This window comes from Chenopodium quinoa, unplaced genomic scaffold (genome assembly GCF_001683475.1).
Source record: "Chenopodium quinoa cultivar QQ74 unplaced genomic scaffold, ASM168347v1, whole genome shotgun sequence".
Taxonomy (NCBI): Eukaryota; Viridiplantae; Streptophyta; class Magnoliopsida; order Caryophyllales; family Amaranthaceae; genus Chenopodium; species Chenopodium quinoa.
Window position 1 is genome coordinate 1,474,476 of NW_018743391.1, and position 143,085 is coordinate 1,617,560.

General features: G+C 36.4%; 7 protein-coding genes and 2 pseudogenes across 8 annotated transcripts; 4 read left to right on the forward strand and 5 right to left on the reverse strand.

Annotated features, from left to right (window-relative positions):
* The first annotated feature begins 10,618 nt into the window (after window positions 1–10,618).
* Window positions 10,619–48,640, forward strand: LOC110738579 (annotated as a pseudogene).
* LOC110738679 lies at window positions 11,608–13,716 on the forward strand. Its single transcript, XM_021919079.1, has 2 exons — window positions 11,608–13,216; window positions 13,447–13,716. The coding sequence occupies exon 1, from the start codon at window positions 12,322–12,324 to the stop codon at window positions 12,991–12,993; it is 672 nt and encodes a 223-aa protein (XP_021774771.1). The 5' UTR covers window positions 11,608–12,321; the 3' UTR covers window positions 12,994–13,216; window positions 13,447–13,716.
* A 336-nt stretch (window positions 48,641–48,976) lies between the features above and the next one.
* LOC110738678 (acetolactate synthase small subunit 1, chloroplastic-like) lies at window positions 48,977–58,553 on the reverse strand. Its single transcript, XM_021919077.1, has 12 exons — window positions 58,060–58,553; window positions 56,785–56,998; window positions 56,597–56,680; window positions 56,285–56,353; window positions 55,456–55,539; window positions 55,170–55,325; window positions 52,503–52,589; window positions 51,314–51,418; window positions 51,091–51,213; window positions 50,259–50,411; window positions 49,914–49,979; window positions 48,977–49,326 (listed from the first exon to the last, which is right to left on the reverse strand). Exons 1-12 carry the CDS (start codon window positions 58,302–58,304, stop codon window positions 49,243–49,245), a joined length of 1,470 nt encoding a protein of 489 aa, XP_021774769.1. The 5' UTR covers window positions 58,305–58,553; the 3' UTR covers window positions 48,977–49,242.
* Window positions 58,554–69,122: 10,569 nt separating this feature from the next.
* On the forward strand, window positions 69,123–78,485 carry LOC110738680 (dual specificity protein kinase shkC-like). Its single transcript, XM_021919080.1, has 13 exons — window positions 69,123–69,416; window positions 69,574–70,053; window positions 72,053–72,127; window positions 72,231–72,335; window positions 72,674–72,759; window positions 73,099–73,219; window positions 74,666–74,745; window positions 74,865–74,927; window positions 75,018–75,139; window positions 75,438–75,523; window positions 76,557–76,678; window positions 77,594–77,764; window positions 78,170–78,485. The coding sequence occupies exons 2-12, from the start codon at window positions 69,634–69,636 to the stop codon at window positions 77,730–77,732; spliced, it is 1,419 nt and encodes a 472-aa protein (XP_021774772.1). The 5' UTR covers window positions 69,123–69,416; window positions 69,574–69,633; the 3' UTR covers window positions 77,733–77,764; window positions 78,170–78,485.
* Window positions 78,486–83,816: 5,331 nt separating this feature from the next.
* LOC110738681 (mitochondrial proton/calcium exchanger protein-like) lies at window positions 83,817–102,449 on the forward strand. The gene is made up of 15 exons (XM_021919081.1): window positions 83,817–84,460; window positions 86,890–87,538; window positions 87,680–87,992; window positions 88,983–89,129; window positions 89,216–89,304; window positions 89,457–89,549; window positions 91,377–91,503; window positions 97,950–98,014; window positions 98,131–98,305; window positions 98,563–98,754; window positions 98,852–98,899; window positions 100,194–100,340; window positions 101,541–101,623; window positions 101,992–102,107; window positions 102,296–102,449. The coding sequence occupies exons 2-15, from the start codon at window positions 86,943–86,945 to the stop codon at window positions 102,379–102,381; spliced, it is 2,277 nt and encodes a 758-aa protein (XP_021774773.1). The 5' UTR covers window positions 83,817–84,460; window positions 86,890–86,942; the 3' UTR covers window positions 102,382–102,449.
* Window positions 102,450–102,866: 417 nt separating this feature from the next.
* On the reverse strand, window positions 102,867–111,716 carry LOC110738682 (UDP-glycosyltransferase 74E2-like). 2 transcript variants are annotated; one of them, XM_021919082.1, is made up of 2 exons: window positions 110,869–111,716; window positions 102,867–103,730 (listed from the first exon to the last, which is right to left on the reverse strand). In XM_021919082.1, exons 1-2 carry the CDS (start codon window positions 111,631–111,633, stop codon window positions 103,008–103,010), a joined length of 1,488 nt encoding a protein of 495 aa, XP_021774774.1. In that variant the 5' UTR covers window positions 111,634–111,716; the 3' UTR covers window positions 102,867–103,007. The 2 variants fall into 2 exon arrangements, with proteins under 2 accessions (XP_021774774.1, XP_021774775.1); XM_021919083.1 differs by lacking the exon at window positions 110,869–111,716 and adding an exon at window positions 105,012–106,042.
* A 4,689-nt stretch (window positions 111,717–116,405) lies between these two features.
* LOC110738683 lies at window positions 116,406–122,180 on the reverse strand (annotated as a pseudogene).
* A 3,795-nt stretch (window positions 122,181–125,975) lies between these two features.
* Window positions 125,976–128,204, reverse strand: LOC110738580 (disease resistance protein RGA2-like). Its single transcript, XM_021918976.1, has 2 exons — window positions 126,681–128,204; window positions 125,976–126,131 (listed from the first exon to the last, which is right to left on the reverse strand). The coding sequence occupies exons 1-2, from the start codon at window positions 128,202–128,204 to the stop codon at window positions 125,976–125,978; spliced, it is 1,680 nt and encodes a 559-aa protein (XP_021774668.1).
* A 9,467-nt stretch (window positions 128,205–137,671) lies between these two features.
* LOC110738684 (peptidyl-prolyl cis-trans isomerase-like) lies at window positions 137,672–142,524 on the reverse strand. The gene is made up of 7 exons (XM_021919084.1): window positions 142,342–142,524; window positions 141,489–141,704; window positions 139,943–140,084; window positions 139,380–139,468; window positions 139,232–139,286; window positions 138,960–139,045; window positions 137,672–138,055 (listed from the first exon to the last, which is right to left on the reverse strand). The coding sequence occupies exons 1-7, from the start codon at window positions 142,378–142,380 to the stop codon at window positions 137,900–137,902; spliced, it is 783 nt and encodes a 260-aa protein (XP_021774776.1). The 5' UTR covers window positions 142,381–142,524; the 3' UTR covers window positions 137,672–137,899.
* Between the last annotated feature and the right edge of the window lie 561 nt (window positions 142,525–143,085).

Genomic DNA, 143,085 nt, shown 5'->3' on the forward strand with positions numbered 1-143,085 from the left:
CCGTGTTACCGATCATTAATATCATATTTAATAATAAATTAATTAGTTAGATTAATAGATCTGCTTAGGTGTTCATGCACATAACACATTAACACTCCTCCAAGTATTGTTCGGTTAAATTATTGCTTTAACGTGTGTATAAGCTAATATGCTAAACTAATTAACTTCACTTCATATCTTCATTATTGATTAATTTGCAGGTTTAGGGTGAAACCATGGCAAAGAATAGCTTGAAGATGATTTAATTTATTACCTCATTTCTGAAGAGAGGAGAGAGAAGATGGGGTATAATTAGAAGAAAAGGGGGAAGAATAAATACAATAGAGGTTAGAGGGAAATTAGGGGGAAAATTAGAAGAAATGGGGTGAGATTAGTAAAAAAAGGTCATGTGACCTGCACATGGGAGGTCAACAAGAAAATGACAAAGTCAATGTCGGAATGTGAGTCTTGGTTGTCTTGAACAAAAAAAAAAAACAATTTATAATCTGATTTCTAGTTGTCAAAAAAATTGCTTTAAAAGGTTTTTCCTAATAATAAACATAACTTGGACTTTCACGATACTTTTGAATTTAAAGCACTAATAAATTAAATACTCCCCCAATTTGATCATTCATTTTTATACTTTGTGTTCTATTATTCCCCTTTATTTTTTATGCTTCTTTTATTAATGGAAATTTTGTCAGATAACACATTTTATAACCCTTTTGTTGTGAAAAAACACATTATAATTTTTTTTTTGTTGTTAAAACACACCTAAAACCAAAATTTTTTTGCGAGAACACACCTTAAGGCGGTTTTAGGGGGATTGACTCAGTTTCCCGGCGTTGACCATCACGTGATGGTCATGTGCCAACACCCTTTCTTTATTTTCCCCCCTTTTTTCTTTAATTACTTTCTCTCTCCTCAAAACCATCAAACTACAACCTAGCCGCCGACAACAACACCACCGCCTAGCCAACCCAACCGCCAACACCACCACCTACCAAGCTAGCCACCAACACCTGATCACCAACCACTTGAGAAAACCCCTTCCTTTCTTTTTTTCCCCTTTCCCCTCTAATTAGACTACTCTCTCTCTCTCCTCTTTTCTTCCTAGCAATGAACCTTCAAATTCTATCAATTGAAGGGGTAAACTCCATTTTTTGCTCAAATTGCTGCAAAGAACGTTAATTAACCTATTTGTGAGGCAGATAAGTTGTTAAATTTAATGAAATTTATTGTTAATTTTGTCGTTTTTTATTTACCTAAGTTTAGGGTTTTCAATTGGAGGTATGAAAGGGGGAAAAATCACTACCAACCCTCTTTTCTCTATATTATTTTGTTTTAGGGTGTTAAGGGTTTTTGTCAAGATGTTTGAGGTTGTTTATGAGGTGGTTAGGGGTGTTTATGGAGATGCTTAGGGTTTTTTGGGTAGTTTTCATGTTGGATCTAGTGGTTTTGGTGGGTATTGTATGGTGTACGTGGTGGGTTTAGAATGATTTGGGTGGCTAGTGATGGCAGCTAGGTTGGTGGGTGGTGGTGTTGGTGGTCGGGTTGGCTAGGCGGTGGTGTCGGTGTTGGCGGCTGGGTTGGCTAGGTTGTGTTTTGGTGGTCTTGAGGAGAGAGAAAATAATTGGAGAAAAAAAAAGGAAAAGAAAGGAAGGTTGTCGGCATGTGATCTTCTCGTGATGGTCAATGCCAGAAAACCGAGTTAATCCCCCTAAAACTGCTCTAAGGTGTGTTCTCTCAAAAATATTCTGGTATTAGGTGTCTTTTAACAAGAAAAATTTTATAAGGTGTTTTTTCACAACAATTTGGTTTTAAAAGGTGTTATCTCACAAAATTTCCTTTATTAATACATAACATTTCATTCTATCTCATTTACTTTCTCATAAAAATATGTGTTTGTTAAATTTCAAAGTTTAAGGAGGAAGAAAAGAGAAGAGAGAAAGTGTAGCCATTGAAGTTGAGCTTACATCTGCTTATACTAGTACTACATTAGCTAACTAACATTTCTTGCATTAATGAAACCAAGTAACAAATACTTTACATCTAATATACTTAGTATTTGTAATCTCCAACAGTGTTAGTTTATCGTTACTTTTAAATTTACTGATCAATATTTAAAATATTTTAATTGTTTAGGCAATTTATGTTGTGTCTCCCAAGGCTCCACTTAGAGTCTAAGAGGTGCTATGCACATAGGTCAGCACAAAGTTCAGTTAGACATGGCACAAATTGATTTGATCGGACACAAGCATATAAGCCTACACGACATGAGAAGCAAGTTGGTAGGTCATAGATCGTGCATTGACATCATTTTTAAACTTGGCACAAGTTTAACACGAGCATGACAAGCCTCTTGCTTATTTTTTACCAATTTAACATGGAGTAAAAGTATGAAAGCCAGTTAACAGGACATGACATATGGACATATAGGGTCATGCATAGACTTTGATTTGAAAGATTGTCACGAGCTTGACACGACACGAAAAGCATCACGATTATACCAACTTCACTTTTAACTTAATTCAGCAATTCATTAAAATCAACTCACTACACTTTTTTTCTTAGCTTTGTGACATGAAAAACATTTTAGATATTGCAAAACGGATGGAAGTATAAGTTTTACCGAAACTGTTGACCCTTATGAGGTTTTGATGATGATGTTAAGAATTGAGCAAACTTCTTTCTAATAAGGATTTTCTAGTGTTGTGATGTTTGCAGGTTCAGTAAGCAGTGGCTGAAGTAGGAACTGAGACAAAGGAATTTTAGAAGATCCATGAGGACGAGTAAAGACAGAAGAAGAGTTCCAGCAATGGAACTTCCCGAAGTTTCTTAACAGGAACTTCAAAACGGATTGTAACGACCTAGTTCCGGTGTAATGCTGGGGCAAGCCTCAACAACCAAGGATCAATGTAAAAATCAAGATATCAACCGAAAAAGATGAACTTCATAATTTATAGTTGTATAAAAGATAAGTTTGTTTTGTAGGTTGATGTAAACATATTAATGGTTGTTATGCATGGAACTTATTAGAAATCAGATAAGGCTTGGCAAACTAATCAATTCGTAAAAGATAATTATAAGTTTTATGAAAAAGTATTTATTTGACTTTATTCTTAAAATCTGATTTAACTTGGTTTTATCTTTTTCATAAAATTCTATCTTTTAATCAAAACTAATTTGATAAGATTTGGTTTTTAGATAAAATGAAATTAAACCTGTTTGGTTTCGGTTTTAAAGAGATAAGATTAGATTTCAGTTTAACTTATCTTATTTACGAAAACCTTACTTTGTGAGCTGAGGAATCTCTATAAATATAGAAGTAATTCAGCGAAGTAAAGTGAGAGTTTTAAGCGTGAAAACCACTTAGTGCTTAAGAGTAAGTTTGCCAAAGGTTAAAGCTTTATCATTTTGATTTCGGGTTTCATGTGTAGCTTTCCATTTATGTGTTAGAGTGTGTCTTTGTGTTGTAATTGGTTTTGGGGTGAGATTGTGAATTCTCTTAAATTCACGCATGAGTGTATGAGTTTGAATTCTCTAAAATTCGAGCAATAGCTGTGAGTGCACAGTGAGTGAAAGGAACCTGAGAGGTGTCTTGGGTCACCTAGGAAGTGTCCTGGGTAAAGGGAGAAAAGGGTCCTAGGAGGTGTCTTAGGTCTGGTAGGAGGTGTCCTATCATATAGTCAAGTGTCCGTGGTGGAACTTGCAAAGCAAAGGTCTGTGTAATAGGTTGTACTAGGAGAGTTGCCTATTATAGTGGAATTTGTTTATAAGTCCCAATAGGGCGAGGTTTTACTTCCAATTAAGCACTGGATGGTTTCCTCGTAAAACTTGTTGTGTGCTTTAAGTTCCTTTACGTTTTAATTGTTTATTTCCGCTTAAGTTCCGAGATTGGAACCTACTACTATTCACCCCCCCTCTTGTAGTAATTCATCTAAACTAACAGAAACACTGATATAATATCAAATGAATGTTTTAGCGAGAGGAGTCATCAATGACGCAGAGTCGAGACTATGAAAATCTCAGCTAGTGGAGTTGGTACTATCAAATTCAATTGTTGCCAACAAAAATACAAAGGTGAAGGTAGTTTCCACGGATAATATAATCAAAGCATGCGAAGGCAATTTGACCTAATCAAGAAATCATACTTAACTTCCAGTCCTTTCTTCCGTTCAATAGGCGGCCTTAATGTGCCCTTTTTCAGATGTGGAAATTAGAAACGCAATGTTCTCTATTGCTGATGATAAGTCCCCGGGGCCGAATGGGTTTTCTTCTGCTTTTTTTAAAACCCATTGGCCTCAGCTAGGGAATCAAGTCATTTCGGCAGTTCAGTATTTTTTTTGCTCATGGTTATATGTTGAAGGATTGGAATAGGACCTTCCTGGTGTTACTTCCTAAGGTTTCTCAGCCAGACACTGTGTCTCAATTTCAGCCTATTGGATTATGCAATGTAATGTATAAGTGTATTGCCAAATGCATAACGGGTCGTCTACGTCTAGTTCTTCCATCTTTGGTGTCGGGGTTTCAAAATGCCTTTGTCCCGGGCCGTTTACTGTCGGATAATGCTTTGATGGCTCATGAAGTGCTTTCTTATATGAACTCTTTGAGATCTCGCAAAACTTTCTATGCAGCTCTTAAATTGGATATGAACAAAGCTTATGATAGAGTGCGCTGGGATTTTCTGCTCCGGGTTCTCCGCGGTTTTGGTTTTCCGCCCTACTGGATTCATATTATTGAGCAATGTGTTACTACGGTTTCTTATCAGGTCTTGGTTAATGGTTCTCTTACTTCTGTCTTGGTTCCGAAATGTGGTCTCAGGCAAGGAGATCCTTTATCTCCGTATCTTTTTGTGCTATGTATGGAAGTCTTATCTGCCATGCTATGTAGAGCGGAGAAACAAGGTTTGGTGTCAGGTATTCGGATAGCTAGGGGAAGTCCTTCTATTTCGCATTTATTTTTTGCGGAAGATTCTCTCTTGTTCTTTAAGGTTTCGCCGCAAACCTGTGATAATATAATGGGACTTTTTCACTCTTTCTGTGCAGAGTCAGGACAGATGATTAATTTGCATAAGTCATTTGTTAAGTTCAGTCCGAATACTCCCCAAGATTATAAGGAGGCCTTAGGTCGTTGTTTACGACTTCGGGTGGCCCCTTCCTTTGGTTCTTATCTGAGACTTCCAGTGGATTTAGGGAGAAGTAAGGTGAATTATTTCGGGTTTTTGATTGATAAGGTGGCTGCTCGCTTGGCATCTTTTGCCTCTCTTCGTTTGTCGGCAGCAGAAAAGTTGATTATTATTAACTCGATATTGGTGGCTTCCTTTAATCATGTTCTCTCGGTGTTCAAGATTCCGTCGACTATTTGTTCTCATATTGATAATTTGCTTGCTCGTTTTTGGTGGCGGTCTTCGGTGGGTTCCAAAGGCTTGGCTCTGCGTTCCGCATCCTTTCTCCATTTACCGAAGGGCCTAGGTGGTCTTGGGATACGTAATATAGGGTGCTTTAATTCGGCGTTTTTGGCTCATCAAGGTGACAGAATGACTCATAACCCCCAGCTCTTGGTGTCCCGCCTCCTATTCTCCAAGTATCCGACTCTCCGGTCTCACCCGAAGCTTCGGATTCTTCGTTCTTCTTGGGATTGTCGTAGTCTTTGGGTGGGATTTTCAACGTTGGCTTCAGGAGCTATGTGGAAGGTTGGGTGTGGTTCCCAGGTTAGAATTCTAGCTGACACTTGGGTTCCGAATGGCCCTCCTACGCTTAGGGAGGGTGTTTCCGAGTCGGATTTTCCGACTCATGTTTCTTCATTTATTAATCCGCGTTCAAACGCGTGGGATACGGTTAAGGTCCATCGCCTATTTGATGCTGCTACGGTCGTCTAGATTTTAGCTCTTGAAAGGCCTTCTCAGTCGATGGATGATTTTGTTTACTGGAAACATACTAGGGATGGGATCTTTTCGACTAAATCGGCTTATTCTTCTTTGGTTTGTGCTACTTCTCATCATTTGGGGACGGATCTTGTGCTTCCCCAATGGTGGCGTAGGTTTTGGGGTCTTCCGCTCCTCCCGAAATGGAAAGTTTTTGGTTGGAAGTTGCTTCGCAATGCTCTTCCAGTGGCTGCTGTTCTTATTCAAAGGGGTATTTCAGTTGATCCTATGCGTTCGTTTTGCCATGCGGAGGAGGAAACGGTGAGTCACCTTTTTCGTGATTGCGAGGTGGTCAAGCACCTTTTTCTACGTAGTTCATTGGCCTTTAGTTTGCATGATTTGTCAGCATAGTCCTTTAAGAATTGGATGGTCGATGTAATCTCGACCTTTTCTTCTTCTAAGGCCTGGAATAGCTTGACAACTTTGTTTGCTTTGTTATGGGTTATTTGGATTTCTAGAAGCAATTTCCGATTCCGTCGGTAGTCCATGGTTCCTGAGGAAGTTTTGGTCCTGGCTTCTAGTTGGGTTATCAGATGTCAGGAAGCCCAACGGTTTGTTATATCCATCAATAGGCCTTTGACTAGGATGCCTTCGGGCCTGTTTGGTTCTACTTTTTGGCTTTCAGGGGATTCTTCAAGGTCTTTGGAGTTTTGTGTCATCTTGGATGGTTCGTGGTCAGTTAAGGATAATACTGCCGGAGTGGGTTGGGTTTTTCGGACTCCCGACTCATCTCTTGTTCTAGGAGGAGGTGCTCGTGCTACTTGTGCTTCTTCGGCTATTCATGCTGAGTTGCTCGCTTGTTATTGGGGGTTGCGTAATGCATTCAGGAGAGGCTATCGACGGGTGCTTATTTATACGGATTGTGTGGTCTTATGCCAGGTTGCTGCTGGTCAGAGTCGGGTTGATATTTCGTTGCTTTGGCTTCTTCAGGATCTACTATCCTTATTGACCTCGTTTGAGGCTTGTAGGATTCAGAAAGTGCCCAGGCTTTGGGTCGCTCCGGCTCATTGGTTGGCAGGGAAGGCTAGGCGTCGGGAGTTTCTTATTTGGTCTTTTTAGTTTGTTTTTTTGTTGTTTGTTTTCTTGCTAGTTCTCACTGTCAAAAAAAAAGGAAAGAAATCATACTTACTAAATATGTACATTAATACCTCATATATTTCAATATCCTAATAAATTACATTATTCCATAGGGTATAACACTACAAGAAAACAACAAAATTGCGACGGAAAAAGTTCGTCGGAACTTATGCCATATCCGTCGGAAAGAAGGGTTCCGACGGAATTCCGTCGTAACGGGTCGTCGAAAACCCCTTTGTAGGAAATTGGCCATATTCCGACGGAATTTCCGTCATAAACCTTCCTTCCGACGGAATTAACATCGTCGCACTTGAATTTGGCCTTGATTAATGATCCGTCGCAATTTTCCGACGGAAAAAGATCCGTCGTAAACTAAAACTTCCGACGGAAAAGTTCCTCGCAAACTATATTTTCCGACGGAATTTTCCGTCACAAATATAAAATTCCGACGGAAATTTCTGTCAGTAATTATAATTTGCGAGGGAAAATTCCGTCGTAAAATATAGTTTGCGAGGAACTTTTCCGTCGGAAATTATACTATTCCGACAGAAAATTCCGTCACAGATTATATATTTCCGACAAAAACTTCCGTCGTAAATAATATTTTCCGACAGGAACTTCCGTCGTAAATTATAATTTGAGAAGAGAAATGATTTCCAAGGGTCCTTATCACTCCAACCTAATCCATCCTTGGACGTTCAATCTCACTAGTGAATGTATGCCAGGATTTCAATTCTATGGAAAATCCGGCAGCATCTCCCTACAGTTCCCCAAGTACACAATATAGGCGATTAGAAACACCTATATATGTACCTAGAGAACATTGTAGAGAAATGACAAGCAAGGATCTTCCTTAGAATTAAAACAAAGGAATACATTCACCACCTAAGTGAGAACAAACGTACAAGGACAGTCCCAACCGGGGACTATTCAAGACATACTCCTAATGTGTATGCCTTGAACGGGTATCTAGGTATATTATTATGCAAATGATTTATTTAAAAATATATATACTTAACTAACATACATAATATTAAACAAATATATCAAGATTAAACTAAACAAGAGAAACATATCATAAAACCATAACATTAATATAAACCAAATCAAACCAAACCAAACTAAACTAAACTAACATATCATAATATTAAATCTAGTAACATGCATTATAAAAAAATTAAACTTAAGTAAGAAACATTATATTAAACTAAACAAAACTAAACTAGATTATGGTCCTGTTTGGTAAAAGTAGCGGTAGCGGGTAGCTTTTAGCGGTCGAGTAGCGGGTAGTTTTTAAGGTAGCGAGTAGCAGTCAATTAGTGTGGGTAGAGGTTAGCTGTCAAAGTAACGGTTGATAGTATGAGTGTTTGGCAAAAGTAGCGGTTGCAATACCAAAATATATCGAAATTCATATAAACATTGTTTTAAAATTAATAAAAATTTGTCAAACACTACCCGCTACTTCTAAACGCTACTATTTTTAACGTTTGAGAAAAGCTACATAAACGTTACCTCTATCGCTAACCGCTACTAAAATTGCTACCTTGCCAAACACTCTCAAATTTTTTCTAGTAGTGTTTTGACTGGTCAAAACGCTAACCGCTACCTCAAATGCTACCACCAAACAGGGCCTATAATGAACTAAAGTAATCTAACATACATCATATTAAACAAAACGAACAAAACGTAACTAAAGTTTCATAATATTAAACTAATCTAATATACTATAGTAAAACTAAACTAAATTAAACCACATTATATTAAAATAAACTAAACTAAAGTTTCATAATATTAAACTAATCTAATATACTTTAGTAAAACTAAACTAAATTAAACCACATTATATTAAAAAAAATAAAAATTAACTAAACTAACATACTTACAAAAAAGTAAACTAAACTAAACTAACATACTTTCAAAAAAAAAATAAACTAAACTAAACTAAAACACATTATATTAGAAAAAACTTAACTAAACTAAGTTATGTTAAACAAAACCAAACCAAACTAACATACATACAAAATATTAGGGTTTGTAATGTGACTAACCTTTAGATCTGCACTACTTTTTGACAATTAAACCATCTAATTGTACAAATCCTACAATATTTTAAAAAAAATAAATTAAATAAATAAGGGTTTATTATTAAACAAAAAAAAATTAAAAAAAAAGTGGGGGAAACTGACCTTGGCGCGGCGCCGACAACAACAACCAGCCACGGCAAGGGAAGGGAGGAGGCCGGAGACTGCGGTTGTGGTGGTCAGGGCAAAGAAAGTCAGATTTGAATGTAAATAAAAAAAAAACAAAAACCAAAAAAAAAGTGTAAACTGACCTTGTAACGCGGCTACGGAGGCTCGACGGAAACAAGCCGCCCCTTCAACCGCCCTCTTTCTCCTTCTCGTCCTCTTTTTCTTTCTCCTACTCGTCCTCTTTCTCTCTTACAATGTGGGCTCCGTTTGGGTCATCGACGGCGACAGATGCGTGACGGAGGGCGGAGGTTGCGTGACGGAGGGCGGAGGTTGCGTGACGGAGGGCGGAGGTTGCGGTGGTGTGGTACCCTATTTCTCTTTCCCTCTCTCTTTCTCTCTCCTTCTCTTTCTTCTGTGAAACGACTCCAAAAATTCCCCCCCTTTGTTTTTAGGTTAAAATTGAAATTGCCAAATTTTTAAAAAAAATCTGATTATTTCCGACGGAACTAATTTCCGTCGTAAAACATCTTCCGACGGACTTTTCCGTCGCAAAATTATTTTTGACAAAATATTCCGTCGGAAAAAGGAATTCACGACGGAAAATAGTTTCGTCGGAAATATTACGACGGAAAATTCGTCGAACCATAAGAAATCCGTCGATAAATTCCGACGAAATATATTCCGTCGAAATTATTGAAGTTTGCGACGAAAAAATAGGTCCGTCGGAACCTATCCGTCGATATTTATCCTATTTCTAGTAGTGTAACTACTATGTAATTTGATTTTTTATTTTATAAAAAAGGAAAAACTTGACCTAAAAGAAAACTACTAAAAATATTTTTATTACTAAAAGTTTTAATTTTTCAAATAACAGTCACAGACCAAATAATTTAACCAATTTATTAGAGGTAGATGTACTCAAGGGTAATTTTTTAGTTTATTTGTTTTTTTTTTTGGCTCATTTTACTAGTTTAAAGTTTTAAACTGAGTAGATATAAAATTAAATGAGCAGAAAATATTCTAGGTGCACCTTGCATCCAGGTGTATAGTATATGCATTTATATGTTCGTTTTTAAAAAGGATGGGTCATTGTCATTTTTGTATACCCGTATATTAAAAACAGAATTAGTTTGAACACCTTTTTACTTTAAGAGGAATTAGTTTGAACTAAGGGTCTGTTCTCATACGTTGAAATTCAGTTCAGCTCAGCTTCTAATTTCCTTCTCTTATAAAATATTCATTTTAGTGCAGTTCAGTAAAGCTCAGTTCAGTTCAGTTCAATTCAGTTCAGCTGAGTTCAGTCAATGAGAGCAGTCCCTAATACATCATCAAAATTCAAAATAGAGGTACTAAATTGCTAAACATGGTCCATATTTTTGGCCTATCATGCAAGTATAAATAAATCAAAGGTGGAATAAAGACCCATTCTTGTCCAAAACAAGAAATTATGGAGGAAGAAAATCATGAAGCAAGAAATAAGCAAGTAATATTGAAGAATTATGTAATCAAATGTTTTCCAAAAGAATCAAACATGGAAGTGAAAACTACTAAGATTGAGCTTAAATTTACAGAATCTTGTTCTATCATGATATTCTTGTGAAGAATCTCTACATCTCTTGTGATCCTTAAATTCAAAATCTTATTAACGATGACAACAACATGCCTGCTGCCCATAGGACTCTTGTTGGATCGGTAACCTTTCGAGTTTTTCTATTTTCTCGAATTTTAATTTAATAGTATTGTGTTGAAACCCATTGTAACCCACTTATAAGTGTCCCATATTGGAGAAAGAGGAGAGATGGTTTCACTTAAAAAGGTAGAGGAGTACTTCCTACTATTGCCAATTGGTTTTAGTATGGAAGCTCCAAAGCCTTGTTTGTGGACCAAACTCTCCTCCTCCTTGTTCGGGTTGCCCAGGCTCATTTCATATTGCTTCGAAATTTAACATATTGCTAGATGATCAATGCATGGTATCAGGGATCAACTAAGAGTTTCTCGTTATAGCTTGACATATTTACTTTACAAGGTGGGAAGAATACAGTCTTCTTATATCACCTAACAACCTCTTTAAAATCCACCATGTTGATGTTCCTTTGTCCTACTACACTGGAATTCTTGGTAAGATTCTATCCTCTTAGTCCTATACTAAATATAGATGTGACAAAAATACTCAATAAGTTGTTGTGTCATGTTCGGAAAGTATTAAGGGGTGGGATGGGGGATAGAAAATCATATAAATTGAAAATTTTATATTTGTCGTTTGAAATATAACTACCATAATATTTAATGATTATGTAGTTCATAATTGACATCTATTTTTCCAAATAATTAATTTTATTACTTTACTTTTGGCATAAAATAGAATCATCAATATTTTATTTATTTATTAATTTTTTAGTTTTATTTATGTGCAGAATAACTTTTATTCCTATTGTATAGTTTCTCGAAAAATATTTATTTTATGTTGGAATTTTTTTTAAAACAAATTATATTTACATTGTATAGCCTCCGTTTTATGTTCGGAAAGGATTAAGAAGTGGGATGGGGATAGAAAAGCATACTTGGTAACTGATATATATTATATTTGTTAGATAATATTTGTCGCAGATTAGGATAATTTTGTATATATTTTGTATATCTCGTATCCTTATCATAATAATATAGGATTACGACTCTCTCTTGTAAACCGCTATATATATAAATCAATGGTACACACTCCAGGATGAGGAGTTTTCCCGAAATCTAACATGGTATCACAGCTTTAGGTTTCGATCCTAGGAATACTATTTTTTTTTTCCTGTTTTCCACGCTTTCGTTCTTCTTCACCTAACACCGCCCACTTCTCATGGCCAAAGACGACAGCACCCCCCCTCCTCCACCGCCGCCGCCGGCCAACAAATTTCACCCAGCCCTCACTGTTAATAACATAAAGAATGCAATCCCACATTCCCACTCACTCTAGATTTCTAGAATGTTCATTATTCTAGTTGGGTAGAATTATTCCAAAATCATGTATGTGAGTATAATGTTCGTGACCACATTGACCCGAAAATACCGAGGCCTTCTGATATTTCTGATTCTTTTTGGACAAGATTAGATTCCATTGTTAAGCAATGGATCTATGGAACCATCTACGTCGATCTCCTCACGATGATCCTCTCACTGGACTCCACCGCACAACAAATTTGGGATCGCATCAAAGAAATTTTTCAAGATAATAAGAGCACAAGGGCGGTGTACCTTGAAAATCAGTTTAACGTTCTTCATCTTGAGAATTTTCCAAACGTAACTGCTTATTGCCAGCGTCTGAAGAGTATTTCGGACCAGCTTGCCAATGTGGATCAGCCCGTCTCCGATCAGAAGCTCGTACTTCGTCTTGTTGCAGGTCTTACAAAATCGGAATTCGACACAGTAGCAACCATGATTGCCCAAACTGATCCCCTTCTCTCCTTCAACACCGCACGCTCCCGTCTACTTCTTGAGGAAACTCGCCGGAGTAATGAGTCCACTCCGGCCCCGTCTTCGTTTGTGGCCCAACAACAACCTTCGGGATCTGCCGATTCCTCGCATCAACAACAACAAAACAACATCGCCGGAAGAGGTAGTGATACTGGGCGCGGACGCGGCGGTGGTGGTGGCAAAAACCGCGGCAAGGTGCGTGGTCGTGGAGCTCCGGGTCGTGGCAGCACTCCTGGTCAACAGCAACAGACTTCGCAACATCAACAACATCAATCTTCTAATTGGCAGCAGCAACATCCTAATGGCAAAACTTTGGCTCCTCAAAACCCTTGGCCCAATCCGCCATATGGACCTCAAGGGTAGGCTCTTCCGCCGGCCCCTTTTCCAACATCTGGGCAGGCCACACCATCCTACAATCATGGGCCAACTCAGCAGGCCTACTCAATGATGCCACCTCAGCAGGCCTACGGGCCACTTATGACTCCTACAGAGTTCGAAAGTGCGTACTCATCGATGAACTTTACACCACCGGACAACGGATGGTACATGGACTCCGGAGCTACATCTCACATGACCAATAATGCCGGTACAGTTCTTCCCCTTTTTAATTTGAGCACTAATAATCATATTTTAGTAGGCAATGGTCGTCGCATTCCAATTACTGGTTATGGTCACACCACCCTCTCAAATAATTCCCTAACCCTTAAAAATGTTCTACTTGCACCCCAAATTATTAAGAACCTTATTTCTGTTCGTAAATTTACTTCTGATAATTCGGTGCCTATAGACTTTGACCCTAATGGTTTTACTGTGAAGGATCTTCGCACGGGGAGGGTAATAACGAGATGCAATAGCACCGGAGAACTTTATCCAGTCACCTCAAATTCACCAAGCACTTGCCTAGCCACAACTCTCACTGCAGCTACCCTGTGGCATGATCGTTTAATACATCCCGGGGCTTCCTCTTTAAGTTTTCTTAGGAGCAATAATCTCATTACTTGTAATAAGGAGCATGACTCCACTTTTTGCAATTCATGTCAGAAAGGGAAACATGTTAGACTTCCGTTATATGATTCAAATAATAATACTTTTTCTGCTTTTGATATTATTCATGCCGATTTATGGACATCTCCTATTAGAAGTATTAATGGTCATAAATACTATTTAGTACTTCTTGATGATTTTACGCATTATGTGTGGGCCATACCCCTAGCTTATAAATCTCAAGTCTACCAATCTTTTATTCACTTTAGACAATATGTGCAAACTCAATTTGAACGTCCTGCAAAATCATTCCAAAGCGATCACGGTCGCGAATTTGACAATGACCCATTCAAAAAGTTTCTCCTTGACAATGGTATGGTTTTTAGATTCTCTTGTCCCCACACGTCCTCTCAAAACGGAAAAGCCGAACGTATGATTCGGACCATAAATAATATCAAACGCACACTCTTATTTCATGCCTCATTGCCCCCTTCCTATTGGTCACATTCTCTAGAGACGACCACTTATCTTCTTAATATTTTGCCCACTAAATCTCTTAATAAGATGACCCCGGCTCAGGCTTTGTTTCGTAAAACCCCTTCCTATGACCATTTACGGGTTTTTGGTTGTCTTTAATAAAAATCAAGCACAACGATCCAGGGTAAATCAAATAAACATGTTTCAAAATAAACCAATCTAATCCATCTAATTACCAATCTTCCCTAACAATTGTCAAATAGAGCAAACCACAAGAGCATATAGAATTCAAGACTAGTGCTCACGCACTCAACTCTCATTTTTGTGGCGAGTAAAAGATGTACTCGATCGCTCTCCATCCAACCCCTTTATGTGAACAATGCCCTCCCAACTCACACTCTCGTGTGTATAAAACAATGAACGCTCAATCCTACTAGTCGACTCGAAATATGTCAAATCATAACTTGCATTGATAAACAACACTTTCACATTCATACAATTCTACACACAAAGGTCGGAAGGTCTTCAAAGCTTGTAATGTAAGGCTAGGGTAAAGGGTAGGAATCATTTGGGAACAAGTGAGAGAAAAGCTATGCTTTAGGGAGCCAAATCCAATCAAAAACCCATGATCAAAATAATGATCAACATCTCCTACATAACCAACTCTAACATCAACCAAATATACTCCAAACAATATAAACAATCCCAACACTTACATTTTCACTCATAAGATATAATAATGAAGAAGTAGAGTGAATAAACAAACTTTATTTTCCAAACTTGAATTTTCATTGAAGCTCTAAATTATTCCTTTGATCAACCTCAAACTAGAACATTTGAACACTTTTTTTTCTTTTGAAGTTCACTTATTTTTTTTCACATTTTTTTTTCTTGAACTTTTTTTTTTCATAATATCATGCTTTATTTTTTCAAGAAAATATAATTCTCAAACTCATCAAAAATAAACATGATCAACAACAAAATAACTTCTCAAAACCCACCCAAATTGTGCAAATAATAAGCACACTACAAACTCCCTCACCTCACTCACTAATAGCTCCCCCAAGCCAAGCTTGGGACTAGTAACCAATGGGGCAAAATAGGCTTGTAATGCGGCTAATAAACAACGAAAGGTCAAGGCAACAACATGGGTATTAAGAAGGGAACAAATGTATCTACAATGCCTGTAGGCTACCTAAAAGAACAAATGCCTTCGTCCTCCACAATGTGCATAATAATGAATCATATAAACATTACTAATAGTTGCAAACTAATACTCAAATTCATTGACATACCAGGAACTATGGAACTATCACACATTTCCTAACCAAATCAACTAGTCAAGCACTATATTCACAAGTAGTTGGACAAAATTGACGCACGTAAAGGTTTCAAGGCAATCAAACATCAAATCATGATCAACTAATCCACAATGCCTATCATCAAATACCAAGAATCAAACAATTTTCTCAAGTATGGGGCACAGGGAAGTATGATTCATAATTCATTGGAACGTATTTTTGAATTTTTTTTTTATTTTTCAATTTTTTTTTGTATTTTTCATATATAAGAAAGCAATAAAAAGTACACTTTGAAAGCAAATAAAAACTATACTAGAAAGCAAATAAAGAGAGAAAAGGAAGAGAATTACCAAGCGAAAGAACACCCCCCCAAGCCAAATCAAGCAATGCCCTCATTGACTTGGGAGAGTAGCCTACTCCTCATCCTCATCCATCCTCGAATAGCCCCCTTCGTGGCTAGAACCACCACCTCCGTGGCTAGAGCCACCACCTCCATAACCCGAACCACCTGCAAAGTAGTTAGGGTCCACATTCCCCCCAAGCCCACCAAAAGGTACATCGGTCCCATAACCATGGACCGATGAGTAGTCAACGTAGTTACCAAAGGCACTTGGGTTCGTATATCCACCTTGCGGATATTGGAACCAATCAGGGACAAGTGAATCGGGGGGAATAGCCCCCCGACGGGCATAGTCATCATACATGGGGTATAAACCCCTCCCTAGGTTCCTCTCCACGTACCCTACCCTTCGATCTAGAGACCCTACTCTAGTATCCAAATCTCTAACCATACCCTCAACTCGCCCTTGGCCCATCTCAATCCTATCTAATTGGCTCCTAAAAGTCGAGAAGTCATAAGGGGCCTTTACCGTCATCGTAGAGGAAGTGGGAATATCGTATGTAAAGGGTTGAGGTGGTGGATAATGTGGTGAATGGTGAGCAGGTGAGTGGTCAATGGGAGAGTGATGGGGTTCAGGTGAAGGGTGAGGTGGTTGCACCTCACCTTGACCGTTAAGCTCGAAAGTGTAAGAAGGCTTCCCCTTCTCAAATTTGGTCAAGGTGAGGTGGGGTAAAGTGAAAGCATTATCTCTCCTACCCGATTCCCGTTGAATCACCCACCAAGTCTCCCCTCCCATGAAATTAACCCAATTAAGGCCACCTAGATAGGGTAGGTCCATAATAGTTGGGCCGGCTACCTTACCGTCATCGTTAGGGACAAAGCTAAGGTGTTTGACCGCTATATGTGTAACTAGGCCACCAAAGTAAATGGGTACCCTAGACCTACCCGCCTCGGCCGCATTGGCCTCCCGTTGGAAGTGGTTGGCCATTTTATGGACTATATTGAGCTTTTCACTCCTAGGGATCATGTATGACCCTAGTAATTCAAGCTCACCCCGCCTAACATTGGCGGGTTCATGCCTTCCAAATATGGTAAGGCCAACAAACCGTTGCCAAATCTTTGGCACGGGATGTTGTATCCAAGTGCCTTTAGCATGTTGGAGGTTCAAATTAGGATCCCCCGTAAGGGATTGATAGACAACGACAATGTTGTCTTGGGGCGGTTCAAGGGGCCTATCCGATTTCAACTCAAAAATTTTACCAATTCTTTCAATGTCAATCTAATATCATTATTGAATAATCGAAATTGGACATGAGAAATTAAAGCATTTGATTTTATGACATTAAAACTATAAACGAATTCTAAGGTTAAATAATCATAAGTATCGTAATGCATGCTAAAGAAACCGCTCATGCCAACTCCCTTGAATAATTTTTCTACATGCTTATCAATTCCTAATCTAATAAGGGTAGGGTGATGAATGAAACGAGTGGGAATTACCTGCCTCGTAATGAGGTTGAGCATCCTCTGTTTTTGCTCTTGGGTGGTGATGACCACCCTCTCCCATACCGGAATTTGCAATTCCGGGTCGATTCTCGCCTCTTGTTGCCTTGAGCCTTCCCCTCTTACCGTTCTTGATCTCTTGAAAGTCATTAAGATTAGAAAGTGTAGGAATTGAATGGTTTCTTTCTCTTAGGGTTTAGAGAAAATTGAGAGAAAATGGTAGAAATTGGGTGTAGATTGTAGAGAAAGATGAAAGGATTGAAAATATGTAAAAAAAATTGAGTTTTGATGGAAGGATTGGAGAAGATCTTGAAAAATAAGTGAGTTTGAAGGTGTAAAAATGGAGGTTTTAGAGAGAGAAAGTGAAGGAGAAGAAGATGAAATAAGAAGAAAGTGAGGAAAGAAAGAAGAAGAAAAAATATAAGGGGACGGCCAAAATAAGCGCGCCCGATCGGGCAAGCCTTGCCCGATCGGGCGGATAATCTGAATTTCCAGAATTGTAGTTGCGCGCCCGATCGGGCGCGAACACGAACGAAAAATTCGCCCTATGGTTCGCCCGATCGGGCGAGCTTCGCCCGACATATCTTTTCCTTCACTCGATTTGCGCCCGATCGGGCGAAATTTGCTCGACTTTCCAGCTCTCTTTGCGCGCCCGATCGGGCGGATTTAAGGCTGAAATTGCACCTTCCTTGCGCGCCCGATCGGGCCCGTGCCCAGTCGGTTTCCTTTGCTTTTCTTCGTCTTCAAATTCTTCTAAGTCTTTTAACCTCTTAAACCTATACCTGTACAAAAACACTTATAAACGGTAAAATTTCACTCTCCTCGCCTCTCTCAAATAAAAATAAATAAAAAGGAAAACTAGTCCAAAAAGAAAGAAATACGGGTTGCCTCCCGCAAAGCGCTGGTTTATCTAGGTGCCGCACGACCCTCTTACTACAGTGAAACTCAGAGTGAATCGGAACTACTTAGGTGAAGTATATCAACCGCACCAATTGTAGCCCCCTCATGATATAGCTTGAGTCTTTGGCCATTAACCTTGAACTCGTTACCATGTTCGTCGAAAACTTCCACAGAACCGAATTTGTTGGCTCTTTTTACGATAAAAGGACCCGGCCACCTTGACCTTAACTTTCCTGGGAAAAGTTTAAGTCGTGAGTTGAATAGTAACACTTTATCACCCTCTTTGAATTCTCTCGGAAGGATCATCTTGTCGTGCCACTTCTTCGTCTTCTCTTTGTAGACTCGAGCACTATCATAGGACGTCAACCTAAACTCATCGAGTTGATTAAGTTGAAGTAACCTCTTTTCTCCCGCTAGTTTGGCATCTAGATTGAGCTCCTTAATAGCCCAATATGCCTTATATTCCAGTTCGACCGGGAGATGACATGTTTTTCCGTACACGAGCCTATACGGAGTAGTACCTATAGGGGTCTTGAATGCAGTTCTGTATGCCCAAAGAGTGTCGTGCAACTTGTCGCTCCAATCTTTCCTTGACTTTGACACCACCTTCTCTAGAATGGCCTTGATCTCACGATTGGAAACCTCAACTTGGGCACTAGTTTGGGGGTGGTAGGCTAAACCTGTCCTATGGTAGACACCATACTTTTTGAGGAGGGTGTCCAACTTCCGTTCATGAAAGTGAGATCCTCCGTCACTTATTATAGCTCTAGGTACACCAAATCTTGGAAAGATGGTCTTCTTAAAAAGTTTGTGGACGATCTTGGCGTCATTGGTAGGAGTGGCGATGGCCTCAAACCACTTGGATACATAATCTACGGCGACAAGAATATAACGGTTCCCTTTTGAAGAAGGGAACGGTCCCATGTAATTAACACCCCAAACGTCAAAAATCTCAACTTCTAGAATTCCCGTTTGGGGAATCTCATGCCTCCGCGAGATATTTCCAGTCCTCTGGCAAGAGTCACAAGCCTGCACAAACATGTTAGCATCTTTAAACATTGTAGGCCAATAAAAACCTGACTCATTAATCTTGGCCACCGTTTTAGTGGGGCCATGATGTCCTCCATATGGTGAGGTGTGGCAACTAGTAAGCACACCGTGGACTTCCTATTCGGGAACACACCTACGAAATAATCCATCTGCACACTCACGAAACAAAAAAAGGATCATTCCAAAAATAATGCTTAACATCAGAAAGGAATTTCTTTTTTTTTGTTGGTAGGACAAGTCAAGAGATAGAGTACCACCCACTAAATAATTAGAAAAGTCTGCATACCACGGGTGTTGCTCTACAACTGCATATAGATTGTCATTAGGGAAAGAATCATCTATAGGTAGAGAATCCTTATAAAAGGAATGGTGTCCTTCGAACAAGTGTACTATTCCATTAGTGGGTTCAGAATTATTAGAAAGCTAATATATTCAGTGAGGTCAAGTGATCGGAATGCCTGGGTGGAGGCCGCTTCCGATCAGTAATATTAATGAATAATTAATATTACAGCTTAATCTTGACTGAACCCTTCGGGTCACACCCAAGCATTCAACAAACCGAACCGACGAATTAACTCGGAAGGAATTAATGAGTCGACCGAGTAATATTTATTTAGACGTCAGAAATTCGAGCTTAGAGCGTCGAAACCGAGCGTCGGAAGTCGAGTCGAAAAATAGAGAAAGACGAGACGAGAAATAGTAATAAATCAACAAAAGACCAAAATACCCCTAGCATCGGAATGCCCAAGCAAACCGAGTGCTAAAGGCGTATGGCCTAGCATGGTGGCTAGCATGCGCACCAAGCCGAGCCTAGGCTGGCTGGTGCGTGCTAGCGCACCCATGCTAACATTGCAAGGCTAGGCGCTGCCTAGTGCGTGTGGCATGCTAGTCACAGCCTTGTGCGCGCAATGGCTAGCAAGCCATGCCGCAACAAGCTGCAGCAGCTAGCACGCTAGGCGCGCCAGCTCGCCACAGCTAGCAGTAACATGGCTAGGCCATTGCTTGCTGCCTAGCAGCGCTAGCCAAGGCACAAGGCCAGCAGCAGCCCGCACAAGCATGCTGAGCTTGCTGGCCAAGCAGCGCCTGGCAGCCCGCATGCAAGTGCTGGGCTTGCTGGGCGTGGCTGCCACGGACAACAGCACTTGGCAGCCCACCTTGGTTGCCTTGGTGCCCAAGGGTGGGTGCCATGTGGCTTGTGGTCCTTGAGTGTGTGTGGAGTGAGGTGGCCGGTTATGGGAGAGGGAGTGGGGAGCAAGTTTGGTCCCCCCCTTCTCCAAGTGGTCCTCACCTAACCACTCACATGAGCTTGCCACTTGTTGATTTATTACTAGCTTGATTATTAATTTTAGTTTAGCTTTAAAATAAAATGGAAAAATCATACTATCCCACATTGATGAGAGAGTAAATGATACTCCCATCATTTCCTATAAATACCCAAGTATGGGCATTGGGAATGATGCTTGAGTAAGAGTTGGTAAAGGCATCACAATTAGTGAAAACCTTTGAACTCAATATAATTACTCGGGTTTTGTTGGTCGGGTCTTGATAACCCCAAGACATTGGACCTAGTCGGTTTTGTTGGTTCGGGTGGACTTCGTTGGAGGTCTCCGTGTGAGCGCGACTTGAAGCTTTCAAGTAAGAGCTCATTTTGGAGTTAAGCACGCGTCAAAGGTAATTAGCTTAACTTAATCTTGTGATTAATTTAATTATGTTTATGGTTTTATTTACATCGAGTGCGATCTTGTTTTTGGGTTTGTTTCCGTGGTGAGTCAGACTCACCAAACCCCAACAGCGGTATCGGAGCCTCGCTCGTTTATTTTTAAATCATAATATTTTCAAGGTGTTTTTATGGCTTAATTTTTCTGGTTTTAAGTTGCTAATTAGATTAGTAACTCGTTTTTCCAATTTTTACCTCGTATTAGAGCTGTCTTCAGCTCCCGAACCCAGATTTTGACCCAAAAATAGTGAATTTTGGGTGGAAAAGGCGTTCTGGAAATGGTTTTACCCTTTCAGAACTCTGTTTTTAGCCAAAAAACGACCAGAAATGCATTTTTCGAGGGATTTTTCGTTTTGACGAAAAATTAAGTCTTTCTAACCTTGAAAATTGATTGCATATTTATGATGGTTATGTATTTGTTTCTTTCCTTAATTTATATGCAATTTTAGACCACTTTAAGCATGATTACTTGGTAGTAATTGGTGCTTGAAAGTTTGGTTTTATTTTTCACATAATTGCAAATTGATTGCATTAAGTGTGAAATTGTTATTCTTTGTTGCTTCCAAGTACTAAAGATCCAATCTTTATTTATGATAAGTGATTGAAACTTTGAGTTACTAAATTCCATTAATTTTGGTTAAACTTTGTTGATTTAATCATTTTTTAGTTGATTGGAATCATAAAGTTTAAAACTTGTGATTGAAATTGGTTTATCTTCATATTGGAAGATATAATTTTTCATGAAGTCACAAGTATTAAAGTTGGAGTCTTTATTGAACTTATGTTCATTTTTTCCAACTCCCTTTTATTTTGTCAAAATCTCAAGATTAATTTAAAGTGATTAAATTAATAGTGAGAATTGCCCTAATTTATTTTATTACACCAAGTTAAACCAATTTTATTAAAGAATGGTTCTTGGAAATAAATTTGGTTAATTGCTTTTGGATGAATTATTTAAGTTGGACTTGTAATTTTTCATTTTTCCTCAAAATTGATTCTGAAATTAATTTAGAATTGATTTATAATGTCACACACAAAATCGATAATTTTCGAAACATTAGCACGCAACACGAGGCCTAAGAGCCCCGAGCTAGCTCTCGGCCAGCTGGGCTGCTCACGCAACCCATATGCGGCTGCCGAGGCTGCTGGGCGCTTCGTTCTTAGGTGCGTGGTGATGTGTGTCTGTGTGTGCGAGGAAGGGCGTGGGCTGCTGCTCGCTGCCAGCAGCATAGCGCGCCAGCCAGCAGCAAGCAACAGCATGGCGCAGCAGCAGCATAAGGCTGTGCGCGCTGTGCGTGCTGCTACGCTTGGCTGGGCTGGGCGTAGCGCATGCGAGCACAAGCAGCCCACATGCATGCTTGGTGTTGCGGGGGTGCGCATGGGCATACTACGTGCTTGCTGTACGGTACGTACAATCCCATAATTGGCACAATGACCCCGGGTTATTAAGGCGAAGCTATTTTAAAGTTAATTTTAGCGTTGCTTAATATGTAAGTAAGGGTAATTTTTGGACTCCAAGTCTTAGTACTAGGCACTTAGACATTTTGGAATTCGTAATTTTGCTTAAATTGTCGTTTTAATTATTTTAATTATTTTGTTTATTTAATTAAAATTTTTGGAGGCTAGGCTTCGGGTTTTGAGCGACATTTGCAAAATTAATTTTGGCAAATATTTGGGTTCACCGACTTAATTAATTGGATTAGTTAAGTTGGATGCGAAATTTAGTGGGAGCATCTCTAAGTTATTTCCATAACCGATTAAAACAACTTTGACTAGTTTAATTAGGCGTGTTAATTGGATTAACCACCTAGATTAGTTACTAGTTCTCGCGCATTTTACGCATTGTTACTTGTTTATCGTTGTAAAATGCATGGGCCATTCACAGATAGTGAATGGATGAATGGAATGTAAAATTCTCTCACAGATTTTATGAAATGGCAACTACTGGGGCCCGATTAGGATAGAAAATACGGACTGTGATCCGTGATGTATTTTTTGTAAATCTAAATACGGTCTGCGAACCGTTGAGTATTTTTGTACCTTAATATTTAGATTAGTCCTAATCGTAGATACTAGCAATTGTAATATTTTGGTCAAGTCTTGAAGACGGGGTTCTTAGAAGACAAAGCCATGAAGTTGCAAATGAAGACCTTTTGAAGACTTGAAGATCTCAAGGGGTCATGCTAGTTGCCAAATGCATCTCTATTTATGTTTTCGATATATATTTATGTTTTCGATATATATTTATGTTTATATATATATGAATTATATGTTAGATGCATGTTTAGGATTTCGAATGTTGAGATGATTAATTAAGTTCACTTAAATCAACCAACATAGAAACCCTAGGTCCCTAAAATATTGAGTAAAACTTACCATTCCAAAACACACTTACCAACCAAAACGAGGGTAGTGGTGGGCTACGCCAAAGCGAGGCATCACTACTTCTCCAAGGAACGTAAGGCATACCGGGTATGCAAGGTGGTTTTGGTTATACTCAACGATATGAGTGATGGAGTCCTAACATGTCGTGGCAAAGTGAAAAAATTGTTTAGAGAGCATTGGATGCGACGATTTATTCAACCAAGAGTGGCTTGGAGCCATTAGCAAAGCGTTGCTTACCTTAGGAGATTGATGTTAAGACAAGCCAAAGCATGCTTAACCACTCTTTGTTTCTTTGGATCTTGGAATCGACTTATTCTCACCTAAAAAGGGGACAATCTTTAATGTGTGAATAAGACGTTTCAAATAAGTTTGATTAAAATGCATGAATTCAATCTTATTTAAGTATAATGAATGGTTTTTCATTTCAAATTCTTTCAATTGTAGAATCATGTCTTCAAATAACTCAAACAACCAATTCTCGTTACGCTCAATTCTCGACAAGGAGAAGCTAAGTGGGCCAAATTTTCTTGATTGGCAAAGGAACTTGCGAATTGTTCTCATGCAAGAGCAAAAGGAATATGTCCTTGATGAGGAAATGACCGAAGCTCCCAATGAGGAGGTGACTCAAGCTGCCCTAAATCGATGGCAAAGTGCCAATCGAGATGTCAAATGCATCATGTTGGCCACAATGTCTCCTGAGCTTCAAAAGACTTTCTTTGAAAAAGAGACGGGTTTTGAGATCATTTCTGAATTACAGAATATGTTCCAAGAGCAGGCCCGAACTGAAAGGTTTGAAACCCACAAGCAGATCCTTGAGAGCAAGCTCAAGAAAGGAGAGCCAATCAGCCCACATGTACTCAAAATGATTGGATTGTTTGAAAACATGGGAAGGCTTGATGCGAGGTATTCAACTGAGATGGCAATTGACATCATTCTCCACTCGCTGCACAAAGGCTATGATCAGTTCAAGATGAACTATAATATGCACAGCATGGAGAAAACTCTCACCGAGCTTCATGGTATGTTGAAGCAAGCTGAGCAAACGCTCAAGGATGAAAGGAAGCATGATATGCTCATGATTAAAAAGGGCAAGCCGTTCAAATTTTCGGTCAAGAAGAAGAAAGGCTTTAAGGGGAAAGGTAAGAAGAAAACTTTTCCGCCTAAGTCTAAAGCTACCAAGGATAAGAAGGTAGAGTCTTCTAAATCTGATTCCGAATGTTTCTACTGTAAGAAGAAGAGACATTGAAAGAGAGATTGCCTCAAGTTCAAGGAAGATAAGAAGAACGGAACCGTTGCTTTTGAATCAGGTATATTCGTTATAGACTTTAACTTCACTAGCTTAACATCATGGGTATTAGATACCGGATGTGGCTCACACCTTTGTTCCAATTCTCAGGGACTAAGGAACGCTAAAAGGCTAGAGAAGGGAGAGATTGAACTCCGGGTCGGCAATGGAGCCATAATTGGTGTCGTATCCGTAGGAACTCTCAGTTTGTCTTTGTCCACCGGGCTAGTTTTGGAACTCGATAATGTTTATTATGTTCCTAACATTACCAAAAACATTATTTCAATTTCGGCGTTGGACGCCAAAGGTTTTGAATTTCGAGTAAAGGACAAAGAATGTTCGTTTTATCTCGATAATGTTTTATATGGTATTGCACATTCTGAAAATGGCCTTTATGTGCTTTATTTAGACAAACAAGTTTATAATGTGATTAATGATACCAAAAGAGCTAAAACCATAGAGTCAAATCAGACTTACTTGTGGCATTGTCGTCTTGGCCACATCAACATCAAACGCATCAAGAAACTTCTACAAGAAGGTGTTCTTGACTCTTTCGATTTAGAATCGTTTGAGAATTGCGAAGAATGTCTATTAGGAAAGATGATTAAACATCCATTCTCCAAGTTGGGAGAAAGGGCAAGTGACTTATTGGGTCTTATACATACCGATGTATGTGGACCAATGAGCTCAACCACAAGAAATGGACATCGATATTTCATCAATTTCACAGACGACTATAGTAGATATGGATATGTCTACATCATGTCGCATAAATCTGAATCATTTGAAAAGTTCAAAGAATTTCAGAGTGAAGTTGAAAATCAGCTTGGCAAGAAAATCAAATCCCTTCGATCGGATCGAGGTGGTGAATATTTGAGCTAAGAATTCGATGACCATCTGAAAGAAAAGGGTATACTTTCAGAATTGACACCTCCAGGAACTCCTCATGGAACGGAGTATCCGAAAGGAGAAATCGGACCTTGTTAGACATGGTACGATCAACGATGGGTCTTAGTGATCTTCCTATCTCTTTCTGGGGACACACACTTCTAACTGCGACACTAACACTGAACCGTGCTCCATCAAAAGCTGTAGAAAAGACACCATATGAATTATGGACGAAGAAACCTCCTAGGTTATCTTTTCTAAAGATATGGGGATGCGAAGCATATGTCAAGAAATTGATTTCTGACAAACTTCATCCCAAATCTGACAAGGTTTACTTTGTGGGCTACCCAAAAGAAACCAAAGGGTATTACTTCTACAACAAATTGGAGAACAAAGTGTTTGTTACTCGCGATGGTGTCTTTTTGGAGAAGGAGCACCTTTCCAAAATGACAAGTGGGAGGAAAATCGAACTCGACGAAGTTCGTGAGGATGAGCAACAAAATCATAATGACAGTCAAAGTGCTCAAACAGCATCTGTTGACGCAAGTCAAAATAATCAAAATGTGCAAAGTCGAACCGACAATGCAAATGATCAATCCATTACCCTACGTAGGTCTCAGAGGCCGAGATCTCAACCTGATAGATATCTTGGTTTAGTATTAACCGAGAATCAGGACATCCTGATTATGGATGGAGATGAACCGGCAACCTACAAGCAAGCGATGGCAAGCACCGACTCTGCTAAATGGCAAGAGGCCATGAGATCTGAAATGGATTCCATGTTTGAAAATCAAGTCTGGGACTTGGTTGACTTACCCGAAGGTTATACACCTATCGGTTGTAAGTGGATTTTTAAGTTGAAAACCGACAAAGATGGAAATGTATTCATTTACAAAGCTAGATTGGTGGCAAAAGGTTACAGACAAGTTCATGGTATTGATTACGATGAAACCTTTTCACCAGTCGCAATGCTTAAATCCGTTCGGATCCTCCTAGCGATTGCTGCATATTACAATTATGAAATATGGCAAATGGACGTCAAAACCGCCTTCCTTAATGGTTATTTGGAAGAAACTGTGTATATGACACAGCCTGAAGGTTTTTTCGACCAAAACAATGCTAGGAAAGTTTGTAAGCTTAAGAAGTCCATTTATAGATTAAAGCAAGCAAGCAGAAGTTTGAATCTGCGATTCAATGAAGCCATCAGTAAGTTTGGTTTTATCAAGAATCCAGATGAATCTTGTGTTTACAAGAAGGTCAGTGGGAGTGACATCGCCTTCCTAGTCTTATATGTCGATGAAATATTTCTCGATGGAAACAGCATTCCGTTGTTAGAGTCTGTAAAGGCCTGGCTTGGAAAGTGCTTATCAATGAAAGACTTGGGAGAGGCTCAGTACATACTAGGCATCAAGATCTATAGGGATAGATCGAAAAGGATGACTGGATTGAGTCAGAGTACTTATATTGATAATGTACTTGCTCGATTTGGCATGGAGGAGGCCAAGAGAGGTCACCTGCCAATGTCACATGGCATAACCCTAAGCAAGAAGCAGTGTCCACAGACACCTGATGAGCGGGTAAGAATGAATCAGATTCCATATGCTTCGCTTATTGGATCGATCATGTATGCCATGATATGTACTAGGCCAGATGTATCGTAAGCCATTACCAATCAGACCCAGGAGAGGCGCATTGGACTGCGGCCAAAAATATCCTAAAGTACCTGAAAAGGAACAAGGATAAATTCCTGGTGTATGGTGGTGCAGAGGATTTAGTTGTGGAAGGTTATACCGACGCAAGCTTCCAGAAAGACAGAGACGATTTCAAATCGCAATCTGGATATGTGTTCTATCTAAATGGAGGGGCGTTTAGTTGGAAGAGCACAAAGCAGAGTACAACTGCAGATTCTACAACTGAAGCCGAATACTTAGCCGCTGGTGAAGCAGCTAAGGAGGCTGTTTGGATTCGTAAGTTCGTTGGTGAACTTGATGTTGTACCCTCTATAAAGGGTCCAATAGCCCTCTATTGTGACAACAATGGAGCTATTGCTCAGGCCAGAGAGCCTAGGGAACATCAGAAAGTCAAACATGTCAAGCGGCGATTTCACATGATTCGAGAATGGAAATCAGAGGGTGAAATCAGAATTTGCAAAGTTGGAACGGATGACAATGTAGCCGATCCACTTACTAAACCTTTGCCTCAAGTGAAGCACAACAAGCACGTTGAGGAAATGGGAATCAAGCATGTAGGAGACTGGCTTTGATTTCCTTGTTTAGTGTTTTAGTTAATTTTGAGAAAAATTAATGTAAGACGCTAAGGAAAACCATTTAAGTTTTGGAGTAATATAAAATTTCATGCAATTTTTTATTACTCCGATTATGCTATTTAATTGTGGTTTAGGATTAAAAAATGAGTCCATTCGATTATGAGAATATTCAAAATAGGGTATCAAGACCAGTCTTGGTAAGGAAACACCTATTAAGTGAACATTGAATATTATAATCGAAAATTATCCCTAATCAAGGTCATTTAAACGATGGACGATTAATGACCGATTGAGATTAGTGTGTAGTTTGATTTATAGCACCGTTTCATGTGCTACAAGGACATGATTGTCATAAATCATTTGCACAGGTATTGGTTTAGAACCATACTGGATCGACCTATAAGAATACTTTAAGAAATTAAAATTTTTTCATAAGTATACTTCTCATTATGGCTATCGGAACCTATTTCCTCGACCATGAGTATTGTGAGTTCTCTGGTTTGAGTACTAGTTCGCTTTGATGTTGTCAAACATCTGCCGTAATAGGGGATTATAACGGCAACACTCGGGCGACTAGGTCCTCTCAGTAAGAGGAGCTACATTACAAGACTGGGAATGTCCCCCTACTAAAATAGGGAAGATTTCTTTGTTGTATACAAGGCCCCTCGTAGAGCGAGACTGTAAAATGCATGGCCGTGCTCGGATGGATTTTAGAAATCATCTATTTATTGACAGTCGGACTCGGAATCGGGAAACACTTCTGGACGTAATAAGGATGACAAAATAAATCTTACCTTATAGTTCATGAAGAGACATTAAGCGACATAGGAAAAAGGTTGTACACAAAATGCGCACTTGTCCAGAAGGACAAGTGGGAGATTGAAAGGAATGGTGTCCTTCGAACAAGTGTACTATTCCGTTAGTGGGTTCAGAATTATTAGAAAGCTAATATATTCAGTGAGGTCAAGTGATCGGAATGCCTGGGTGGAGGCCGCTTCCGATCAGTAATATTAATGAATAATTAATATTACAGTTTAATCTTGACTGAACCCTTCGGGTCACACCCAAGCATTCAACAAACCGAACCGACGAATTAATTCGGAAGGAATTAATGAGTTGACCGAGTAATATTTATTTAGACGTCGGAAATTCGAGCTTAGATAGTCGAAACCGAGCGTCGGAAGTCGAGTCGAAAAATAGTGAAAGACGAGACGAGAAATAGTAATAAATCAATAAAAGACCAAAATACCCCTAGCATCGGAATGCCCAAGCAAACCGAGTGCTAAGGGCGTATGGCCTAGCATGGTGGCTAGCATGCGCACCAAGCCGAGCCTAGGCTGGCTGGTGCGTGCTAGCGCACCCATGCTAGCATCGCAAGGCTAGGCGCTGCCTAGTGCGTGCTGGCATGCTAGTCACAGCCTTGTGCGCGCAATGGCTAGCAAGCCATGCCGCAACAAGCTGCAGCAGCTAGCACGCTAGGCGCGCCAGCTCGCCACAGCTAGCAGCAGCATGGCTAGGCCATTGCTTGCTGCCTAGCAGCGCTGGCCAAGGCACAAGGCCAGCAGCAGCCCGCACAAGCATGCTGGGCTTGCTGGCCAAGCAGCGCCTGGCAGCCCGCATGTGAGTGCTGGGCCTGTTGGGCTTGCTGGGCGTGGCTGCCACGGACAGCAGCACATGGCAGCCCACCTTGGCTGCCTTGGTGCCCAAGGGTGGGTGCCATGTGGCTTGTGGTCCTTGAGTGTGTGTGGAGTGAGGTGGCCGGTTATGGGAGAGGGAGTGGGGAGCAAGTTTGGTCCCCCCCTTCTCCAAGTGGTCCTCACCTAACCACTCACATAAGCTTACCACTTGCTGATTTATTACTAGCTTGATTATTAATTTTATTTTAGCTTTAAAATAAAATGGAAAAATCATACTAGCCCACATTGATGGGAGAGTAAATGATACTCCCATCATTTCCTATAATAACCAAGTATGGGCATTGGGAATGATGCTTGAGTAAGAGTTGGAAAAGGCATCACAATAGTGAAAACCTTTTAACTCAATATAATTACTTGGGTTTTGTTGGTCGGGTCTTGCTAACCCCAAGACATTGGACCTAGTCGGTTTTGTTGGTGCGGGTGGACTTCGTTGGAGGTCTCCGTGTGAGCGGGACTTGAAGCTTTCAAGTAAGATCTCATTTTGGAGCGAAGCACGCGTCAAAGGTAATTAGCTTATCTTAATCTTGTGATTAATTTAATTATGTTTATGGTTTTATTTATTGCGAGTGCGGTCTTGTTTTTTGGTTTGTTTCCGCGGTGAGTCGGACTCACCAAACCCCAACACCTTACCCTCATCATACCTGATACGTGACAAGTGGTCTGCCACTACGTTCTCTGCTCCCTTTTTATCTTTGATTTCTATGTTGAAATCTTGGAGCACGAGAACCCACCGGAGTAGCCTTGGCTTTGATTCCGCCTTAGCTATCAAATATTTCAATGCTGCATGATCAGTTTAGACAATAACTTTAGAACCAACCAGATATGATCTAAATTTTTCTAAAGCATAAATAACAACAAGAAACTCCTTTTCCGTAGTGTCATAGTTAACTTGGGCTTCATCCAAAGTTTTGCTAGCATAATAAATAGCATGCAAAACCTTGTCCTTCCTCTGTCCGAGCACGGATCCTAGTGCAAAGTCACTTGCATCACACATGATCTCGAAAGGAAGGTTCCAATCGGGAGCACATATGATGGGTGCCGATATCAAAGCCTGCTTGATCCTGTTGAAAGCCTCAAGACACTCGTCAGTAAAAATAAATGGGGCATCCTTGAGCAAAATCTGTGTCAGTGGTTTAGCAATTTTAGAAAAATCTTTGATAAAGCGGCGATAAAACCCCGCATGACCCACGAAACTTCTAACTCCCTTAACATTAACTGGGGGAGGTAATTGCTCAATCACTGATATTTTAGCCTTGTCTACTTGTATGCCCTTATCAGATACAATATGACCTAGGACTACTCCCTCTGTCACCATAAAGTGACATTTTTCCCAATTAAGGACTAAGTTGCACTCTTCACATCTTTTCAAAATTTTAGCGAGATTAATTAAACATGAATCAAATGAAGAACCATATACACTAAAATCATCCATAAAGACCTCCATCATAGACTCTATGAAATCAGAAAAAATGCTCATCATACAACGTTGAAAGGTAGCGGGTGCATTACATAAACCAAAGGGCATTCTACAATATGCAAAAGTGCCATAAGGGCATGTAAAAGTAGTATTTTCCTGATCTTCAGGGTGAATCGAAATTTGGAAAAATCCCGAATACCCATCCAAATAGCAAAAGAATTTATGATTGGCTAACCTCTCAAGCATTTGATCAATAATGGGAAGAGGGAAGTGACCCTTTTTAGTGGCGATATTTAATCTACGATAGTCTATGCACATACGCCACCCTGTTACAGTTCTAGTGGGAATTAATTCATTCTTTTCATTTGTTATCACAGTCATCCCGCCCTTATTTGGCACTACCTGCACAGGACTTACCCACTTGGAGTCAGAAATAGGATAGATAATACCTGCATCAAGTAATTTCATCACCTCCTTCTTGACTACTTCCTGCATGTTGGGATTTAATCTTTGTTGGGGTTGAATGCAGGGCTTGTAATTTTCCTCTAGATGTATCTTGTGCATACAAAAGTCAGGGCTAATATTCTTGAGATCATCAATACTGTACCCTATAGCCTTCTTATGGGTTTTGAGAACCCCTAGAAGTTGGGAAGATTGTAGGTCAGTAAGTGCAGTACTGATGATCACGGGGTGTAGTTCCTGTTCATCCAGAAAAACATATTTTAAATGAGAAGGGAAAGGTTTTAGCTCAGGTTTCTTAACCTCTGCAGGTTTTGATTCCTGAACTAAATTTACTACCTTCATTGATTCCTTGGGGCTTAAATCTTTTAAGTAAAGAGCCTTTTCGATATCCTGTACCTCATTACCCCAAACGCTTGCATTGTCGCTAGATAAATTCCCGCAGAGAACTTCCTCTAAGGGATCCTTTGCAAGAACCTGTGGCAAGCTATCATCACAAATGTCATCCATTATATCAATTATATCAATGTAGCAACAATTTTCCTCTAGCATAGGCCCTTTCAAAACCTTCCCTAAATTAAAAGTAACATTATCATACCCTACAGAAAGGGTTAGTTTACCATTTTTAACATCAATAATCGCTCCTGCAGTATGGAGGAAAGGCCTACCTAATATAATGGGTATTTATGTGTCCTCCGCCATGTCTAAAACAAAAAAATCCACATGAATAAAAAATTTACCAACTCTGACAGGTACGTCCTCTAAAATACCTAAGGGGTATTTTACCGAACGATCTGCCATTTGCAAAGTTATATTAGTAACTTTTAATTCTCCCATATTAAGTTTAGCACAGACAGACGATGGCATGACACTGACACTAGCACCCAAATCACACAAAGCTTTATCAATAAAAACATTCCCAATATGACAAGGGATAGAAAAACTACCGGGATTCTTTAATTTAGGAGGGGATTTATTTTGCAATAAAGCGCTACACTCCTCTGTGAAAGCTACAGTTTCTACTTCATTAAAGGCCCTTTTCCTAGTCAGAATTTCTTTCATAAATTTAGCATAAGCAGGAACTTGAGTGATTAAGTCAGTAAAAGGAACTGTTACCTGCAGGTTTTTCACCACCTCTAAAAACTTACCGAATTGTTTATCAAGCTTACTCTTCAGTTGTCTATTAGGGAATGGAAGCTTGATAACTGGGCTCTGCACATCTCCTCCCTTATCCTGCGATTTACCCTGCACAGAAACATTAGTAGGGTTAGTATCTATTTGTAGCCCTGCAGGGCTAGCAGGATTAGCGTTTGGTATAGAGGAATCTAGATCAGGAACTGGTCTATCTTCCTTTGGCATAGGAGGTCCATCATAATGTGAACCACTCCGTAGAGTGATTTCATTGGCATGATCTGTAGGATGGATAAGTTGTGATGGTAGAGCTCCCTGCTGACGGGATTGTAGGGTAGATGAAAGTTGTGCAATTTAATTGTCCATGATTTTATTATGGGCTAGGATAGAATCAATTTGCGCATCCCTACTCTCCATATGCTTTTGCATGTTGGCAAGAATTGCTCTAATTTCTGTCATGGAAGGGTCGGAAGATGACGAGGGTGATGCTTGGTTTTTCTGGCTAGCATTAGGATGATAATATTTTTGCTGTGGTGGGGTTTGCTGTTGTGGTTTTTGTGGAGGTGGAGGTGGAGGATTTTGTACATTGGTGCTCCGGTACGAAAGATAAGGATGATTTTTATAACCGGCATTGTAGGAATTGGAATAGGGGTTATTCTGCCTATAGGTTTGAAAGGCATTAACTTGTTCCATAGAGCTCCTACAATCTTGCTCCCAATGACCTACAATTCCACAATTTTCACAAAAAGCTTCATGGTTAGCAACAGCAGAAACATTAGCTACATAGTTAGGAGCAGCAGTAAGATTATCTAATTTTTGACAAATAGATGTTAATTGAGCTTGCAAAAAGGATACGGAATCGACATTATGTTTTCCTTTATTTGCAAACCCTCTCGGATTCCCATATTAAGAATTGTGTATTGCCATGTCTTCGATAACCTGTCCTGCATCATCCACATTTAAATTCATAAACCTCCCACTAGCTGCCGAATCTAGCACTGATCTAGAAGAATTTCCAAGTCCATTATAGAATTCTTGGATCAATTGCCATTGTGCTAGATTGTGGTGGGGGCACTCTCTCTGTAGATCCTTGAACCTCTCCCAAGCCTCATATAACGTTTCGTCGGCCTCTTGAGCGAAGTTCTGAATAGCACTCCTTAGCACCGCTGTTCTCTCTGCAGGATAATATTTATTATAGAAATTCAAAGCAAGAGTTTCCCAGTCAGTAATACCAAGTGCAGTTCTATTCAAACCATTAAACCATAATTTTGCTTTGCCACATAATGAAAAGGGAAAAAGAATCTCCCTAATTTGGTCTTGCGTGACCCCGGCTTGTCTAATGGTGTTACAATATTGGCAGAAATCTGCGATGTGAAGATTATGATCTTCACCCTAAGCTCCGCTGAACTGCTTCCTCTCTATCATAGTGATAAATTGGGGCTTGATCTCAAATTGAACTCCATCTAGAGCCGGAGTGGGAGTAAGGTGCGGAAAATTTGTGAGCTTCGGTTGCGAGTAGTCACTGAGTTTATTCTGGGCCTTCATCTCTGATTCTGAATCTGAAGGATTATCTGTGTCACTAGAATCAAGGGGAGGATCTCTTCGATCGTTGTCCTCCTCGTAACCCGCCAGAATTTGTCTATAGAGTTTCCTCTGCCTATGAAAAGAACGCTCGATCTCAGGGTCAAAAGGGATGTAACCTCATCTGGAACACCTAGGCATAAACAAAGAACTAAAGACAAATATGAGAGTTGCCTCAAAGAACTAATGTTCTCTGAGGCAAAAAGGAGATAATCTAGACTACAAAAATATAATCAGAAAACAAAAATAAAACCGTTTCCCCGGCAACGGCGCCAAATTTTGACAGGGTAAAGTCGTATCCCCTAATCAAAAATAATTACCTAAATCCTCTAACTAAAGTAGATAGGGAAGTAGGGTCGAACTCCACAGGGAAACAGGTCTTTTTACTCCTAATTAATTATTATAATCTAAATTATCTAAGTAACCAATATTTTTATGAATAAAATCTAAACTACGGAGAATAAAGTCGAAAGGAATAAAGTAGGGAGAAAATCAAATATTAAAGGCCTAGGGCATAGGTTCATTAATAAACAATATTCCAGGGCAATTCATAATAAGCAATCATTAAGCATTGGTTAATCAGATTATAAAGGGATTTCGCTACGTACTATAATCACAGAGTTAATTTACCGGTATTAAATCTCATCTGTCGAATCTTGACTTAACCATTTATAAACTAATCCGCCTATTGAAACTAAGCCTAAATATCAATTCTCATCTGTCGAATCTCGAATTAATATTGCTAAACTCATACAATTAAATCTGGCCAAACCTAATTGCATAGCATTAAAACAATCAATAGGAAATTAACCAAGCATTGATAATTAACAATCACAACAATACCCCTTCATATCATTTATTAGATCCCCATAAACCCTAGAAATTAAACTACTCACAAATCATCATGACTAAACTAATCAAATAAATAAACAAAAGCATAATCAAGAAAGCAAATAAAATAACTGAAATTAAAAGGGAAGAAATTGTTACCAAAAAGAAATCTGGAATTAATGGAAAAATTAAGAACAAAAGTTGAGAGAGAATTTAAGAGAGAGAAAAATACTAAGTAGAGAGAGAAAGTCTAAGAAAGAAGGTAATCTAAAAATTTCGTACAAAATCGTAATTAAACGTTTTCTAAAACAAGAATTAAAACTAAACTTAATCAGGTCTTCTAAAAACACGCGCCCGATCGGGCGAAGGGCCGCCCGATCGGGCGCGCCTTTTTCTTCGCGTTCCTCCCAAGAAGCATCACCCGATCGTTCTATATGCTCGCACGATCGGGCGCGCCTTAGCATGCACAGCACTATCGTCTTGCCGTGCCCGATCGGGCTAGAGGTTGCCCGATCAGGTCCTTGCTCCCCTTTGAGGCTTGGACTTCGATTGGGCTAGATTTCTCGGCCCAATTCGGATTTCCTCCTCGGGTCTTGAATACTTGGTCCAAATGCCTCGGGATCCCAATTACCGAGCCCTTAATCACCGGCTCTCACCGATCTTGGGCTCCAAAAGTGGTCGTGTCCTTCTAGCTTCCGTAGTTTATCCATTAAGCCCGGGAAAATGCTCCAAGAGAGCAATTTCCTGTAAAATACAGCTAAAAATACAAAAACACTAGAACACACAAATTAGTAATAAAAGTGGCCCGAAAGAGCCAAAAACACTACTAATAACGACCAAGGGACAGGGGTAAAGCACTATATAAAATGGACATATCAGTACGGAGTATAAATACTCTTCCGTAATACGATCTTAGGATCACTTCTTACTCTTCTTTTACTCTCTTATTTGTTTTCTTAGATTTTCTCTCTCTTATACTTTGGTTCTTAATCCATTCTTAATTCCAAATTTGTTTGGTAACTATTACTCTTCTCTTAATCCTAGTTGTTTATTTTATTCCTCTAATCATGTCTTGCTTTATTGCTTTGATTAGTTTAGTTTATATTATGTGTGAGTAGTTCTATTCTAGGGTTTGTGGGGATCCATAAATAATATGAAAGGGTAATTTATTGTTGTTGATTGTCAATGCTAGATTAATTTTCTATTGATTGATTTAATGCTCTGTGACTAGATTAGGCCTGATCTTTATGCATGAGTTTGACAATATTGATTCGAGATTCGACAGATGAGAATTGATGTTTAGGTCTAGTTTCAATAGGCAGGTTAATTTATAAATGGTTAGGTCGAGATTCGAAAGATGAGATTTAATACCGGTAAATTAATTGTGTGATTATAATACGTAGAGAAAGTTCTTTATAATCTGATTAATGTATGCATTGATGAATGATTATTATATTCTACCCTAGAATATTATTTATTGGTGAACCTATGTCCTAGATCCTTTTATATATTGTTTTCTCCCTATTCTTAATCCTCGTAGTTTAGTTTCATATTCAAAAATTTATATTGGTTACCTAATAATCTAGATTATATTAGTTAATTAGGAATAGAAAGACTTGTTTCTCTGTGGATTCGACCCTACTTCCCTATCTACATTAGTTAGAGGATTTAGGTATTACTTTTGATTTGGGGATACGACTTTACCCTGTCAAAATTTGGCGCCGTTGCCGGGGAAACGGTTTTATTTTTATTTCTGATTATTTTTTTTGTAGTCTAGGTTATTTCTTTTTGTCTCAGAGAACGTTAGTTCTTTGAGGAAAATCTCATATTTGCTTTTAGTTTTTTGTTTATGCCCAGGTGTTCCAGATCAGGGTACATCCCATTCGATCCTGAGATCGAGCGATCCTTTCATAGACAGAAGAATCTTTACAAGCAAATTCTGGCGGACTCTGGTGATAATAATAATCACCGTGATCCTCTAATTGGTTCTAGCGATTCAGAGGTATCATCAGATACAGAATCAGAGATGATGGCTCCAAAGAATCTTAGTGATTACTCACAACCCAAGCTTACATATTTTCCACATCTCACCCCCACTCCGGCTCTTGATGGAGTACAATTTGAAATTAAACCTCAATTTATAACGATAATAGAGAGGAAGAAATTCAGTGGAGCTAAGGGTGAAGACCCAAATCTTCACATTGCCGACTATTGTCAATATTGTAATACCATCAGGCAAGTCGGGGTCACTCAAGACAATATCAGGGAGATTCTCTTTCCCTTCTCTTTAACTAGAAAAGCTAAATTGTGGTTTAATGGCTTAAATAGAACTGCACTTGGTATAACTGACTAGGAAACTCTTGTTTTGAATTTTTATAATAAGTATTATCCTGCAGAGAGAACAGCCGTACTACGGAGTGTGATTCAGAACTTTGCCCAAGAAGCCGATGAATCTTTATATGAGGCTTGGGAGAGGTTCAAGGACCTACAAAGAGAATTCCCCCACCATAATTTAGCACAATGGCAGTTAATCCAAGCCTTTTACAATGGAATTGGAAATTCTTCTAAAATAATTTTAGATTCTGCAGCTAGTGGGAGATTTATGAATCTTAATGTTGATGATGCAGGTCAGGTTATTGAAGATATGGCGATACATAATTCCCAATATGGGAATCCTAGAGGATTTGCTAACAAGGGGAAGCATTGTGTTGACTCTGTATCCTTTTTGCAAGCTCAATTGACCTCTATCTGCCAAAAATTAGATAATCTTAGCACTGCTAATGTAGCTAATGTTTCTGCAATTAATAATAATTCTAATGAGGCTTTCTGTGAAAGTTGTGGAATTTTAGGTCATTGGGAACAAGATTGCAGGAGTTCCGTGGAGCAAGTTAATACCTTTCAAGCTTATAGGCAGAATAACCTATACTCCAACACCTACAATCCTGGGTATCGGAATCATCCGTACCTTTCCTACCGGAGTACTAATGTTCAAAATCCACCACCACAAGAACCACAGGCGCCACAGCAACAGCAGCAGAAATATTACCATCCCAATGCTGGCCAGAAGAACCAACCACAACAAACCTCCTCATCTTCCGACCCTTCTTTAGTGGAAATTAGAGTGATGTTGGTTAATATGCAGAAGCATATGGAGAGTAGAGATGCGCAAATTGATTCAATTCTAGCGCATAATAAAATTGTAGATAATCAAATTGTGCAACTTTCCGCTACTCTACAAGCCCACCAACAAGGAGCTCTGCTGGCACAGCCGACCAGGCCTACGGATCAAGCCTATGCAATTACTCTAAGGAGTGGTTCAAACTATGAAGGGCCCCCTATGCCCAGAGTTGATGAACCTGTTTTATTAAATAATGCTAATCTTGATTCCATTAAACCTGACAATGTAGCTAATATCCCTACAGGGCTAAAGCATAGTACTAACATATCTAATTCTACATTGCAGGGTACGACTCCAGAGAAGGTGGCTACTCCAGATAAGAGCAGCAATATTCCAAAGCCAATTATCAAACTTCCATTCCCCAATCGTCATTTGAAGACAAACTTGGATAAACAATTTGGTAAGTTCCTGGAGATGGTGAAAGATTTGAAGGTAACAGTTCCCTTCACTGAATTAATCACACATATTCCTTCATATGCAAAATTTATGAAAGAAATATTGACAAGGAAAAGGTCTATTAGTGAGGTAGAGACAGTAGTTTTCTCTGCAAAGTGTAGTGCCGTACTTCAGATTAAATCTCCACCTAAATTAAAAGATCTGGGTAGTTTTTCTATCCCTTGTCATATTGGCAATCTAATGATTGATAATGCTTTGTGTGATTTGGGTGCTAGCGTTAGTGTCATGCCATTATCTATGTGTTCCAAGTTGAATATGGGTAAATTAAAATCTACTAATATTACTCTACAAATGGCCGACCGTTCTTTCAAATACCTCTTAGGTGTTTTAGAGGATGTCCCCGTTAGAGTAGGTAAATTTTATATACCTGTTGATTTTGTTGTTCTTGATATGGCTGAGGATATGCAAACCCCAGTTATTTTGGGTAGACCATTCCTCAACACTGCAGGAGAAATCATAGATGTAAGAAGTGGCAAGTTAACACTATCAGTAGGGGATGAAAAAATTGTTTATAATCTTAATAATGCCCCAAAAATCCCCATGACAGAGGAGAAGTGTTATAGTGTTAATGTGGTTCATAATTATTCTAACAAGCCCCAAGCTCTTGCAAAAGATCCCTTGGAGGCGGTATCTTGTGTTGCATCCTTTTCAGATGAGATAGACAAATGGCAGAAGGAAGTCGATGCAATAGAAAGAGCCCTCTACACGGTTGGTCTTGGTTTTGAGGACGAAAAGGTGGAATCAATCAAGCAAGTTGTACGATTTGAGTCTACGGTAAGTGTTCCGCCAAATCGAGTTGCAAGTGTTGAATGCAATGACAATTTGAAGCAACCCTCGATCAAAGAAGGATCTTTGGTGCGTAGCATTGAAGACCTCCCAGTCCAAGTCAAGGAGGATCCACCAGAAAAAGTGAATTGGCGTCCCACAGGGCATGTCAGGAAGCCGCGTCGCAGCCAAAACACCGCTAGACCGGGTGAGAAACCGCCCGATCAAGCGTTAGGCTAAAGGTCCTAGTTGTTGTACTTGGTAAGAAGGTCGTGCGGGACCTAGATAAACCAGCGCTTTGCGGGAGGCAACCCGTATTTTTAATGCTTTTTAGATTAGTTTTTCTTTCTTTTTCTTATGAGGGGAGAGATGAGGGAGTTTAATGAGTTTCCATGAGTTTTTATACAGGTTTGAAGGAAAAGAGTTAGCCAAAATTTGAAGAAAAGAAGAAAATACGAAATTCGTCAATTAGCCTCGGGCCCGACCGGGCGAAGCTTGCCCGACCGGGCGCGAGAGCTAGGTCCAAAAATTGAGTGTTTTCGCCCGACCTGGCGCAGGGCGCCGAACCGGGCGCGAAAACCGATATATACAGACATATTTGTCCGCCCGATCGGGCGACTCTCGCCAGACCGGGCGCGAGAAGGGGCAAAATTTCGAGTGTTAGATCGCCCGACCGGGCGAAGGGCGCCCGACCGGGTGCGAGAATTGGCGAAATTGAGTGTTTTTTCGCCCGAGCGTGAAACCCGTCGCATACGGACATATTTGTCCGCCCGATCGGGCGACTCTCACCTGACCGAGCGCGAGAAGGGGCGAAATTTCAAGCGTTAGATCACCCGACCGGGCGAAGGGCGCCCGACCGGACGAAGGGCACCGGGCGCGAGAATTGACGCAAATCGGACATTTAGATCGCCCGATCGGGCGAATGCCGCCCGACTGGTCGCGAGAGCACAGCAAAATTTACAAATTAGATCGCCCGACCTGGCGAGCCCCCGCCAAACCGGGCGCGACGCACCTGACCTCTTTTCTTCTTCTTTCTTCGTCTTTTTTTTTCTCATTTTACTCTATTTCCTCCATAACTTTCTCTCTCTTAAACTCATCAATGGCATGCGGACTATAAAATGGGTGATATTTATTTTGCTCTAACTGGTTTGCCTACTCCCGACCTCCAACATGCTAGTACCAAACCTATTCATCACCCTGTCCCAAAAATCTGGCAAAGATTTGAGGGTTTGTCTTTTTTAGGTAGGAACGAGCCCCATAACGCCCAAACTAACGAGCTAGTTGTTATAGGTCACTATGTGTCTGGGTTTGGGAAATTGAACATAGGTAGGTATATTATTCACCATCTGAGCAGACATGCCAGGCCAGTACCACATCTCGCACCCCTATCCGTATAGGAGGCCTTATCACTCGAATAGCAGTGAAAAAGGCCAGTTTTGTAGAGGATGGACCCTACCAACTGACTAACTGTGGACCAGATACCTATATGTCTGCTAGGTATTTTGAGGAGTTGGGGTGGGTACGACCGGATAGCGAGCAGACACCCTTTTGGTGTATTAGGACTGGGAGCGAACAGCCTTTGCCCATCTTTCCTCTACCTAGTCCTGACTTGACCGCCTTTCCCCTAGGGCAACCATCCTACACATATGATCTTTTAGTTGCCAACGCTAGGGGCAAGCACCACCACCACCAGTTCCACCACCCCAGCCTCAGCCTCAGCCCGAGGTGGCGTTTTCTCCACCTCGCATGTCTCACTCCGTCCCCCATGTTGACTCTGACCCAGTTTGGGACCTTCAGAGTATAGGTCAGGCCTTAGGACGTATCGAGCATTCCCACTCTGACCTTAGGAGGATGGTAGGCTCTATAGACCAGAGGTTAGGGTACCTGGAGAGGAACAGGGTAGAGCTCTCTACCCTATGTACGATGATTATGCTCGTCGGGCAACATTCCCGACGATGCTATTTACCCTGACTGGTTTCAGCCTCCACCCAGTCAGCCTCCACCCTAGGGATACGATAGGGATCCCAGTGCCCATGGTATTTACACTGACTATTCTGCCTTCAATGGGTACAGTCAGGACATTCCTTTCGACGGACCTGCAGGGGGGGACTTTTTAGGCTAATTATTTTAGTGGTAGCTCTTCTAGTGCAGGTGGCAGTGGAGGTGCGGGGTTCGGTTTGATGGATGAGAATGATCAGGACTAGCTATGCTAGGCTAGTTCCCGAGCCAATGAGGACATTGTCTGATTCTGGATTGGGGGAGATTTTGGATTTGGTATCTTTCTTTTTCACTTTTCTTTTATTTTTCGTGTGTTTTCTTAGGTTAGATTTATTGCTTTCTTAGGTTAGATTTATTGCTTTCTTATATATTAAAAAAAAAAAAAAAAAAATTGAAAAATAAAAAAATCCAAAAATACGTTCCAATGAATTGTAAATCATGTTTCCCTGTGCCCCATACCTGAGAAAAATTATTTTGATTCTTAGTATATGATGATAAGAATTGTGGATTAGTTGATCATGATTTGATGTTTGATTGCCTTGAGACCTTAACATGCGTCAATTTTGTCCAACTACTTGTGAATATAGTGCTTGGCTAGTTAATTTGGTTAGGAATTGTGTGATAGTTCCTGGTATGTCAATGAATTTGAGTATTGGTTTTCAACTATTAGTAATGTTTATATGATTCATTATTATGCACATTGAGGAGGACGAAGGCGTTCATTCTTTTAGGTAGCCTCCAGATGATTGTAGATACATTTGTTCCCTTCTTGCTACCCATGTTATTGCTTTGACTTTTTGTTGTTTATTAGCCACATTAAAAGCCTATTTTTCCCCATTGGTTACTAGTCCCAAGCTTGGCTTGGGAGGGATATTAGTGAGTGAGATGAGGGAGTTTGTAGTGTGCTTATTATTTGCACAATTTGGGTGGGATTTGAGAAGTTGTTTTGTTCTTGATCATGTTTATTTTTGATGAGTTTGAAATTTATATTTTCTTGGAAAAAAAATCATGAAGTTATGAAAAAAAAAAAAAGAGAAGTTCAAAAAAAAGAAGTGAAAAAATAAGTGAACTTCAAAAGAAAAAAAATAGAAAAAAGAAGAGTTCATTGTTCAAATGTTCTAATTGGAGGTTGATCAAAAGAAAAAAAAAATAAGAGCTTCAATGAAAAATTCGAGTTTGGAAAATGAAGTTTGTTTGTTCACTCCACTTCTTCATTATTATATTTTTATGAGTGATATGTAAGTGTTGGGATTGTTTATTTTGATTGGAGTATATTTGGTTGATGTTAGAGTTGGTTATGTAGGAGTTGTTGATCATTATTTACTTTGATCATGGGTTTTATTAGGATTTGCTCCCTTAAGCATAGCTTTTCTCTCACTTTTTCCCAAATGATTCCTATACCCTTTACCCTAGCCTTACATTACAAGATTTAAAGACCTTCCGACCGTGTGCATAGAATTGTATGAATGTGAAAGTGTTGTTTATCAATGCAAGTTATGATTTGACACATTTCGAGTCGACTAGTAGGTTGAGCGTTCATTATTTTATACACACAAGGGTGTGAGTTAGGAGGGAATTGTTCACATAAAGGGTTGGATGGAGAGCGATCGAGTACATCTTTTACTCGCCACAAAAATGAGAGTTGTTGAGTGTGTGAGCACTAGTCTTGAATTCTATATGCTCTTGTGGTTTGCTCTATTTGACAATTGTTGGGGAAGAAAGGTAATTGGATGGATTTGATTGGTTGATTTTGAAGCATGTTTATTTGATTTACCCTGAATCGTTTGTGCTTGATTTTTACTTTTTGGGGTGAAGCATATATTTATTGATTCATTGATGAGATCTTTGCTTAGGGACAAGCAAAGGTTTGGCTTGGGGGAGTTTGATGTGTCTATTTTATATAGCATTTTACCCCCGTCCCTTGGTCATAATTAGTAGTGTTTTTGGCTCTTTAGAGCCACTTTTATTACTAATTGGTGTTTTCTAGTGTTTTTGTAGATTTGGTTGACTTTTGCAGGGATTTGCACTTTTGGAGCATTTCCCGATATATTATGGAGCAATCTCGAGCATTGGAGAAGCACGACCAGATTTTATAGCCCAGGGCCGGTTAGAGCCATCGAACCGGTGATTAAGGGCTCGGTATGTGTGATACCGGGGCATTTGGACCGAGTATTCAAGACCCGAAGAGGATACCCAGATTGGCCCGAAGAATTGGAGCCCAATCGTAGTCCAAATAGTGGCCCAAGAGAGCCGCCCGGCCAAAAAGGCTGGCTCCCAGAGGCGCGCCCGGCCGGGCGGGAGAAGCAAAGGTCGGCGCCCGGTGACGCGCCCGGCCGGGCGCGAGATTCAACCTGAAGAGCAAAAAGGTGCGCCCGATCGGGCGGTGCCTCGCCCGATCGGGCGCGTGTTATTGTTAGGAGACGATTAGCGTCGTTTTAGTTTGTTTTAGTTTAGGATTTGTACGGAGTATAAATACTCTTCCGTAATACATTTTAGGATCACTTCTTACTCTTCTTTTACTCTCTTAATTGTTTTCTTAAATTTTCTCTCTTATACTTTGGTTCTTAATCCATTCTTAATTCCAAATTTGTTTGGTAACTATTTCTCTTCTCTTAATCCTAGTTGTTTATTTTATTCCTCTAATCATGTCTTGCTTTATTGCTTTGATTAGTTTAGTTTATATTATGTGTGAGTAGTTCTATTTCTAGGGTTTGTGGGGATCCATAAATAATATGAAAGGTTAATTTATTGTTGTTGATTGTCAATGCTAGATTAACTTTCTATTGATTGATTTAATGCTCTGTGACTAGATTAGGCCTGATCTTTTATGCATGAGTTTGACAATATTGATTCGAGATTCGACAGATGAGAATTGATGTTTAGGTCTAGTTTCAATAGGCAGGTTAATTTATAAATGGTTAGGTCGAGATTCGAAAGATGAGATTTAATACCGGTAAATTAATTGTGTGATTATAATACGTAGCGAAAGTTCTTTATAATCTGATTAATGTATGCATTGATGAATGATTATTATATTCTACCCTAGAATATTATTTATTAGTGAACCTATGTCCTAGATCCTTTTATATATTGCTTTCTCCCTATTCTTAATCCTCGTAGTTTAGTTTCATATTCAAATATTTATATTGGCTACCTAATAATCTAGATTATATTAGTTAATTAGGAATAGAAAGACTCATTTCTTTGTGGATTCGACCCTACTTCCCTATCTGCATTAGTTAGAGGATTTAGGTATTACTTTTGATTTGGGGATACGACTTTACCCTGTCAATGATCAATCTCCTATCCTCACTCATCTATATATGTGGTATGCTACTCCCCCAAATCAGCACACACCGCAAGTAGGCCGCGGCCCAGACCCACAAACCACAGCCCACCTGCGGAGCCCACTGCATACCGCCCTACACTCCCCACCTGTCAGCCCGCATCATACACCCCCTACTCTTATCTCCCCTGTCCAACCTATTTCGCCACAAACCCCCCCTGACAGGCCCACCTTGCCACACATCCCACCTGGGCACTTCACTCTCGGCCCATCTCCTACCCCAGGCCATTAGCCCACGTACACCCCACCCCCTTTAAGGGGCGCACCCCCATTTAAGCCCACACGCCCCCCTCCTCCCTCTCCCCCTGTAACCCGAAGTCAGAGGGGCATATTCAAGCCCAACCCGAGATACGGTCAATCTGCCTTAGTCACTTCGGGCCCACCTCACCTAAAATCTCCCCTTTCAAAATCATATAAACAGGCCTTAAATGACCAAAATTGGAATGCGCCGATGAACAATGAGTACAGTGCTTTAATTAAAACAGGGACATGGGAGTTGGTGCCTAGGCCTGCGGGGGTGAATATTGTTAATTGTATGTGGCTCTTTAAACATAAATACAAGTCTAACAGTGACCTTGAAAGGCACAAAGCTCGTCTTGTATGTGATGGCAGGTCGCAGGAAGTTGGTGTGGACTGTGATGAGACTTTCAGTCCGGTAGTTAAACCGGCCACTATTCACACTGTTCTCAGTTTAGCTTTGGCTAAAAAGTGGTCGATACATCAATTAGATGTCAAAAATGCCTTTTTACATGGTGACTTGCAGGAAACAGTTTATATGCATCAACCCCCAGGCTTTGTTGATCGGAGGGCTCCCACTCATGTTTGTCAGCTCCGCAAGGCTCTTTATGGTTTGAAACAAGCTCCAAGAGCTTGGTACCAACGCTTTGCAAATTTTTGGATAAAATTGGGTTTTGTCATTGCTAAAAGTGACAACTCTCTTTTCACCTTCCGGCAGGGAGATGATATGGCATATTTGCTCTTATATGTTGATGATATTATTTTAGCTACCTCATCTGAAAGTTTGCGCACAAGGATCATCTCTCAGTTGCAACCTGAGTTTCCCATGTCAGGCTTGGGGCCTCTGAGATATTTTTTGGGTATTGCAGTAACCCGAAAACCTTCTTATTTGCTACTTTCGTAGGAAAAGTATGCATAGGAGATTTTAGAGCGTGCAGGGATGGCCTCTTGTAAACCTGCATCCACTCCAGTTGACACTAAGTCCAAACTTAGTGCAGATGCAGGACCACCATTTCGGGATCCTACTTTGTATCGTAGTTTAGCAGGTGCTCTTCAGTATCTTACTTTCACCAGGCCAGATATTGCCTATGCGGTACAACAGGTGTGTCTTTTTATGCATGATCCCAGGGAACCTCATTATGAGGCATTGAAACGTATTCTGCGTTATGTTCAGGGTACCATTGATCACGGTTTACATTTATATCCTACTGTTTCTCACCGCTTGATTACTTACACTAACGCTGACTGGGGAGGTTGTCCCGATACCCGGCATTCCACTTCGGGCTATTGTTGTTTCCTTGGAGACAACCTCGTGTCTTGGTCATCAAAGCGTCAGCATACATTATCTAAGTTGAGTGCAGAAGCAGAATATCGAGGCGTCGCAAATGTTGTCTCTGAGGCATGTTGGCTTCGTAATCTTTTACTTGAGTTACATTGTCCTCTACGGCAGGCTACTATCGTTTATTGTGATAATGTCAGTGCTACCTACCTTTCTGGCAACCCGGTACAGCACCAACGCACCAAACATGTGGAGATGGATATTCATTTTGTTCGAGAAAAGGTTGCTCTAGGGCAAGTTCGGGTTCTCCATGTTCCTACTAGATATCAGTTTGCGGACATATTCACTAAAGGCCTACCGCGAGATTTATTTCTGGAATTCAGGTCCAGTCTTAGCTTATGACCTCCTCCCGCTACGACTGCTGGGGTGTGATAGATATTTTATTTGTTAGATAATATTTGTCGCAGATTAGGATAATTTCGTATATATTTTGTATATCTCGTATCCTTATCATAATAGGATTACGACTCTCTCTTGTAAACCGCTATATATATGAATCAATGGTACGCACTCCAGGATGAGGAGTTTTCTCGAAATCTAACAGTAACATTAGCAAATTTAATTTTTACAAACTTATGAATAAAACTCACATCAAATAGATAAAGCTTTGATGTCGCTTAAGGAAGGTCTCGGGTTCGAGCCTCACCGTATGCAGAAACTCTTGTTGGGAGACTCACCCACCATAAGTCATGTGTGCTACCCAAGTTAGATCCGGATGTAGTCAGAGTTAAGCTCTGGTTAACCGAGTGGGCATCCTAAAAAAATAATTAAAAAAATATAAAAATAAAAAATAAAAAAAAGCTTTTGCAAACTTATGAATAAAACTCCCATTTTCTCCTTCATTTCAAACACAAACAAAGCTTACCATGTTACTAATGGTCAGCCATTTGATCAATATAGGGATGCCTGGTATGACAGCTTATGCAGGGTTTTATGAAGTGGGATCTCCAAACAAGGGAGATCGCGTATTCATCTCAACAACATCCGGTGCTGTTGGTCAACTTGTTGGCCAATTAGCTAAGTTAACTGGTTGCTATGTTGTTGGTACTGCTAGCACCAATCAAAAGGTTCATCTTCTAAAGAATGACTAAGGCTTTGATGAGGCTTTCAATTACAAGGAAGAAAAAGATTTGGATCTTGCCTTGAAGAGGTTAGCATACATAAATATCATGCAATTCAATTCATCATCTTAGAATTTAGAATTATCATCATAATCTTTTCTTGTTGATTCAGATTTTTACTAAAAAATAAATTACAAAAAAAGGAAAAGGAAAAAAAAAAGAAAAAAAAAAAAGAAGAAGAAGAGTCTTGCTAAATATAATGTTACATTTCCTATTCCCATGATGAGTGATGGAGTATCCACAAATTTGTCACCTCTCTAAAACAATGGAATAATGATTTGGATAAAATCATAATTCAAACAAAGAATAAAGTAAGAAATTGTAATCCAGAGAAGTTAAGGTGATTGATAAAGTAAAAAATTGTAATCCAGAGAAGTTAAGGTGATCGAGTAGTGACATCATTTTCCACCTAATCTTATGTGGTCAAGGAATCAAATTTCACGGGCTCATTTGAGAGATTTTACTTGTCTATCTTCTCAAGTGAGTCCTTTTCTTTTTACCTTATAAAATTAAATTACTACTTTCGTTTCTTTTTAATTGTTAATAACAAATAATAATTCAAATGTACGTATAACATGTAATTTGCTCTCTTCTAAAACCAATCAGGTATTTCCAGAGGGTATAGACATATACTACGAAAACGTTGGAGGGAAGATGCTTGACGCTGTCCTCCTTAACATGAGACTCCATGGTAGAATCATCGTTTGCGGGATGATTTCACAATACAATCTAGAGCAATCTGATGGTGTTCACAACTTGAGTGTGATCGTGAGTAAACGAATTCGAATGCAAGGATTTGTAGTATCTGATTTCTATCACCTTTATCCCAAGTACCTTGAGATGATCCTTCCTCTAATCAAGGCGTGCAAGATTTCATATGTGGAAGATATTGCTCAAGGTCTAGAAGCTGCTCCTGGAGCTTTAATTGGTCTTTTCACTGGTCGTAATGTTGGGAAACAAGTTATTGCAGTTGCTCATGAGTGACTATTAATTTCGGATTAAGAGAGTATGAACGATCTTTTCATGTCCTCATATTTGGACGTGAATAAAATTTACTCTATACTATCTTAGAAAACATATTCTTTATTATGTTTTCTTGGTGCCGCTTAGGTTGGTAAAAAATCATGTATCAGTAAAACAAGCCTTTGAACGTGACTACGTGAGGGACGTTGAAGGAAAAATTGAGGTTAAAACAATGTCCATTTTTTTTTTTTGTATTGTTACATGGGAGGAATTCCGTCCCAAATCACGATTAATAAACCTTAGATATCTTTAATTATGCTTCTCATAACAGTAACTATCGAGAAAATATTTGAGATCATTAAAAGTATACTTTTGTTTCATAAGAATTGCAACACTTTGATTAAATCTCTCATACTTTTAGTCAATGAGTTGTAATTTTTTTTAAGCATAGGAAGTATTGTATATCTTGAGACAAACGTAACAAGATCCTTTTTTTTTTTCTTTTTTTTTTTTTTTTTTTTTGAAAATTTGTCAGTGGCACTAATACTTTCAGATTTAAAATACTACGACTATATGTTTACCTTTCACCAACTATGTAGCTTGTATCTTACAAGGCTAAAGTAGGAAACTATTGCCTTCAAGATTAAGGGTAGAATCTCATCAATCTCATTAAAGGAGTGATTTTTCCAACCAAAGGTAAGGGCCCTTCTTGCTAATATTGTTACCGATAATTTAACAATTCAAAAGTTTCACGAAAGATAGTTACTATACTTCGGGTGAATTTATAGTTGTTTAGCAAATTAAGCACTATCCTCTACAGCTCTAACTAGAGAAACAAAAGTTCAACTCTAACTAGAGAACCAAAAGTTCAAATGACGTGATTTTAATTTTTAAAAGAGAAGTACCGTACAAAATTTTTTGCAAGCAGAAACAAGACACTCTTTATCCTCCTGGGTCCCGGCTTTCTATGATGTAGTCTTGACAGTTGACAGAAATCTTACAATGGAAAAGAGTATCCACGGAGATATTTTGAGTCCACACCAGACTCTCGAACCAAGGCCACCCGTCCTGTTCGTGCAACCTGTACCATTACAGAATAAGAAGTAGAAGTCACATATGATTAGTGACTGATCAGATGTGTAACAAGCCTAATGATGACAGTAGCTACAATCTAGAAGAAAATTTTTCCCAGGTTTGACAGCAAATCAGCAATGTAGCAGATGTTCAGACTCTTTTTTTAAAAAAGGAATAATATGTTAAAGGCAAGTATGGCAACAACATTTTGGCATGGTTGACATCCAGATATATACCAAACTCAGAATGAAAGGTGAATTGGGAAAAAAAAAAAAAAAAAAAAAAAAGAGATTGTCCAATTCTAAGTTCTAACATAGCCAATAGATTCACTACTCTCAGGCGAGCTAAAACATGACTCAAGTTTCTTGCACTTTGTGTTTTTCATGCAAGCAGCAGATGGTCATAGCATCTAGGATCAGGTAACAATGGACACTTTCAGTCCCTCTTATCCTACCTTTGGTGAGGGCCTCAATAGAGGCTTGATGTAATGGTATTGTTGTAACCAAAGTCAGGAAAACAAGCAAACAACTCACTATTTAGTACTAGTATATATGGCATCGATACATAGTCCAACATATTTATAACATAACCTACCTCACAGATACCGAAGGGTTCCAGCAATCTCTGAAGTGCAACCATCTTGTTTATATCTCCAGTGAGCTAGGAGTCAGAAGCTTAACAGTTAGAATCAGACTTAGTAAAGTGAATAATACTATGTTTTACATGAAATATAAACACTGCAAGATTAATCAAAATGCAATTCATTTCAGTGCATAAGCTATCATGATATAAGAGGTCAAAAAAAATGCAGTGCATCTATCCCACAGATACAGAGTTACAAATGCCTCTGAGCTTACTTCTATCAGTTGTCTATATAAGCACGAATTATTTAGGAAAAAAGAATGAGATAAGCAGTAAGATATCTCCCCTAATAATTACCTCAAGCGTTATGGTATGACTCGATACATCAACAGCTTTGGCTCTAAAAATGCTGGCAATGTCAAGGACCTCACGACGTGCAGCAGTATTCACAGCTATCTTTATCAACATCAACTCCCGCTCAGCAAAAGGTAAATGGGTGAGATCTCTAACCTGAATCAGAAACCATACTCCAATTAATGACTCAAATTTAAAGCGATACACCTCAGGATTTCAATACCTTGTGACAGAATGAGACATTGAGACAACAGTGGTAATAAACTCATACATGTAGGAGTGATCTAAAATTCCAAATGCCAAATAACAGTTATAGTTTCCAGCTTTTGATTATAAGCAGTTAAAAAAAGGTTTGCCCCATCTCCCTGCTACAATATGTTTTATTTTTTCCTTTAACCTTCCATTACATAAAGGGCCTTTAAGGTATAGAAGATATAAGAATGGTTGTAGTGGACTAATTAATCATCTCCCTTGATTTTTTGTTTTCAACTTCTTATTAGAAGGGTGACACATGATGATCTTTCTCCAATCATAGACGATAGATCAAACAATCATGTATATAGCTTGAGATCAAAGGTTAACACACCAGCATACTATTGATATTAAACATTTCTCCACCAACTATTCTTGTCATTAAAATTTTCTACACTTACTATTTGTATGAGTTATAGTTACAACAAGAATTAAACACCCATGGTAAGAACAATTCACAATGATAACCCAACCAATTCTGTTCATGTTCTCAACTGCATATAATAGCAAGACGACAATAAATTGAAGTTACAAATGTTACAACCACCAACCAAAAATCCAGGCCAAGTAAATAAGCCCTCACCTCATGAATATCAACCAGCTTGTAAATTTGCTGCACCAGTTTGCTGATTGATTCATCTGTACCAGGTACAACAGTAGTAATGCGAGATAGGCCTTCACCTTCCGCACAACCCACAGCTAAACTCTGATAACAAGGACCAAAAGGCAATCAAATATGGTTGTAGCTTGATCATTGATTACAAAAGTTTTATCCTCATGATAGAGAGTAAGAATTGACTACAAACCTGAATGTTATAACCCCTTCGAGCAAAAACCCCTGTAACAACATTAAGAACCCCAGGTTTGTCATTGACTAGCATCGATAGAGTGTGTGACCGCATCCCACTTGTCTGAGTACATATAGCCAAACATAAGATGACTCCAAGCAGCATCATTCACATACTAATGAGAAGAATGTAGTAATAATTCACAACCCACTCAAAAAGATAACCAGCAGAACTTTTCCGCTTTCATAGTTTTCAGATGATTGTTCATTTACTATTTCATAGCACTAAGCATAGAATGACACATGAGATTGCATCATCCACCACAATCTGACAATCAGAAATGTAAAATATAATTACTTCTGTACACTATAGAGCGCAAGTACAAAACTACAAATATGGGTAGATTGCTAAAAGCCTAAAAGGTTTAAATGGAATCAAATCATGAGAAGAGTCACTGTCACTTACAGCATATTTGGATAGCTATCATGGAAGGAAAGGAAAGTGGAGGGAGAGAAGGTGTGAGCTTGCATCTTTTTTTAAATCTTTCCAATATTGGAAGAATTGAATTTTTAAATATTGATCCCTCCAATTCCGTTCTTACTCCCCTCAAGTCATATCCAGACAATGGAAATGAATCCCTAACTTTCTCTTCCCTCACTATGCCCCTATCCAAAAATTGTTACATATTGTACTACTACACTTAATTATATTATGCTAACTGCAATTCCAACTTATTATTTACAATGGAGCAAAGAAACTATTACATTAAACCATTTCTTAGCATCTCTATAAATCCTATAGTTCTAACAAAGTCTAACCTAGACCTTTCATAGAATTATTGCAGAATTTACTCAACAAAAGAAGCTAAACCACATTTTCAAATGCTGGTGGTCCTTTACTTTTATAGACCCAACCTTCAGCTAATACAAAGTCCCTTTTTTATTAGAAATCACCTTCACCTCCATAAAAATTTATTTAGTTACATATCCATTTTACTCAATTCATTATATCATTCACTTCCTGCAAGTTACAATAAATGCCATATTAGCTTAGAGTGAAGCAAATCCTTAAGGGGGAGGTTTTTCTCAAGCTGTAAGTCATCATGACAACAACATAACTAATGCAACACAAGCGTCCAGAAATCCCTGAATCGGAGTAATATAAATGGCCAGTAATCTTTCTGGGAAATAAAAAAGAGGTTGCTTACATCTTCATCATTCAAAACACCCCAGTGAGCATCAAGGACTTGAGGAACTGCAAAGCCATCAAAAGGTTCTACAGGATAAACATCACCCTGGATAAAAAGAAGATAAAATACATCAAAACAACAGGACTTCATTAGTAGAATATTTTAAAAATCGATGAGAAAAGCGGACAGGAAATTTTGTAATTACAATGCAACCACAGCAACGCCACAAATAATTCTATCACCAGAAGAATTAGAGGTCAAGGCAAGTAGTCTATAACACGACAGAGAGGCTGTTTTTTTTTGGGAAGCCTGCGGTGAAACATATTCAACGGGAAAACAGTACAAGGAGAAGTTCTAACCATAGTAATCCTAGCAGTCAAAAGACTCAAAACTCAAAGTGACGTAAGATTTTTGGACAAGAAGAGGAATGTGTACTGTAATACAATCATACAAAAACGATAACATTCATAGGATACGCATCATCCAGCAGCAATGATGGTGCCTATAACTTTTGAAGTTACACATTACATTCAGCAAGGTTTAAGTCGAGAAGAGACGAAAAGGTCCGATGTGCAGCTGAATAATATGTTTCTTTGGCACAAAACAGATTTATCATGATCCTGGTGGCCATTTTATTTCATCATAATTCAATAAGTCAATCCCAACGTGCACCACCACGCTAATCTGTCAGTTAATAAGGTATACTTAAGATTTGCAACATGTGGATCTGTAATTAAGATTAAGGATTTGAATTAACACGCGTGCAAAGCAACAAGAGGACTATTCACCAGTTGCATCAGCACGCTCTACAATCTGATAGTCCAACAAGACTCGATAATTCTCTACATAGTTTATTATTTTCTTCAGAAAATGTTTCCTTTTAAAAATATTTAAAAAAATAATAAAAATTTAAATTCTAAAAAAATTGGTCCAGTATGAAAGAAGGATGGATTTATTAAGTTTGCAACATAATCCCTCATCTCAGATGAGATTTGTGCAATGTTCAAAGTTCATAAAAATGTATGACACTCCCTATAATTATAATCACATTAGCCAAATCATGCCATCATTTGGGCCAGTGCACCAAAAAGCTCACCCCATGCACAAAAGTGCAAGGCTCAAAGGATGAACACTACAAGACATTAGAATGAAAGAATGGTCATCTCTAAGTCCCTTAAACATTAGAGGCATGCCTCTGGAATCTAGAAGCCTGCCTAAAATATTATCTTTTCAGATTTTCAAGAAAATTATAATTTTGAATAGTATTTTTTTTTTTTTTAATACTATATATGATATGTTACTAACACTCCGCCGCCAGTCCCAAGCCTGGATAAAGGGAGAAGGTTACGGTAGGCTAGTAGCCAGTGTAAAACTTTGTCACATCACTTAACATGAGCCACAATGATTGAGAGTAGAACCAGGATGGGTAACCTCCAAGGATATTCTCATGTTGGTTCAAGTAGCTAACCCCAACTATAGGATTAAGGCGTTCAAACAAAAGAAGAGTAAGATATGATATGTTACTATGATTCAATTGGTACTTGTTATGGAGTAATTAAGTTTCATAATGAATATATATTCTAAAAAGTCTATTATTTGCTTCGCATACGTATTTATCTTCATTTTCACACGTTATGCTTAGTAACTAGGACTTCTGTCACTTAATGAACCCATGCCATTAAACAAATTGGTCTGATCTGTGATCTCAGATTAAGAGATATAAGGACAGATTCCCTTCAAATATCTAGAAAATTCAAATTTTCGGTTTTCCATCAGAGCGAGAAAGTTGAAGATATTGAAATTTCACCATGGTAAGAGGGCGATTATCTCCCTAATATATGTTCCTTCAATATTTCTTACTCACTCCATTCCAAAGTGTTTGTCGGTTTGTCCTCATTTTCTTTTTAGGGATGTTTCAAAATGATTGCCCTAGTTACTCACCCTTACTATATTTTCAATAGTTGAATGCACAATTCTGCTAATATATATCTTTGTTAGTTCTTTTAGGGGGTGTTTGGTTCAAGCATATTAGGTATAAGGTATGGGTTTGTAATGACCAAAACCCATACCTTGTGTTTGTTTTTAGAAATTTCATTTTTCAAACCCATACCTCAAACCCCCAAGGTATGGGTTTTTGAAACCCAAGGGGGGAGGTGGGTATGGCTCATACCCATACCTTTAGGTTTAAAATTAAAAGGAAAACTGTCATTCCTAGATAAAAACCAAACACATGAAATCAAATATCAAGTTCCAACCCCATACCACCCAGGTTTCATTCCTCATTCTAAACCCATACCATTGCTTGAACCAAATGCCCCCTTATTCTTTTGATTTATATGGGTGAAAGTCAAGTAGTCAACTAGGACAAACACTCTCATTTAGAAGGATTACTGTTTCCTCTTGGAATTTCATTCCTGGGATTGGATACTTTGTTCTATAAGAACGTTAAAAAGTGAAATTAAATGAGGTCTTCAAAAGCAGCAGGCAACAGCTCATTGCAGGATTTAGACACATTATCTTGGCAGCATAGCACTAGTAACTTAATTAAAAGAGAGCACAGCTCCTGGGAATCTGGGATTACAACAGTAGATAGGCTGAAAACTAAAATTTATGACCAAATATAAATGAATAGTATTCAGTTGCCTGATATGAGAAGTGAGAGCAGTGAACAGTCAAGAAACACACCTCCACAGTTGAAGTTGACGATCCATCATCAGGTGTTTGTCTTGAAACTCCAGAAAGAGCATCCACAGACACAGTTTCTTCGAGATCAGGATAAGAAGCAGCAGAAAATCGCCAGAAAGGAGCAGACTCTCCCAATTTTTCCCTTCTAAGAGCAATCTATTTTAAAGGGAATTTACAACATATTATAAAATGTTTAAAGCATAATCCGAGGAAAAGATACAAATTTTTCTAGCTATGGCAGTGACCTATGTTGTATAACAAGAAATTTGAAAGAATCAAAATAGACCTTTCCAGTACGAGCAATCTCTTTAATTCCGAACTTGGCAAGATTTCTTAGCACTGCAACCAACTTGCCTGGGTCTCCAGTGACCTGCATTTTGCACTTGCTTAGTAACTGATTTGTTGAACATATGAAAAAATACAGCTCAAAGGTCAGAATGTCAAGAGCTAGTGAAACGACGACAATGATTTTCATGTAAGGAATTATTAAACAATTGTCAATGGATAACAGGATGCGCAATCAATACTAAGCATCAGGTATAATTTCTTATTCCTCCAAGCTATGACACCAAATTCATTAATAAAAAATAAAAATAAATAAAAAAAAAAACAACAGTGTATGCAGTCTTTGCACCACATATGGTCATCCACCTAATGCTGACTTTTGGTAATGAAGCCTCAAAAGGCGCCACAATTCTTGGATAATCTTTTTATTTTTCCAACATATTACCTCTCAGAGGCTCAGGCTGTTATTCACTTATTCAAACATACATAGCACATAAGAATAATTAAAGATACATTCCTTCAATCTAGAAATTAAGAGTAAAATATAAATGATTGGAACTAACAGAAATGATCAGAACAAACAGAACCCTTTCAAAAAAAAAAAAGGATCAGAACAAGTAGAACAGTCGTGATTATGATGCTCTTCTACCCGACAGTTTATTTTTAAATAGATGCATAAGACGTCATCATTAGACAAATGAAGTAGCCAGCGAAAAATGCAAATAAAGCATTTAATCCATACAAAAATTTGGACACCTGTACAAGTATAATAACCATAATTTCAATCATCATAAAGTTAACATTGCTTGCACAATATTCCAAATTATCACCTCCATTGTCAGATTTTCTTCCGATATGTCCACAATTTTGGCACGGAAGATGTCCACCAACCACATCAGCTGCAGTAAAACAAGGAAACAACAAAATTTAATTAATAAGATAAATTAGTAAAAGTAACTATAGAATTATACAAATAATACAATACAGTTCACTGAGAAGAAAGTCGGACAGCAGATAAGCCTGTAGTAGAAAACTGTCCCAAAAAATTTAGCAAGAACTAATCACAGTCACCTGGTAGTCTAACAAAATCCACTACTCTCCAAAGTTGGGTACTGAAACATATATAATGTGCCATTAAGTACCTCAGCTCGGTTATTTTCATTGGCTCTGACTTTTACAAGCATTAATTCACGTTCTACTTGTGGCTCTTTGGATATATCTTCAACCTACATGTAAAAGGACTTCAGAATAGATTCCAAAGAAAGTTGGTGACGTGAATCAATTCACAGTAGTCACTACTCAAGTACTCATTATCTGAAAGGAAGACAACCTTCAAAACATTTACAAGTTTCTGAAGTTGTTCCATCACTTGCTGCAACACCTTGTCAGTTCCAGTGACAACAACAGTGAAAAGTGCTTTGTCTTTGTTTAACCCAACAGCAAGGGATTCTATATTATAACCCCTTCTAGCAAAGACCCCTGCTATTCGATTAATCATTCCGCTTTCATCCCCGACAAATACTGATATTGTATGCCTCCTCGACCTTTAAAATACTCAGAAACATCAATTATTGTTGTTCATCACTCTTGAAACAAGTCAGTCCAAATTCCAAATACAATTACTCATGTAACATACAAAAGTCACATACCAAAATCTGATAATACAGTATTTCTATATGCAAACATTAGACTTTAAAAACAGATAACAAAGCTTTTGAATCCTTGAGGGAACAGAAAAAAAGAATACCAATGATCAACTATATCAAGGTTGATCATGCACTCTAAATTACACTACATGTATCAAATCAGAATTAACCAGAAATCGCCTTTAAATTCATTTCAACACATTGAAATCAAGACTTTATATATTATTATAAAAAAACATAATAATTGCAAGCAGATAACTTCAATTGGTTAGAGCTTCCCTCCCAAATTCACCATATCTTGGGATCCATTGAAAGCCTCAAAATCATAGAACTAAAGAATTCTGCTCAATAACTACAAGATTATGAAAGTAACACTCCCTTATTCATCATGTGACCAAAGCCCCAAATCTTAAACCAAGTTGCCCTTCATTGTTAGTCTATTATCCCTAGATTTCCTTGATGTTACTAATTAAGAAATGAACTTAACAGTATGCATGCAATGATCAGATTGAAATTGAGGGAATAGCTTATCTAACAGAAATCTCAATTTGTGTTACCAATTTGACCTAGAAAGTTTAAAAACAGGTACATGTCCTAGGGTCAGAAGCCACCACGTTACAAAAATTTTGTAGGAATTCAGTCCAAATTAAGTATCTAAGTGGCATACCCATGTCCGAGTGTAGAGTATCCCACACGAGTACTTGATTGAAATGAAAAGTTGGATTAATGATTTAAAATGGACTTCAACCATGACAAACTTCTTATACCCAAATAAATTTAAAAAAAAAAATAAAAAATCCCAGATTACTGATCAACTAATTTACAATTTACGATACAATTTTACAAGAATCATACGGCATTTTCAAATTCAAACATTGATTGATAAAACTCAAAGCAAAAGGGTAAGCTCATATCAGAAAGAAATGAAAACATATTAATGATTAAAAGAAATGGCATACTTTGATCGAGAGGAGGGAGAAGATCCATTGAAGGAAAAATTACTATCACTGCCCTTTTGATCAACATTGGTAGCACATACCACCATTTTATCAAACTCCAAGTTCTTCCATTTTCTTGGATAAAACCCCAAATCCAAATTCTGGGATTTGAAAGAGAAAGCATGGAAATCCTTAGTTTCCTGATTAAACCCATTTTTTAAAGAGCAAAATAAACTGGTTGAAGGGTTAGTTGACAAGGCCGCCATGATTGAAAGCTTGAAACTCAGCTATATCGGTTTGAGGACAGTTTATACGTGACGTTTATGTTGGAAAGTTCAATGTTTTCGAAGAAAAATGGTTTTTTTTTAAGGGGTTTTGGAAATTTTGTTTATTGTTTTGCAGGGGTTTTGCCATTTTGGACAATTGAAGTTGATTTTTTTTGGATAGATTGTTGTGTATTAAAGCCCAATTATCCATAAAAAGAAAATGGGGAAGGTGGAAAGCCCAAGTATGATTCTAGCAAAAAATTATAATAATAACCCTTTTCCCGATTAATCTTAAGCAAAACGGCTATTTCACCAAATGTCACTGACAAATTACGAAATTCATCAAATGCCATCGAACTTTTCAGAATTCACCAAATGCCATTGACAACAAGTATATTAACACAACGTGCCATTAATGATGTCAGGACGTTAGTTGGCCGTTATTGCGAAAATACTATTTTACCCTTTCTTTGTGTTTAATGGCGCCATTAAGAAGTTGACTGTCTGATTTCTCTTTTTTCAATTATTCAATTGTTGTTGGACCTTGTTCTTCCATAACTTCCATATTAATATACTAAAGTAATCCTCAGCTTTATCCATGTTCCATGTTCAATTTCAAAAAAAAAAAATTCCAAACTTAAAAAAAAAAAAAAGGAACTCATCATAGGTGGCCAGCCACCACCTCCTGCCGTCAAGCCCCTGCCCACCCCAAAACCCTAGCCACCACCACCCCCTGCCGTCGTCCCTCCATTAAAGCGAACTCCATTTTCTCCGATGAAGCGAAATCTTCTACAAGATTCTTCTTAGCTAGTTAGCTGGGATTATTTTCGTCTTCCTCAACATTCTCAAACAACTTCCCCCATTTCTCCTCGTTTTTTTTATTTTTTTTTATTTTAATTCTTACTTTATTTTTATTCTATTATCTCTGTAATTTCTTAGGCACAATGTTGAAAATATATTTTCAAGCTATTTGGGTTTTGTGAAAATTAAAATTCTAAGGGATTAAAATTTGAGTTGAAATTAGGATCAATTGTTAAAATTTTGACCATTGAAACCTAAATTCTCAGGTTGTTGTTTTATTCACCCCAATATCGAATTGAAACCGAGAATATTGGAGTGATAAGAATTGGAGTGAGAAAATTGGGTTGCTGAATTGCCCAGATGAAGAAACCGAGAGAAAGAGATGAGTGGCATAGAAGATGAAGGTAAAAAGTGAGTCATGGCAGCCGATCGATTAGTGTTGTTCGAACAATTTGATTTGAATTGTTCGGGGAGGTGAAGGAAGGGGGGTGGGGTTTTGGATTTTGTGTTTAAAGCTCCGGTGGGTCGCGACGAGGGGAAAGGGAGGGGGGGCCGGCGGCAGTGCGGAGGAAGCAAGGGTTGATTGCGGTGGACTACTGGATGTGGTGGTGTTGCGGGCTGATTGCGGTGGTACCAAGGGTTTAGGCTAGGGTGTGTGGCGCGACGGGGGAAGAGGAGGGGAAAGGGAGAGGGGCCGGCAGCCGTCGGCACGCCGGTGCAGGTGGGCTGGTGGCTGCCGAGGTGGTGGCTGGGGTTTGAGGTTTGGGTTTTTTTTTATTATTATTTTTTTAATATTTTTGGTTTGTTTTTGGAATTTTTGTAATTTTTTTTATTTAATTTTTTTTTTTTAAAAACGGACCAATCAGAAAGTGACACGTGGCAAGTGGTGGGGTCCACTAACGGTCAATTAACGGCTGTCAGTCATTAATGGCACTCGGTGAATTTTGTTAAAACTCGGTGGCATTTGGTGAATTCTGAAAAGTTCGATGGCATTTGATGAATTTCGTAATTTGTCAGTGGCATTTGGTGAAATAGCCGTAAGCAAAATAGTCTAACTAAAAACTTTAGGTGGACCTATTTCATAATAATATTATTATGGGTTTATACGCGTACAAATAAAGTTGTATTCATAGATACCCTAATTTTAACATAGTGATTTTTTATTTAAGTTATGTTACCTTTAATAATAATGTGAAGCTGAAGTACATATATATCAATCGATGCTATGTTAAATATAGTGACCTTAATTCTATAGCGACCTTTTTTTTTCAATTAATATAGCAACCATAGTGCCTCTAATAATAGTGGTTCACAATAAATTAATGTGAACCAATTAAGTATGTTTAAGAATTTGTATTAACACTCTAAGTATTGTAAAATTCGATATCAAAATCCAACTCGAAAAGTATTGGATATTCGTTATCTGATAACCGAAGAATTATTTAGTGGGATACATCTAATGTTCAATATCCGAAATCATCAATCAATCAGTTACATTATACTAAAGGCGAAACTTAGAGAGCACTTGGCAAAATATTATAAAAAGTTTTCCCTCCAAAACCACTTACTAAAAAAAAACTTATTGTACTTAAATTATGACTTTTAGTTTGTATAAAATCTAAAATAAATGTCCTTAAATATCAATTTGCCCATTGTAACTATTACATGTTTAATTAATTTCTTTCACAATATTTCATACTTTTTACAACTAAGTCTATTTATAATATTTATATCCATTATTTTTGGTAAAATTTATTGTCATTAGATTATTTAACAATCGTGCATTGCACGGGGTTTAATCTAGTACTATATAATAGCTTTTTAATTTTTAGGTTTTTTTACACTGCCTCTGTTTCAAATTACGTGCAACATTTACTATAAACGAATGATAATTGATGCTACATATTATGTGCAACAAATGTTTTCTTTCCCTTTTAAGTCGTCATTTCCCTTTATCTATCTCCTCATCACATACATTTTTATCTTTCTTTCTCCATTTAACACTCATAAACAAATTTTGCCTAATAGTTCATGTCAATGCATTTGTTGCACATAATATGAAACAGAGGTAGTATTTATTATTTAATTTTTTTTTTTTGGTGTTTAGAGAGCCACAAGAGCGGGGGTGAGAATCGATCCCAGAATCTCTGGAAACCGAGAGGGAGCTCTAACCACTTGAGGTATCCCTCACCCTCATTTAAAAATGTAATAATACCCAAATTTTGGATATTTGGATTGGATATCCGAAATATGACATATTTATATGGAATAATATTTTTTCGAATATCGAGTATCCCAAATCCATAAAGTAATATCCGAATGGGTACCTGTTACCTAATATTTGAAATGTTAGGATTGGATGTTTGATACGAAAATAATATCAAATCATATGCGAATCAGATCTACAAATATTCAGATCATCGGATAATTTTGCTCAACCCTATTTGAGTCAATACCACCCTTAACTTTGACTAATAGTTGGCACACCATCAAACTAATTAGGGTGCAATGTGTGTCATTAATGATGTTGTTGGCTACTTATTCCAACAGAGATGAAGTTTCTTGCATACTTTCTCCGTCCCTATATAGTTGACACAGTTTAAGTAGTGCATAATTCTAGGGTGGTTTTTTTTTTTAACTTTGTATTGACATTAATATTCTGTTATGAAAAAATGAGTAGCGGGGTGATTTTTTATTCTAATAAATTGGATGTGGGGGACCTTTACTTTTGTTTATGGGAGCGAGGACGAGGAGATAATTTTAATTGTTTTCATATAAGTTGGGAAAATAAGTGAGACCCATAACAAGTGAGAGAATATATAGAAAGAAAGTGGGATCATTTTCTTGAAAGATTATTTATGCCTTTGTCAAGTGCAATTACTAGATATATAAATGGATTAAATTTTGGAGATAATTAAGATTGTCTGTTTGGGTCGTCGTTATATCATAAATAGAGGTACTAACAATCTTTAGGCTAGTAAAATAGGCCAAAGCCCAATTGGACAGAGCATATAAGGTCACACAAAGGGCCTAGATTGAACATTAGAAGACGAGGCCCATGATGGGCCTCATCACTCTGGGTGCCCAGCCATAGGATTAGGTTTAGAGGGTTTTGAGATTCCTAACCTAAGCTAGACTGATTATAATATGATTATAAGTAGATTAGGTGCCTAAGTTTTTCTACAAAACAGTTTTATTGTTAAGTTAAAACCCTAATTAGCAAACACGAAACCAAGCCTCTTATACTCTCTCTCTCTCACTCTCGTTCGTCTCTCCCCCTTTGCGCCGATGATGTGTGTGGTGGTGGTCGTTTGTTCGCAAAGGTGGTGATTATGGTTTTACTCCTTCACTCGACCAATAATCTAGTATTGGTGGACGGTTCGTTCGAATCCCGTGGACTAAGTAGAGGAGTCACACTTGAGGCTCTATTCTCTCCCTAATATTCCGATCGAATAGCTATGTCAAGATCACACTTCAAAGATATAATTAAGTGATTCTTTTGTGTTATGCCTATGATCTTGGTTTAGATGCTAATGAATATGATTCATGAAATTCCCCTTATAATACCTATAAAGGCCCACATTTCTTTGAAGCAGGAAAAGCATTGAATTGTGTCAAATAACAAGGATGACCTTATTATAAAGAAAGTGTGTCTACTTAATAGGGACGGAGAGAATTTTTTTTTTTTTTACTACCTATTTTTCCATTTCATTAACCTTATTAACCTTTCATTAGCTTATAACTAACTTATTGACCCTTGATTAAAAAATAAATAAATAAATAAATATAGACCCTTGATTAACCTATGTAACCCATACTTAAACCATGGCAACAAAATTGAGATTTTTTGAGGCATGTGCGTGCCCGGAATTTTTCTTTGCAGGTGTAACGAGAAATTGGATTTTAAGGGGGTCATTTTGATCTTTATGACCAATTGAGGTCAAAATTGACAAAAATTATTATATATGCCTCGATTAGGTGCTAAAATGATTCTAATTGCGTAACCTGATGAAAATAATGATTAGTTAAGATTTTGAGGGATCATTTTAATCCTCAAGGTCAAATAAAGCCAAAAGTTAGCAAATTGATGTCTCACTTTGAGTGTCTTTTATTTTCAAGTGTGGTAAATTCCATAATTAAAGTTTTGAGAATCATTTTATCCCTAAGGGTCAAACGTATTAGTTAGCGTTAAAGATGGCATTGGGCCGGTCGGGCCAGTCAGACGCCCGACACGGCCCAACACGAAAAAAGTACGGCACGGCACAGACACGAAAAAAGAACGACATGACATGGTACTGTGCGTGTGGGCCGCCTTTATTTGGGAGAAGCATGACCGAGTTCGGCACAACAAAGTATGCGAAAATCATTGCATTTTTTGTTTAGGCACGCAAGCCCGACACGATGGTATGTAGGTCTGGGCCGTGCACGAGCCAACCTTTTAAAAACTTTAGCCCAACGTGGCAGGGCATGAAACTCGTGGGTTGAACCACGGGCCAGGCCTAACTAACCCCAAAGCACGTAGGCTTGACACGAGGCATGATCCGACATGGTCCAGAGCCATCGTTTGCGCAGTAAGAAACACCTCTATTTTTATACCATGGGTTAACAATGAGTGAAATAAGATGAATCAAAAGTTAATAGATTAGTTAAAGGCTAACGAAGGATCAATCTGAGAAAAGTTGTAATACTTATTTCCAAAATAAATAACATAAGAATTAGATAAGATACCACTAGATTCTACTCTACCAACTACAGTTGGCAACTTAGCATCCTCATAATATAAAAATGATATACATACAAAGCCATTTAGCCAAATCAAGTCAACGATGAGTATGGGGCTACTTGGTCAATAATATTGCATTATTTTGTCATAAAACTTATCATTAAAGTTAATTATAAAAACTTTAATTTATGGGTCCCAAAAGTCAATTAAGTCACTAAATAGTCACGGGACGATGAACAAGAGTTACAAGACGTAAAGCTACCTGTTTAGATTATAAGCCATGAAACGAGTAATCAAAATTCAAAAGTGAGGCTATTATATATTAGGGCTAATGATACAAATCTCACGTTTTCAATCTTCCAATGTATACGTGCCACCAACTATGGCATGGGCCCATGGGGTGTTGTTGTGTGTAGACACTAGTGTGATCAAGACAATTTATGTTCAATCAAATATATGTAATTAATAGTTATAATGTTTGGCTTTTTCTTCCTTTTTTTTAAAACCCAAATTATTTAAGGATCTTGTTGGCCATTACATAGATAATGGTAAGTGATACAAGTATATATTATGAAGTTATAGTAAACTATGTTTAGTTTTATTGCATTGTTCTTTCATTCATAAGTTTGGTGTGGATTTTTTTTTTTTTTTTTTGTTGTTTAGAGAGCCACAAAGGGCGAGGGTGAGAATCGATCACAGGATCTCCTGGAATCGGGAGGGAAGCTCTAACCACTTGAGCTATACCTCACTCTCTCAGTTTGGTGTGGATTTAAACCTCAGTTGTGTATTTATAAGACGTTTTTTTGTTTTGTTTTGTTTTTTTTTTTTTTTAAATAAAAGCAATGTAAATTTAAATTTGTCTATGAAAAGAATTAGGAATGACTATGGGCTAGAACCCTACTTTATAATAAGGATATGAATCTTACTATGTTTTTCTAAAAACACTTTTAGGGGGCGTTTGGTTTGCAAACTGGTATGGGGTTGGAATCATGAATGAAACCATAGTAGTATGAGTTTGGAACTCGATTCTTAATACCATATGTTTGGTATGATTATGGAATGCAATTTTTTTCTATTGTTTGATAGCTAAAAGTATGGAAATGAGCCAAACCCACTTCTCCCCCAAGGTTTCTAAACTCCATACCTTAGGGGTTTGAGGTATGGGTTTGAAACTCTTAAAATCATAAAACAAACACAAGGTATGGGTTTAAACCATTCTAAACCGATACCTTATACCTTAATTAAGTGAACCAAACACCCCTTGAGTTTGTATAGGTATGTATATGTGGTATTGAGTAAGTTAATTTAAGGGTCCAAGCTCATAGTGTATTTGATAGAGTATAAAATATATTCATGCGCTTCAAGCATCAGCTTAATCTTTGGTTGAATTGGTCTACTAACATGGTATCAAGAGCCAGCGTGACACAAAGGTCACGGGTTAATATATTCCTGGGCCTTAACTATCAGGTTAAGCTTTTGGTTGATCCTTCCTATTTAAGTGGATATTAATTGCTTATACGTATTTATTTATGTGAATGTTGAATTGTAATATGACTATGGACAAGGATTTATTGTGCAATTACTATTCTACTAGCCATCACTTTAATTATTGTATCAATCAAATTGATCGTTAATTATATACTTCCTCGTTTTTTTTTTTTGTAGTTGACACGTTTCTTTAGTTACGTTTGCCAATGCATAAATTCAATCATTAATATCTTTAATTTCCGATAAGAAAAAATTATAAAAAGTTAATATTTTGAAAATTTATATTGTGACGAATCTAATAAGATCTCACTTGACTATATTTTTCTTCACTTACAAATTACAAAACATGGTCAAAGAGAGATGTGTGAATAGTGCTAAAATCAAAACGTGTTAACTAATAAAAAACGATGGTATGTGTAGATTACATAAGAAAATAAAATGATAGAATAAAGTTGCAAAAGGGTAATTTAAGAATTCATATTGGACCTTGGATTGCGGCCATGCTCTACTAGCAAATCTGTAGTGTACAAGACATTCCAAGCACCACCATTCTTAATACGAAGTATATGGTAAGAATAAGGCTCATTTTATAAGGCTATGAGAGAGGATTTTAGAAAAATTCCTCTTAGAATGAGTTTGGTGAGATTCGACCCCTAACATCACGTCTGAAAGTTGGAGAATTAGTCAATTGTTTTAGCCTCTTATCTCATCACTACCATTTTTAATTGTAAGATATGAATTATAGATAAGCATAAACTTCAAAAAATGTAATTGATTTTTTACTGTATTATTATGTATTGCATAAGATGATGCATTCTTTAAATAAATGAAAGATAATTAATTTAAACTTCTTTTTCCTCCTTTCTCTCTCCAAAACCCTAGCCTGTTGAATTTTGAAGGGGCTTTCATTGATTTTAATCGGTGAAAAGCCCCAATCCTTGTTTCTTTATTGTTTTTTCAGGTTTATAATAATGCTTCCTCAAGAACTTTTCTCCCTCGAAAGAAAGGGTTTCCGATCTCCTTCGAAAGACAAAGGGTTTTTCGACCTCCTTCAAAAGACAAGGTTTATCTCCTCATTTTGAGGGAGAAATTTCTTAGTTTTGAATCCATGGTAGCAGATCTAATGGATTATTGTCGTGAAATTATTTCATTGGTGAAAAATTTATCAAGTTTTCGAATACGAATAGATGAATCAGAAGGAAAACATCCTCACGGCTACAAAGGATCGTTAGATTGTCTCTCCAACAAGGCTGTAATTTTCAGCGATATAAGCGGGAGATGCTCCGCAGTGCAACATCTACTCGACGATCGTAGTTTTTATGAAGGGAAATTCTATTTGATTCAATATCTTATATATCTGTTAACATCGAATCTCTATTGTAGATGTCGTATGACTTTTAATTAATGAAATAGTTTTGCTATTAAAAAAAAAAAAAAAAAATGAAAGATTATTTAAAAAATTAACAAGAATATAGAAGAAGCCTTTAATATATACAATTGCATAACAATAATTTGTTCTACATACCCCCATTAATTATCTCCATCACTCAATATAAGAACATTATCCATTTTGTCCCATGCCTTCACCACTTCAAAATTATGTGCTATATATGGAAGTTCTAGCTACTTAGTTAGAATAGTCCCCATATTAGAATAATAATCCAACAATATAATGATTTCATTTCATATGTCATAATAAGTTGATAATGTTGTTAAATATGCTAATTGCCTAATTTGGTTATAATGCTTATAGCAAAGACACACATCACACAGTTGTGCCAATGGACAAATCACATCTTCACATGTGTATAGGCCCATTAGGTCGTAGAATTGTAGAATTACATAAAGACAAACATTGGTTGTCAAATCTTAACCAAACCATACGAAAAATTAACCAACTTAAATAGCGAAAGCCGAAAGATACAAGTCCTTGTCATTTTCTTAGATTAAATATATTCAAGCGAAATGGCTTAAATAATTAAGTGAGCAAACTAGAGTACCGAGTATTATAAGTATCAGTTATTTTATTATACTACGTATGTGTTTTATTTAGTATTTTAAGAATATTATACAGAGAATAGAGTTTTATGACTTTATGTGTTTTACTTATACTTGGAGTATGACTTTTTTTTTTTTTTTTTTTTTTTTTTTTGGGACAGAGAGTATGACTATTTAGAGGAAAATACTTTTGAGTTTTGACACACCATGAGCTGATTTTGGCACATCCTGTGTGAGACCATAATTTTTTATGCTCTTGTTACATGGAGATGTGCTAATCATTTATTAATAACTATATACTAGAAGATACACTAGCGATGACACATTGACACATGTTATTATGTTATTTTCTGGCTTAGTACTTTTTAAAAAAAAAAAATTGAAATAAATTGATATAGAAATATACACAAAATATTTTCTTCCAAAATTTAGGAAAAAAAAATTGTATAATAATATATTTGCCAACTTAGATATCTAACAATATCTTTCTATAAATTCCTGTACAAATAATTATTTTTAATGTATATAATTATTATTTATAGTAAGAAAATCATTAAAATATATTTCAACCTAACATTAGTGAATGAAAAATTTTGAAACGTGAAATTTAAAAAAAATAAAAAATTATGCCATCAAGGTTCAAAATATAAGAAAGTTTGAACTAGATATATAATATGCAGTCATAAATTTTTTTTAAAAAAATAGTATTTTAAGTTGCTTAGTTTGGGATTGAATAAAAAATAGATTATGGACTAAGAGCCTGTTCACTTCATCTTAATTTAAGTTTAGTTTAGTTCAGTTCCAATCAGTTCAGTTCAATTTAGTTTAGTTCAGTTCAGCTTCAATCAGTTCAGTTCAGTTCAGCTCAGCTCCTAATTTCTTTCTATCATAAAATATTCATTTCAGCTCAGTTCAGTTCAGCCCCAATCAGTTCAGTATAGTTTAGTTCAGCTTCAATCAGTTCAGTTGAGTTTAGCTCAATTCAGTAAATGTGAACATGCCCTAAATTATTTTTTATATAAATATAGTTTTAAATTGGTACTCCGTAACAAAAAGTGAAAAAACATGTATGACACGGGATCTAACCTAGTATAAATTAAGAATGTGCCAAAATTAATTTCCATAATAAAAAAATATTGGTATATAGTTTTTAGATGTTTTGATAAAGAAAATTTGGGAAGTAAATACACGAATTTTAGTATATACATAAGAAAAGGTGAATATATAGATAAAGAGTCGTTGGATGTACAAAATAAAAATAGCGTACTTGGTAACTTGGATGTACATCAATGATTGAAATTTGTATGAACATAAGACAAGCAAATGTATAAATAAGAAAGAAAAATTTGCAAATTGCAGCCATTTAAAGTTCGTATTTTGCAAATTGCAGCCATTTAAATTTTTTTTTTGCAAATTGCAGCCTAAAAGTTCGTATAAATTGTAAATTGCAGCCCGATTCAATTTTTTCATCGGTTTACATGTTGAAAAATTTTCGGTTAAGATTTTAAGGGTCATTTTAGTCCTTATGGACCCGAATTGAGCTCGGAATTAGCAAAAAAATAACATAAGTATTTCGTTTTGCGTAACAAAAATGTATCGATTTGTAGGAAACTGTAAATATGAGATACTTACGTTATTTTTTTGATTTCCAAAGTACTTCGTACTAAATAAAGCCCGAGGTCATAAAGTTGAATCCTCTCAATTGCGATACGCGGGAGAAAATGCCTACAGTAAGAGTAGACGAGTAGTAGTATGTATAAAAATATGATACGGAGTACGAGTGAACAGCACTTATCGAAACCATAGAAAAATAACGGTCTTTTCGGAGAAGCAAGTTGGAAACCATCTTTTTTTTTCATCTGTCCCCTTTTCTCTTCCCTCCCTCCATTTCCTTCCTTTTTCCGCCATTTTCACACCTCTTTCTCTTTCTCTCTCTTCTTCCTCCTTCTCCTTCGGATCATCTTCTTCCTTTCTTTTCTTCCCCATTTCTCCCTTTCTATGCTCCTTTTCGAGAGCTCTTGCTCCTCGCTCGAGCTCTCGATCGAGCTCCCCTTTTCTCTCTCTACCATTCATCATCATCATCAATAATCTTCTGCAAAAATGTATGCATTAATTTATCCTTTTTTTTTTTGTTAAATTTTGATTACTTTGTTGTTGCAATTGAATTATAGCTATTATTCAGAATTTCAATTGCATTTGATTGTGACATTTCTGGAATAAATTCAATGATTCTGATTTTTTTTTTGACTTTTTTTGAAGGTTAATTGAGGGATAATCGGCGAGAAATTAGGTTACAAAATCGGAGAAAAAGAAGTAAAAATGGAGATGGCAGCGCAATTGAAGCGAGGAATATCGAGGCAATTCTCAACAGGATCGTTGAGAAGATCAGGGAGGTTCAGCTTCAAGAGACAGTCATCAATGGATCCTCAAAGGAACACAATGAGGTTTAGTTTCGGGCGGCAATCGTCGCTCGATCCGATTCGCCGAAGCACGGTAAAGGAGGAACCGTTGACGGTGCCGGATAATCTGGACGCTACGATGCAGTTGTTGTTTATGGCTTGTACAGGAGATTTGAAAGGACTTCAGGATTTGTTGGATGGAGGTACTGATGTTAATAGCATTGATTTGGATGGAAGGACTGCTTTGCATATTGCTGCTTGCGAAGGAAATGTTGAGGTTGTTAAGTTGTTGTTGAGTCGGAGAGCCAATATTGATGCTCGTGATCGTTGGGGTAGCACGGTATACACTCTTTCCCTTTTGTTTTCTATGTATTGAGTTACTTACCGACGAATATGATGCACGTGTTTGTAGTACTAATGTGTTTGTTATGATATTGCCCGATGAAAGTAGTATGGTCTAATTTGGTAAATTGGTTAGCTTTTGTTGTGGATATCACGAAACAAATGTACCTGCTTTATTACATTGGATTAAGATATTGATAGATTAGGAAGTTTGAAAGAAACTAGACAATGTTTATGATTAAAAAGAAATACTAGTATTATAAATAATTTGGATGGTATAGCTTGTACAATCTTATTAATCTATTTGTGTATCATATCATATTATAGTATGAAGAATTATAGCTAATAAATTAAATTTCCTTCCATTGTTTTTTACAACAGAATTTGGCGGTGGGCAGGACATGTTAAAGTTGGATTATTAAAAAATGGATGAGGGAAATAAATAAATGAAGGTTGGGAATTTAACTTGAATAGAAAATGTGAAATACAATATGGGACAATTATAGTATTAGGGAAGTGTGAAGATGAGTGACGATAGGAATATTTATTTTTTATGAGTGTATGCCCCACTTACCACTTAAATAAAGTGATGAAGAAAGTGAGTATCATCTTCGTTACTCGGATCATGTGCTCATGCTAAACATGGGCAAGTAAGTGTCCTACACTTCTGCTAGATTACGAAGTATATTATGAAACCTTTTGTTTTATGATGTTGGGGTCCAAAGAAGAGCGTCATAGCGTCTAAACTATTAAAATAACACATTGAGACTAATCTAACAAGATTTCACATTTATTTTTTTATATGTACACCGGTGAATACTCATGGTCAAAGTTCGTCTTTTCAAAGGAAATAGAACTGGAAAAATTGTGTGTTCATATGAAATGCTAGTTCATCATTCTGTAAGGAGCTATTGGATAAGGCATCTATATGAAAATACTGTTAAGGACTTAAGGTTTAGTACCATATGAATGTCTAAGGATCTCTTGTAACGAATGGTGTTAGGACCATATGAACAACCAAGGAGCACACACAATTTATTGATAATTTCCATATAGTTTGTTTCAGTCCGTAAAAAGAAAGAGAAGGAATGAAAAGAGATCCTTAGGCGTCTGCAGCTGGTAGTTTAATATATGCTACACTACTACTGGATTAGTTAGCTGGAATTATTTTTATTTTTGAAAGGATCCACCAATCAAAAACTTAACATTTAGGGCTTGTTTGACATCATTTTTGGTTTTCAGTTTTCTGTTTTTTTGAAAACCAAAAACTAAAAACAGGAAACAAGAAAAAGGTGTTTCCATTTTTCTGTGTCAGTTTTCAAAATAATCATGTTTTTAATTAATTTAAATCATTTTTGATTCATTTTGGGACATATATCATATACTTTTAAAAAACAAAAAACCAAAAAAAGAAAACCGCAGCAATGCCAAACGAACCTTTAGTTAAGTGATCAATTTTTCTCTTGGTCTATAGTAAATTTGGGATTTATGGCTTATTTGGACTTACTTGTGACAAAAGATGGACTAATATTTTGTTGGGTGTCGTTGCTGAGGATTTCGGTGGAGCATTCAGCTTTAAGCCTATAACTTATTGTAGTCTTCAATTTTGTCACTGCATACTTATTGTAGTTCTGATTCAATGCTTACTGATTCAGAGAGTTAGACACAATCCTTTTTTGTTGCAACATGTAGGCTACCTTAAGAAGCTTCACTAATGTTTGAGCTGCATATTCTCTCTGCTCCGAAACTGCATGTGGGGTCAATATGGTTGTCCCTTGTTTACCTTTTTTTTTCTTTTCCTTCTACTTCAGCAGACTGTCAATTTATATAAAATTTTGAGTTTGAATTTTGAAGAAACTTCTGTGTGTTAATTTTTGGTAATTTTTCTGTGGTTAGTGCCTTACTGTTCTCTGAACTTCTTGTTTTCGTTTCTTGCTTTTTCTTCAAGCCCATTATATAAATAATTCTGTCCTCACAATGAGTTTGTAACTCCACAGGCAGCAGCTGATGCAAAGTATTATGGAAATATGGATGTTTACAATATTCTGAAGGCTCGGGGTGCAAAAGTTCCAGTATGATTCCAGTCTCTTTCCCATGTTTTCCAATCTTTTTTCTATTTTTGTCACTGTATCAATTATAATTTGACTTGCAAATTTTCCCACTTTGTAATCACAGAAAACTAGGAAAACTCCAATGGCAGTTGCAAATTCTAAAGAAGTCCCAGAATATGAACTTAATCCACTTGAGCTTCAAGTTCGTAGATCTGATGGTATTGCAAAGGTATGGTCTTTTTCTTCCTTCTTTTTCTGTTTATATTTCCTACTAAGCATTTACATGTTGGTGTCAATTTACTCATTCTTGTTTTATGGTCTTTAGATGTCTACTTTTTTTACATTTAATCTGATAGATCCTTAAAAACAGAACCTATGTCTCACTGTGGTAGCCTTAGTGTTAAGTGTTAAAATATTTCTTGCTATTTTGAAGTGTTTATTGAACAATTCAACCTCTTTCATTTGATCATTTCCGATAAGCTTGTGTAGTTGTGTGTTTTGTTGTTTCTTCTCCTTTTGCTCTTCTCTCAATTTTATTGATGCTTGTGCTTGTATGTTACTTTGCAGGGAGTATATCAAATTGCTAAGTGGAATGGTACCAAGGTTGCTGTAAAAATACTTGATAAAGAGAGCTATTCTGATCCAGAAAGCATGTATTTTTCTGAAACATTATCTTAATTTATCTTTTTACTGAATTTATGTAATTTTTCATGGTTGCTTAATATTTGGAGTCTACCACCCACTGTTTAGTATTTATACCATGAATTGCTTTGTCATGCTCAGGTAATTAGATAGCGTTGCTCATACACCTTCCTTTTATCCTTTATCATCTTAAATCCTAAATTTGCTATTGAATTATGGTGAACTTATACTTTGCTTCTGTGCTGCTTCATGAGTTATATCTTTGCATTTTATGCTAGTTTTAGATAGGAATCTCATTGCAATTCTATTTAATCTCTGACCGTGTTCCATTCTTGATAAATTCCTTGCAGAAATGCTTTTAAAAATGAGTTGACATTATTGGAAAAGGTTCGACATCCTAACATCATTCAGTTCGTTGGAGCTGTTACCCAAAATATCCCAATGATGATTGTTGTGGAATTCCATCCAAAGGTATCTTTGATTTCTCTTCCAATATTAATGTGTATGCACTCCTTGGATAGCTTATTTGATTCTTATGTAGTATTAATGAGTAATTTGGATGGAATTATAGTTTTTGACTGTAAAGACTCTAGACCTATATAAAGCAATATGTCTCCTTGATTGTTTTTAATAATAGAAAGCAGTCTACAAAATACTCAGGGGATTGAAATTACCTACGGCTTGAATACAATTGAATCGCTTGTTAATTTGTATATATGGCTTTGTTGAGTTTTCCATAACATGTATTACATGGCTCAGAAACTTGGTTTATTTACAGTCTCAAAATTTTCTAGCCCTATGCTATGAATAGTTAATAAATAATATCTCCTGTGTGCTCTAAAATAAGAAAATCAGTTAGTGCATTTTGGATCTTTGTGGAATTGGATTTCGCAGTCCTAATGTTTTTATAAAAAAAAAATCATTACCAATTATGATTTATGTCATGGGCTTGCACTTCTTTGTATGATTTACTGCACAGTAATAAATATAAGTGTAAAGTATTGATGATCTTTGGGAAGGGCACAAATGTCTTTGTGTAGATACTAGCTTATGAGATCAATTACATCTTACTCTGCATAACTTTTGAACTTGAACGCATGAATATTATGGGCCTTAAATTAGCAATTATGGAACTATGCTTTTGTCTTTCAGCTCAATTGTACACAGGATTTGAAAACTTTACTCCCCCTGGCACATCATTATCTTTCTATTAACTGCCCTGATTCAATTGTATACGCTGAGTGAATATAAGATTTTGTAAGATAAAATTTGCTTAAAACGATGGGTAGAAAAAAAAAAAAGAAGAAAAAAGAAGTTTGCCTTAAAGTACATGTTTTTTTTTTTTCAGAAGCAGATATGGTCACTGTGCTCTGCTTCTGAAAAAACATTACTTTAAGGCAAACTTGTAAAATTAAATAATGATTGATTGAGTTGATATGTAAACAAAAGTTTTCTCGTCACTTTTGTACCAGTAACTGTAAAGAGAGTGCGGCTGTGGTTTTTTTCATAACTGAGGTAAACGAAATGTTAGTTTTCAAGATCTGAACTTTATTGGTTAACTTTTCTATTTATATTTGTCCCTGGGCTTGGAAGAGGGGGAGGATTAAGGCTGGACAGGAAAAATAAAAAGAAATGCAGATAGACAGATGACCAACAGTGCATCCCAGTATATATGCGTTCCCTTCTGTGTTTATAATTGCCTGCTCATAACCTAGATAGAGTTGGCACAGGGATGCAGGCCATGCAGGATCCATCATTGATGGGTAAAAATCTGATACAAAATCTTGGTCTGTATAATAGAGGTGTCAACTTAATGATGAAAATCCCGAGAATTGACTTTATTGGCTTGATATTTTCTCTTCAATTTTGCTTGTATTTATTATAAATTGATATATGTGTTTGCTCCTTTTTTTTCAGGGTGATTTAGGATGCTATCTTCAAAAGAAAGGACGTTTATCACCATCTAAATCATTAAAATTTGCGCTTGACATTGCAAGGTATATCTCATTCCAAGAAACTACAATTCTTAAAAGCTGAGAATTTAAGATGCGTTTGTAACTTGCATGTTGCTTAGAGTTTCATTATTTTCTCTCCTCATTGTGGTGTTTCTTATCAGGGGGATGAATTATCTTCACGAGTGCAAACCTGATCCTGTTGTCCATTGTGAACTAATGCCCAAGTAAGACAACCAGATGCAAAAGATCACTTACTATTATTCACAAAGATGATATTTTATTTTTTAATATTTGAAATTATGATAAGGTGCCAGAAATATTTTGCTCGATAGTGGAGGACAATTGAAGGTAGCTGGATTTGGTTTGGTACGATTGTCAAAAATATCAGCTGATAAATTTAAATTAGCCGACCCCAGAACGTCCACTCGTAATGCAAGTAAGTAGTAGCATTAAGGCAAAACAGTCTGCATTGGATTTTCTTAGCAAGTAAGGTCCACACTTGCATTTTTTTATTTTTATTTTTATTATACAGTAAAAGACAAAGATCTATAAAAGCTTCTCTTGAGTGTGAGAAGGTCGTTTTAGTTTTTGACAGTAGCTTGAGTTATTTATTTATTTATTTATTTTTTACGATTTTTAGTTTTTTATGAGATGCTCATTTTCAGGTATTCGACTGGAATAATGAAATTTCTGGCCATTCTCTCATTTTACCACTATTTCTTTTGTAATCTTAGGTGTATATACAGCTCCTGAGCTGTACAAAGATGAAATTTTTGACAAGAGAGTGGATGCATACTCCTTTGCCATTATTCTTTACGAGGTACTTTGAATTTTGTACATTTTACACCAGCTTATGGTCACACTCATAATCTCACATTGTTAAGCTACCTTCAACTTCTTGCAACGAGTTGAAGTGGGTCAGATGCAATGTCCCCAGCCTTTTGTGCTATTGCACAGTTAGTATACATCAGTGTTCATGACTTCATGTAAATACTTCTTGCTTGTCAATTTGTCCCCTAGGTTGGCTAGGTAGCCTGCTGCCTGCGGTAGAGTCAAGTGAGTTTAGTAATATCCGGTAACATCAGAGGTTGTTTGTATTTAAAAAGTGAAGGCCATGCAGGTTCTAATTGCGTTTCATGTTCTTGCAAATTAGCCTCTTCTTTACTGATAATTTTGATTTTCTAAACCCAAAAGAAACATGTTATTGATGGTTAAAATTTACAATCTACCAATATTCATTAGTTTGTGGGGACCATCAATCCAATAAGTAAGATCCTTTGCCTGTTTATACACTTGTTCCTAGGTGAACAAAGGAAGAACTTGGTTCCAATTTAATAACGATGGCTTTACCAAACCCCATATGTGCTGATCTCAAGATCTTTATGTCGTTATGTCTCTGTTTGGTAATTAGCTATTAGCTGATTGATATAGTTGATTGTATTAACTAGTTTGACTAGTTGGTTATATTAGCTAATTTGACTGGTAGTTATAAAAAGATTATTGTGTAAAAGTGTTTGGTAAATAGATGTTTATTTCTAGCTGTTTCAGCGTATTTTATACCCCAAAAGCTAATTGTTGAATAAGTTAAAAATCGAAAAGCTTTTATAATGAGCTTTTTTTAAAAGTGCTTTTTTGAGCCCAAAAAGGTCTTTTAATAAGTAATGTACCAAACACCCAAATTAGCTTTTATTATGGTCAAACCTCTAATAGTGCTTAATAAGCTAAATTTTTTCCAAAAAGCTATTTACCAGACAAGGAAACAGGATAATCTGATAATATGATCTTATCTGCTTTTATAAATTGATCTAGAACTGCCTGTTGGCTCACTCATATCATTTCTCTTTTCCTATTAGATGATTGAAGGTGTTCTTCCTTTCCACCCAAAGCCTGCAGAAGAAGCCATTCAACATATGTGTTTGGAGGGGAAAAGACCACCATTTAAGAAGTTGAAAAATTATCCAACGGAACTAAAAGAGTAAGTTTATTTCATGCAAGATTTTAGATTTGACTGTTTAGCTAGTTTTCACTTTCAAAGGGCTGAATTTTAAGCACATTCTGAGTGAAGGAACTTTATATGTTTCTTTGTTAGTCTATTAAATCTTCAGCTTGATTAATGCCGCCTTGATCTCTTGGGAATTTTTGTCTTAATTTTCAACGAGGGATGATGAAAACTTGTATTACATGGTTTCTACCCCCATTTGACTTTGGATCAATCAATTTCTCAGTATATATTATTGAGGATGTATTGGTGATCTTTCTGTCACTTTAGTGTTTGTTGAACTCGTCTCCCTTAATGTTGTTATTGAGAAAGCTAATTGTGATGTACTGAGAAAGCTAATTGATTTTATATAGCTATCCCACTTTTTTTAAATATATATCATTTTATGCAGGGAAACCTCTATGCTTTTGGTGGAATTCACTTGTTGGCCCTCGCTTGTTGCATGTTGAGACTTTAGAACATTAATATTTGACCTTGGGTTGCCTCTAGAGTATTCTTATAATTAAATTGTTGCTTATTAGTTTCTGGGTACATAATGAGTTAAGAGGCCAAAACGAATACCGACATTGTTGAGTATTATTTTCCCCTTACATAAAATTCCTTTGACTGCTGAATTTATGGTGGGGGGATTCAGGTATCATACCCACTTTGGGAAGGCTACTTTTATTTTTTCACCTCTAGCATTTCTGGTTCAAGTAGATTATTTGTCATTTACCCGTAATGGTGTAATGGTGTTGGAGTTTCTTCTTTTCAAATATTTCAGAAGTATATCATTGTTTAAAGACCAAGACCAACCTCTTGGCATTCTAATTGGCTATTTTGTTTTACGGAATCCCTATTCCAAAACCCACTTCATATGTGCAAACTAATCTGAACAGAATGCAATTACAGATTGATCGAACTATGTTGGAGTGGAGTTCCTACTGTTAGACCGAGCTTCGCTGAGATCATTTTGCGGTTGGACAGTGTGGTTGCCAATGGTTGTAAACAGGGATGGTGGAAAGACACCTTCAAGCTTCCATGGTTGTAGGAAGATGTTAAGGACACTAAAAATATGATATGGTATGCATCTTCTGGGTTCCCTATTATCTAGAATATTTGTTCTTTTGAAATTTTCTCTCAATAATGCGTTCTTTCCGGCCATGTCTTTATGAATTACGCTACACATACAACCGTTGTTATCTAGCCTTTATATTTAAATATTTATATGAAACACATGGCCACTTAGATAATAAGACAAAGATCTCTATCGGACTATCGGTTTACTGCAGTCTTGTTGTCGCTTATTTTCTCTGGATTATTAAATATCCTAGAGATGCTTGCAATTTGGAGAGCAACTTCCATAGTAAATTCATAGTTTCAGTGGCAAAATAAACATCTGCCACATATTTATTGATTGTAGCTTATATTGGAGCAAGAAAACAATTCATTTGTGGTCTTAATTTAGGAAATTTCGTGTCCTTGCAGGAAACAAAAGAACCTGTCTAGAAATACGGATACTTTGTTGAAGCCCAGATTAATCCCACAAGAACAATTTTTACATTGTACTTGCTGTGATAGGTTTTGGTTGAGAGACCTGTATGAAACAGAGAGAATTGGTCTATTATTATCGCGACACGATCACTTCAGTCCGTAGTTCTGTTGTTCCTTTCATCTGTTTTTCCTTTTCTGGAAAGGACTGGAACAGCTTCTTTCCATGTATATTGTATGCAAAAATACATATATCCATATTGTTTGTACTCATTAATAAGCAGTATAATGTATCTTATTACGCCTTCTCCCTCTTTTGTTCTTTATTTTTAGGCTCATAGGATCATGACATCAGAAGACATAAGAAATGTCATAATGCTAAACAAATTCAGCTGTTTGTTATCAGGATGAAACATTAAACCATATTGTGGATGTGTGTTTTCGACAAATTAATAAATCAGGCTTTGGACTAATTAAACCAGATGGAAAATAAAGAAAATGTTCACTAAATTATCAAGGATGAGGTTTTCTACAAAATATTAAACCAGGCTTAATGCATTGCTACTTTCAACAGGCATGAATTTAGTGTATACCGACTTCGATACACTGATACAGTATCTATATGACTTGCTGCATTACTTCCATCCTTCAACAGAGATGAAAAAGACCTCAGCTCTCCCAATTCCTATACAACATTGGCAGTCGAAGTCCCAGCTATCAAACAAGGATCACTATAATTTCGGATTTTTATTTTGAAGAGTTTCATCTCATCATCTGTTACACTTCACCTTTTCAAGTTGTCAATAAACTATGAATACTAATATTTTTAATTAGGTATATTTAAAAATGTAAAAGTTAATGTTTCGAAAAAATACGAAATCAAAATCCCATGTTAATTTTTTTTTTAGTGTATAATTTAGAATTGAAATAATGGATGCCCTTCCGAGTTTGGTCCAATTCACAAACTAACAGAGTCCATATTGAGTCTTTGGACTTTGTTAATAAAACCAAAATTCAAAAGGTGACCATGATTTAAAAGCGAGGGAAGTATTAGTCTAATTCAATTTGCTTAGATCTCAACTGTATCATAAACTAAAAATAAAGGAGATAAGTTAAAATACGGTCCCTAAACTATACCATTAGTTGCATATTTGGTCCCTCGTCTTTGAAATGAGGCAAATTAGTCCCTCTGCCATCCTTGGCTCACCAGGTGGAGGAAAATCTGATTCAACAAAGTTGAGGGATGTTTACAGCCAACTAAGCCAAAGTTTAAGGACTTTCTCTCGTTGAGTCAGTATTAGTTTAGGGATTGCACTTCTTTTTGCCGAAAGATTAAGGAGCTGCATGCTTACATGAATATTTTCATTGAAAAAATTGGTAGTTTGAAGATTAGAGGCTCTGCGTTTAATTCTAAAGGATTATAACAGCAAAAATTAACCAAATTCCAAAATAGTTACAAAAAACTAGCCGTTACACACAAAAGTGGCTAGATACATTGATGTTGGTAGCCATTAAAACCATCAGACTATTAAGCAAAAGTTCTTCCAAAAGAAAAAAAAAAATTGCTACAGTGAAGAAGAAAGCTCCTGCCAAGGTATCTGCTCTGCAATAAAATTAGTAATTAAGGTATTTAGGAGTTGATCAAAATTAGAAGATTTAAGCAATATTAATATGTTTATTGATGACATGCAATGTCTAGATGTAGCAATGGATCAAGTGGAAGTGGTCAAAGGTGTCATTGTGGATTTGTGGGCTAATAGTGTCAAAGACAAGGTCATGGACCAAAGATAACCGAGGAAGAAGGTCTCTAAACTTTACCGCTTCATTAATTAAATAATGCCAACTCATACCAAATTCCTTAAACGTTGATTATATTTTTTTTTCTTTTGCCACATGGGCACTGTAGTCCCTAAACTATGGTGACTCATTATTTTTTCACCAGAAAAAATCATGTAAGGGTGGCAGATGGACCAATTTGGTTCATTAAAAAGATGAGGGACCAAATGCTACAAATACAATAGTTGAGGGACCGTATTTTAGCTTATCTCAGAAATAAAGGTGTAAAATTTACCAGTCAAAATATAACACATTTACATAAGCTAAAAGTTAATGAGAAAAGAATATAATCAATCTATCTATAGATATAACTAAAGTAATTACCGTTGATGTCATTACTTTTCACATGTCAACCTCTTATAAAAAATTTTCCCGCCAAAACAATAATGACATCATTTTTTTGGGTTGTTAAATATCGCCCTCGAATATTTAACTAACGCCCGCAAAATAAAATAAAATTACGTATTTATCCTTATAATAATGATTATAAAAATAATAAATTTTACCTCAATTTCACACTTTTACTATACACAAAACTTTTTACCGTTCTCTCTAGTGGTCAACGGCCACTAACGCTCATCGGAAACAACCCCAACCACTGTGAGTTTCAAAATCAAACAAATTTTTTAAATTTTGCAAAATCAAATTCGTTAGATCTTATGGACAACGAAGAAATACCAGAAACACAATCTTAGACGCTCGCCAAAGGCTCGTCAAACCATACGAAATCGGTACGTCGCGATAATTTTTTTAAAAAAATTCGAAATCCAAGAAACGCCTAGAATTTTCGAATACCGTAGGTGAAACATCCTAGGTTATTCAAAAAAACTAGTCGTTTCAGCCTAGGATACTCTAAAAAACTAGGCGTTTCACCTCAAACGCCCAGATTTTTCATACAACCACACGATTGTTTGCACGAACTAGGTGTTTGAGCCTAGGACGTGTGAAAAATCTAGGTGTTTGTCGCGAATTCAGAAAATAATAATAATAATAACAAACATTTTCTCCGCCGGCGACCGACTTCCCTTTGTCCTTACTCGTCATTACCGTGACTGTGTAGATCATGAAACAAAGGTAAGGAGTTGGTGGTCAAAAGAGGAGGAGGAGGAGGTGGTGGTGGTGGTAGTGGTGGTTAGTATGAAGAGGTGGTAGTGGTGGGTCGTATGAAGAGGGGGGTAAATTGACGGGTAATTTTTTTTTTTTTTATTAAAAAGTGTAAATTTATAATTTTAATTTATTTTGAGGGCGTTAGTTAGATTTTTGAGGGCGACGTTTAGCTTTCACTATTTTATTTCTAACTTCATATTGAACCAAAGTGAAAATTTGACAAATGCATTAGAGCATCTCCAATGGTAAGCTACAAAGGCTTGCTTTGCCATGTCAACTTTTAGAGCTACAACCTTTTTAAGCTACAAAGTACTCCAATGGTAATTGTAGCTTGATTTGTCACATCAATATTATTTTTATTTAAAATTGTAAGAATAAAAAAATTAAATAAAATAAAATAAAAACTATGAAAAGTGAAAGATACAGATTAATTACAATCATTACATTGCAATTGAATTTGTTACGTGAAACCTATTGTTTTGTAAACTCCTATTAAAAAAAAAAATTCTTCTCACCAGAAAAAAAAAAGACAATATCACTTATCTATATGTCATTTCACTCATTTGATAATGATGAAAATAATATTTTAATATTTATTCTTTTAGAAAAAGATTAAAAAAATGATATTTTTAATTTAATTTATAAATGTTTAATATTTCCTAGCAAGTGTAGCTTAACTCAACAGTACTGCTCAAGAGAGTAGGTATTTCAATAGTGCTCCAATGGTTAAGCAACACTTTTATTATTTTTCATATTTGCAAGCAAGTCCTTAAAAAAAACCATTTGAGATGCTCTTAATGGTTAAAAATCTTTGTTATTATAAAATCGAGTTAAGAGTACAATTAGGTACTCAATTCTTGAAAAATTCACCTTTTGGTACTCAATTTTTTTTACTTTGCTTTTGGGTACTGAGTTAAGAATTCCGGCCAAAAAAAATAAATCAGCCAAAGAATTCAGTACCTTGTGTTAAAGAATTTAGTACCTTTGGTTAAGAGTATGTGGGCCCCATACCTAATTAAAAAATTAATATTTAAAAAAAAAATGTATTAAATTTGACTAAGAAACTAGCCGTTAGTTTCTCTATTTAAAGGGGCATGAACATGGCAGAATCACCATTGTTGCTTAACAAAATTCATCCAAAACCATTTGTCCCTGATTCAATTTCAATAAAAAAAAAAAAACAAAAACAGCAATACAGAATCTGTAGCAGTTTAACCAGCAACAAAATTCATCAAAACAGGTTCATTGACCATGTTTATTTAGGCAGAAATTCTTTAAGATTTTCCCAGATTTTGTAGAAAAAAAAAACACAGAAACAGAAGCTGCTGCTGCTGCTGGTACTTCAAGTCTGCCCCTGCTGCTGCTTCTTCTGTCCAGCCACAAAATCAGCCATTGTTGCTTAACAAAATTCATCCAAAACCATTGTCCCTGATTCAATTTCAAAAAAAAAAAAAAAAAAAAAAAACAAAAACAGCAAGACCGAATCTGTAGCAGTATATCCAGCAACAAAATTCATCAAAACAGGTTCATTGACCATGTTTATTTAGGCATAAATTCTTCAACAAGGTTTTCCCAGATTTTGTAGAAAATAATAATAATAAAAAAAACACAGAAACAGAAGCTGCTGCTGCTTCCCCTGCTGCTGGTACTTCAAGTCTGCCCCTACTACTGCTTCTTCTTCTGTCCAACCACAAAATCGGCCTCCTGCAAATTTGAAAAAACAGAAACAGTAAGGTGCATATCATGGTCTGCTGCCACTGTAACAGAAGGGCTATGCAAAGGATATCAAGGACAAATTTGTGAGAATTACAAATGCTACAATGGATGAACACACATAATATCATCCATAAACAGCAATGGATGAGCAGTTTGCACAGTTTGAACACCCATAATTTCATTTTCAGCTCCTCCCTGCTTCATTCTTCGTTAAACAGAACAATTACCATATTTTGAAGTTAGGCACTTCAAATGCACAACAAAAACACACACAACACCATCAATCACACATAAACAATTTCACCAAAACCTCCCCTGTTTTAGTGCGAAAAACATATAAACTAATCCAACCCTTGCGCATTGTAAACAACATGAAATCAACATTCTGCTACAATGGAACTTCCAAACTATGACATGGGCCACTAAGTCAAATGATCAACCAAAACTTATAAAAACTACATAATTAGGAACAACTTACAACAAGTTCATATCATTACCACTGCAGGACCAAAATTCTTAGTTTAACGGACCAAAATTCATACCCCCTAACTGTATGTAATTTGTATGAACCTAGTTCTGGGAATTCAGCCTCATAGAAGGATAACTTTGAATATTCTGTGAGGACACAAATTCAGCATATATACACAATTTCACCAAAACCTCCCATGTTTTAGTGCGAAAAACATATAAACTAATCCAACCCTTGCGCATTGTAAACAACATGAAATCAACATTCAACAACAACACTACCTTAATCCAACAACAAACAACGACAAAGCAACAAATTTAACACAAAAAACACAACCAATCGACATCATCAATTTGTTAAAAAAAACCCCAAAATATCGAAAACCCTAGGTCGCAACAAACATCAACAAATGGGCAAAAAATCCAAAATTTATATTAAATTAACAACATAAACGATGAGAAATTGAGCTTACCTAAAAAAAAATGGCGGCTTTTGGTGTCGTTTTCCCCAGAACCGAGCCCAAGGTTGCTCGTTGTTCTTCGAAAGTGACGCAACAATGTTTCCAGAAATGGGAAAAAATAAAGGAGCAAAAAGGGGGAATAAAGAAAAAGAAAAGGGAAAAAAATGAGTTGACCCGCGAATTTTTTAATCGGGTGGGGCCCACATACTCTTAACCAAAGGTACTAAATTCTTTAACCCATGGTACTGAATTCTTTGACTGATTTATTTTTTTTGGCCGGAATTCTTAACTCAGTACCCAAAAGCAAAGTAAAAATAATTGAGTACCTAAACGGTGAAAAAAGGAAGAATTGAGTACCTAATTTTGTGTTTTAACTCTATAAAATCATGAGAAAACCGATAATGCCACGAGTCATATAGACATGAGAGAATGAAATTTTCGTACGCAGCAATCTCAATTCCAACAAGGACAGTGACCTTCAAAACTTAAACCCCATTTATTTTTTTTTTATTTTTTTTTTTTAATTTAATAAAATTAAACTAAAACCCTCCCTCTCTTTCTCTCCACTCTCCAAACTCCACGCTTCATACTCAACTACACTATATTCTCTCTTCTCAATCTTCCTCTCTCTCTCCATATTTTTTTACTATCACTTTCTCATTTTTGTGCAGTTCATCTCACCATTTTCATTTCTAATCTTGTAAGTTCATCTAAATTTGTTTCGAGTTATTTGTTAATTTCGATTAATTGATGCTTAATTTGCTGTTAGTTTCACATTTTGTGCTAATTTTGTTTAACAATCATTTTCCTTGTTGCTGTATATGTCGTATAATTTTCTGAATGTAATTTTAGGAGAAATTAATTTTAGTGCTATATTCATTTATTTATTTGATCAAACACCATATATTTTATTAATGGCTATGAAACTATGAGTTGCAATCGATTTTTCAATCTAGGAATTAATTTAAGTACAAAGTAGTATTCATTTTTAACTTTGTTGAAGAAAAAAGAAAAATGATTGACACTTAATAATGCAGCCTCTGTTACTAATGCTCCGTACTCTTACATGTTTTACTGGTTTCCAGCTCGATTACATGAATTTGCGAAAAACATAAAATTCCATGATTTTGATTGTAAGTTGACTGTAGGAAGTGGCCGTACTGATGTCGGAGTGTGGCATGGGTACTTGAAGTGAAATGAAGAGTTCGAGCATTAAAAGTGAATTAAGATCGCTTCCTTGTTGATTTAAATGTAACTAATTATTTTAAAAGGAATGAAGCAATACTATTTTTTCAAAAACAAAAAAACAGGAAGGAATATTATTTTGTATATAATAATTGTGATTCAATATTATACAATAATCAACGTTTTATTGGGATTTTAGAGTGATTGTGATAAGAAAAATCATTTATATATATATCAGTTCTTCTAACCCCTGTTTAGGAAAATAGATTATCAATCAGTAAGATATGATGCTTGATTGACACAATACAGTATATTTTCCAGAAAACTAATGAGGGAAAATGCAACTAAAATCTAGTGCATAGAAATCAAACGCAACTTCTAATCACGATGGTCAATTAGTCAATTATGTCCTATGTTACTCGGCGGGTATGTTGTCCGACTCGGCTATTTTGTGAAAAAGTAATATGATTTTGAACTAAAATGAGGTGTACGAGTGGCATACCCATGTCCGAGTGTCTAGGGTCCGACACGAGTAGTTGAGGTAAAACGTAGAGTCCGAATAACATGGATTATGTCCTTAGAACTTTGCATAAAGGACTGTGGTAACAGTGGCAATCTAAGGGCTTTTTACATAAGAAAACAACTTGTTATGTGATTTTTTGTATTTTTTCCAACAATTCCTTCTAAGACATGTTTCGTCAAGAAACATTACCTTTTTCTTTTATATAATGTTCTAATTTGACCCTCAATCGATCATTGTATGTCCTTAAATTGCCCACTGAGGGATAGTATTGCCATCATTTGTCCTTTGGTTGACAAATTAAGTGAATTCTATGGTCAAAGTAAGTATCTTTTGCTTAGAGAGTTAAGGCCCCGTTTGATTTAACGTAAAACATTTTCAATGGAAAATTAGTTTTCATGGAAAACATATTTTCAAGGAAAAACACAATTGCAAATTAATTTTCCATTGTTTGGTTGCATACAAGAAAAGTCCAAGAAAAATAAAAAATAAGAGTGGAAATGTAGGGATGAATGAGAGGGAAGTAAAAAAAGAGGTAAGGAAGAGAGAGGAAAATGTGGCTTCCCTTATTTTTGGAAGGAAAATGTTTTCCATCATTAAAGATGGAATTTTCCACCCTTGAAAAATTGTTTTCCACTCCTTAACAAACCAAACAAAGGAAAATGGGAAAAAATGGAAAATTCATTTTCCATGAAAACCTTTTACATCAAACCAAACAGGGCCTAAGAGGTAGTGTCTAATAATATAGATTTATGTAAAAATAAATACCTTAGGGAAAATTATATAGTGACCCTATGCTTTGGCAAATCTCATTTGGTGGAACTTATTTATTTTGTTTGCCAATTTCTTTAGCAAACCCCTGATCTTGCTTATATACATACTAATTGTGATTAAATCAGATCCATGCATAAATGGCTAATTCGCTAACATAATTAAGTATAATAACTAACCTACCTTAATTAAACAATTAACCCTGCTAATCCATTCCCTGACAAAAAAAAAAAAAAAATTCCACCAAGTGGAATCTGCCAAAGTAAAGGTCCAAAATCTTTGTAGTTGCTGCTTTAAAAAAGTGATATATTCTCTATTTCTTGACAATGTCCCTTTTTTTTTTTAAAATGTTATTGCTGTTTTCTATAATCTCTATACTCTATGTGGATGACTGCACAACATGAACAGTATTTATATATCAAATATGATTGTTTAAAAGGGTTATTAATCTTTGGAAAGACAAACGTAGAAAAGAATAAATGGTGGAGGACATGTCTTATTAAGCATAACTAAGAAATGAATGCATCATATGGAGCTTTATAATTTCTTCTTTTCATTATTAGTGAACAAAATTACACTTTCACCTCTCTGTGCTGGTATACTTTTGCTGGGCCCTCATAATGGTGATAGTGACCAAATTGCTTTGAATGCAGGCTTGGCAAGTGTGAATGTGGTTTTTTCTGGGTGAAGGCAGGATATCTTGCTAATGGCAGCTAGAATTCTAGTGAGAAGGAAAAAATGTCTTTTAGATTATTTAAATGTCCAATTACGATATATCCAGATTTACCAGAGTGCTAGCCCTGACCAGTCCAGTCAGTATTTTAATTTTCGAAGTTTTAGCTCTACTGCAAACAGTGTTTCTTCAAAGACAAATCATGTGGATGAGGGAAATGCATTTTCATCTTTTAATCCTAAAAGCCAAGTAACAGACTTTTCTGCACAAGAAGTGTATAGGTCTACTCATTATGTAGTTAGGTCACCTGCTTATCAATATGATAGACAGAAAAATGGGATGCCAACGTCTATTGCATTGAGGTTACAATCCATACGTCATGCCTCCACTGCCACAGCTGGACAACCAGAGTATGATGATGATGAAAATGAAGAAGTTGCTGCTAAGAAGAGAAAGGATGCATCTCCAGAGGAATGTGATCAAGCTGTAGTCGGCTTAAGTAGTGCCAAAGCAAAAGTAAGATCTAAATTGCAGGATTCACAAAAGAGTGCAAAGAGTGTTCTGCATAGAGTGTGGGCTACACTTTTGGGAATAGGTCCTGCTATGAAAGCTATAGCTTCCATGAGCAGGTTAGTTGGCTTTTGTATTAATTAGGTGGTGCTCTTGCCATCCCTATAGGGCTGTAGATATTATTGGTTGACATTTGATGGGTCATCCCTATGGTTATTGAATGGCATGAATGCTCATCTTTTATATGATTCTGGATGCAGAGAGGATTGGGCTAAAAAAATGGTTCATTGGAATGAAGTTGTCAAATCAACCGCGCGTCATTATTGGTTGGGCTGCAAACTGTTGTGGGCAGATGTGCGAATTAGTTCAAGGTTGCTTCTTAAACTCGCTGGTGGAAAAAGTCTCTCTCGAAGGGAAAGACAACAGCTTACAAGGACAACAGCAGACATTTTTCGACTTGTTCCCCTTGCAGTTTTTGTCATTGTCCCATTCATGGAGTTTTTACTGCCAGTGTTTTTAAAGTTTTTTCCAAACATGCTTCCATCCACCTTTCAAGACAAGATGAGAGAGCAGGTTTGCTGTTCAGAATTAATTTTAAATATTAAACTTTTCCTTTTATGTTTTGAATACAAGGAAATTGTATTTAGGTCTTATGATTTTAAATGACTGATAAAGTTGGATAGTCAGTGTACTGGGTTTATATCTTTCCTTGATCATGTTATGTACAAATATAAATTAACTCTGCTTCATATGTTTGTGATGATTTATGAGGTCATTATCTATACTGCATACAACTCCATATGGACAAAAAGGCTTGAAACTTTTGATCCTGCACCTTTCACTTCTTTTTCTGCAGCTCATCATGAAATACCATTTCCTCAATGTCTGGAAACCAGTCTCCAGCCTAGGGTTATTGGAAGGAGAACAGAAAGAGGGGGGGGGGGGAGGGGGATCAAATGAACAATACACCTGCAGTTGCTATTTGCAATTTTGCAAAAAGGTTATTTCAGAAGGTCCTTGATCTGATGCCAACTGCTTTTTACTCTAACGGATAGGAGTGCAAATTGAATGAACTTATTCATCTTTTGGAGAGAAAGGGTAATTATTATAATTATTTATTTATTTAGGCACTTGGCCATCCCTAAAAAAGGGTATATGCACTTGACCAAACCCTATCCTTTTTAGCTGGCTATCACTTGAAATGTGTTGCTTATGCAGATTAGATCCAGTCCTGTTCTTGTTATAGTATTATCTATTTATCTTGTTGGAAGCTATATGATGTGTTGATGTAAGATTTGGGTTTCATGGTTATTGAAGAGATTTCTATCAAATCGATACTTGTCTGAGTTAATCAAACCATGTCCAAGAAAACTTGATTCTACTGCCAGATATTAGATAGGTGGTGTTCTGCAAATGATGACATACCTGGGATGGTTATTTTATTCATACCTGGGGTGTTCTTGTCAGGGATAGTGATTGTGTAAATATCTATGTGGTATCTCATAATGCACTTAACATTATTGCTAGCATAATATCTTCATTAACAATGGATGCATCTTATAGGACGCCTTAAAGCGAAGACTAACTGCAAGAATAGAATATGCAAAGTTTCTTCAGGACACTGTTAAACAAATGTCCAAAGAAGTGCAAAATTCACACAGTGGAGAGATGAAGAAAACTGCTGAAGACCTTGATGAGTTTTTGAACAAAGTAGGTTGATATTATTTTGAGTTTTTTATTTTATTTCTTTGCTCTTGGTGTTCATCTTGTATTGAGGCAAATAAATGCTGTTTTAGGTTAGAAAAGGTGATAGTGTCTCAAATGAAGAAATATTGGGCTTTGCAAAGCTATTCAATGATGAACTCACCCTTGATAATATCAGCAGGTTCATTTCTTTCCTCTGCTGCAATCTGTGTAGCTGTTATCAGTATTGACCGTCTTTTTTTGCGCAACCCCTGCCTAGTGTTGTTTCCTTCCTCACTATTGATGCAATTATACAAAAAAGGCTATTAATGCATTTCTGACTTTCTGTTTCAGGCCACGATTAGTGAACATGTGTAAATATATGGGAATCAGTCCTTTTGGTACAGATGCATATTTGCGTTACAATCTTCGTGATAAGCTGAAGCGGTAAGTTTAATTTTCATCATTGTCATGGCTGAAGTGATCTATTAGATGGACTTGCATGGGGACAATAACTATTGAAATCGCTACTCCATCCGTTCGTAATAATCGCAATAGTAGGGCTTGCACACGGTTTTAGGAAATTTATAGAGTAGGGATCATAGGGTGAATTTTATAATATAAAGTATAGTTGGTGGAGCCATGGAGATACATTTAATTGTTAGTTGGAGAGAGAAATAATAAAAAAAAAGTACTCCCTCTGTCCCTTTTTTACATTCTTCCTTTCCTTTTTGGGTATTCCAAAATTACATTCCTCCTTTCCTTTTTTAGTAAGTATTTTTTTTTTCAAATATCCCAAATTATCCCTCTTTTTCTGTTTTGTAATTAATGTTCACTCTTACTTTCCTATTTTCACTTTTATTTTCCTCTAAAAAAAATTAAGAATCCTTGTGCCTAAATTTAGATGATTATGATTGGTTCTTAATTTTCCAATAGGAGCTTTTTTTTTTTCTCTCTCGAAGGATTGATGACATGGCATCATTAAATATTAATTTATCTTTGTTTTACTCAAAGACATTATTTAATGTTTTGTACTTCCCATTGTGTTTTGTTTTATTGTTATTTGTTTTATTCTTAGTTCCTTAATTTTCGTGTAATTTTACAAACAGGAATGTAAAAAAGGGACGGAGGGAGTAGTATAAGTGGGGTAAGAACTAAGAAGGATAGAGATGTATTAAAATATTTATGCAAGTGGGGTTAGTGGGAGAGAGAAGAAATATAATAGTGGTGGATTCTTACTAAATTAAGAATTGTTACAATTATTATACATCAATATCTAAATATTTGAAGTATAGTTGAACAGTATTGAAAATAGGATTAAAAAAAAAATCCTTGACATTACTTCATATTAAAAAACACATGAACAAGTCATGATCTTCTCTTTCGTACGTATGAGAAGGGCATCGCCAAGAATAAAGAGAAAAATGTAAAAATAAATATACAATAACTGGAAGTATAAGACGCATTATTGGAACCATTCTTTGATGATTTCACTATACGAGGTTTTGTATCATTCACGCATTCCCCTTGACCATCTTTTGTGATTTATACATAAGGTAAACTTAAATCATTTGACAGAATTTTTTATATTCATCTCAATATATACTTTCAAAATATCAAAATTTTTACTAAAAGATTATATAAGATACTTTTTCCGTTTTTATTTCTTTGTATTTTGGTTGTGCATATTTGCTAATGCATATCTTTGATTGTTGATATCTTTAGTTGCGTAGTCAAAATTATAAAAATTAATATTCTTATGATCGTATCATTCATTGAGAGGAATCAAACAAGACCCTGAAGGTGGTGGAGCAGGCGTGCAAGGCTTAAGAGCGGGCGCTCCTAGCTGAGAAGCGGGTCCTTATTATGGAGCGGGCGCTCCCAGCTGGAAATCCGTTTTAGGTCAAAAGGCTTTTCCAAAGGTTGTAACGTAAGGGAGAAAGGGTGAGGGTAGGCTTAAAATTTAGAATTGGTGGTATTCCTAATTAGTGAAGCAAAAGGGTGATCAAACCTTCTCTTCATAACCAAACATAGGATATGAAATGTGCATTGACAAGCGAGAAATTCCAAATGGTGCATTTGTAAAAAAAAAAAACGTAGGGAGTCTCACTGTCAAATGTAATTAAAAAATGAAAAAAAAAAGTGCAAAAATAGTATGCAGATTTATAGATTATGTCTAATTATAGAATGCATTGTGTATTATGTAGTGAAGGGTTTTTTTACTTTTGCTCATGTTTTCTGTTTCCTTGTTTTCTGGTTAAATTGAAACCACAGAATTAAAGCTGATGATAGGTTGATTCAAGCAGAGGGTATTGAGTCACTTTCAGAAGCTGAACTTCGTGAAGAATGCAGAGAACGTGGCATGCTTGGAATAGTTTCAGTGGAGGAAATGCGCCAGCTGGTATGCTTTTTCTCACAAATATTTTTCTCTTATCACTTCCAATTGTTTCTTTAAACATCATTTTGTAAGTGATTTACTTGGTGTGAGTAATGTAGTTGTTTGATGTTGTGAATAAATAATCTTCCTTAATAGGCCTCACTTTGTGGGCATATCTAAGCAATTCTTCCTGTTATGTTTACAGAATATTACTCATGGAGTGTTTTTTGATAAATAAAAGCTTTTTCTTTGTTTAGTGAGATTCCATCATACTGCTTTGATATTGTGGGTGATGCTCTTTTCGAAGAGAAGCTGACCATAAGATATATTTTCATTCGAAAATTCAATCTTTTTCTCAATATTGTACCTGTGACTCTTTGACTTCACACTAATCAACCTTTGTCATAATTCATTGCATCACATATAAATCTTATACTTTTAGCCAGGACGGAAATTTCATCAAATAATAGCAACCTCAACGGTTGGGAAAATGTTGCTTGCAAACATATAAAAATCTCAAGCTAGTAGCTACACTATTGTTACACATATTGTTAATAAGCTTTGGCAAACAAATTTGTTTTGTAGAGCAAACTAAGTTGGTATTTGTTATGACGGATGTGAGGGAGAAACAAAATAAGAATGTATTAACAAGAACACACAGATTTACGTGGTTACCAATTATCAAATTGGCTACCTCCACGGACAGACGAGAGAAAAACCTTTTATTGATCTTGAGGATCTTTTCCAGATTCCAGATTATATATTACAAAGTGATATTGAATATCCCCATGAATATATCCCATGATTCCCATGAGTATCACCATATGAAATACTACTTATGGAATGAATGAATGAATATGACTAATCCTAAGGGGTATTTATAGACCTCCTAACCTTGGAGCCCAAGGTAAACTTTACCATGGTGCCCAAGTATAACACTTGGTGCCCAAGTTTAACACTTGTTGCCCAAGGATTGGTGCCCAAGTAAGACACTTGGTGCCCAAGGTAGTCATATTCATGTGCCATATAATCTTATTCAAGGCATAATTTAACAATCTCCACCTTGACTTGAATCCTCTCACAAAACCAGATGCATTGATCACAATGCCCAGACTCTCCCTATAACCAGATTTGTCCCAAAAGACAACCATACCAAATTTGCCCCGTAGGACACCAAATTAGCTCATAAGAGCTCCAGATTAGCCCCCGAGGGCTACTAACAACCTCGAACATTTAGTAAGTTCAAACAATGTTGAAACTTACTCTGCTGAACCGGCTTGGTGAACATATCGGCAGGGTTATTAGCAGTACCTACTTTCTTCACCTTAATTCTCGTCTCACTTCGCAAGAAATGATATCTGACATCAATGTGCTTAGTTCTCTCATGATGTACTTGATCCTTGGCCAAGCATATTGCACTCAAACTGTCACAATACACCGTTGCCTGATCATGATGTATTTTTAAATCACTGACTAGTCCTTTTAGCCAAATTCCCTCCTTAGCCGCTTCTGTCAAGGCCATGTACTCTGCTTCGGTAGTAGATAAAGTCATTGTAGGCTGCAAAGTAGCTTTCCAACTAACAACAGAACCACCAAGAGTGAACCAGTCATAGACCTTTTACCATCTACATCCCCAGCATAATCGGAATCCGAAAAACCTGTAACTAAGCATGCCACATCACTACCATAAATGAGACCAACATCAGACGTACCTCTAAGGTAACGAAAAATCCTCTTCACTGCTTGCCAATGCTCCTTACCAGGGTCACTCATGAACCTACTGACAACACTGACAGCATGTGCAAGATCCGGTCTAGTGCAAACCATAGCATACATCAAACTCCCTACTACACTAGCATAGGGAACCCGAGACATGTACTCCTTCTCCTCAACCGACTTAGGCGCAAAAGCAACCGATAAATGAACATTGGCCGCACTTGGAGTATCTATAGGCTTAGCCGTTGACATGCCGAACCTAGACAAAATCTTCTCAATGTAACCTTTTTGTGATAAGAAAAGTTTCTTTTGACTCCGATCCCTATAAATCTCCATGCCCAAAATCTTTCGAGCCGCACCTAAATCCTTCATTTCGAACTCGGCACTGAGGAGGCCCTTCAACTTCTGAATATCAACTTGTTTCTTGCAGCTATCAACATATCATCTACATATAGGACTAAGTAGACGAGATCCATCTGCCAACTTGTTGTGGTATACACAACAATCATACGGACTCCTGTTGTAGCCTAGCTCCACCATGTAGCTATCAAATTTCTTGTACCATTTCCTGGGAGATTGCTTTAGCCCATATAAGGACCTTTTCAACTTGCAAACAAATTCTTCCTTTCCCGGAACTTGAAAATCATCTGGTTGGGTCATGTATATATCCTCTTCCAACTCTCCATGTAGGAAAGCTGTTTTAACATCTAGTTGCTCAAGTTCCAACTCCCGATGTGCAACCGTTGCTAGTAGTACCCTGATTGAAGTATGTCGAACCACAGGTGAGAATATCTCATTGTAGTCTACTCCTTCCCTTTGTGTGAACCCTCTTGCAACTAATCGAGCTTTATACTTGATCCCCTCCTCAGATTTTATCCCCTCCTTTTTCTTGAAAACCCATTTACAAGGAGGCCTTTGAACAAGATCCCAAGTCTTATTCTTGTGAAGTGACTCAATTTCGTCTCCCATTGCAGCAAGCCAATGGGTAGACTCCGTACATGTAACCGCTTCAATATAAGTAGATGGCTCGTAGACATCCACTTCTTTGGCAACCTGTAGTGCACAAGCCACCATGTCTTCAAAACCAAACCTATTTGGAGGTTTCCCAAAATTCGCCCTTTTAGAGCGATCCAGAGCTAGACCAAGTTTTTTCAAAATTGGTGTTGAAGAAATATCGTGTTGAACATCTTCTTCCTTTCCCTCATCACTCTCATCATGAGTGACTTGCTGCTCCACCTGTTTGTCAACACTACCACTATCTGATCCAATTGTGGATTTTACAATAAGGTTAAACATAGAATTTTCATCAAAGACAACATTTCTACTAAGTATAACCCTATTCTCCGATGGGGACCATATTCTATATCCTTTAACCCTATCTCCACACCCTACGAATACTCCCCTTTTTGCTCGTGGTTCCAACTTACCCTCATTTACATGATAATAAACATTGCAACCAAAAGCTTTCAAAATTGAGTAATCAGCAGGCTTACCAGACCACACCTCATAAGGTGTTCTAAGGTTAATTCCAGTATGCGGTCCACGGTTGATCAGATAACATGTCGTACTGACTGCTTCTCCCCAGAATCTTCTAGTCAATCCAGCATTAGAGAGCATGCATCGAGCCCTCTCCAAAAGTGTCTGATTCATTCGTTCTGCTACACCGTTTTGCTGTGGTGTATCCCTTACCGTGTAATGCCTAGCAATCCCTTCGTTTTTGCAAAACTCGTCAAAATCAAACCAACAAAATTCCAGACCATTATCGGTTCGTAGCTTCTTAATCTTCTTCCCAGCTTGCTTTTCCACTAACGCCTTCCACTGTTGGAAATTCTTGAAAGCTTCACTTTTGTCTTTCATTAAGATCACCCAAGTTTTTCTTGAAAAATCATCAATGAACGACACAAAATATCTGTGACCTCCCAACGATTCCACACGTGAAGGGCCCCAACAATCCGAGTGAATATAATCAAGAGTGCCTTTAGTTCTGTGAATGCCTTTAGGAAATTTGCTATGATGTAATTTCCCAAAACACAATGCTCACAAAAGTCAAGGTCCGTGACCTTATGACCACTTAGAAGATCTGCCTTGGAGAGGATTTGTATTCCTCTCTCACTCATATGTCCAAGCCTCATGTGCCATAACCTGGTCATATCCCCTTTCTGCATTTTAGATGAAGCAACCGCAACTGAATCTGATAGAGTGTACCCTTGTAGAAAATACAAGGTACCATGCTTGACACATTTTAGGACTACATTTGAACCCTTGCAGACATACATTACTCCACCTTCACCCCTGAAACTGCTAAGAGAAATCAAATTCTTAGTCATTTGTGGAACATGCCTGAATCATGTGTCCGGATCTTGATGGAGCCTATCCCAATTGCCTTGCAGATTGCATTATTGGCCATTGAAATATTTCCCCCATCTACCTTCTCGTAGGTAGTAAACCACTTTCTACGTGGACATATATGGTATGATGCTCCATAATCTAGAACCCACACATCGGTATAATGTGTTTGTTCACCTGCAACTAGAGCTATGTCATCTTCAGAATTCGAACTGCTACAGCAGCAGAGCCAGACTTTTCTTGCGATTTAGCTCTCCTGGGACATTCCCTTTTCCAATGCCCCTTTTCTTTACAGTAATTACAGACAACAGTTGGTTTAGAACCTTCCTTGAAACTTTCGGGTTTCTTATTTTTCCTTTTCCCGGCATTTCCATGCCCCTTACCTCCACTGGCCATATTAATCCAGAGGCTTGATTGTACTGCCAGATGCCTTATGGCGTAGTTCCCTAGTATGAAGAGCAGATCTAACTTCTTCTAGGGTCACAGTATCTCTACCATTAATGAAAGATTGCACAAAATTTTCATATGAAAGCGGTAAAGAGACTAACAGTAATAAAGCTGCATCCTCATCATCAACCTTAATATCAATATTACGCAATTCTAGCAAAATTGTATTCAATTGATCTAGGTGATCTCTGAGAGGTGTACCTTCATTCATACGCAGACTGAACAGGCGTTGCTTCAAAAGCAACTTGTTGGTTAGAGACTTTGTCATGTACAAACTCTCCAATTTCAACCACGATGCGGTTTCCTCCTGCGCGACCTCGGTGATGATATCGTCTGCAAGACACAACATTATTGTCGAGTGTGCCTTCTCCTCCAGAATGGTCATATCAGCGGTTTCCGGACCCACTGACTTCTTTGTCAATGGTGCCCACATCCCTTGTTGCTTCAGCAACGCCCGCATCTTGATCTGCCATAGGCTAAAACTATTTCTCCCCGTGAACTTGTCGATTTTCACATTCACCCCAGACATCTCCCTCACTAAGATTGAACCTTAGCTCTGATACCACTTGTTATGACGGATGTGAGGGAGAAACAAGATGAGAATGTATTAACAAGAACACACAGATTTACGTGGTTCACCAATTATCAAATTGGCTACCTCCACGGACAGACGAGAGAAAAACCTTTTATTGATCTTGAGGATCTTTTCCAGATTACAGATTATATATTACAAAGTGATATTGAATATCCCCATTCAATATCCCCATGAATATATCCCATGATTATTCCCCATGAGTATCACCATATGAAATACTACTTATGGAATGAATGAATGAATATGACTAATCCTAAGGGGTATTTATAGACCTCCTAACCTTGGAGCCCAAGGTAAACTTTACCAAGCTTGGTGCCCAAGTATAACACTTGGTGCCCAAGTATTACCAAGATTGGTGCCCAAGTAAGACACTTGGTGCCCAAGGTAGTCATATTCATGTGCCATATAATCTTATTCAAGGCATAATTTAACAGTATTTTAATTGATATTATTTAAATTTAAAATCAAAAGTTTAATTGACAAATAGTCCATTAGAGCAAAAAGTAGCACAAGGCATACTAGAGCAATGGAGTTCCTGCTGCACCTGGGTGCTCCTTTTTGAAGGGCACTGAATACATCTAAAAAAATTGAGTGAAGTGTGCCCCTTTGAATGCATCGCCTAGTGCAAAAAAAGTGTTTTGCCTTAAATTCCTAATTGCCTGGCGCGCTATTTTAAACAATGGATCTGCTGCACCTAGGTGCGCCTTGGCTTAGTACCTTAGGCACTCTTTTTTAAACAATGGACATGGCAAGCTATAATGTGTTGCTCTAAGAGCATTCCCAACCTTGGTAAAAGATTTTATACCATCCTTCTTTCTCTACTACTTTCTGACTCCTCCACATCATCTATATCATCCCATGATTTCTTTGCATCAAAACTTCATCTCACTCATCCCGTCATAAAACAAAAAAAAAAAAAAAAAAAAAAAAAAAAAAAACTTCATCCCACTCATAAATATTAAAGAAAGTTACCTATCTTTCGCTTTCCTATGTTTCCTCTCTCCTACAATAGATTAGTTTTTGTATCAAAATATGTCAAATGGGTGTCTATTTAAAGCTCCAAAAAATCATTAAGTATAGTGTTTAATTTTTTTTTTAATTATTTATTTAAAGAAATACTGTAGCTGTTAAAACTAAAATACAACAGTAAATATTTGTGGATCAAGGCATGGTATGTACCGTATTGTGGTATAATTTCATTAATGCCTTCGGTGGAGTTACATGGTAGGGATTGTTACCATTTTTCCATCCCATGTTGCTCAGCTGTACTACTGACTTTTTAGTAGAAATTACCCCAAAAATAATGATTTTAATAAGAGGCTACGATTTGTACTGAATATAAAGGGTTATTAACTTCTGTCTGCAGCTTCGCGACTGGCTGGATCTGTCCCTCAATCACTCTGTCCCGTCTTCCTTGTTAATCCTTTCCAGGTAGCGTACACTAACATATGGATGTGTGTGAAGTATGATTAGAAAGCTTTGTGAAACTTAAAAGGTACATGAAATCATCATCCTCTTTTTATTTTTTTATTTTTTTTGGGTAGCAGGGCTTTTATGGTGTCCGGAAAGCTGAAGCCCGAAGAGGTCGTGCAGGCAACTTTGTCTTCTCTTCCAGATGAGGTTGTAGATACCATTGGTGTCACATCTTTGCCCTCTGAAGATTCTGTTTCGGAGAGGAGGAGGAAATTGGAATACTTGGAGATGCAGGAGGAGCTAATTAAGGTGTTGACTCCTATTCTGTTATGCTCATTTAGTCCCTCCTCCCTCTCACTCCTGCATATCATTTTGCAAAAAATTGCTTTGTACGAATTTTGGTTACTTTCTTAAAGACCTATGGTTATACTGAAACCGTACGTAAGGAACTTCTGGTTCCTTTGTTTTTTGGTTTTGTGGGGAGGGGGCTGTGGAGATTATGCCGTTCTCTTTCTTTTCACCTTGGTATTCGATTATAGATTTTGCTTTATCTGATTAACTCACAGGATGAAGAAGAGAGGAACGAAGAAGATGCCGAGACCAAAGGCTCTGCAAAGGATGACATAGATGTTGCATTGAAAGAGATGAACATCACAACAGCAAGAGAATCACAAGAACAAGCAAGAATAAGAGCAGCTGAAAAACAAGAACAGCTCTGTGAACTCAGTCGTGCATTGGCTGTTTTGGCTTCTGCTTCTGTATGATAATTGTAGAAACCTTGTTTTCTTCAGTCATGTAACCTGTTGAATTGACTAATCTGAATTGATACTGAGTACATTTGTATTAACTTTGCAGTCAGTGAGCGGGGAACGTGAGGAGTTCCTGAGGCTCGTCAACAAAGAGGTATGCACTAGTATTAATATACACTGATCATATATATCCTGAAGGTGCTAATTCTAATTTTGGGTTTTCTTCGTTTATCATTAGCTTTATTATGCGAAAATTATATTTTATTTTGGTGGAGGGAGGGTGGATCAAAGAACGGCATAGTACTCTCTATGCTTTTCGGTTCGTTGCTGCCACTTACTTCACACTCACGTCAGAAGACACATAAAGTCTTGCTAATTAAAAGAGAGTAGAATGCTTATCATTATAAGGATTACTTTGTAGTGCTTGAGAGAAGGACAAGTGAGTTTTCTTGAATGTATGTACAGATGCTTATAATTCCTAGAGGTTTCTACGCACTTCCTTACAAGTTCTGGTCTAGGCTCTCCTAGGTACATGCTTCCGGAAATCCCCATAAAATTCCTAGCCTCTAAGTAATTACAGTTGGGCTGCCAAGAACTCTAGAATTTATCCGGGATTCGACAAAATAGTAGCTCAACCATTATCCTCATTGACCCAAAAAATGGTGGACCCTCAAGTTTTAGCCCAATTGAAGCTCGTCTAGGCCCATTATTATGTTACCGTCATTTTGAGTGTTCAGAAGAAATATATGCGAATTCCAAAATATAATTTCCCCCAATCGAAGGAAGTCAATGAGTGCTCCCTATGTTGCTATACCCACACACCCAATGATACATGGGGACTATGAGTTAGACCATGACATCTCGCTCTGTATTTATTTTATGTTTGTGTGACTGAGCTCCGCAATCATTTTTCTTTGGGGTTCTTTATGTTTCTTTGGCTTGATTTTGGTATTTTAAAATTATCATATGTATATATCATGTACATAGTATGGGTTATGTTTGAGATTTATTTCATTACTCAAAGTTGGAACTTTGATATCTCGTGATTAACTTGACAGCTGAATTTAGCTGCCTAATTTTTACTACCTATCGTGAAGATTATTTGGGTCAGATTTATACTGCTTGCATATTGATTTGTGAGCATGTTTATTTACCCTAAACACATGCTCTCTGGTGGTGGCGTCTATGCTTTCCCTTTCACCCAATCTGCCATCAAAAAAAGTGGAAAAGGAGCATTGCTAGAAATAAATGATATGCTTCTATGTTCTATTACTGGGTTTTAGTGTGACCAAGTACCTCCTACAGAATTGTACTTGAAACATATTCTTGGAAATAGAGCAAACTGAATATGGAAAATCACCTCTAAGAAATTGTACACTTCTGTGCAAAATTTTCGTTTTTATGATCTTGCTTCATTTCTGGTGTTTGGTATTCGTTGATCCTTTCAGATAGATCTGTATAATACCATGGTTGAGAAAGAGGGTACTGATGGTGAAGCCGATGCTCTGAAAGCGTATAAAGCTGCTCGAGAAGAAAGTGACCATGCTGCTGAAGTAGCTGTTCGGGACAAGGCTTCATCAGCTCTCATAGAACAGGTAAGTTTGGATTTTCTATAGATTCATGATCCAATGCTGATTACTTTTAGCATTAAACCACTTTTTAAGTTTTTCTTAGGAAAATTTGAATTTTAGTACCTCGAATAAGGGGGTAATTGAATTTTAGTACCCATCTAAAATTTTATTTTAAATTAGTACCTCCAAAATGACAAAACTATAGGTTTCACTACCTCCGTCTAGTTCCGTTAAGTTTTCCGTTAGTGGGGCCCATTATCTAATTATTTAATAATTTAATTTATTAAAAAAAAAAGAAAAAACATTTTATAAAAAAAAAAACTTTAAAAAATAAAAACAGCCACTGACACCAGCGCCGGCGCCGGCTTCCGGCTGTTGGTGGCCGAATTCCCCTGGCACCGGCGCCGGCCACCCCTTCCCTTTCCCTCCCTGTTTTCCCCTTCCCTGGAGCAAAGCCCAGCCACAGCAGCTGCCGCCGCGGCCAGGCAGGAAGCCCAGCCACAGCAGCTGCCGCCGCGGCCAGGCAGGAAGCCCAGGGGTGCCATAAACCCACCACCCACGAACACCCGAAACCAGAAACCCACCACACCCCACCACCCACGAACCCCCAAAACCCACAACCCCACCACCGACGAACCCAGAAACCCACCACCCCACAACCGACGAACCCAGAAACCCCTAAAACCCACCACCGCACAACCGACGAACCCAGAAACCCCTAAAACCCACAACCGACGAACCCTAAAACCCCATATACGAAACCCACCTTATCTGAAATCCACCACATCGCCGCGGCCAGGAACGAGGAAGGGGAAGGGGAAAACAGGGAGGGAAAGGGAAAGGGAGGGGGTGGGGTGCCGCGGCCAGGAACGAGAATGGGAGGGAAGATGGTGGTGGTTGCGCTAGGGTTTCGGGGAAGGGGTGGCCAGCGCCGGTGTGGCTGATTTTTTTTTTTTTTTAATTATTTTATTAGTTTTTTTTTTTTTTTTTTTTTTTCTTATAAAATGTTTTTTTTTTTAATAAATTAAATTATTAAATAATTAGATAAAGGGCCCCACTAACGGAAAACTCAACGGAACATGGACGGAGGTACTGATATCTATAGTTTAGTCATTTTTGAGGTACTAATTTAAAATAAAATTTTAGATGGGTACTAAAATTCAATTACCCCCATATTTGAGGTACTAAAATTCAAATTATCCTTTTTCTTATTCATGCTGGTAGGTTGATGAGATGCTTCAGAAACTGGAAAAAGAAATTGACGATGTGGATGCCAAAATAGGTGATCGCTGGCAGCTACTAGACAGGTGAATTAGTTAACTGCTTTGGATATTATTTCAATTTATCTTCAGACTTATAATTTGTAAGTAGATAACAAAAAGTTTATGTAAATAATGTATGTATACAAACTCATATAAAATCTACTTGCATGACCTTCTGGAGTCTCTTAAAAGCGGTGAATGTAAATGAAGCTAAGATGCTTGGTAGCCATAATGAAATAATTGGATGCTCGTTGGCTTCTTCTTTCAAGTTGTTTGAAAATTCTAAAAATGAGTACAGGATTACATTTCAAGGTTTTGCAAGCTAGTAACTTGATATTTGGAGATGGATAGAAAATTAGAAATTGATGCCATTATCTGCAAGTCTCACTATAACTAACACTTTTACTGCACAGGGACTTTGACGGGAAAGTGACACCTGAGGAAGTGGCTGCTGCTGCTATGTACTTGAAGCACAGATTTGGCAAGGAGGGTGTTGAAGAGTTAATTAGCAACCTTGCAAAAGATAGAGGTAAATTACTAAGCAAAGCGAGACAATCTATACATAGTCTTTGATTAATAAGGCGGGTAATGTGTGTGATAATTTTTGCCCTGAATGTTATCTGATGGCTATTGTACTGTTTCTCATATTACATATAAGTACTTTCTAAACAATAATCAAGCTAATAAAAAAGATTTATATAACTGATGTTGCACCAGATGGAAAGATTCTTGTTGAAGACATTGTCAGATTGGGCCACCGAGCTGAGGATGACAACACAACTGAGCCAGAGAGACGAGACTGATATCAAGGCTTGCCTTTACCTTTTATATTGATGCTCTAGCTTCCCCCATCCTATAGGTTACCATTTAATGAACCACAAGTATTAGAAGTATATTAACCCCGATATAGAAATTGGAGCTCCCGCATCTGTTTTAAAATGGTGCTGGTGTTGCTCTGTTTATATAGGCACTACAGCTGGTCTTACAATCCCAGTAGTTTGTAAGAATTGTAACTCTCAACGCTAATATAAACCATAAATTTATTTCCTTGTTTTTTCTAGTTATTATATCTACTGTCTGTCAATCTTTTCAGAGTACATCTGATGGTTTCATTGCAGCAATAACCGATAATTAATTAGTACTCTATTTTTTTTCAATCACTGTAACCTACTCGTATCATTTTTTTTCTTCGTAAATTTTTTCATGTTACCTTAATTAATTGATAATGTAAGTGTCTGTTTTGGTGTGACGAATATGTAGTTTACTAAAACTGAGGGATGACCCGAGTTATAAAATTTACTCTATTGTATTATTGAAGGCCGGAAGGAGTACAATGAGTCAATTACGACTGAAGGTAACAAACAGCAAGTCGCTACAAGTCCAAGCAGCATAACAATTCATAAACAGGTTACTGAGCTATCAAAAAATCCTATATGTTTTTCAGTTTAGCAGCAAATTCCTCAATGTTCCTATCAGAACTACCACCTTCATCCATAGCCTCTTGAGCCAATTTCTTCCATTTTGCGACGTTGCTTCTGATTTCGCTTGCACGTTCTCCTTCCATCACTTCTAGTATGCAGGCTTTCAGTTCATCCCTTGTTACAATACCCTTTTCATCAACCTTTAATCTAACACCATTTCTCCAAACGTCGTTTATGTACTTGGCATTGGTAGGTTGGTCTACCCACTGAGGCATTGCCACCAAGGGAACCCCGATACTTATAGCTTCTAAAGTCGAGTTCCACCCACAATGTGTCACGAAACACCCTATTGCCCGGTGAGCCAAAACGGCTAACTGAGGGCACCAATTGACAACTAAAGCTTTCCCTGATATTTCCTCTTTGAAATTTGGAGGAAGCTTATCTTCTTCTGAAGCTCTAACAACCCATAAGAAATGCTTTTCGGTATTTATTACACCCTTAGCTATTTCTTCCATTTCCTCTGCTCCAAGAGAAGCCAAGCTTCCCATTGCAATGTAGACAACTGAACTAGTTTCTCTTGCATCAAGCCATTGTAGGCAAGCATCGGTTTCGGGCTTGAAGAAACTTAGGCCATATTCATTGTCATCTTCCAAGCGTTTGTCCAAGTACATTGAGGGGATGGCTGGTCCTATTGTTTTTATAGGCCATTGGCTTCTCATCCAGTCTAGTACCTGATCACAAATGTTAGTTAGCAATTGTCAATATAATTTCAAACTTAAATTGATGCTCCCTCGCCCTTAAATAATTGTGTGACCTTTTGCTATGTTATTCCAAAATAATAGGTCACCTTTATGACATGTTTAGCTAAGATTTTCAAAGTAATGTTGCTTGTTATGATGGAAATGAAATCAATGAATGATAAGGACAACATTGGACAATAGTATATCAACTAAATTCTGTTAAAAACGACCCCAAAATCAAACGTGGGATATTAAATAGGGGCAAGAGCTTGTAATAAGTTTTTAAGTTAACTAAAGATGTGTAAAGAGTTCCCAATTATTTTTCCTGATGGCAGATTAGCAGTACAAGATCATAACTAATAAATGGACCTACTTTTCTATTTGATCAATAAATTTTGGTCCATTTTATGACTTTAGAAATTTCTAATATGGACCAGTTTGTTTTTTGTGCAGCTGGCTACACCATGTGGTCACTTGTAAAAGAATAAAATAGTCCCTATAACACTAAACCAAGTAACTCGTATAATACTGACCGAGTAATCCCTGTAACACTGATTAAGTAATTGCTATAACATTGACCGAGTAGCCCCTATAGCACTAATGAAGTAATGGTTGGTCACACGGTATGACCAGCCACACCATAAAAGGTTTGTGTATACCTTATTAAAAATTTAAAATAAATAAATAAACCTTGGCCATATATTGAAACAAGACAAATTTATCATCTAGTGATGGTGATTCATGTGGTTGAAACTACTTTAGTATAAACTACATCAAAAGCTTCCCATTAACAAACATATTTATATAAAAACTTTAGGCAACTTAGTCATAAAAATGGAAATTTTGTCAACAACTACCAATTAAAGCATGTGTTTTGAAAACAACTACCTATTAAATTTTTTTTTTTAAAAAAACTACCACAAAAATATAAAAAGTTTAACTAGCACTACCACTTTAACAATTTTGGCTAAAATCTCCGGTATTTGGGTCTCACTTTTTATCACTTTTTACCTTTATGAAGGGTAATTTAGTTAATTTAGATGATGATTTTATGATGCAAAGGTAAAAAGTAGAACCTACATGCCGAATATTCTAGTTGGAATTATTAAAGTGGTAGTGCTACTTAAACTTTTTACAATTTTATGGTAGTTCTTTTAAATTTTTTTTAATAAGTAGTTGTTTTCAAAACACGCACTTTAATTTGTAGTTTTTGACAAAATTTCCTAAAATAATACAAGTAAAACATAAACATTTTTTAAAATAAAAAATTACCTGAGATTCCAAGTTGTCAAAAGTATTGAAGAACAACAAACTAGCCTTGTGGAAGTTCAAAGATTGATTGATATTAAGGTCATTGAGAGAAGGATATATTCCTGGATTAACTAGCAAAGAAGGCATTTCATTAACCCTTAATAAAGGAATTGAAGGCATTGAAATCAATGAACTTTTAAAGGGAAACTTTATTGCTCCTTCATAAACATGGTAGTGTATGGAATGGACGGTTGCTGATTGAGTGAAAAACGGGGCCCCGTCGATCCCAACCGTCCCTGCCAAGTCTAAGACCCAAGTTATCAAACAATCATACACTATGAACTTCACAGGGTGGCTTGTTACTTTGTACTCTTCAATAAGGTTAGCTAGGCTTATAGGGACTACTCTTTGGAAAAGCTCTACGTAGCCCTCATGATAAAGTTTTTCGCCGTCTTTTACACCATCATAAATGGATCGGATTTGGATCAGACTAGACTCAGACTGAGGGGGAAGTAATTTGGATAGTGATTGGGTTGTGACTAAGGTGACTTTAAGGCCTTTGGAAGCTAAGCGTTTTGAGAATTGGAGCATTGGGTTTATGTGGCCTTGTATAGGAAATGGGAATACCAACACATGAGGTTGTATTGATGTCTTGGTTACTTCCTCCATTTTGCACTCCTAGCTAGCTTAATGTTCTTCTTTGTTGAATTCTCAATTCTTTGAGAAGATAAGATGTGATGGATGGTGTATTGGTGTAGGTTGAGGAGTGAAATAGTAATGCATGATTGGGGCACTCATAGGTTGATTTATGATTGTGGGACACATTACTATCGGTGGCAAAAATCAAGTGATATTGTGTAGTTGGTATCTTCAAAGTTAGATTAGGATTGACCTACAAAAGGGTCAAGGAAAATTATTTATTTTATTGTCATCACTAAATCTACTGTTGTCGCCTGAATTCATTTATTGCGGTTGTCCCAAAATAATTGACACATTAAACTTTTTTTCATTACTTATGTATTAACTTTTTCTATAGTTTTTTTAATAAAATAATAAAAAAACATATTAAAATATGTTGTTAGCTAGGTATTAATATATTTTGCACAAAGTTTCATATATATATATATATATATATATATATATATATATATATATATATGTGGTTGGCCACACCTTGTTCAGGAAATACTCAATCGGTAAGATGTTACTTAGCCGAGGGTTACTCGATCACTGAGGGGTTACTTAATCAGGGGTTAGTCGGTTGGTCAAGGGTTACTCGGTCGGTCATGGATTACCCAGTCGGTCAGGAGTTACCCGATTAATGTTTTGATATGTGTTAGCCGACAGAACGAAAACGTGTTGTATAAAGTTTCATAATATTTTCTTATATAATTTTCATTAATATTTCATTATATAAAAATAAAATAGAATAAAGCAAAATGAATAGAATAAAATAGAATGGCCAAATTGGGATAAAAAATAACGAGGGAGTAAATACTTAGAGCCTGTTCACATTTACTGAAATGAGCTGAACTGAACTGAATTGAACTGATTGGAGTTGAACTGAACTGAATTGAACTGAGCTAAAATGAATATTTTATGAGAGAGGGAAATTATTAGGAGCTGAACTCAACTGAACAGAACTAAACTAATTGGAGCTGAACTGAACTGAATTGAACTGATTGGAGCTGTACTGAACTGAACTGAAATTAAGTAAATGTGAATAGGCCCTTAGGCAAGTTAGTTACACTAATTATATAGCATATACATTAAATTATAAATTTCGTAAACATAAACATTTTTTTAAAATAAAAAATTACCTGAGATTCCAACTTGTCAATAGTGTTGAAGAACAATAAACTGGCCTGGTGGAAGTTCAATGACTGATTGATACTAAGGTCATTTAGAGAAGGATAACACCTTGGATTAACTATCAAAGAAGGCATTTCCTCAACCCTTAACAAAGGTATTGAAGGCATTGAAATAAGTGAACTTCTAAAGGGAAACTTCAATGCTCCTTCATATACATGGTAATGTATGGAATGAACGGCTGCTGATTGAGTGAAAAACGGGGCCCCGTCGATCCCAGCCGTCCGTGCCAAGTCTAAGGCCCAAGTGAACAAACAATCATACACTATGAACTTCACAGGGTGGCTTGTTACTTTGTACTCTTCAATAAGGTTAGCTAGGCTTATAGGGACTACTCTTTGGAAAACCTCTATGTACGCCTCAATGTCAAGTTTTTCGCCGTCTTTGAGACCATCATAAATGGATTGGATTTGGATCGGACTGGATTGGGACTATAAGGGAAGTAATTTGGATAGTGATGGGGTTGTAATTAAGGTTATTTTAAGGCCTTTGGAAGCTAAGTGTTTTGAGAATCGGAGCATTGGGTTTATGTGGCCTTGTATTGGACATGGGAATACCAAAATATGTGGTGGTATTGATGTCGGTGTTTCTTCCTCCATTTCTTTACTCCTAACTAGCTTAATGTTCTCCTTAAGTTGTTGAATATCCCAATTCTTTAAGAAGATAAGATATGGTGGATGGTGTGGTGTTGGTTAAGGAGTAAAAAAAATAGTGTATGGTTGGGAAATACATAAGTTTGTTGATCATCATTTATAATAATATAATTTTTTTGTATACATATACAATGAAAAAAAGGCTACTAAATCAACCCCTCTCACAAGTTATTTAGCTACACTGCAAGTCAAGTTTAAGAATAAGGAAAAATACATTTTAATAATCCCAACTATTAGCGATTTACTTCCAATAATCTCAACTAAGGTTTATTATCTAATAATCCCAACTATGCTATGAGTTTTCCTCCAGCAGTTCGAGTAACCGGGTACCTACTGAAGTGGTAAATGTTTTTTTTTTTTGTTTTTTTAATTCCACTTGTCATCACGTGGTTGGTCTAGAAAAAAAATTAAAAAAAAAAAAAGAAAAAAAAACCCAGACACCCCGGCCACTCCCTTCTCCACCTTCCCCCACCGTAAAACCATTAGTCCAACCCCTGACCTCCCTCGGAAACCGGCCAGCCGACCCCTCCCAAGTCCCAACCCCCCAAAACCAACACAATCGCAATCGACCACCTGCAAACCAACACCTCAAGCTTAGTGAGAGCCGAGAACTCTGACGGAATTATAGCACCGGAATTTCACCGCCATAAACCACCTGCAAATCAACACCGCCATTCACCGCAATCTCAACCCCCGGAAACTTGCATCAATGGCGGACACAACTCGAATCCCAATCTCAAGCCTCGTAAAACCCCACCCCCGATCTACCACCGTTTCGAATCCCAGGCCAATCTCTCACCATTTCAACTTCTGTCCTCAAATTCTTCATTCCTCGCCGCCGAAACTCCTCCGACGATGTCACTTCCATGGTCGTCACCACTCACCAGCCTCGGCTCTTGAATCAACGACTGTGCTGATTTGGTTTGTTAATTGAAGTAATCCCGCTGGCCGTTGTGTTGGATATAGGGGTTGGGATGGGTCCGGCGGCTCTTTAAGGGTGTTAAGGTGGCGGCGGCTAGTTCCAGGTGGGGTAAGGCCGTAAGGGGTTGGGCTGAGGGGTTATACGGTGGGGGAAGGGGAGATGGGAGTGGCTGGGGATTTGCGTTTTTTCTTTTTTTTTTTTTAATTTTGAACCAATCATGTATCGACACGTGTCATGGTTACTTCTTATAATATATAGGTCGTTGACTCTTCGTTGACCGGTTGGGACTGCTAGAGGAAAACTCATAGCATAGTTGGGATTATTAGATAATAAAACTTAGTTGGGATTATTGAAAGTAAATCGCTAATAGTTAGGATTATTAAAGTGTATTTTTCCTAAGAATAAAGTGGGAAGGTAATTAAAGGAATCCCTCTAATTGCAAGCATAAGGGTATATAGTGGGAGGAGGTAAGAGAATCCCTCTAATTCAAGCATAAGCACATTTAGGAGCTTGAACTTGTGATCTCAACATCACATTATTGAAATTTCCCATGATCACCATTCACCATAAGCAAGCTTGGTATGTTGCTGAACACAATATTGTGGCAAAAGACCAAAAAAACCAAGTAATATTGTGATATGGGATTAAGGGTGTCAATTCGAATAATCAGATAGAGTTTGGGTTGATCCACAGCAGATCAGATCTATTCGGGTTGGGCAAGTTCATATACAAATTTTGTGACACTTTTAGCTAATATTTCCAAAGGTATTATGAAATTTTGGTTTATAATACGGCTCTTGAAAAAACTTTACGGATTACTCCAAACATTATAAAAATAAAAAAATAAAAAAAAAAGTCTAGTGGTGACTCGGTTTCATTTAAAAAAATATATTTTTAGTATAGTGTAAGGTCCTGTTCACTTCATCTTATAAAACTAATGTCCAATAAAAATAATTTTAGTTCAATAAAAAAATTAGTTTCTTTGAAAAATAAATATAACAAAGAATCTGTAAAAAATAATTTCAGTTTAGTAAAAATAATTTCCATTCAGTAAAAATAATTTAAGTTTAGCAAAAATAAGTTCAATTCAGTAAAAGTAATTTAAGTTTAGCAAAACTAATTTCAATTCAGTAAAAATATTTTCGTTTCAGCAAAAATAAGGTGAAGTGAACAAGACCTACAAGTTTAAATTAAAACTTGTGCATTTTTATTTTCCATTTAGGTGAAATGAAATATAAATATGCTTATCAGCGTGTTTTTGTGTGACTAGCTACACCGTGAGGCCGGTTGACACACACTAAAACACTAACCGAATAACCCCTGATCGACCGAGTAGCCCTGGACTAATCGAATAGCCCTTGACCCATTGAATACCCCCTGACCAAATAAGTCTTACCACACGATGTGACCGACATTGAAAATGTGTTCAATGTGTTTTGTGTGCGGCTAGCACCACCATGTAGTGGCCACTTATTAAAAAAAACAAAAACAAAGTAACCCTTATAACACTGATTGAGTAGCTAATGAAATATTAACCGAGTAACCCCTATAACATTGAATGATTAACCCATATAGCATTGACAAAGTAACCCATATAACACTAACTGAAAACCCCTATAACACTAACAAAGTAACCCCTATAATGGCTGGCACATATAAAAGTTTGTCTAATCAAGACAATTTTTTCCTATAAAAAATAGGAAATTTTTTTCAATAACTACCAATTAAAGCACGTGTTTTGAAAACAATTACCTATTAAAATTTTTTTTTAAAAGAACTACCACAAAGATATAAAAAGTTTAATTTGCACTACCACTTTAACAATTTTGGCTAAAATCTCCGGTATTTGGGTCTCACTTTTTATCACTTTTTACCTTTATGAGGGGTAATTTAGTTAATTTAGATGATGATTTTATGAGGTAAATGTAAAATGTAGAACCTACATGCCGAATATTCTAGTTGGAATTATTAAAGTGGTAGTGCTACTTAAATTTTTTACAACTTTGTTGTAGTTCTTTTAAAAAAAAAAAATTAATAGGTAGTTGTTTTCAAAACACGCACTTTAATTGGTAGTTTTTTTTACAAAATTTCCTAAAAAATAAAATACAAATTAATTCTTAGAAAAACAAAAAATTGTCATATTATATATATATATATATATATATATATATATATATATATATATATATATATATATATATATATATATATTTAAGTTGTCTTTTCTCTCCTCATCACATGTATCATTATCTTTTTATTTTCATTTAACACTCATAATTAAATTTTGCATAAGAGTTCGTGCAAGCTCATTTGTTATAAATAATATAAAACAGATGTAGTAGTTATATGTGTAGCACAGTGGGAAAGGAGTGATAAAAGTGGAAAATTCTTTAACATAAAAGGAGAAAAGCAGAAGTAGGAAGATGAAAATAACCTGAGATTCCAGCTTGTCAAAAGTATTGAAGAACAACAAAGTGGCCTTGTGGAAGTTCAAAGATTGATTGATACTAAGGTCATTGAGAGAAGGATATATCCCAGGATTAACAATCAAAGAAGGCATTTCATTTACCCTTAACAAAGGTATAGAAGGCATTGAGATCAATGAACTTTTAAAGGGAAACTTCAATGCTCCTTCATATACATGGTAGTGTATGGCATGAACGGCTGCTGTTTGAGTGAAAAACGGGGCCCCGTCGATCCCAACCGTCCGTGCCAATTCTAAGACCCAAGTGATCACACTATCATACACTATAAACTTCACAGGGTGGCTTGTTACTTTGTACTCTTTAAGGAGGTTAGCTAGGCTTATAGGAACTACTCTTTGGAAAAGCTCCAAGTAAGCCACGTGATCAACTTTTTCGCGGTCATTGAGGCCATCATTAATGGATCGGATTTGGATCAGACTGGACTCGGACTGAGGGGGAAGTAATTTGGATAGTGATTGGGTTGTGACTAAGGTGACTTTAAGGCCTTTGAAAGCTAAGCGTTTTGAGAATTGGAGCATTGGGTTTATGTGGCCTTGTAAGGGAAATGGGAATATCAAAACATGAGCTGGTATTGATGTCTTTGCTTCTCCCTCCATTTTTTCACTCTTAGGTAGCTTAATGTTCTTTTTTTGTTGATTTTCCAAATTCTTTGAGAAGATAATAAGGTACGATGGGTGGTGTGTTGGTGTACGTTGAGTACAATAGTAGAGCATGTATGCATGATTGGGGAAGTCATAAGGTGATCATTTATAATTGTGGGACGCATTATTGGTGGCAAAAATTTAGGAAAAATTGTCAGGAACTACATGCTAAATAGGGGTATTTGGAAACAATTACCCACTAAAAAAATTTATCAAAAGAACTACTCCCTAAATTGAAAAAGTTAGAGTAGCACTACCCATTTGCATTTTTCGACGAGAAAGTCCGGCATGTGGGGCCTACTTTTTAAATTTTTCTTCTGAAAATTCCTAATTGAAGAAGTGAAAACAAGTAGGGTATGCAATTCATAGGTAATTCTTCTCTTTTAATTCATTAATTATGAATTTTGATGTTAGGGTGTAACGATTAGAAAAATTAGGGTTCTTAGAAATTGAGGATAATTTAAAATTGGTTGAATTTATTGCTTTTAATTCAAATTGCTTATCTTAGGGTTACGAATTAAGGTCCAATTTGTCATTGCATCTTGTCTTTTCAGAGAAAAATTGAAAAAGTGGGCCCATGCGCCAGACATTCTCGCCGAAAAATGCAAATGGGTAGTGCTACTCTAACTTTTTAAATTTAGGGGGTAGTTTTTTTGATAAAATTTTTTAGTGGGTAGTTGTTTCCAAATACCCTTATTAAGCGTGTAGTTCCTGACAAATTTTCCAAAAATTTATTAGTATAGTGTGATTAGTACCTTTAAATTAATGTTTTACTTATTATTATTTGGCTTGACCTACTAAAAGGTCAAGTTATATTAATTAATTATCTATTAAAAAGTTGTTATTCATCTTATATGATTGACCTATTTAAGACAAATACTTGTACATGTTAAATCTTATAGCTAACCATTTACTTATAGTTGCATATGAGTCGTCTCATATTGAAAAAAGAGTAGGAGATAAAAATCACTTCATAAGTTAAGATATTCTTATCCATTGTTACCAATTAATCGATTTTAGTTGGGAACTTCGTGGCTCATGCTAAATACCTGTTGAGACCCATTGTATCCCACTTGTGAGTGTCCCACATTAGAGAAAGAGGAGAGGTGGTTCCACTATAAGATAGAGGAGTAACTCCTAGTATTGCCAATTGGTTTTAGTATGGAAGTTCCTAAGCCTTGTTTGTGGACCAAACTCTCCTTCTCCTTGTTCGGGTTGCCAAGCCCATTTCATACTATTTTGAAATTTAACAATACCCAAGTTCTTTTGAGGAGGAAACTGCTTTGCTCTAGTAATAGTAATAATAATAATAATAATAATAATAATAATAATAATAATAATAATAATAATAATAATAATAATAATAATAATAATACCCATGTTCTTTTGAGGCAGAGAGTGTCGAAAATCTTTGTGCTAAGGATTTTGTTGCTAAGCTTGATGATCCCCGAGGCGAGTTGTTTCTTCTTCGTGCGTATACTGGGTTTCAAAACTCTACTTTGCTATGCGCACTTGTCCTCCTAGTCTTTTTGAACAGGTTTCTTTTGACGTGGCCGTTCGGGCTTCTTTGGAGCGCATTGTAACTGCTTCAGGGCCTGGTTTTGGTGATTGGCAATGGCGACTTGTCACCTTACCTTTTGCTTATGGTGGTTTGGGTGTCGATTCTGCGGGTGATGTTTGGCATTATGCTTTCCTTGCGTCACGTCTCCAGTCTTCTGGTCTTCAGGCTACGCTTCTTCGCAATTCTGGTATTGTTGGTTTGGGACCGGCCTTCGATGGTGCTCTTAGTCTTTTTAACACGACTGTGGAGACTGACCTTATAAGTAACCCTAGTGAGATCACTGCCCCTAGACTCATGAAAAAATTGGCAGATATATATTTCACGAAGGTCACTGCATCTCCGGATTCAACTTTCTTCTTATCTCCGCGTCAGGTTGCCTTATGGACGTCCCAACAAGGGGATCACTCTTCGGTTTGGTTGCGGATGGTCCCAATATCGGGTTTGGGTCAGACTATGAATGGTAAGACGACTTACCGTAGTGTTCTTTGCTACCAGTTGGGTATTCCTTTGTTCTTCGTTTCAACACCGTATTCTGCTTGCTCAAGGGTTTTTGATGAGGATATTTATGGGGATCATGCAGTGTCTTTTTTGCTGGGATGGTGGGTATTAAACATTGGCGCAACTTTGTTCTTGACACCCTAGTTGATATTTGTTTTCAGTATGGAATTTCTGCTTGAAAGGAGGTTAACGTTGGATTGATTGGAGGGAACGACGGGGCTCTACGACCAGCAGATGTGTTGCTTTATTCCTGGGATAGAGGACTTGATATATGTGTTGAAATGACGGGGTCTTCACCTTTGACACAATCGGGGTTGTCTGACTTCGAACCTGGTTGTGTTGTGTCGGCGGCGGCCTATCGAAAGTGGGACAAGTATAGGATGCGTTGCAGGGCTATTGGCTATGGTTTTCTTCCTTTCTCCTACTTCGTTGGGGGAATTAGAGAAGGATGATATTGTGTTGCTGAGGCGGGTTCAGACGTTCACTAAGACTCATGATATTGGTGCTTGTGCAATTGCTCACATCTTCAGCAGGATTGGGTTCACTATAGCTAGAGGGGTGGGGGCCTAGATTATATCTCGGCTCCTTACCAATTTCTTGTAAATTGATTGACTTTGTAGGTATAATAATAATAATAATAATAATAATAATAATAATAATAATAATAATAATACTTTTTTTTTACAGTTATAAATACTTTTTTTAAAAAAATAATACTTTTAAAAAAATAATAATAATGCTTTAAACAACCAACAACAATAATAATGATAATATAATAACAAATAACCAATAACAATATTAATTATAATTAAAACGATAATAGTAATAATACTCTGTAATTGAGGTATGACAAATACAATTGTTAAATAAATTTGAATCTTGATATTAAGAACATCTTTTCACAATTATTGCTATGCGTACGCAATTGTATCTTGATTTTTATTTATTGAAAAGTTTAAGGAGACAGGTTCAGGGTCCTGATAAGAGGATTTTCCGATGGATGGTGCCCTATTATTGTTAAAATTTTGGCTCCGCAACTAGATACAAGTGAGTCAAAATGTTAGTAATATGTCAAAAGTCCAACGATTATGACGGGAAATTTACAATCCACACGAGTAGAAATTTTATCATTTCCAAGAGAATCCATCTACACACAAGTAGATTTAATTTTATTTGGGTGATTAATTAGTACTAGACTAATCTTAACACTAATATTAATAGTATATATACTTTCAAGTTTCAGTATTCACAATCTCTTTTGTTGAGAGCATTATAACATATTCTCCCCATATCTCCTCACCCTAATTTCTTACTCAATAATCTTGGTTTGGCTTTGCCTCCCCAAAATCCTATAAATAAAAAAGAAAAATAAAAACTGCAATACTTTTTGGGTAAATACAAGTTAATCTCTGAGATTTACAAAATTTGTTTATCACATGGCAATTTTGTAAATAAATCAATAACTTTTTCCATAAAAGTGGATCCTACAGTGATGATGACTGGATAAAGTTGTTGATTTATTTACCAAAATGTCATGTGATAAACAAATTTTGTTTATCCCAGAGATTAACTGAGGCTTCATCATACTTTTTCGTTTATTTTGAGCTGCACCTATTTGATCAGAAAGCTCACACATTTAGTTAAACGGATGCAATTGAAAGTGAAAGGAAAATTTAACACAAATTGTGGCATCTCTTCCCAAGCATAAGAATAAACAGGGCCCATCAAATTCTATAATTGAAAATTTTCTGTTTCTTCAAATAATCCCCCATGATCTATGGACCATAATCTTCTTAGTGACCAAACACAGCCCATTTTCAATAATAGGCGATTAAAATAAGCATGAATCACCATGTAGAGAGTACAATACAAGCATCTCCATACCAAAAAGTACTGTTGCCTAAACAACAAACATTGAAGCTTCGGAAGTAAACGACTCAATTAGTAGACGCAATCACTCAGGGGTGGTCTTAACAAAACCTTAGGCCTCCAGTGGAAGCTCTACACTGTAGATAATTCTGCATGGCTTGCGCAGACAATCTGATCTGCATCTGCTAGTTTCCGTGGATTCAAGCTTTCGAACAACATCCATCCCATCAATGACATGCCCAAATACAACATGGCGGTAATCCAGCCATGGGATCTGCAAAAAGGTGAATGCACAGGAATCAGAAATCTAGCTAATGCGTTCACTTTGATCCTTAAGGTGTTAGCCTAATATGACTTGACTTTTGCCCATGTAGAAATGACTTGACTTTCATTTTTGGCTAAAAACACGGACAATTGAAAAGCCATACACAGCACACATTATTGGTCACTTTACCACAATAATAAGCTAAAAACACGGAAAGAAGGAAAATTCACAAGGGTTGTGCATAGGAAGCATGGTTTATCCAACTTGAGTCCCAACTCCCAATCCAATTTTTATTGCTTTCACATATTTGTCCTCGTGAATTTTAAAATGAATTTCTTCAAAAATATTTTCTCAGACGATAAAAAATTGGGATATGAGCGAATTCAAGAGCTAGTCATTAAAACAAGGCCATTTTTGCAGTTTGTAAAACTACTTGAAAATTTTTGTTCTGAAAAATCAGATTTTAAGAGGGTATTTGAAATCCATGTCTTTTACCTTTCAAGTTAGTATCCTCATTAAGAAACAAAAGTTCCACTATCATAGCCAGGAATATAGGGGAAGGTTACCCTTTGTTAAACAAATAAAAATGGAAAACCTTCATTCAACAAAGAGAATGGAAGACTTTCTCAACAAAGAGAATAGAAGACTCACTTTTACAGTGCAAATGAAGAATTGGCTTCCATGGGCACCAGGACCAGCATTTGCCATGCTCAACACACAAAGTCCAACATGTTTCACTGCAAAAAATAAAATAAAATTAAATTAAAAAAAATTAGATTACAAATTCATAGATACAAAACTTACAGCAGTATAATTTACAAATGGGGATGGAGAGCAATCTCACACCAAGTAACAAATTACTATCTCAAGTTCTCAACCCACTTTGAGCAAATCAACTGAATAATTGTATCAAATATTCATTATTCCCTTTGTGCTACACTTACACTTAAAGTTTTCATCTTTAGATTTGGCACCATAGATAATTATTCCTCCAGAAAGAAGCAGGATTATGCACTCAGTCACTTAATGTTACTGATCCTGAAACAAAGCCACCAAGGTAGTAAAAAGACGGGGATAAACATTTCCTTTAGTGAAGTCTCCTCCTGGAATCATGAATTCTTTATATGCAGTGAAAGTGGCTCTCCTTGTAACCATAGCCTTTCTCACCTGTTAATTAAAAAAAATATATATCAGGCATCAACAATTAAGATAGCCTAATCATCATTTGTTGCTAGGATTAAATATCAGAAGAACAATCTTACTTCCAGAATTATAAAGTCTTGTTAAAAATAAGAAAGGAAAAGAATTTTCTGTAAGTAAAGTTCAAGAATGGTCTTCCTCCTGTTTTGTTGTAAATTTTATTTTGGATGAATTTCTATCCAACAATCTGTTTCTTTTAAACATGGTTGAACTACAACCTTAGTGCCATAAGCCCCACAGCAAAAAAATTTGAAACTGTTTTACTTGGATTAAAACACTCTTCAAATTTTTTTCAATACACCAAATTATCCTGAAAAAAGTTCAGAAAAGGTTCTTTCACTTAGTTAAGAAGGTAATCTTCATCACATTACATCTTAGACCAGACTACAGCAGATAAACATAGCAGAAAGATAGGAATCACATGATGTGGGACAAAATAACAGACATAAAATTTACCTGTGCACAGGGCACGGAAGTTCTCTGCAGTTTTTAGGACCACATCTCCAAACAAACCCATAACAATTCTTGCCGCTGGCTGTCCACCAATGTATACATCAAAGAAGACTTTTGTCTGTCACTTTTGCCTGCACGTCTTGAATCTGATCATAAAGTAATTTTATATCACAAATCTTAAGTAAAGGACCATGAAAGAAAATTTAAGCTGCATATCAATTAGAGTTACATAAAGTAATTATATAAAGCACAAAGTTATGAAAGGATTGATGCAGAAAATTAATGTCTGGAATATAAAATATAATTTTTGGCCAACAACACTCACAACTTCACAAGTCACAAACCTATCTCAATGGAAGCTATTTAAACAAAATTTCCAAATTTTAAAGACATTACTCTTTCCCAAACTATTAGAGCTACCTACTGGGAAAGAGGGTATATTGAAAAAGACAGTAAAAATAAATAGTTAAGTTACCTTGACTCGTTGAGTAGTACACGTATGTTGATGATGGTAGACTTCATTCATATTCCAGATTTGGAATGTGGCTTACATTGGGCCAGTCTTCCCCGTCGGGATTCCGGCATCTATCCCTGAGCTCAGGGCTGGGGTTTATTAATCTAAGTGTAGTGAGGGAGGTGAGTTGTCGCATTGCTTCTGGCAATGATTTCAATTTTTTGCAGTCTTTAATTTGAAGAAGTTGCAGAAACTTAAGGGAGGTGATCCATTCCCCTAAGTCCTCCAAGTTAGTGCAAGAATCAAGAATGAGGGATTGAAGAGACGTCAAGTACTGAATCCCCTTTGGCAACATTACCTCCTCTAAGCAAAAAATTATTTCAAATGAAGAAAGAGAGTGAAGAGATTTCCAGGATATGTCTTTTAAATTCATTGTTGATAATTCGAGGGATTTTAGGTTGGTGAGATGCTCCATTCCCAGATTCTCCAATCCCCTGCAATCTTCAAGATCAAGTTTTTCAACAGAAGAGGCACAGCCTTGAAACCCCTCCCTAATTGTTCCCAAATTTTCAATGTTAATCAACTGCATATAAACAACGCTTCCCGCAAACTCCTTAAATGAGGAATTGGATACGCATGAATTTTGTATATACAACCTCTCCAAAGTGTTTGGATTGCTTTTAACACCACCGCCTCCTTTCTTACAAAATTTCAGTGACTCATTGACTTCGCAAAGAATAAGTTCTTTTACATGTGGACATGGAGGAATGTATGTCAATCTCTTGCAATACCGAATATCCAACATACAGAGCCGTGGAAATGATGGAATGTAAACAGTTTCCTTCTCCATCCATCTTATGTCTCTCCACCATCCCTTTAATTTTGGCATTTCATGTAGCTCTAAATTCTCAAGAGAAGGGAAGAAATTCACTGATGGAGATGGTGCATCACCCTCTATGTACTCTAAATTCTTACATGTCCCAAGTTTAATATCTTTGAGATGACAAAGCTGACTCAGTGATGATGGCAGATATTGCAACTCATCACAACAAACCAAGTTGATACTCACAAGCCCAGACGCCAAACTTGGCAATTTTGCACCACCATAACAATACATGTATAACTCGCTAAATTGATGGTTAGAGAATAGGCACTCCAGCACTGACTCTTGAAATTCTACATTAACTGCTTCAACACGACACGTCAGCTGTAAAGACTTTAGTTTGACAGCCATACAATCCCGACTTTGCATACAGTCTATTTTTTCATAAAGGATAACGCCGAGTTTACCTCTGAGGTTATTGATGAGTGCTTTCAAGTCTATGAGCTTTCCTTTTTTTATCTTGCTTCAGTTCATCATCATCCCTAACCACTATAAACATCGGTAGTATGTTAAGATATGTTAATTTACCCATCCCTGCTGGCATATAAGTCAAGCTGTCACATCCATATATATCCAACACCCTAAGATTTACTACTCTACTTGTGTCCTTAGGCAACTCCTTTAGACTGCTACAATTACACAATTTCAAGGTTTCCAGATTGTAAAGATTGGTGATTGATTGAGGAAGCATCTCCAAATAAGTATTATCTGACAGATCAAGGTACCTCAAGTGTAATAATTTACCAAGTGTGTCTGGTATGTTTCTAGTCCTAAAAGAATTATACAAATCCAATGCCCTCAAACGACTACACTTGGAAATAATTGCGTCCACAACAATCAACGGAATATTATAGTCATTATTCAAAAGGGAACGCAGTGTCTTACTTGGACTATTACTTGAACTTAACCAGTTAGCCAGATGTTCATTATTAATATCCTCAATAAAAATATGACTAACTTTCCCTTCAACTTCATGTGAACTAGAAGCGGTTAATGTCAAGGACTCCTTCCCAGCTACTTTTCGAGCAAGGTCATGTATGAGATCATGCATTTTGACGGACTCAACTCCAGATTCATTATGCTAAACGTCTTGGAAAAAACACCTATGCAGTAAAACTGAAAAATATCTTTCACCTACATCTTCCATGTTCTCTGTTTTAGAACTTGGAACAAGATATCCTTGGGCCATCCAAAGCCTAATTAGCATTTCTTTTTCAATGCGATAGTCCTCAGGAAAGACTGAATAATAGCTAAAGCAACATTTTAGCTCAGGAGCAAGATGATAATAGCTAAACATCAATGTTGGCATAATGCCGTCCACACCATCGGCACCATTATACATAATAGCCAAATCAATTCTTTTCAAAGACTGCCAAGTTGATATATCTTGATTACGTAACAAACTGGCTATGACCCTTATGGAGAGAGGCACATTTGCACACTTTCTAACAATATCTCTACCTATCTCAACTAGACTAGAAATGACTTTGTCTTCCCTTTGTCCAAGAGATATTTCCTTAAACAATTCCCAAGATTCCTCTTCAGAGAGACCTTCTAACTCATATATTAGATAATTCCCAATAGCTCTTGCCACCTTTTGGCTGCGGCTGGTCACCAAGATTCTACTTCCCTTACCACCTAAATTCAAGAAGTCTCTCAACTCATCCCATTCTCTACCGTTCTCAGACCATACATCATCTAAAACAAGGAAAAATTTATTCCCTTCAATCTTTTGTCGAAAATTTTTGTGCAGGCCCTCAAATCCTAGCTCCTCATTCACCCCAAGCATCTTACCTAGGGTATATTTCGTGTCAAAATTTACAGACACACAAACCCAGTACATATTTCCTTGAAATGCCTCTTTAATCCGAAGATCATTAAACACAAATTGGGCAAGAGTTGTTTTCCCTAACCCTCCAATCCCCACAATAGTTACAAAAGAATTATTCATCTCCGAGTCATCCTTTAACAACAAATCCACAATGGCCTCTGTGTCATCATCTCTCCCAATTATACTCTCTTTATACACATAAGAACAAGTTTCCTTTTTACTCTTGCCAGGCTTATACAACTCACTAAACCCAAAGTTACTATGGTTTTCAGCTAAGCTATCCAAATTTACCCTAAGCTTCTTAATCTCTCGAGACATATTAACAGCAAATATCAGTTGATTTTTAGGAGAGAAGAAACAACGTACCTTCTTGGAGATTTTAGTACCAGGCTTGTTAGCGATAGTATTAAATTCATCCAACAGATCATCCGCATCATAGACAGAATACTTAAGATTCTCGACCCAGTTTTGGACTTCATTGCTGAGCTCTTGGCACTTGGAGTCTGCATCCATGAGGAAAGTCTTGATGGTTTTGACAGTGTCGAGCAACTTCTAAAGTTCAGATTCATACTTATAGATGGAGCATAGCTTTCGCACTTCTGCACACTGCAGTGTTGTGAACAATGTCTGAGCAGCAGCGAGTGCCAATGCTACATCCATTTGTAGGTAAGACAGAATAAGCAGTGAAAAGGCTGAAACCTTTTTTTTTTTTTTTTTTTGAGGAATGAAAAGTCTGAAACTATAACAAGTATGATGTTAATTCTTTTTGGTTACCGAGAGATGCGAGCTGTACTATCGTCTTTATACAACGAGTGAGCCTTAGCTAAGTCAATTGCATCGCTTCATAAGATGCTGATTTTGTACAAATGATACAATATTTTAATCTACATTCACATGCAGTCTAATTAAAAATGTTCTTATATTTCCCAATAAAAAAAAAATGTACCCTTTAATCACTTCAAAAGATGCTTGACAACTCCATTTGTTCCCTTTAATTACTTCATAATATGCTTAATGACTCCGCACAATATGTCACGATACATTCACATGCAATCTCTATTCCACCAAAAAAATAATACCCTTGAAAACTTTAAATAGTACTCCCTCCGGCCTTTGTTCCTAAAGAAGGCTATGTTTGATTAGGTGATTTTACGCAATTATTAAATAAACTAAAATAGTGGAAACTGGAAAGCTATGATTAGATTTCACATATACGAACTTACAAGTATTATTATGACATTAATTTCAAGTTAGAAATAAGAAAAATTCATTAAAAACCATCTTATAAAAGACAAATTTTGTGAAAAAAAACCATATCATAAAAAATAAAAATAAAATAAAATAAAAAAATGTCAAAGCACACCTGATTTAAAATTTTTTCTATATATTCCAATCACTTCCCGGATTCCGACCTTTGACTGCATTTCCCCGGTGTCACACCCACCATCTGCTAATTTTTCCCCATTTTCCTCTAATCTTTCCTCTATCTGCTTCGCATCGCTTCGTTTACTCCTACCTGCAACTCGTCTGCCATCGATTCTTGGAGGTTGAATTCCACAGAACAATTTTTGTTCCTTCTTGGTGAATTAACAAGAGTTATCCTACCTAACAATACACCTCGTAATCAATTATACATTGCAAAAACACAAACCCTAAATTTCGCATACTACAAATTCGAATAATAAGGAAAGCCTAATCAACTTCATAATTCGAATTCGTTTGTATACAAACCCTAATTTTCGAAAACCTTTAATTGCTTGTTCAAACTTTACAAAATAAAGAAATTCGTATAAAAACTTGCCTGAATTGCGTCTGGCGTTTGCGTTAATTGCAATTTTGATGTGCGAGATTTGAGCTTCAATGGTGAAGTTGAAGTCGCTGTGTGCTTCAATTGGGGTGGATAAAGAGATGCGAAGCAGAGAAAGGAAAGAATGGAGGGAAATGCAGTCAAAGGTTGGAATCGGGGAGTAATTGGAATTTACCAAAATTATGAGATGGTTTTTAATGTTACGAAATATTTGTGGATATCCATTATCCTCATTTGTATCATTCCGGAACAATCTAAATCTAGGGTTTATATTCTTATCCAATCAAATCCTAATATATTGTATGTATATATACACCTTATCATATGGAATAAGATGAACAGATTAATTCTCTCTCAATCTCTCATCTTTTCCCCTTATTTTACAACACGTTATCAGCACCAAAACTCTAATTATTATCTTGTTATGTCGCATCTTGGGAAGAATTTAAAAGGTGATTAATCTTGATCATGGGTTTTGATCTTTTAATAATGAAATCACACATTTCAAAAATGTCATATCATTCCCAATCTTCATTAATTAATTTGGGTCTAGTACAAGTAGTCTCACGGTATTAATAATTTGGAATGTTAATGGTAGTGTCGCTTTATTTAATTACAAAGAACTCTCGTATTATTTTTTGGTTGCATTGGTTTGTTTATCTTGAATATTGCTATTCAATTATTATCAAACTCTTAATAAGTCAATGTGACTACTGACATCTCAACCTGAAGATTGAGCATATATGAAAGTTAGTGAGAATTACTATTTGCAAGAGAACTATCATGTCAATTATGAATATTCTAAAGAATATCAACGGAATGCTTGTGCATGAAACTATTTTATTATGGTCTAGAAGAACCATGATAAATGTATATAATTACATGTGTTATATTATAATTCATATGAAATTGAAGAATACATTAATGATATCAAGTTTTATCATCATATTATTATTAATGAAGTTTGATCTATCAAATAATGATCATCAATTTCTATCATTAACGACTTCCAGAAGAAGTCATAATTGTATCAGTTTATTTTTTTTAAAAATCAACTACAAAACAGATCGAGATTCGAAAAATAATATTAGAGATAAACGCATGTACGGTGAAATGAAGACACTTCACATGTTCACGTGAAGACTTGAAGAATTGAAGATGCAACTTCAATTTTAGAGAATTGAAGATCAACTAATGATATTTTACTTACTACATATGAGAAGATATCCAAAGATACTGGATTCATCGTTGCGGCACTAGAAGATCTCAAGTTATGTATTCATCAGGGGGAGAAAATACGCGCTGCACTCTTTTTCCCTTGACAATGGTTTTGTCCCAAATTGGGTTTTCCTGGTAAGATTTTTAATGAGGCAGCATCTCGAGCGTATTACGAAGAATGATGTACTCTTTTTCCTTCACTATGTTTTTATCCCATAGGGTTTTTCGTAGTAAGGTTTTAATGAGGCACAATCTTCGATAATGGACATCCAAGGGGGAGTGTTATGAAATATTTGTGGATATCCATTATCCTCATTTGTAACATTCCGGAACAATCTAGATCTAGGGTTTATATTCTTATCCAATTAAACCCTAATATATTGTATGTATATATACACCTTATCATATGGAATAAGATGAACATATTAATTCTCTCTCAATCTCTCATCTTTCCCCCTTATTTTACAACATTTAACAATTTTTTTCGTCTTTTATAGGTATAAAATGGGCTCGGGCGTTGGACAAGATAGCTAAAAATAAAATATAAACATTAATTACATTAGCCAATTTGAGTTGTAATTTTGATGATTGTCGTATTTGGCTTGAAGAGTATCCGTTGGAGATACATGAGGCTATTGGTAAAGGCAAGCTGTTTTGATGGAGTAATAGTATATGTGTGTTTGCTTTGTGTCAAAAAAAGAATTACACTAGTCTACGCGTGATTTTGCATGTATTTTCAAATTAATACCGTTTTATGAACTATTTTATAAAGGCTTATCAAATGCCCCAAAAGCCTTAACTCTTTAGTGGTTGCTAAGTGTAAGGGACTAAAAGCACACATATATCAAAGTTTAGAACCGTGTTTTACCTTATCATTTGCTACTAATAATCCCCCATGGTCGCCATGGACCATAATCTACTTAGGAGTAGAAAGAATGGACAAGGGATCCCTTTATCCCCTGTAAGATGGAAACTATGAAGTAAAACCAATCCTGCAAAAATTGACGGGAATTTTGTTTTTCTATGTTCTAAAGTAAAACACAGCCTCTATTCAAAATTGGAAAAATTGCCCGCAATAATCCGACCTTTTGGCCGTCCGCTGAAAATAATTCCACCTATGGATTATTTTTAAATAATCCCACCTTTATACTCACTCCGCTATGAATGGTCCCAACCGGTCAGGTAACCTGTTATATCAAGTTACTTGACACATGGCGGCCTGTGATTGGTCTAAAAATAAAAATAAAATAAAAAAAAATTTTAACAAAAAATTAATATTTTTTAATAGAAAAAAAAAAAAAAAACCCACCCCAGCACCGCCTGAATCCCCACCTCCGCGGCTCCGGTCACCAGAACCCACCCCAGCGCCGACATCGGGGTCCAACCCCAACCCACTCTAGCGCGGCTCCAACCCCCGACTCCAGCCCCAACCCAAACCCAACCCCAGCACGACTCCAATCCCACCGCAGCGCCGACAACCTCCTTCCCCCTCCCCCGAACCACCAACCCACTCCAGCGCGACTCCAACCCCAGCACCGACTCCAAACCCAACACCTTGCAAACTCTCTAAAACCCTCCCTTTGCCCTTTTCCGGCTACCTCCCTTCCCCACGCCCCAATTTTGACCATCATCCTCTTCCCATGCCTCGATTTATGGTTGTGGTGGATTAGTGGCGATGGAAAGGGGTAGGGAGGGTCGGAGTACGGCGCGCGGGGGTCTTCGGTGTGGCTGGCTTCTCCGGGCCTCGTCTGGTAGGGGCGGCGAGGTGGCTGTGGTGGCTAGGGTCGCTGTGAGGCAATGTGGTGGCTGGTTTAATTTTTTTTTTAATTTTTTTAATTTTAAATTGTTAATTAATGTTAATTAAATGTTAATTATTAATCAATTCTTAAAATCAAAGTTAAAATTAAAACTTATTTTTTGACCAATCACGTTGTGACACGTGTAAATAAAACTTAAAAAAAAAAAAATTACCTACTCAACCGGTTACAGGTCACTTGGGACCATTGAGAGCGGATTAGCTAAAAAGGTCGGATTATTTAAAAATAATCCAAAGGTGGGATTATTTTAGGCGGACGGCCTAAAGGTGGGATTATTTCGGGCAATTTTTCCTTCAAAATTAGGCAATTGAAATAAGCATAAATCAGTGAATCACAGTATCACACACCATATATATAATCTTTATTAACTGAGCTTCAGTCTGTTTAAAAAACTTAAGCATTTCTAGTTTTTTTACAGCTGACAGCCTTCATAGAGAGTACAATACAAACATCTCCATACCAAAAAGTACTATTGCCTAAACAATAAACGTTGAAGCCTCTTAAGTAAAAGACTCGATCAGTAGACGGAATCACTCAGAGGTGGTCTTTATAAAACTATTAAGCCTCCAGTGGAAGCTCTCCACAGTTGATAATTCTGCATGGCTTGTGAGGACAATCTGATCTGCTTGTTTCTGTGGATTTAAGCTTTCGAACAACATCCATCCCATCAATAACATGTCCAAATACAACATGGCGGTTGTCCAGCCATGGGGTCTGCAAAAACGTGAATGCAAAGGAATCACAAATCTGGATAATGCTTTCACTTTGATCCTTAAGGTATCAGCCTAATATGAAATGACTTTGCCAGTGTAGAAATGACTTGACTTTCATTTTTGGCTAAGAACACTGGTTGAGCAGCAGCTCAAAAGCTAGTTTTACAGACAATTGAAAAGCCATTTACAAAACACATTATTGGCCACTTTACAACATTAATAAGCTAAATAGACGGAAAAAGAGGGTAAAATAAAAAAAACATAATTCAGAGATACGAAACTTTCAGAAGTCATAATTTACACATGGAGGTGGAGCAATATCTCACGAAGTAACAAAATACCATCTCAACACACTTTAAGCAAATTAACTTAATAATTAACTTAATAAGCATAAATCCAATGCCCTTAAACGACTACACTTGGAAATACTCATCAGAATATTATCATTAATATTTAAAAAGGTACGCAGTGTCTTACTTGAACTATTACTTGAACTTAACCAGTTAGTCAGATGTTCATTATTAATATCATCAATAAACATATGACGAACTTTCCCTTCAACTTCATGTGACCTAGAAGCAGACGATGTCAAAGTTTCCTTTCCAGCTACTTTCCGAGCAAGGTCATGTATGAGATCATGCATTTTGACTGACTCAACTCCACCATATACATTATGCAGAACGTCTTGGAAAAAACACCTTTGCAATAAAACTGAAAAATATCTTTCACCTACATCTTCCATGTTCTCTGTTTTAGAACTTGGAACAAGATATCCTTGGGCCATCCAAAGACTAATTAGCATTTCTTTTTCAATGCGGTAGTCCTCAGGAAAGACTGAACAAAAGCTAAAGCAACATTTTAGCTCAGGAGCAAGATGATAATAGCTAAACATCAATGTTGGAATAATGCTGTCCACACCATCGGCACCATCATACATGTTAGCCAAATCAATACTTTTCAAAGACTGCCAAGTTGCTATATCTTGATTACGCAACAAACTGGCTATGACCCTTAAGGAGAGAGGCACATTTGCACACTTTCTAACAATATCTTTACCGATCTCAAGTAGACTAGTAACGACTTTGTCTTCCCTTTGTCCAAGAGATATTTCCTTGAACAATTCCCAAGATTCCTCTTCAGAGAGACCTTTTAACTCATACATTGCATAACTCCCATTCCCAATAGCTCTTGCCACCCTTTGGCTGCGGCTAGTCACCAAGATTCTACTTCCCTTACCACCTAAATTCAAGAAGTCTCTCAACTCATCCCATTCTCTACCATTCTCAGACCATACATCATCTAAAACAAGGAGAAATTTATTCCCTTCAATCTGTTCTTGGAATTTTTTGTGCAGGCCCTCAAATCCTAGCTCCTCATTCACCCCAAGCATCTTACCTAAGATATATTTCGTGTCAAAATTTACAGACACACAAAGCCAGTACATATTTCCATGAAATGCCTCTCTAATCCGAAGATCATTAAACACGAGTTGGGCAAGAGTTGTTTTCCCTAATCCTCCAATCCCCACAATAGTCACAAAAGAAATCTTCGTCTCCGAGTCATCTTGTAACAAGAGATCCACAATAACCTCCTTGTCATCATCTCTCCCAATTATACTCTCTTTATACACATAAGAACAAGTTTCCTTTTTAAACTTGATAGGCTTATACAACTCACTAAACCCAAAGTTACTATGGTTTTCAGCTAAGCTATCCAACTTTACCCTAAGCTTCTTAATCTCTCGAGACATATTAACAGCAAATAACAGTTGATTTTTAGGAGAGAAGAAACGGCGTACCTTCTTGGAGATTTTAGTACCAGGCTTGTGAGCGATGGTATTAAATTCATCCAACAGATCATCCGCATCATAGACAGCATTCTTAAGATTCTCGACCCAGTTTTGGCCTTCATTGCAGAGCTCTTGGCACTTGGAGTCGGCATCCATGAGGAAAGTCTTGATGGTTTTGACAGTGTCAAGCAACTTCAGAAGTTCAGATTCATATTTATAGATGGAGCATAGCTTTCGCACTTCTGCACACTGCAGTGTTGCGAACAATGCCAAAGCGACATCCATTTGTAGGTAAGACAGAAACAGAATAAGCAGTGAAAAGGATGAAACTACAACAAGAATGATGTTAATTCTTTTTTGTTTGTGAGAAATGCGAGCCTTAGCTTAGTCAATTGCATCACTTCAATCATAAGATGAAGATCAACGACTTTGTACAAATGATACAGTATTTTACCCTACATTCACATGCTGTTTAATTAAAATTTTATATTTCCCAAAAATTAAAAAAATGTAACCTTCAATCACTTCAAAAGATGCTTGACAACTCCATTTGTTCCCATTAATAACTTCATAATATGCACAATATTTTACTCAACATTCCACAGAAGCATTTAACACCAGCCATCCTAACTGACAATACAACTCGTAATCAATTATACATAGCAAGACACAAACCCTAAATTTCGCATACAACAAATCAATTCAATTGGTGTACTAAAATTTTGAATTAATAAGGAAAGCCTAATCAACTTCATAATTCGAATTCGTTTGTATACAAACCCTAATTTTCGAAAACAGTAGGTCACGTGTCTTGCACGTGTGAGTCAATGCCGAAGCAGTCAAATGTCGGAATCGAAGAGTGGTGGGTATTTTTTAAAAAAAAATTAAACGAGTGTACTTTAACAGAAAAAAAAAAAAATACTACATCCGTTATATATTATTTGCAACAATTTGATACGGAGTATAATGTAGAGAAGAAAAATATATAATCGGTGCAAATAATATGTAACGGAGGTAGTAAAAAAAGTTATTAGATGGTCAACTCCAATGACAAGCTAATTTGTCAAAAAAAAAAATAACAAGCTAATTTGACAATTAGTTTGTCATGTTATATAAGCTTTTAAACAATTAGCTTAGTAATAGTTGTTGGATAGAAAATACATGAAAAGACCTTAAAACAATTTAAGGGCAAATGTAATTATAAAAATATTTTTTTTTGCCCGGTTTAAAACAAAATTCCTCAGCGGTTTCCTATATTATAAAACCTTTAATATATCATAAAACTACTAATTGAATTAGAAGTTTGAAGTAATTAGTACTCGTAACCAAAAAAAAACAAATTAAAACTAATTACTCCCCCCGTCCCTAAATTACATTCCTCTTTGGAAATTTACACGGGAATTAAAGAGGAAAGAATAAGACAAATAACAATAATTAGATAATGCAATAGGAAGTACAAAGATAGATTAGTTATTACTCATGACATGTCATCAATCCTTTGCAAAAAAAAGGACCAATCACATGCTCCTAATTAAAAAATTTTAACCGATCATATTCATTGTAATTTGGCACAAGGATTATGAGTGAGAAAGCATTAAATATAAAACAGAAAAAAAGAGTTGATTTACTAAAAAAAAACTTACCAAAAATAGAAAGGATGAATGTAATTTTGGAATACCAAAATTAGTAAGGAGGAATGTAATTTAGGGACGGATGGAGTAGTAATTATGAATGAAGTAAAACAATGTCACACTAAACTAACATAGTAACATCAATTTTCAATAAAATAAGCAATTAAATCAATTATACACTCATTACTAAAAAATAATAATAAATAAATAAAATAAAATAAAATTAGGACAAACCAACCTCTTTATTTACATCAATCTATCTATATATTATACTAAAAGACAAGCGCCTCAATGTGAGGATGACAAATGTCACTCTCTTATTGGCTTATCTTAAGTATAAAATATATCTATATAATTACTGTTTACATATTCAAACATAGTTATTTTTGTTAAACTTCAAACACTAAAAGCAAGTTTCTATACATGTATAAGATTTTCATGATTTCCTAACATAAATATTGATTTAATTTTTTCATAATAAATATATACTTTCCAATACTACAAATAATCCATAAAGTCTTTCCAATCTTTATTTATAGTCAAGTTAAAGAATAATAACTAATTTGAAGCAATATGATTAAAGTTGCATAATTAAGGAAACAAATATTTCGTATTTTGAAAGGCTAATATTGTTTTTTTTTTATGAAAATTAAATAAAATCGATAGAATTTAGTTTGACGTCAGTTATGAAATCAATACAAACATTTAAAAAAATCAGATGTACAATAAAATATTGTTCGCCTATTATAATAGCTACCCTATAATGAATGAAAGTTATTTATGTTTTATTGATAAAAGTTACATAAAATAGTCTACAAGTTATCCTAAAATTCAATTCAAGTAATCGGTTGAATACAAAAGTTTTTGATAAAGATACAAAATAGTGTAAAAATTACTTTTATCGTTTGTTGTACTCCTTGACAAATACTGAATGCTGAGCCGAAATGTTGTCTTGGAAAAAAATACATAATCTTGAACAAAAATTTAATTTTAATCGGCCTTTCAGTTTCTATACAATGTCTTTTACAATGACCTTTTGTTTTTCTTGCATTAAAAAAAAAAGAACCAATAACCAATCTAAACAAGAAGAATAAAAGTTAAATTGAATTAGACATTTGACGGAAAAATGATAGATATAAAATGTATTATAACTATTACTCGTGTTTTAAATTGTAATATTCGTATTAACAATGCTATTACTTATGAATTTTTTTTAGAAAAACTAACATTTTGATTTAAAAATCGTGCATTGCTCATGTACTATACTAGATATAAACAATCATGTGCAATAATTTATGTTGTTTTATACATAATAATACTTTTAACTATAATAGTATGTGTATATAGTATAATATTTTTTACAATATAAAAAAGTATATGTATATAATATAATATTTTATAACACGTGTCCTCCATACCAAGTGTTTGGTTGTTGGTGTAGTGGTGATTGAGACTACACTTGGTAGGGAGGACCTGTGTTCGCTCCCCTGCAACAACAATCGGAAGGGGAGTGAAACCTAATAGCCTATAACAGATCCTCAAATCTGGATTAGCCCAAAGGGTGAACCGGATAGAACACCCAAAACTCAATGCATATATGACGGGAATTAACTTATCCTTTATCTATCTTATACAAAACTCCAAAGTCTAAATTTATTTTCAAAATATAATAATAACATTTGTAAATTTTTGTTAATATGATAGATATAAACCTATCAAAATGTATATATAGTTAAATTGTTTAAAAACTTATATCGAATGCGTAGTTTTATTAAAATTATTTGCATGTAATCATTAAATGTGTTGGATGTTGTGTAGCTATGCAGTGTCCAAAACTTTAATTGACCGACTTTGATTTAGTGATTGTACGGTAAACAGATATTGACTTCGCTTGAAACCTAATAGTCTAATAAATTCTAAATAAAAAATTTAAAACAAAAGGAAATGAAAATAGTAAATGGCTTTAAATATTGAAATAAACATAACCTTTTAAATCAATTTAGCGAATTCAAGAGACAATTTTAAGGCTTTTAAAATTAAATGAGAGAAAATATATGTAAAAAGAACATTTTTAGATATATAAATGTCCATGCACTATTATAAGAGCTTTGTTAACCATTTTATAATTAAGGTAGGGATAAATCTTAGTAATATATACTCCGTATATTTTATTTATATAAAATTATCAGTATCCATACCTATATACGAAGTATTTGTGTTGTATATACTATATTTAATCAGCTGTTGGTTATATATATGACTATTATATAATATATAGTTTTTGGCACAATGCTTAACTTAGGAAAATATATGTTCTGGTAGGTCAAATATAAGGTTATTATTGTGTCTATAGATTTAATGAGTGTGACGGGTAAATAAAACATGTATATATTATATTGATTGTAGCTACTGATGCGGATGGTATGATAAGAAAATTTTAGTAAACACTATAGATTCATCTTTTAAGAAACAAATAGTCGATGCTCAGAAATATGAGCAAGGAGGAGGTCCTAAGAAGAAAATTACACCTATAAAGGTAAATCCTAATGAAATTGAAATTGAAAAAACTTGGGAAGAATTCTTTATGAAACCTGCAGTTAGTATTAGATCAAGTAAGATGTTAATTGATGAATCAGGACTACTTCATATTGGAATGAATACAAAGCCTAAATTACAGAGAAATCTGAGTTTTAGAACACCAAGTCTAAGTAGACAAAATTCAACAATAATAAAAATGAAAAAACAAGGTGATGAAAAGCCAGAAGAGGATGAAGAAGAAATATTAGTTCTACTAAAGAAACTAAATGAAAATTATGAAAGCAAAAAAGCCTTAAAACAACCGGCAAGGCATAGCATTGATATGGGATCATGTTCTAATTTCGAGTTAAATGAAGATCCAAATAATCCTATTGATAAAAGGAAGGTAATTGGATATAAAACCAAAACTGTAAGTGAACCAGTATATGAGGATGAAGTTAATATGCAAATGGAAGCTTGTAATGAAATATCCAGTACTAATCCTAATAGCATTTATATTCCAATTGATATATGCATTGAGGATTACAATAAATATAGATTATGTGCATATATTGATAGTGGTTGTTCTACATGTTTTGGAAAGAAATCATTATTTTCAGAATTCTTGTGGAAAAAGGCCGAAAATCCTATGCAAGTTAGAATTGCTAATAATAGTGTCATGATGCATACAGAGATAATTGAAGATTTAAAATAAGAAATTGGAGGAGTTCAATGTGTTATTCCCATTTTATGGGCAACTAATCAACCTAGTCATGATATGATAATAGGAAATAATTTTCAAAGATTATACTCCCCATGCACTCAAACTATTGATCAAATAATCTTTACTAGTAATGGTCATTTTGTTCCCATACAGAAAAATAACAAAGGCATATACTCATCAGACAATGGAATTTACGCGCAGCCAACGTGGTGATAGGGTTACTCCTACACAACGAGAGGTTGCACTTAGAATTTCTGAGTGTGATTCATCATTAATATATCAGATAAATAAGCAACAAGAAAAACTATGCGAAAAATTATATTTAACAAATCCTTTAGAACATTGGGAAAAGGATAAAGCATTTGCTAAGATAACTCTAACAAATCCCAATAAGATTATTAGATTGAGACAAATGGTTTATACCTACCCAGATATTCAGGAGTTCGATGAACAAATAAAAGAATTGCTTAATAAAAAGCTAATTAGGAATTGCAAAAGTCCTCAAAATAGTCCAGCATTCATGGTAAGAAATCATGCAGAAGAAAAAAGAGATAAAGCTAGAATGGTTATTAATTATAAACAACTAAATGATAATACTGTTTTTTATGGCTATTATATTCCTAATAAAACTGTGTTATTTAATAGAATACAAGGAGCCATATCATTTTCTAAAATGGATTGTAAGAGTGGCTACTGGCAAATTAAAATGGAAGAAGAAAGCATTCCTTTAACTGCATTTAGTGCCCCTCAAGGGCATTATGAATGGCTAGTAATGCCTTTTGGATTAAAAATGCTCCACAAATATTTCAGAGAAGAATGGATAATATTTTTAGAGAACTTAATCATTGTTGTTTGGTCTATATAGATGATATTCTAATATTCTCAAAAGATTTAGAACAACATAAGAATGATCTTAAAGAAGTAACTCAAAAATGTGCAGAGCATGGTATAATCCTTGGAAAGGATAAATGTGTTTATGCTAAACAAGAAATTGAGTTTCTTGGATTAGAAATTAAAGCAGGACAAATAATATTGCAAAAACATATTTTAGAAAAGATTGAAAAATTTCCTGATAAAATTGAAGATAGAAAGCAACTAGAAAGGTTTCTAGGATGTTTAACCTATGCTTCTGATTTTATAGAAAATCTTGTTTTATTAAGGAAGCCATTACAGAAAAAACTCAAGAAAGAAATAACTTGGAACTGGAAGGAAAGTGATTCCAAAATTGTTCAAGATTTAAAAGCTATGTGTAAAGACCTTCCTGTACTAACACTACCTACTAGTGAAGATGATTTAATCCTTGAAACAGATGCTAGTAATGAGCACTGGAGTGCTGTGTTAAAAATAAAAGAAGGAGAAAGACTTTGCAGATATAGCAGTGGAAGTTTTAACAAAGCTGAGTTAGACTATCCTACAATGCAAAAGGAAATCCTTGCAGTTATTAGAGGTTTCGAGAAGTTTTTAATCTTCTTAGCCCCTAAACAGTTCTTAACAAGAACAGATTGCAAAGGCATACTCGGTTTTGTTAAAAAGAATTTGTCTAATATGCAAGCGCAAGGGAGACTCCTGCGTTGACAATTATGGCTTAACCAATTCTCTTTTACTGTTGAACATATACAGGGAACAAAGAATTCTTTGGCAGACAGCTTGACCAGAGAATTAGCTAATGTCGTCCAAGAAGCTCAAGACTACACAAAAACCTCCTGCATACCAACTTCAAAAGATGGATGTAGAGAGGAAAACTCTCATTGATGAGACCGAGAAGGCAATGGAGCGGGTTTCACCCTCCAGTTGGGCCTTAATGCAAGGCTTGATCACATCAGCAAAACAACGTTCGCGAGATGGTTTAATTAAGGGTTTCAATCGGGCAGTCCAAAGGATATTGATGTTCGAGATAACAATTATGTTATTCCAGCTCATTCCTGATGTACGAGATACAATATTAAACAAAATAAGAGATAATGATTTTAGGACATGGTACGAGTTGGTGGCTACAAGGTCCAGTAAATTCTTTGATCTTCGAGATCTATGGGGAGAAAGAGTAGAGTTTCCCAAAAACTCTAAAGTTGCATCATTGCGAATCTACCCATATCCTCTTAATAAAAATGCTCCATTCATTAGTATACATTACAAGGCTTGGGATTATAGAATGGTACATGATTTCTATGAATTCCCTACTCCTAATGACTCTTTCTTTCCAAGACTTACAAAGTTCCAGCAGTACGCATTCAACAAGGTTCGAAAATATTGTGATGACAAAAAAGACGAATTTCGGTTAAGCGTAAAGGTACAATGTGCTAATATCAAAGTTAATGAAGGAAAAGTTAGTCCCCCGCATTACTTAATAGTATTTGGGGGAGTGAGGTATTGCAAAGATCCCATACTAATTCGTCAGAAGACGGTTAGAAATCCAACTGAAGCAAGAGCATTGAGATTTTTCTACATTTCACAATATCTTAACGATTTTATATAAAGGAAAGAAATTCCTCTTGTCATATTTCGTGTGGGTAACACAACAATTGTGGCGCCTAACGAGATGAAATAATATTTAGTAGATGGCATAAACAATACCGAGTCAATCTACAAATATTTAGAATATATCGAAAGAGGAAAGTTTCTGTCATTTGAAGGCTATGAGTATCTGTTTGAAGCTTTCATGAGTTGGGATGAAGAGTATGCAGCCAAATATGTCGCAGAACTTTGCAGAGAGAATCTTATTTACGAAGACAGTAAAGATAGTGAGGGAGGCCTACAAGAAATGATGATGGATGAAATTATGAATGCATGAGCCCACACCAGCAATAATTCAAGGCATCTTTACTGTAGCCACGTTTGGTTAATTGTTTCTGTCTTAAAGTATCTTTGTAAAAAAGCAATGGTGTAGAATTGCTTGCTGAGTCAGGATAAGGATCCTATGTAAGTTTGCTTCCCTATATAAAGGGACTTAGGTCAAGAAGTGAAGGCAGAGTTGGAAGAGTTAGCTAGAGAATTGCCCTGAAAGCATTAGAGAGTCCTCTAGAGAAAAATACTCACCTTAAGAGACAGATTGGTTCTCCATCTCTCTTAAAGTAGAGAAACTCTAGTTCAGCTTATGTCTGTTTAAGCTTTTAGTTTGTGTGTTTGTTGTAATATATGAGTGTTGTAATCTTTTCAAATTAAATAAAAGTTTCGTTCAAGAAGGGAACGTTATCCCCTTGAACCTTATATATCAAATGAGTTATCTATCTATTTAGTTCCATCATAAACACAATAAGGATTGTCTAATTAGAGATTACGGTCTAAGGTAGGAAACGAATTAGATCTGTGCTGAGCCTGATCTAAGGAAGACATGGTTGGGGTTAGCTACCTTGATAAAGCCGGAAGCTCGGAACGCCGGAGGTTCCATTGTCGACTAAGTTCAGGTATTGGTCAAAACTCTCTAGTTAAATAACTATTATTGCGAAGCATGGTGGGCTTTTAACCTGTTAAAATAATTTATTTTGATGTATAAGTAGTAGAGTTGTGATAACTAGTACCGTTAAAAGTCATTTAAGGTAATTATCAGATCGAATTATAGTAAAAATCAGTGTAATATTAAAAACTGTTATTTTAAATTAAGGTACTGTTATTAATTTATCAAATACTGTTATTAAGTCATTAAGTACTGTTATTTATCCTAAATAAAAGATACCAAAAAAAAAAAACTGACGTCACTTGGTATTGGGCGAGGTAGCCTATACCGGGTAGCGGTCCATCATCCCCCCTATGTAGTGTGGTACTGTGGTGTACTTATAATAGAATGCAGCGCAGACACAAGACGGACTGCAGCAATGTCATCACGTACATCTCAGATCCTTCCAAGGCTATATTCAATCGATAATCTTAGAAATACGAAGCAATTAAGATGGCGAAAAATGTAGATTGCTTTGTTTCCATAAAAGTAGGTAGGGAACAAGTCCAAAAGGCTTTTCTTAAATCATGTGAACCTCAATTTTCTTAAATATGGTGAAAAAATGTGTGTTACAACTATTAAAAACCGAAGGAAATACTACCTCCGTTTCCTTTAAATTGACACGTATTCCTTTTTAGGAAGTTTTTTTTTAGTTGACACATTTCCTTTTGGGGTAACTTTTTTACCTTGAATTTACAAGCTACCCCATTTGCTTTTTCATTCTCTCTCACTATCTCTCCTCTCCCTAATATATATGCCTAAATCAAACGCGTCAACTAAATAGGAACAGAGGAAGTAGTATTTAAGGTCAGTATTCTACAACCTTGCTCTTGTAGTTCCTTAACTAAAATGAAAATTACCTTGTGGAACATTTTATACTTTCTTTGTTCTCTTTTACTTGAAACAATTTGAGTTCAATCAATTATACTACATATATCTAATTATTAAAAAGTAATAATTATTTTTAAAACATATTAACATTCCTAAACACCTAATGATGCGAGTAGTGGAGTACCATGTTAATTGTCTAAGCTCCTAAACTTTGCTTTAAAAAAATAATCAAAAATGCCATGTCATTTGTTCAGTACCTAAAGTTTGCCAAATCAGCTAAATATTTAATGATGACTGCCTGAATTTACTATTTATGGTTGTTGAGGACTAAAATGTCATACTTTGAAGTTGAAGGACTAAAATACTAAACTTTAAAGTTAAGGGACTAAAAACACACAAATAACAAAGTTTAGGACTGTATTCTATCTTAACTCTTTAAATACATCTTATTTATATGAAAAGTGGCGCAACTAACCTGAAATGGATTGAGTAGAAAGAATGGACAAGAGATTCCCTGCAAGATGGAAACTATGAAGTAAAACCAATCCTGCAAGAATTGAGGAGAATTATGTTTTTCTATGTTCTAAAGTAAAACACAGCCCTATTCAAAGTTAGGCGATTGAAATAAGCATGAATCACATCATATATAATCTTTATTAAGTGACCTTCAGTCTGTTTAAAAAACACAAGCATTTCTAGTTTTCTACAACTGATAGCCTTCATAGAGAGTACAACACAATATCTCCATACCAAGAAGTACTATCGCCTAAACAATAAACATTGAAGCCTCGGAAGTAAAAGACTCAATCAGTAGACGCAATTACTCAGTGGTGGTTTAATAAAACCATTAAGCCTCCAGTGGAAGCTCTCCACAGTTGATAATTCTGCATGGCTTGCGAGGACAATCTGATCTGCTTGTTTCCGTGGATTCAAGCTTTCGAACAACATCCATCCCATCAATAACATGTCCAAATACAACATGGCGGTTGTCCAGCCATGGGGTCTGCAAAAATGTGAATGCAAAGGAATCACAAATCTGGATAATGCTTTCACTTTGATCCTTAAGGTATCAGCCTAATATGACATGACTTTGCCAGTGTAGAAATGACTTGACTTTCATTTTTGGCTAAGAACACCGGTTGAGCAGCAGCTAAAAAGCTAATTTTACAGACAATTGAATTACAAAACACATTATTGGCCACTTTACCACATTAATAAGCTAAATGCATGGGAAAGAGGGTAAAAATTCACGAGGAAGCATGGTTTATATTAGGTCCCAACTCCCAATCCAATTTTTCTTGCTTTCACGTATGTATCCTCGCGTATATTAAAATGTCCTTCAAAAATAATTTCTCAGACATTAAAGTAATCGGATATGAGCTGAAACTCAAGAGCTAGCCGTTAACACAAGGCAATTTTTGCAGTTTGTAAAACTACTTGAAATTTTTGTTCTGAGAACTCAGATTTTGAGAGGGTGTTTGAAATCCTCATGTCTTCAACCTTTCAAATTAGTATCCTCATTAAGAAACAAAAGTTCCACTATCATACTATCATAGCAAGGAATATAGGGGAAGGTGACCCAACACGAAGAAGCAGATGTAAGAAACTGCAAATTTTAATTCTATAATAAATGCAAGCTTCTAAGCCTTCATTTCATCCCTCATTTGAACACAGAAAGTGTTGGTTTATAAGTCCACAACACTCAAATGTAAGGGCAAGTCAACATCAGCATCATCAAGTTTTTCCGGCCCTCTACAGCAAGCATGAATAGCTAGTTGATACTAGACATTGTAGCTACAGGTGTGAGTTCAAAGAGTATACACATATAAAAGTATATGTTAAACAGATTTTAATCTGTCCATTTGTAATAAACTGAAACAAAATTGAGATAAGATCTTTCAACTCACTTTTACAGTGCAAATGAAGAATTGGCTTCCATTGGTACCAGGACCAGCATTTGCCATGCTCAACACACCAGGTCCAACATGTGTCACTGCAATATAAAATAAATAATTATGTAAAAAAAAAAAAACCATAATTCAGAGATACGAAACTTTCAGATGTCATAATTTACAAATGGGGGTAGAACAATCTCTCACTGAGTAACAGAATACCATCTCAACCCACTTTGAGCAAATTAACTGAATAATGTATCATTTTCCCTGTGTGCTACACTTACATGTAAAGTTTTCATCTTCAAATTTGGCACCGTAGATGCTTATTCCTCCGGTTCCCTGAAAGAAGCAGGATTACCCAAACTCAGTCACTTAATGTTACAGATCCTGAAACAAAGCCACCAAGGTAAAAAGATGGGGATAACAACTCACATCTCCTTCAGTGAAATCCCCTCCTTGAATCATGAAATCTTTAATTATGCGGTGAAAGTGGCTCCCCTTGTAACCATAACCTTTCTCACCTGTAAAAAAAATATCAGGCATCAACCTTTTAAAGATAGCCTAATCCTCATTTGTTGCTAGATTAAATATCAGAAGAACAATCTTACTTCTAGAATTATTAAATCCCATTAAAAATAAGAAAGGAGAAGGATTTTCTAAGTAAAGTTCAAAATGGTCTTCCTCCTGTTTTGTTGTAAATTTTATGTTGGAAGATTTTCTATCCTAGACAATCTGTTTCTGTTAAACACGGTGGAACAAAAGCCTTTAGTGCCACAGGCCCCGCAGCAATACATTGTAATTGTCTTACTTGGATTAAAAAACCTTTCAAACTTTTTTCAATACACCAAATAATGCTGAAAAAGTACAGAAAAGGTTCTTTCACTTAGTTTAGAAGGTAATCTTCATCACATCACATTTTAGACCAGATGAGCAGATACACGTAGCAGAAAGATAGGAATCACAGGATGCTAGACAAAATAACAAATAAAATTTACCTGTGCATAGGGCACGGAAGTTCTCTGCAGTTTTTGGAACCACATCTCCAAATAAGCCCATAACAATTCTTCCTGCGGGCTCTCCACCAATGTCTACATCAAAGAAGACTTTTGTTGTCACTTTTGCTTGCACGTCTTGAACCTAATCACCAAGTAAATTTTATATAAAAAAATCTTAAGTTAAGGACCATGAAAGAAAATTTAATCTGCATACCAATAAGGGTTACATAAAGTAATTAAATAAAGCACAAAGTTATGAAATATTTGAAGCAGAAAATTAATGTGTGGAACATGAAATATAATTGTTGGCCACCAACACTCACAACTTCACAAGTCACAAACCTATCATCTCAATGGGGCTATTTAACCCAAATTTCCAAATTTTAGAGACACTACTCTTTCCCAAACTATTATAGGTGCCTACTGGGAAATTTACTTTATTTAAGTAGCCATCAAACTCACACAAAGATAAACCAGTTTATGAAGGAAATGTGTCCTCGACTTTAGTGCAATTACTTAATATAATTATGGATCGTATTATGGAGATAGTAATTCGTTTATTTGGGTCGTCTATACGTCTTGCTAGAGAATGCTATAGAACTTTGGGTTAGTAAGTAACAAACCCGAAGCCCGCCTAAACGGATCCTACAAGGTCACACATTAAGATTGGATCAATAAAGAAACCTGAAGCACAAAGTGGGCCTTAGGGTGACCGGCCAAATAGGGAAAGGGGAGAGAAAACCCTAACCTAATTAATAATAATATGATTATATATTAATTAGTTAGGGATAATTAAAATACACAGTATTCAGTTTTCTGAAAAACAACGTAAGTTTTCTCTCAATATTTTCTCTCTAAAATTGGTTCTCAACTCCAAGAAAGGTGAAAGGTTTTTCCCGTCCAACTAGCATTGGTGGAGTGTTGATTCAATCCGGTGGACCAAATAGAGGAGTTGCAATTGAGGCTCTTTATCTCCGGTAGAGAAGAAGATTGCTAAGAGGATTCACGCTTCAAAGGTTAATTCTAAACTATTATGTGATCTTTATTTGTATATGCATGAGATCCTGTTTAAGTGCGTATGAATGTGATTCATGAAATTCCACTTAGAGTACCTAAAACCCTACAGTTTATGCATATAGTCACACACAAGTATCAGTGATAGCAGGATGTTTGGTAGTGGAGTAAATGACTCTTTTCAAATAAACAATTTATCACATATAGGCATAATCAAGTTTTACTTAAATATAACTTGATCGTGCATTTGGTAAATTTTAACGAAAGTGTTACACTAATACCAGTTTAATGGGTCTAGAAGAACCTAGATTCATTCCATTTTTTAAAAGTCCTTTTTTTCTTATTTGCATCAAAGAAAATTATCATGACAATCGGCCTTGTTTTCTCGATGAAACCCCTAGTTCAAGTGATAATGATGACTGACTTCAACATTCCACAGTCACACATCAAATGCACCACAGTGACACTGACACATCATATGCACCCAAAAATATCCAACTAATACATAAAAGTAGATAAACAGGAAACTCACATCAGTTGCAGAGCTCATACAGCGAATACTACGTCGTGGGATTGAAGATGTCTTTGAAACTTTACACCCAAAGGCTGATGCAGAAAGATTAGTTGATGACAACCTACTTTCTGAGTAGCTTGCTGATGCAGGTAGACGGTAAGATTGTGGCAGGTTGGTAATGCCAGTAGAGATAGGCAATCTTTGAACATGAAACCGAGTTTTGCAGAAGCTACCCTGAAAATTCAACCAAATTAACACCATTTTTTGCACTACTTATTTCTCAAAAAGAAATTAAGAACTAACATAGATTTCTTTAAACCCTTCTCCCTCCCCTAAACCAACAGCTCTCAAACCCCATCTCCCACCTTATTGACTGTTCTTAGTCTAACCTTTTTCAACCTTCAATCAACATTTTCTTACTCAAACAATATTTTTAATTATATCATCATCAATTCATAGGAAAACAATTTTTCCCAATGGGGGTCTGTGACATTTGTTGCTCTCGCACTCTCCTAACTCAAACTGCTTGAAACTACTCCGGATACCCGGGTTAGTCGTAACATTACTAGTTCAAATTACAATATCAACGTTACTATTAATTCGTAACAGGTAAAGGGGGAATTGGGGAAAAAAGGGTAAACCAAATTTGTAAATTGCTGAAACTTATAATGAAATGGATTAATAACAATTAAATACCTTACCAAAAGATAGCAAATGCGATTCAAGAATGAACATTACATTACACTTTATTTATAGGGTTTTAATACATGAAAAAACAAGAATAAACCCTCAGAATTGATTCTTGGAAGCAGAAATTAAAACGCAAGAAAATAGAAATTGAAATTGGAAAGTGAAGAACAAGGGGAATTACCATTTGTGACTGCAAGTTAAGAGCTGAGCAAGACGCCATTGTTGTAAATTGTAACAGACTTTGGAGCTAATGAGAGAAAATGGGTTTGCAAAGTACTGCTTAGAAATGGATAATATTTGGAGGGCTATTTTCTATAGTTGTACCGTTTGCACTCTCTAAACGCCAAACTACATTCTAGATTTTTTCTTTTTTTTTTAGTTTACAAAAACTTCGAATAATACTTGTATTAATCCTGTATTTGCGGGTGTTTGTTTAGGCCGCAATTAAGATTATAGAGATTAGGGACGTGTTCGGCAAAATATAGTTGTTAATTATTAACTGGTTGTTAGTTGTGAAAATAAATACGGAGTAATTAAGTATGAGTGTTTGATAAAGTAGTTGTTGACCTGTGTAAAAAAAAAAAAAGTAGTTGTTGACGAGTTGTTTAGTTGTAATGTAGAAGAAAAAAATCCAACAGTTAATTAGCTTTTCACAAAAGTTAATAATATTAACCACTAAACTCTACTTCCACCACTACATTGCCAAGCATTCGTACTTTTACTAAGTGATGGTTTGAATTAGTCATACCACTAAAAGCTATTTAAAATTTACTGTCGAACACGCCCTAAAATACACCGTGAAAAAAATAAAAATAAAAATGCAAAAGGTACATAAAATAGCCTTTTAGATATAAAACCCTAACTTTTAATTAGTCACTAGAGATATAATAACCCTATAAACTTGCTATTCCGTAAGTTAGCTGCA

What these genes read in the sequence shown, in the direction of transcription:
- LOC110738684 (XM_021919084.1), bottom strand. Translation starts at nt 142,380, where the DNA reads ATGGCGTCTTGCTCAGCTCTTAACTTGCAGTCACAAATG. An exon ending in TTAACTTGCAGTCACAAATG is followed by an intron (nt 141,705 to 142,341) that starts GTAATTCCCCTT and finishes TTGAATTTTCAG; the next exon opens with GGTAGCTTCTGCAAAACTCG. An exon ending in TCTTCATTTGCACTGTAAAA is followed by an intron (nt 138,056 to 138,959) that starts GTGAGTTGAAAG and finishes ACATTTTTGCAG; the next exon opens with ACCCCATGGCTGGACAACCG.
- LOC110738680 (XM_021919080.1), top strand. Translation starts at nt 69,634, where the DNA reads ATGGAGATGGCAGCGCAATTGAAGCGAGGAATATCGAGGCAATTCTCA. An exon ending in CTCGGGGTGCAAAAGTTCCA is followed by an intron (nt 72,128 to 72,230) that starts GTATGATTCCAG and finishes TTGTAATCACAG; the next exon opens with AAAACTAGGAAAACTCCAAT. An exon ending in GATCTGATGGTATTGCAAAG is followed by an intron (nt 72,336 to 72,673) that starts GTATGGTCTTTT and finishes GTTACTTTGCAG; the next exon opens with GGAGTATATCAAATTGCTAA.
- LOC110738580 (XM_021918976.1), bottom strand. Translation starts at nt 128,204, where the DNA reads ATGGATGTCGCTTTGGCATTGTTCGCAACACTGCAGTGTGCAGAAGTG. An exon ending in CACATGAAGTTGAAGGGAAA is followed by an intron (nt 126,132 to 126,680) that starts GTTCGTCATATG and finishes ACGTTTTTGCAG; the next exon opens with ACCCCATGGCTGGACAACCG.
- LOC110738682 (XM_021919082.1), bottom strand. Translation starts at nt 111,633, where the DNA reads ATGCTCTACTATTGTACTCAACGTACACCAACACACCACCCATCGTAC. An exon ending in TTGACAAGCTGGAATCTCAG is followed by an intron (nt 103,731 to 110,868) that starts GTTATTTTCATC and finishes ATTTGTGATCAG; the next exon opens with GTACTAGACTGGATGAGAAG.
- LOC110738679 (XM_021919079.1), top strand. Translation starts at nt 12,322, where the DNA reads ATGATCCTCTCACTGGACTCCACCGCACAACAAATTTGGGATCGCATC.
- LOC110738678 (XM_021919077.1), bottom strand. Translation starts at nt 58,304, where the DNA reads ATGGCGGCCTTGTCAACTAACCCTTCAACCAGTTTATTTTGCTCTTTA. An exon ending in AGATTGCTCGTACTGGAAAG is followed by an intron (nt 55,326 to 55,455) that starts GTCTATTTTGAT and finishes CCTTTAAAATAG; the next exon opens with ATTGCTCTTAGAAGGGAAAA. An exon ending in GTCATACCATAACGCTTGAG is followed by an intron (nt 49,980 to 50,258) that starts GTAATTATTAGG and finishes TCTGACTCCTAG; the next exon opens with CTCACTGGAGATATAAACAA.
- LOC110738681 (XM_021919081.1), top strand. Translation starts at nt 86,943, where the DNA reads ATGGCAGCTAGAATTCTAGTGAGAAGGAAAAAATGTCTTTTAGATTAT. An exon ending in ACCCTTGATAATATCAGCAG is followed by an intron (nt 89,305 to 89,456) that starts GTTCATTTCTTT and finishes TTTCTGTTTCAG; the next exon opens with GCCACGATTAGTGAACATGT. An exon ending in CATCAGCTCTCATAGAACAG is followed by an intron (nt 100,341 to 101,540) that starts GTAAGTTTGGAT and finishes TCATGCTGGTAG; the next exon opens with GTTGATGAGATGCTTCAGAA.